General features: G+C 36.0%; 1 pseudogene; it reads right to left on the minus strand.

Moving 5' to 3' along the window:
- Positions 1-115,652: 115,652 nt before the first annotated feature.
- LOC149170653 (ATP synthase delta chain, chloroplastic-like) lies at positions 115,653-116,135 on the minus strand (annotated as a pseudogene).
- Positions 116,136-144,179: the final 28,044 nt, after the last annotated feature.

Below are 144,179 nucleotides of genomic sequence, written 5' to 3' on the forward strand. Positions count from 1 at the left end.
GAAAACATTGAGAGGGCATGTAGCTTACTTGTAAATAATCCCACTAGTTGGGGTACAGTGTTGGGTTTGATCCTCATCATGTCCAATGGATTGACATGGTATTAATGCCACAGTTGTGGCTAGGAATTTCATTTCTCTAGGTATAAATGTCTAATTTTTCTTGAGAAGTGTGATGGAGTATCAACCCAACTGAACATGTCATTTCCCATCATTGGAAGGGCATTTAACTAGGTGGTAGAGTAGCCCAAAAGCTAGGGGTGGGTCCTGGGTTCAATTCCTAGTTTGTGTAATGCTTTTATGTGCTAAGATCAGGGTATTTATTAATTATACATAAAGGTAAAAATATCGCTTGAGGATTTTGGTCCAATATTGATATTGAAGCTTGAAAATGTAAGAGCTTTGAATATTGGAATGAGAACATGGATTTTCATATTACAACATCTTTATAGATATTTTGTGGGTTTCAATTATTTCCACTATTTGATAGATTCCATGCTAACATTTAAGCTAAATCCATAGTTGATTAATATTCCATGGCCAAAAGCATGATTCGTATTTACTAAGCATTCAATAGATGAAGGGAAAGATATTTTATGTTTTATTAACACCATACAAAACCCTTCATTGGAGATCACATTTGGGATTGAAATAGGTGGGCATGCTAAGAGAATATGAGTTGTGGGGGCACAAATTATAGCTAAAATAAGGACTAAGAAAAATGGGAAACCTACAAACTTGTAGAAAAGAAGACAAGGATGATCACAATGGAGGAGATGAGCATAATGACACCACCAGTAGATTCAAGTTGTAGAAATACCCATTGATATTTGGAAATGCGTCCAACTACCAGAAGTTGTGGATTACTTGTATTTTTAGCACCTAAATTTCTTCCATTTATATTATAAAGTTTACGAAAAGATTATGTGCCATGTATTCAACTAGGGAACCTCAAATGGTTAAATTGGAATGATAATTTAGAAGAAACAAAGAATAATATTTCTTGACATCTTTGCAACTCCCTTGCCTCCCAAAAAAACACCTACTCCAACCATTGTGAATAACTTGGCTTAAAAGCCTTGTAAACATGAATCTCACATAAACAAAAATAAAGCTTTCTCGACAGAAGAAACTATGCCTTGAAATGTATCCTCTCCTTCAAACCCCTCATGTGCATAGGAAAAAGTAAGTTTTCTTTCTTGGAAATGCTAATTGACAACCCCTCTCGGATCATACCTATTGGTCCATCCTTCGCAAAATTTTCATTCCACGACATAGGTTTCTAGGTTTCCTCGTGTGCATAGGAAAAAGTAAGTTTTTTTCTTGGCAATTTTAAGTGACAACCCCTCTCGGATCATACCTATTTATCCATCCTTCACAAAATTGTCATTCCATGACATAGGTTTATGGCTTTAATCTTTGCATGTTTTCATCTTTAAAAATATGGAAGCTTCTAATATTTAAGGGGACTCTTTGACCAAACTAGAAATTTTCAATGTTGTAAGATGTTTATTCATAAATAACATAACAAGTATATATTTTTAATTCTTGTTTATGGATAAATTCTATTTTTATTTCTATTTGTATGATATATTTTTAATTCTGTTTATACTCATATATGTCCTCCACATATCATTGAATTTGGGTAATTAAGGTAATTAAAGATTATTAGGATTTCAATTTGTTCTTATATTTGGTATTTTGATCTTGTGATAAAGTGTTTTAGTATTATTTATGGTTATTTCTTCATTTAAGGTGATATTTGTTGATTATTTGTTCCTAAATGTGAGCGGAATCTCTATGTATGGTTATAGTGGTTATAATTCTTTAGAATGTTCTCATTACTAAAGTAAATGTTTCCTCTACTAATTAACCAATACGTATCCTTGCAGGTATTCTTCATAAAATTGTATTTGACCTAGATGTAAGCATATTGCAATTTTGGATAAAATTTCAGCCTTTAAATTTAATTCTCTGTGAATGTGGTCAAAGGATATAACCCTGAAGATTCTAATGAACTCCATAACTCTAATAAAACATTGATCCAATAAAAAAGCAAATTAATTATAACCTTTACACTAATATATAAGAACCTTTGAATCCCATATCACTTGTAAATTTAGATTATTGAAGCGACACATTTAAAATGACCACAATAAACTACTAATTTGTATTATTGTAGTACTTGTTAGGCAATCATATTTTTATTTCTAAACTAAATTAGTCACTCACGTTATTCATTTTTAGTCATCTTGCCTATTAGATAGTAATATATTTTAACCCAAGACTAAAATAGTCATTTATGTTAATTATTTTTCGTTGGGTCACTTAAGATTGCTCATTTTTGGTAGTATTTCACTTGGAAAAGTTGCAGTGACTAACATTTTTAGTCACTTAATCACTAATTTCTCATTTTATACTAATGATAGAAAAATGAATCGATAGATCTTGGATAAATTGTGATACATGTTAGTTAATTCATGGGGCTTTAAATGGATCTTGGAGGTTTAATCCACCAGAAGCATACTGACTACATGAAGATCATCTATTGGAACATCATAGGCCTCAAATATAAAGGAAATGAAAGGCTCCTTAAATAAAAATAGTTCTTTGAGAATGATACCTTTTTGAAGATTTACAAAAGAAAATATTCAAGTGGTAATTAATAAAATAACTAGTGGATGGGCTATAGATTATACGGTAGTAACTCTTGATTCCGAGAGAACATTTTACATCCTTTCCATAACTTGGAATGCCTAGGAAGTTTTTTTACTAAAAATGTTTGCTTCATTTCATATCCTCACTATCCATTTCCAACTCATTGGCTTTGTCAAAACTTGTTAGCTTACAAATTTCTACAAACCACCCCTACCCAAGGATAAATCCCTTTTCCTCCAATAAATTTATAGCACTATTAATTTTTCTCTCCCCCTCTCCATGGATCTTAGCCGAATATTTAAACCTAATAAAATCCATGGAATAAAATCAAGGTGGTAGAAGAATATTTGACATTGATTTCACTTAATTTCTAGAAACAATGGAAACTCTTGACATGGTTGATATGGATACTATAAATTACACCTTAGGAAAACTAGAGAGGAGGTTCCCAACAAGTGGCCTCCATGCTAGATTAGTTTCTAGTCTCAAGATTCATCATGACATAGGACATCTTTGTATAGGCATCCATTCTACCTAGTCATGACCCTAATCATTTTCATATATGTCTAAACATTGACATCAAAAAATATCTTAGGAATAGATCCTTCCATCTAGAAATGTGTTGGTTTTATCATCCATACCTCAAAGCCAACATATAGACTTGGTGGGATGAACATGCAAACACAAAAGGAACATCTATGTACAAACGTCAATGGAAACCAAAGTACATCTAACAAAATATCAAAGGTTGGAACAAAACAAAATTTGGCAACATCATGGAGGAGAATCAAAGACCGAAAAGGATGAGAGAAATTATAAAATTGGAAGAAATCCTCCATGGTATGTTGGAAACAATAATTAAATAAGAGGTATCCACTATTACCCAACTCAAGGAGCACCAAAAGAAAGACGAACTAATATGATGACAAAAATTAAGGGCACAATGGCTTAGAAAGGTTCAAATAAACATGGAATTCTTCCACAAATCTATGCTACAACATCTCAATCATAATAAAATTTCTTCACTTAAAACTCATTTAGGAGTTAAATTGTAGTAATTTTAAGATCGATATAGGTAGTTAATTCGACACTATCAAGACCTTCTAATAAAACCCATTCTTTATAGAGAACAAGTAATCTAGAAAATCATCAAGCATATCTCTTCCATGGGAATGTGAGAATAGAATGAGGATTTTCTGATAAATATATCCTTTAAAGAAGTAGAAGAAAATATCAAAGAAGTTCCTATAACAAAGGTCTCAACCTAGATGGTTTCATAGTCAATTTTTTTTTAAAATTTTTAGTACATAGTGGGTAAATACATTTGGCAGGAAGTGGAAGAATCTAGACAAATGAAATACATTATAAAAGACTTATATGTCACCATCCTTACCATGCTATCAAATAAAGACATGGTGGATGATACGAGTGGATATTGACCCATTTCCTTATGCAATTTTATATCTAAAGTCATCACAAAAATCATAGCCAATAGTCTTAAGTCTCTTCTTCCATGGCTCATCTAGCTAGACAAAACAAGTTATGTTAATTGTTGTCAAACCCTAGATGACATCATAGTTTCCCATGAAAATATCCACTCCTTGAAACTATAAAAAAGACTAGTGTGTTTCTCATTTAGATCTCTCAAAAGTGTTCAACGAGCTCAACTAGCACTACCTCTTCAACATTCTTAGAGATTTAAGATTTAATCAGCCCCATGGATTAAATGAATTGATAGCCTAATATCATCGAGCTTATTCTTTATCCTTGTAAATAACACTATTATAATTCCATTCAAATCCTCAAGATGTCTCTAGTAGGGAGACCATTAGGGAAATTTTTAAGTTTAAAATCAACCTCCTAAGGAAAATATTGAAGTAATAGTTAAAATAATAAAATAAGAGCTATGAATGTTTAAATAAAAATAAAGGAAATTTATTTTTTTTAATTTAATTTTGGACTTATATCCTTGAATGTTTACTAAATTGTCTAGTTCGTACATGTGTTGTATGAAGAATTAATTCCACATCCAATGAGTGCCCACTTTGCATACTTTTGAAAATTCCCACACCAAAAAAAAAAAAATCAAAATACTTCATAAAAGCATGCTCCCATAGTGATGACCTCAACATCTTAAATCCTATTAGTTCTGTTGAAGTTAATTTTTTCTGTACGGTTTATCTTTGGCCCATTTTTTACCTCAAAATCCCCTAATGTCATTTTCACCTTCCCCTTTCATATTAGTTTTAGAATGGGTAGGAAGAGCTCTTAGAGAAGTGATAAATGAGAAATAAAAAAAAAATGACTTTATTTATTTTTATTGGACCCTCTACTAACTCATCAATAGTTTGTTGATGATATAATGGGCATGGTTCCTTTTACCATCTGTGAGGCAAGAAGTTTTGAGCAAAATCTTTATGAACTTCCAAAAGCTCTAGGTATGAAAATCAACAATACCAAATCTCAAGTATTCTTTTTTAATACCCTTTTTAATATTTAGATACATGTAGCAAGAATCCTTGAGTTCCAAATAAGAAAAATCCCATTTAGATACTCTGGTGCTCCATTAGATGATAGCTCCCTTAGGTGGATATAATGGGAGGGACTTTTAATAAACAAGATAGTAGGCTACATTGCGGTCCCTCTATATAGTTGGATTATTAGTAATTATAAAAATGGATCTTTAATACCTCCCAATTTTCCTCTACTCTACACTCATGGAAACAACCTTAATTTGATAGGATATCTATTGGTTATGGCACTATTTTCCTTAGTGAGGGTCCATCGTGGAAACAAAAAGTCCCCAGTTGCATGGAACAAACTCTCTTTGCCAAAACTAAAATGAGGATTGGGCTTGCATGACCCTACCACCATGGAAAAATATCCACAAGACAGAAACATGGTTAGTATGGATACAAGGAGGCTCAAATCCATGGAAATGATAATGGTATCATAAATATGCCCCTAACACCCCCTTAACATCTCATTTGAATGCCCTTCCCCTATTAGGATCTTCCATTTGGACTTTGGTAAAAAAAGGAGTGCAGCTAATTCAAAAACATTGTTTTTGAGAAGCAAACGATGGGCAAACTATTATATTCTAGAAATATTCATAGAAACATATACCTAAGCTCTGAGATCAATAATATTTGGATAATCTATGCCTACAAATGATTGCTTGAGTAGTAATAAATATAATTATCTATTAGATAAGTGTTGAGACAAGAAAACAATGGATGCAATGAATACCAGAGGAACAATGGCATCCCAAGATGAAGGAGGAATTGTGGAATCAATTTTGGAATAACCTCCAACAATTATTCATCCCATATTCGTCACAACTAGGTAAAACAGAATGAGGTTATAGTTCAAAAGGAACCTTCACCATTCCAGAAGCATATCATCTTGAAGTAGTACACCAGGAAATACCAAGATAAAATGTCTATATTAACATTTGAAAACAAAATAAAAGGCCAAATATATCCTTCTTTCTATGGATCCCAATTCATGATAGAACCTTGATGTGGGACAATATCTAAAATCATAATAGTTGGGACCCTCCAAATACCCCCTCCCTCTTCTTATCCCATGACCCACATTGAAGGATTGGATATAGCTCAAACACGAGGTTTCTCTACTATCTTCATGGAACAATAATCCCAACTCATAGTTAATAAGATCCAAAAACTTCAAAATTGTACTCTTGTGTAGAGAGTCTCTGAAATCTAGTCATTCAGAGAACTGCAACACTAGGTATCTTCAAAAAATGCATATATCATTGTCATCATACCTATCACATCCCTAGAGCAATGAACAAGGCTATTGATAAAATTTCTAACCATGGATGTATCGACTCTTCACAGAGAATTTCCTCCACCTAGCATCTTTTGGTGGACTCTCCTCCCAAGAATTTTTGATGGTAACTTATTTAGAAGGATTTGCAGTCCCTATGTGGGGCATTTTTCATTAGACAAGATGGGGGGTGAGTTTTCATCATCCCACCTAGCTAAACAACCAGGGGATGTTGTGGCACATGCATTTCGCTAGTTACCATCCTAGATTCGTCTTAACTCTAAAGCTACCAAGTACCGAGATGGATAAAATATATTTATGTGCATACCTCTTTTAGAGTGAAAAGAGATGTGATCCCTCTCATCACTTGGTAGATACAAACTTAGGATTGATCTTGGATGCTTTTAAAATTTATTGGGTTATATCAATATTTGCATATTCAAATAAAGTTGATGGAGTCTATATTTGATAAGTGGTAAGTCCATCTTCAAGAATTTTTAAAGTTTATTGGCTTATTCCAATATGTGCATATTGTCTATGTTTCAAATGAAGTTAATGGAGTTTACATTGGATAGGTACTAAATCCATCTTCAATATTTTTCAAATGTTATTGGCTTATTTCAATATATGCATATTATCTAAGTTTTAGATGAAGTTGAAGAAGTTTACAATAGATTAGATTAAATTTTGAAATCATTTTAAAGTTTATTGACTTATTTCAATGATGAAAGAAATTCAATTCAATTTATTGTTAGACTATTTTTTAATATTTCCATCACAAATAGGGACAATCCCTTTAGCTTTCTTATAAAATTTATTAAAAAATATTTATAACAATTTAAAGTTTGTTTTGATTTTTACACCCCCCACACACACAGATATATATATATATATATATATATATATATATAATTAATTTTTATTTACTTCTCATTTTCCTTAGTCCTTAGTCTAGTCATAAGTTTATTTGTAATCATCAGCCTTATTTCTGTTTTTATATGAATTTTTATATGTTTAATTATTTAAATTATTAGTTAGTTTATAATTTAGGATGTAAATTTATTTCTTATACATATTCAATTATTTATATTATATTTGTATTTATATTTTTATATGTTTAAATTATAAATTAGTTTATAATATAGGGTCCATATTTATTTTTTATACTTATTCTAATTAAAAGATTAAATTTTCAGTTTATTCAAAATTATTTCATTTTTTATGTATAAACAAATAATAAAAATATTTACTGATACTCCTTTGACTTGATTATTTAATGGTTTGAAAAAAAAATTATATTTTTTACTAAATCTATATAGTAGTGGTTTTTTTATAGTCATTGGAAGGGTCTATCTATTTATTTAACCTCCTGCCTTGAACCACACTAGTTGGTTAGGAACCAGACGGCATAATTTTTCTTGATGTAATTATTTTCGAATCATTTTCTTATAATACAATATAAATCACAAAAACCTAACCTCTGTAATTTAGACAATGTTCCCCTCTTTGCAGAAAGAGTGTCATATAGAATGAAACTGTAGTAGTGAATGGATCATTAAAAACATGAATATACATATGAAATCAAATAAAATATGCTAGTTTTCACAATATCACACTCCTTGTGAAGAAGGACGATTATGACAACTAATGTACAATTCAAAGTATTTACCTGAAATACTTGAAGCTATTAAGTAAGCCGATATACTTAGAGAATGATTGAATTTTAGGATTCAATGGTATCTTCTCATTATTAATGCCTATTTATATTGAACAAATAATTTTTTTGCTTCCTGATTACTGAGATTTAAGTAAATTATACCCTCCTTGTTTTGTTGATATAACATTGAATAAAATAAACTAAACTGTCTCTGAAAATTATTATAACAATGATGAAGATTCTTTTGAAATGGAAAAAGGTTCTTTTGATCCATTGAATTCAGAAAGTTACTTAGTTTAGAGCAGGCCTCTCTCGGAGTAATAAAATTAGGTGCAATGGGAAATTCTACTGCATGAGGATGGCTTTTTAGCTAGTGAAATCTCACGAAACTAGGAAGCATATGGGCAATTAGACAACATTAACCTGCAATTCGATACACTCCAATTCACGTTTATAACCTTGCCTTGCACAACGTGTTTGTGTATGAACGAAGCTATATATAATAACAAGAAATTATACGTTGTGAAAGTTATAATGGGGATTACATAGAGAAATATATCATCTAAAATTTTACTAGATTCACTATTATCGTTTTATATTATATTTTCTTTTTATATTATAATTTGACAACATTAGTTTTATATTTGTATATGGACAGAATGGATTTAATTTTATAAGTTAAGGAGGTGTATATTTATTATGGCCAACACATATTTTTTCATAATATTAAAGATTGAATGGAATATTTTTTAATTTTGCCATGAAATATATTATTATTATAGCAAAAATGATATTGTGTTTAATTAAGATGGAATGGAATATATATTTACTTTTAAAAATTGGAAACTGTAATTTTAATTGTATTAACAGAATGTATTTCTATTTAGATTTAGGAATATATCATAAAATATATAGAAGAATAGAAAACTCAAAAATAGAAATATGGATTGTTCACAATTTTGATATTTGTAGCATAAATTACTTTGTGTTAGAGAAGAATACCATTGCTAAGATTATTGGTTGTCAAAACCTTCAGCCTAAAAATAGTTAATGTTAAATTGACTATTTTATATCAATTTTATTTTAATTATTTTAAATTTCCACTTATTTTATCTTTCTAAACTAAAATTTCTCAAGGTTTTGATATTTGTGGTGGAAATTAGGCTTTAATTTTATCTAACAAAATATAGTGCAGTAGTCCTTTCCCCATAATCATGATCTTTAGATTTTAAGATATTGTTGCAATGAATTTTTCCCATTATAGAAAAATATCATCAATAAAACCGTAAGTTTGAAAATACCATCGATAAAACCATGAGTTTCAAAATCTTGAGTCCAAATAAATTGACTATTTTACTTCAATGTTATTTAAATTATTAATATTAATGTATACATAACATAACATAGTTGTTAAACACAATGATGGTGAAGACAGGAGTTTTCAAGTGGTCGACTCCCTTTGATTGTTAAGCTTCCACAACAGCCCTTAGAGGATTAGGTGTCCAACATCCCCCCTTAATACGAAGGGTTATGTATGAGTCCAATAAGAGGGTTGTAATACAAGATTTGCAAAAATACATGGGAGCACTAGGCTGAATGTGCTATATGAAATGTTGGCATAAGGTGGTGGTCTAAGGATGACCACCAACTCTGGAATGCTTTGTCCAGTTACTGAACTCTTCCAAATTTGGCAAGAAGCTGAGGTGTTTAGTTGAAGGAAGTGCTCTTCATTCTTTGAAGAGGGATATCTTCAACCTCAAAAAGGGATGTCCACAACCTACGGTATTTTAAGGATGACCACCAATTCTGGAATGCTTAATGCAATTCCTCGAACTCTTCCATAACTACAAGAAGTTCAAGTCGTCTGCTAAAGGAAGTGTCCCCAATTCCTTGAAGAGGTAGAAGCTCAACCAGAAAAGGCAGGTCTCAACCGAGCATATATGATTTAAGGTTGACCCAACCAAAGGCATGATTAAGGGCATCTCTATCTCTCGCTATGACTGTGAATTTGGTATGGAAAGTTGTGGCTCAAACTTGTTTGATGTGGCTTTGAAGCTTGTATATGACCATCACTCCCTCCCCTATGAGATACAAGGTTAGATGATGGAGAAAACACAATTGTAAGATTGTTCAATACTCTAGAAAAACTTCTAACATATGAATAAAAGATCTTCTTGGCTATTGAAACTCGTTACCAAGAAGCAATCCATCCAAGATGAATAATTTTTCTTGCACTAGCTTATTTTTTAAGCATATCTCTGACAAATGAGTGGTTTTATGAAAATTCTCACATGGATGAAGATGGAAAAATTGATCTTTAAGATGACCAACTCTATCACAATGTTGGCATTTAACATTTTGTTATTGTTGTTGTGGAAGAGGAGTAGAATGTAGAACATATGAAGGTGAACTATCATGAAGGAATACAACATTTTGAAAATGGATGGGCTTTGAGTAATATGGAATACGAAATGACACATTCTTCTCATATCCGAGATGAGTTATGTGCTTGTTATGGATAAGCTCTTCCCAAGGTCTGATGATGGACAAATTTTCTCCTTTATTGGGTACTAGATTGATTTGTTGCTTATGGGAGTTTGTCTCAATGTTCTAAACAGGTTTAGAATGATGAATTGAATATTGTAATTCTTCCTTAGATGAGATTCAAGTTGCAAAAACTCTATCTTTTCTTGCAAACCTTGAGGAAAAATTTGAATATAAGAAATAATGTCCTTACTGATTTCAACAGTGCTTTAAATAATAAACACAATTAAAATTTTCAATAACTCTAATAAATTGTCAATTTAATCCATTTGAAATTTAAAATTTTCTTGCAATTCTACCCTTTAAGAATTAGCAAATAGTAGTGAGGAAAATAAATATGGACTTGAGGTATTAACCATAGTTACCAAATTCGAATTCGAGTTCGAATTCGAATTCGATTCGATACGGAAAAAATTCGACCATCAAAAATTCAATACGGAATCAAAAATTCAATACGGAAAAAATTCGAGAGTATGCATTATAGAGACACTTATTTTTTAAAAAAATTAAAAATTAAAAGGAACCATAATTATATTCAAATTTTTAAATAAAAGTTATTAAAATCTTTTCTCACAAGAATAGTCATGTTTACTTATCTCTAACAATGACCTCTCTTGTCTAAAATGCTACAACCCCTCCTATTTAAGATCATAAAAAACAAATGAGGGATAAACTAAAACATGTAAAGTAAAATTTAGGAATGAAAAATCAAAACTAAATTTTATATAAAAAATGGAACACTAAATATTAAAAATAGGCTTAAGTGATCTCCACATACTAATAAATTTATGTCTCTATCCTTCAACAAATCCATATAAACTTTGAAAATTTAAAAGACAACCTCATTTCTGAAAGAGAATGCCTGCATTAGTTCAAAATTTCAAATGGCCCTTAGTTTAATAGATGAAAGCTAAATTATCACCTAATAAATCAAGTTCTAAATACAATGAAATATCATAATATTAAATTCAAAGTTTAGATAATTATATAAAAATCTGATAGTAAAGTTATCCCATTTTTTAAACAAATTTAAAACTTCAACTTCATTTAACTAATTTCTATGGAAACTAAATTTATTCAACAATAATGAAAAATAATATTAACAAAATAATTTTTTATTATAAATTGTAGAAAAAAACTTTTATTTGAATTCCATTACAGTAATTGTTTAGCAAAATTTTACCTTATTTCAAATTTGGTAAGGTAAAAATTTCTATCTTTTCTATATATTTTGGATATTTTTAAATATAAAATTTACATTCGTTATTATATTGTAATATAGAAATTTCTATTTTTCCAATGTATTTAGATATTTTTAAATATAAAACTTACTTGGATTACTGTAATATAGAAATTTCTGTTTTTTACCAGATAGATGGCTTTCTTTTTGGGTTGCACGTCCACTAGGAGCAATTCTGTTCATGGGGAAAGATACCTCCTGGTTGGTAGTCGGTTTGGAAGTCGGTTTGGAAGAATTGCAAAAAGCAGTAAATTCAATCTTTCAAGGTTCTCTTGATCCAATCCTTAATTGGTGGACCAAGAGGAATATTTGGCCACTTAACATTCTTTCCAAGATTGACAAAACTGGGTTCAGAGCGATAGCAAGAGAAAGTTAAACCCGTACCTTATTGAATTTCACGAATTAGCAGACGAATCGAACCGAACCCACGAATATTCGGATTTTTTGGGCCAATTCGCCCGAATTTGGTAATTATGGTATTAACTCATGATATTGATTTTGCTAAGAAGAAACAAATTTTCATCTATGCTTTGAATAAGGTATAGATGAATCCCTAAATCACTGGTTAATCCACACTCAGCTTACAACTCAATATTTCACAAATACCTCAAGAGGATTTGAATTTGATCATCCCAAGTCCAAGTCCTTTATGAAGGTCTCTTCAAGATCTAAGATCTAAGTCACATTTCTCTACTTACTTCACACATAATACATGAGTATTGCAACATCCCATCCCTACGTAATCTATTTGTGAGCTCTTAGAATCCGCTGGGGTGGATTATAGGTTGCACCCCCCCCCGCCAACAAAATCTGGTTAATCCACACTCAGCTTACAACTCAATATTTCACAAATACCTCAAGAGGATTTGAATTTGATCATCCCAAGTCCAAGTCCTTTATGAAGGTCTCTTCAAGATCTAAGATCTAAGTCACATTTCTCTACTTACTTCACACATAATACATGAGTATTGCAACATCCCATCCCTACGTAATCTATTTGTGAGCTCTTAGAATCCGCTGGGGTGGATTATAGGTTGCACCCCCCCCCCGCCAACAAAATTTTCAAGAACGTTTAAAGCTGAAGAATAATAATGAGTGAGTGATGCCCATATGTCATGCGTTTGCTTGCAATATTGTTCTGATACAAAGTTGTTCATAGAATAATAATGAGTGAGTGCTGCCCATATGTCATGCGTTTGCTTGCAATATTGTTCTGATACAAAGTTGTTCATAGAATAATAATGAGTGAGTGCTGCCCATATGTCATGCGTTTGCTTGCAATATTGTTCTGATACAAAGTTGTTCATAGAGCAAGAAATATTATTGAATACCTCTGTATATTCCCATTTTCATTGCTGGACTTGTTATCCGGCTCTGTTATCCACACGGCCACAAACAGTAATGGTTGCAAACTTCAAGAAAGTCGTGGAAAAGTCTGACAGGATTCTTCAACCTATGCATGACAACAATTTCGAACTGCGGATAATTCCTCATAGTAAGTTGATACTAATGGCGAAGTTTTTTGAATCCTAATTTTCCTCTCCATCCGAAAAGACGTCATGAGTACTCCATTTAAATTCTGTAGTGGTTAGATTTAAACCATGATAAAGTCTGACAGGATTCTTCAACCTATGCATGACAACAATTTCGAACTGCGCATAATTACTCATAATAAGTTGATACTAATCGCAAAGCTTTTTGAATCCTAATTTTTCTTCTCCATCCGAAAAGACGTCATGAGTACTCCATTTAAATTCTGTAGTTGTTAGATTTAAATCATGATAGAGTTATACCGATGAAGGTGTTGTCTACGAGAATGCTTAAACATAATCTATTCAATGTAATACACACCACATAATACACATTCAACATAATACCATCAATGTATTACCATCTACCCTAACGCCAGGAGATATTACAGGGCAAGAAGTGGTATAGCCATATATGGGAAGGTGTTACGAGTGGAGTCAACGTATGCGGTATAGTGGCATGGCGGTATAATGGTCTCACTCTAGAGGAGCTCCAGGTACACACGATCAATAAAACCACTTACACAAATGAGTTGGATGAAACTGCAGCCCAGGTCCCAAAATTAATTCATAACTCATGTGGCGCTCCATTGCCAACCAACAACAGTACATTCCAAGAATGCAAGGTTCAATACGCAAGCTTCAATTCTTCAGTTCACTAGCGAAAAAAGTCCTTCAATACGCCGACTTCAATTCTTCAGTTTAATGGCCCAGAAAGTATTTGCTTCCAGTGCAGCCCATGATGGAACTCGACAACCTTCCAATTTCTTCAGCCCCTTCTTCAAACACCATGCCCATTCCAAAAGAAAATTGCACTTCTATATACAATGCAAAGTCTACACTTCCGGATTTTCGACTATAAATATTATTGCAGTCTAGCAGCATGGAAAGAGAGACACTGTGTTTTGCATGGATGTATTTATTAGATTAAACTTATTTGTATCCTTAAGCGGATTGAATGTCCCATTTCCTTGTCCAATAACTCAAAAAATCATAGTTGTGAAAATACCATCGATGAATCTCTCTCATACTATTTTGGATGCTCCAATCCTAGAACATGGCTTCTCTCGTTTCTTTCTATTTGCACAGAAAGGCAGAAAGTGAATGAGCATAGGAATTTCAATATATCTTGTTACAATAAAATTCACATTGTGATGAAGGTCGATGGCACAACACATATGTGAAAACCTTGAGAACGTTATGCAAATTGGATAGTGAGACAGAGCAATGTCAAGTGACAGGGCTACGAAAATGCTAGGCTGTTTGAGTAAATGTCACGGTTCTCAAACCTCAGAGCGACAGATTTTTTCGTGCACATTGAACATGCCAACCCTTACAATGAGTAGATTAAAGGTGCTACAATGTAGGAAAGGGTGAGTTTTATGTTAGAGTTGGTAGGCGAACATTGCATACCTGACATACACTTCTGCAGCACAAGAAAATTTCTTAGCAAAAATAGTGTAAGGTAATGTATGAAATACAGAGATGACATGGTATAGAATAACATAGAGAGCTCTGAAAAGGAGTGTTTAAGTGTCACGTGCACAACAACGAAATAGGAAAACACAATAGAACTAGTAGGAAAAGAAAGACCACAAGCTAAGTGGATGAAATTGGAGTAGAGCCAGAATTCGTATGCTGTGATACCATGTTAAACACAACAATTGCGAAGACCATAGATATGAAATATCAACCTTGAATACATATATTATTCTTAATCATACATATTTATACAAGCCTAGAGACCCTTGGTTTCATATTCCAAGTGATCTCTTCGACTCACTTTAACTCTTCAACTTCCACACCAACCCTTAGAGGATTAGGTGTCCAACAATAACATAACAAATTTCTTCTATATTGTGTTGGAGAGCACCTCAGCTAAGAGCACTACCATCCCAACACCATGTATGTTATACCCCAACCTCACCATCTACAATCGCGTGAAATCAGCTTCACCTAGGTTCCTATCTCTTGTCCTCGTCATTTAAGCTTCTATCATGTGACCGAGCATCTTATGCAACCACCAAAAATGGCATTTAAATCATTAGATGTTGTAAATTAGATCATTAACTCTTCCCACCAACTTTAATAGCATGTTATTACGAGCATTAACACAATTACAAAGGATAATATGGTGGTATTGATAATTAAATCCCCTCTCAACTATGATACTTCATATCTCGATGAACAGCGTAAACTAGTTCATCTCTATATGCCACGCTTGTAGACATGCATGGCGTCTACCTATCAGTCAAAATTTGAAAATGGGAAAGCTTACTTGTAAGAAAGATTTGATCAACAAAGTTGGCATTTTACCTTCTTAATCATGACTAGAACTTAGTCAAACTTCATAGAAGTCTACCTTCATGAGGATGTGCATGTCCAACCCCTGAATCTAAGTAAAGAACTATACAGTTGTGAAGCAAATATTCATCTTTCGAGTGGCTTTCCCCTCGAGCATGCTTACCATTCTCTCTTCCTTGTTCTATCCGAAGTCCTCTTTTTTTGGTATTCATGTCTCATTTTTTTACTTGTCACAACAAGCTACTTTAATTTCCGTTTATGTTTACCTTTAAATATCATTATGTTCTCCCTCTTGTGCTTCCTATTCCCTAATGGAGTTCCATTTTACTAACACTTATCTTCGCCCCTTTAGATTGTATTTGACTTTATTCCTTTGTTGAGGCTATTCTTGTGGTTCTATTATGATTTCTATATCCTTTTACCTATCCCTCTTGGTCTTCTTACTGACATACCCAAAAATATTCCTTTGTCTTTTTTCAATCCATGTGTAGCCACGATGCGATGCTAGTGAGCCCAAGAGAGAAGGGGTGTAGCGCAATATCAAGAATGGTCTATTCATGGTAGAATATGAACCCATCAAAAATTGGATGAAGAAATAAATCATTTTTTGGAGGTGACCTTGACACCCATTTATGAACAGATAACTCATCTTAAGAGGAAGGAACCACAAAGAGGCATCATCTCTCAAAAATTGAGGTACTAATCATGTTAGTTAATTTGGTTCTCAATAGAGGGCACCCACATGGGCACTTCAAACAATATATCTACATGGTGGACCCATACTGGCACATGAAATTCCTTGTTGCTATTGTTCTACTAGATAAACATGTGAAACTCCTCATCTTCTTCAACCGTCTACACTCACACATGAAAGAACTAGAACAAAGACATAAGAGCATAGAGAAAAACCTTGAAATGCCCACCAGTATTGTATACTCATAAGGGAGCAAGAAAAAAAATGATCTTGGTTGTAGTTACATTTTCGAACCCCTCTTCGTACTCTCTTTACTTCTTCTATGTCTATGGTTTCTCGATTTCCTATTTATTTTGTTCTCTTTTGTGGCCTCAAAGGCTAGCATATTTTGAACTCCTAGGAAAATTTTGTCTTCTTCCTCTTTTTGTAGGTTGCACTTATGGATATGTTCTAGCTTCCCATCGATTAACCAATCTAAAACCTTAAGTTTTCTCAAGTAATTTCTTATTTCCAAGGAAATACGGATTTTACTCCAAATAAAATAGAAAGTTACAACACAGTTGACTTAAAAAAAAAAAAAAAATTGGAAAAGTGAGATGTTTTGGTTTTTATGATAAATTGATCCCTGACAAGCTATTTAATTTAGAAGGCTATGCTATTTAATTTATAGGGCTATGCGGATGGAAAGACTCTGTGAGGGTTTACGGTAAACCTTAGGGTTTTTACTCGAGACATCTCGGGTTGTGTACCTGTAACCGACTGTTTGCTCACTGTTTTTGTTTCTTTCCCATCGCTCTCGGCTATCAATTTATGGCTGGGAACATGGGGGACACTATGGATGTTGAAGAGCTCGATTATTCCGAGGAGCCCTATTCGGACCGTGTCATATTTGGGAATCCTAGTTTCTCCTCGCCGACATCTGGCCCTTATTCCTTGCTTGAACCTGCTCCGCCTATATCATCACCAGTGGTCTCTTTTTTTGGACACTTTTCTATGCCTCCTCTCTCTGGGTCACTCTCGATTGATTCATCGGTCTTGGATTTTCCTCCTCTTTCACTGGGTACCCTGCACATTCTGACTGCAAATACTCCCCCATCACCCTCTTTCGATCTTCACCCATCCATTTCGGCATTTTTCACTGCGCCTCCTGCAGAGATCCCTACCTCAGAAGCTCCAAACCCTCCCTCCTCTACACACCTACTGTCGAGCTGTTTCGATACCCCTACGGTCAAGGTAAAGTCTACTAAATTTTTTTCTCTAGGAGTCCCTAATCCATTGGTGGACCACACATCCACACCTTGCACAGGTAATAGGAAGACCAAGTGCGTGAAGGCAACCTCTAAGGACATCACCATCAGATTCAGCGAGACCTCTGCTATTGGGGAGGCTTCTTACATGGCTAATACGGTGCTTGTTGGGCATGTTTATGGCAAAGCATACTTGGCCAATAGACTCACTCTATGGGTCAAGGAGATATGGGGTGGACTGTTGAATGAATTGCGTGAGGTACAGATCCTTCCCAAGGGGTGGTTTTCTGTCCACTTTGCAAAGGAAAACTATACGAATTTGATTCTTGCCAGCTACTGGCACATCAAGATGGCCCTGTCCTTCTTAAGCGATGGAGCCCTTTTTTCGACCTTGAGAGAGAGAAAATTGGGGTTGGACCACTCTGGGTTCACTTGTTAGGGCTTCCATTATAGTACTGGTGTGAGGAAGTCTTTATCAAAATTGGAAATGCTCTTGGTACGTATTTGGACCATGATCGTACATTTATTGAAGAATCGAACCCTCCCCCGTATTCTGGTCCCCTTAGACACTCGCGAAGGCCTGAAGGAGAAGATAACATTACAATGGGGGAAGTTCATCAGGATCGAGATGTTGGACTATGAAGGGATTCCGTTTCACTGTCGGTGATGCCATAAGGTGGGACATATCTTCAAAGATTTCCCTCTTATTAGAAAAACAGAGGATTCCCAAAAGGAAGCACCTACTCCATCCAGGATTGACTCGGCGGCCATTTTGCACTCTCCTGCTCTGAGTCCTACCCCTTCGGTGAGCTCTCCTCTTCATAAGGTGGTGGATGCAATGCACAGATCGATCTCAACGTCGCTCACCAAGGCTCGAGCAGCTGCTGAAGCCACAAAAGCTTCGGGTACTCCTCTCATCTCCTCTACCTCATCTATTGTTTATTGTTCATCTGTTGTTGCATCTTCAGTTTACACATCTATGGCACACTACAAAATGTCGACTCTGCCCCTAATTGCCATTATTGCCCCCTCTCTACACCTACTCTCTCCTTCCTCCACGTCTCTAATATCCTCCAAGGTGTCACCATCTCATCACTATTATCTTTGTTCCCAAACCCTGGCTAACAGTACATGAGTTCAATAGGCTGGACTCGGTCTTACCCTTCCCGGTTCAGTTCCTTTGACATCTCTCCAAAGCCATCAAGCGTGCTGGGGGTGAGGTAGCCTCTAGTCATCAATCCACTCTCGACAAGGTTCTTAGAGCTTTGAACACCCCGAGTGGAGTTCCCCCATGAAGTGTTTATCTTTTAACTGCAGAGGCATGGCTAGTGCCTCTAAGAAACTAGCCCTGCAGAGACTATTTGAGGTTGAGCCTATTGATATCATATTGCTTCAAGAAACCCTTGGTTCGGCTGATCACATTACCTGCTCCCTGCAATCTCTTGCCCCGGGTTGGACCTTTTTGGCAATGGATGCAGTGGGGAGATCTGGAGGACTTGCCATTGGTTACAACCCTCGCACCATCAGGGTTGCTGCATCATGGGGAGGACAAGGATTCATGGGCATTGATTTATTCTCGGCTGAGCTTGGAAATAACCTTCGGGTTGTCAATATTTATGGACCCTGTCAACAGAGGGAGCATTTCTGGCAACATCTGCTAAACCTCTCGATCCTTTCTCCTGACCACATTATCATAGGAGGAGACCTAAATTTTTCCTTGGGTTTCTGTGAATCTTGGGGGTCTATGGCACAAGTGGATTCTATCTCGGGGTATATGACAAACCTTTTGGAGCAGTCCAATTTTGTGGATGTCCCCATGAATAAACCCCTTCCCACTTGGAGAAATAGAAGGGTGGGTGAAGCTGCACTGGCGCGAAGACTAGACAGATTTCTAATGAAAGGCCCCCTCCTACAACATCTGCACCATTACAAACAATGGGTTGGCACAGGGGGCATTTCGGATCATTCCCCAATCTATCTGGAGATTTTGGGCCCTCATCCAAAACCAAAAGCCCCCTTTAAATTCAACCATGTTTGGTTACAGGATCCTGCCTACATCAGTTTGGTTATGGATTTCTGGGCTGCCAACCCGATTAATAGAGCTAATTCTTTGGCAAAAGGTTTCTGCAATAGTTTTTCCAAGCTCAAGCACCTTACTATTAATTGGGCTATAGAGAAATATCCAAGGGAGAACTCGCTACTGGTTCACATCGAATCTGAGCTGATCTCTTTGCTTCATGAGAGAAGCCTGCGGTTTATTTTTGTTGAAGACAAGTCACACTTGATTGAGTTGGAGAACCAGAAGGCTCAAATTTTGAAGGAGAGAGAGGAATCCCTGAGATTAAGGAGTAGAGCCATATGGTTGAAAGCTGGGGATGACAACACTAGATTCTTTCAAAATTATGCTAAGGGAAGAAAGGTATCAAATACCATTTGGAATCTTCCACTACCTGAGGGAGGAATTGCTGACTCTTTCAATAAACTCTCCCACCTTGGCTCTACACATTTCAGGAATCTATATAAAATCCTCCTGGTTCAAATCTTGCTGACATCATCAATGTGGTTGGACATTTTCCAAGATTTGTTAATGAGGAAGAGGCAGAGGAGCTATTCGCACCGGTAACTACTGGTGAACTTGAAAGCACATTAAAATGGTTCAAGAAGGACAAGAGCCCGGGCCCGGATGGTTGGACCATAGAATTCTATCTTGCTTTCTATGAGCTTTTGGGATAGGATTTGTTGAAAGTTGTGGAAGAGTGCAGATTAATCAGATCTTTGTACAATGCCATCAATTCGACTTTCATTGCCCTCATTCCAAAGTTTGTCACTCCATCCTCTTTCGATGATTATACGCCTATATCTTTGTGCAACTGTTTGTACAAAATTATATCTAAGATCATTTCCAATAGACTCAACCCTATTCTCTCCTGCCATATTGCCCCACAGAAATTTTCCTTTCTTGAACACACATAGATTCATGAAGCCATTGGATTGGATCAAGAAGCTATTCATTATATCTGGACCAGAAATCATAAGGGCATTATTCTCAAGGTAGATTTGGCAAGAGCATTTGGTTGTGTCAGCTGGCTTTACATTAACATTCTCCTTATCCATTTGGGCTTCCCTCAACACTTCATCACTTGGATTATGGCCTGCATTACTTCCCCCACCTTTAGTGTCCTCATTAATGGCTCTACTTCTCATTTCTTCCATTCTAAAAGGGGGCTTAGACAAGGTTTCCCACTCTCTCCCCTCCTTTTCTTGATTGTCATGGATGGACTTAGTCGCTTGATTGCATCGGCTAAGCGGGATGGAGATCTCTGTGGTCTTAAGATATCAGATGATTGTTTTCTCACACACCTCTTATTTGTGGATGATGTTCTCATCTTCCTTGATGGTAGTATTCGGGACTCCCGTACTTTCTCCAAAATCCTCCTTCTTTTCTCGACTGCTACCGGGATGTTAGCCAACCAATCAAAATCTACCATCACCTTTGCTCGAACCTCCATTCAAGAGTCCCACCTTGCTCATCAGCTTTTTCCTTACTGTATCCATCCACTGGATAGGGGTCTCAAATACTTGGGATTTTGGATAAAGCCTATTAGTCAGAAGATTGCAGATTGGGTTTGGCTTGTTACAAAATTGGAAAAAAGGTTGTCCATCTGGAGTCACAGATATTTATCTAGGGCTGGCAGGCTCATCCTTATCAAATCTATCCTGGAGGCTATGCCAGTCTTCTGGATGGCACTTGCATGGATACCTAGGAATATCTTAGCTCGTATACAACAACTTTGCAATAAATATCTTTGGAATGGGAATCAGGACAAAAGAATTTTTGCATGGGTAAGTTGGAAGAAGATTGCACTGCCTAAGAAATGGGGCAGTTGGGGTCTAAAATATCTCCCTCTTTTTGCACAAGCCCTTGCTACAAAAATGGGTTGGACTCTGTTGACAGGACAAAACCTTTGGACTACTATTTCTTATCATAAGTATATCTGGCCTCAACACATCATGGACTGGGTCTGATTGCCAAGTTGGCCAAAATCAGGCATCTCATCAGTATGGAAGGCACTTCTACACTCTCTTCCTCATATCAAGGATAATCTTGTTTGGCGAATCAATGATGGTTCAAAGGCCCGCATAGGTTTGGATCCATGGATTGGAGGAGGAGGAAGACATCAGCTGTCTAGAGATCTCATACAACATCTACACTCTCATGAGATCAAGGTGATTGCAAATATTGCAGATCATCAAAAAACTTGTATATTTACCCAAGCATGGAAATCCTCTAGGCAAATTGAATCACCTCCACGTTGACACCAGGAATGGCAGGAATACATCTCTGCTCTATCTGAATCGCATATCAGGATAAAGGAGGGCCCTGATGAACTTATCTGGTGTCATGCAGAGAATGGTATCTACTCTCCAAAGTCAGGGTATCTATCCTTGATCCTCCACAAAAAACCAGATCAGATTACATCTTGGTGGAAGTATATTTGGAAACTTACAGCACCTCCCCCAATGAGATTTTTTTTTGGTGTATTTTTAGAGATAAAGTGCCTACGGGATAACACCTCACTCAGATCTTTTCATGGGCTTAACTGGTGCATCTTATGCAAATGCGCATTCGAATAGACTTCACATCTCTTTTTGAATTGCTCTGCCCTGATCACTCTCTCGTAAAACTTATCTTCTTCCATACATTTTTCTTGGCAATGGGGTGGCAACGACCTTGGAAGTGCTTGGGATGACTGGTTTAATCGTCACAAGGGATCCAAACTTCAGAGCCTCCCCTTGATTACCAATTGGCATGTCTATCTCGCCCAAAATCACTCCATTTTTGAAAATAGGCCGATGTGTTGGTCACACATTATGGCAGGTATTGTATCAGCATATAATGAGATGCCTGATCCACAAAAATCTAGAGTCCACATACCTCATGCATCTCCTCTCATTGATAAAAACACACCTTGGGCGTACTTTGATGGCGCTGCTAATCAACAGGGATGTGGTGGTGATTTTATCCTATTTATCAGTGATCAACATTTCTATAATAGTGAAGATGGGTTTAAGAGCTGGAACTAATAATTTTGCTAAACTCATTACCCTTCGAGACGTCCTGCATTTCTCCTTGGGACATCACTGCATTAACTTAAACATTTTTGGAGATTCAAAGATCATCATAAACTGGTTCAATAATATTACTGTTTGTCACATTCACAAACTCAGTAATATATTAGATGAAGTTAATATTTCCAAGGCTAAATTTAACAACATCACTTGCAATCATATCTACAGGGAGCATAACAGCAGTGCTGACGGGCTATCGAAGGAGGCCACGGCACTTCCCAGAGGAGAGTGAATGATTTAGGAGCAATGGGGGACAAATGAATACCGCTACTTCCATCATCTATATATAAATAAGCACTACCATAGGGCAGAGAGCACTTGATCACTGGTTATTTATGTCTACTATTGAGAATTGCAAATTTTGACATTGTACATAGTATATATATTCTAGACATATATGTGGTTTCTTAAAATGCCCTGCGTGGCATATGTATAGGCCTATAACAGATTGCTTTCACAGATATTTTGGTAGATCACCCTACATAGTGAATCTCAACAGTATATAGTTTTTTGTGTTATTTATTGAATCAAGTCCTCGGAGAATAGAATGATATAACATATGAAATCGCATCTACAATATGCAATTTTTCTATGATTAATGAAAAATTACAGATTTTTCGAGTGGAAAAAAAACAATTTATAGGGTTATGCTAATTAATTTTTTTAGAAAGCTCTAGATATGTCAAATCATTCTATCCAACTTGAGATGCAACATTATAGGTCTCTATAAATATTATCATTCCTCTTTTTAGTATTGAATAATACAATATTAATTGTTTTCTAAGTATCTTCCATATTGAATGAAAATACCTTCATTACTGTGTTAGAATAATTAAAAAGTGTCCCCTAAAGTTAGTATGATTTTTTCTATAATTTTGATAAATATTATTGAAAGAGATTGAAATGAGGATCAATAGGAACTAGTGTACATCTATCTTAATTTTGGATCCATCAATTCCCAAGAGAGATTAAATCTCCCAATGTGCAAATAGCCTTTTGGATTGCAAAAATTAAGGAAAGGTTTGCACCTCAATATATTCCATTCCTCTAAGAGGTTGATAGGATGAGAGTTAAATTGAATGCTTAATTATTAATAATTAATAATTATATCTATTTTTTTTTTAAGTTGTTGGTGTTTCCTTCAATTAATCAAAATATTTTACATAATCGACATGATCGTGAACCACATTCCATATGATCTCAACGTTTCCAATTAGAAACACACTCTATTGACCATCTAGGTGTTGAGTAACTAGTCAAAATTTTATAATATTGCAAGAGTTTTAAATATACCAAAATAAATTCATAATCTTCAAACCATTTATCACTACCCACCCTATTAGTTGATTCTTTCAAAATAAAATGGAACTGGCTACTCATCATATGATTCAATAGGAAGTGGGTCCTTTTCACTTGACCTTGGTGGGATTGAAGGTCAAATACATGGAATGTTCCTTTAAATTTTGACCATCCTACTATCCAACTAAAGCATACGAAATAGTAGATGTCATTGATCGCTTATGATTCCTATCACATAGTCAAGAATAATTAGTTGAGCTTGCTTCCCCAGGTATAGGTATCACCAAAAAGGCTTTTATTTTCCAATTTAAAAAATGACCTAGAAATACATAGTAGATCTTCCTCTTGTGTGGCCATGATCTAGGATTGAATAACTAAATTCATTAATGATATTTGCATGAGATACAATAACCCCCTCATGACCAACAAATTCTTCCCAACCATGGATCATATTGTGAGTTGCAACAAAAGTTGTATCTTTGTATATCATTGCTACCTCTCTAACTTGTCTTTGACTATGACCATGACCATCACATCCAGACCCATAACTATTATTGGAACCATGACCATAGCCCCAGGCAAGGATGGTATTGCCATAATTTCCAACTATTAATTCATATATTTAACAAATGAGTGAGCATCTCTACCTAATGTGACTAAAAAAATTAAGGTCCAACCTATTGACCTAGTGCAATAGTCTATGTCTCTTGGGGAGTGTAAAACTCTATTGCTATGTCACCTAAGAATTGTTACCATTGGATAACAATAACCATGGATTTTAATTTTAAGCTTAATACTTTTCAAATTCACCTAAAATAGGGGGTTATCTCATACCACAAGTGACCATCCACCATATCATGTAATAAGATAAGGAGTTATAAATTTGAGGTTGTCTATTATTACGATGCAAGATCCCACTACCAACAATAACAATAGTCTCACTTCCTTATGGTATATGGAAAACTATGAGATGAATATCAATTAAAATGAAAATAACCAATGAAATTCCTCTGTTCCCTGAGGTTGGTACACTCTTGGGCTAAGAAACAAACACAGTAACATGTATGGGACTACTGGTCAAATATACAACTAGGAAGGCCAAGGTTTTGGTGAGCTAAGACATTATCACTTAGTTAAATGTTGAATCTATGCAAATGATTCTACGCTTCAAATTCTCACAATGTAGGCCACCAAAATAAGTTTCTGAGACAAGAAGAGTATGAACATAATGACAGACCCCTCCCACCTATGCCCAACTTATAAAACAAAGGAATCCTTTCATACAAAGGTTGGATCCCATACTATTTCAAGAAATATCCCAAATAAATAAGTTTTTCAACAAGTATAGAATCATACCAAGAGTAAGATCTCATTTCCAAAAGGCTTCAAATAGGGATTAGCTAGCAGGGTTTACAAACAAATTGTAGGGAACATACCAACAAAAGAGTAGGTGAGCTCTATTGCCTCCTCCAATATAGAAATCATAAAAATTTGTAAAACTCTAAAAACTGGAAAAACTTGAAGAGATATAGCGCTCTCCACTTTTCTCGACCATAAACAAATAAAAAAAAACAATATATAAATGTGGTATATTGGTTTAAGATAATTGTTTTTTTCTTATTATGGGATGGTGTTGTTTAATTTATTTTATTTGGACCTAACCAAAATGTTAAACAATACATCTTTTCCATACTTGACTAGATATTACCTTTGATACATCTCTACCATACTTGACTAGATAGTACTTTTGACACAAAAAAATCATAAAAAACAACTAAATTATTTCTTCTTTATTCTTATTATTACTATAATTATTAAAAAATTAATATATAAGCTAAAAATATATACACTTGAAGAAAACATTTACCAATATTCTTAATTATAGAAATCCACTCCACTTCATCATGGATATTTTTAATTTGTAAATAAATTTTGTTAGAATACCATGGCATATCAATAGTACATGCCCAAAAAACATAATTCATTTCACATTATATTTTTAATTAATTGATTAAATTAAAAGGAAAAAGAGATATAACTACTTTAGAGCTTATACGACATGGAAATTATATATTAAAATGCCTTATCAACCAATATTACACTAAAATTATATATTGAATTGCCTTATCAACATAGCAATAAGCTTTCTATGATTCAAAACATTTTACTTATAAACTCCACAAAGATAAATTAGCACAACCACATTTACTAATGTGGTTGATATAAGCCTATAGGAATTTATCAACCACATTAATAATTATTAGATATATATTGTAAAAATTGCTATTAAACATTAACCATTTGTAATTATTAACAACTATATAAATAATAACACACACACACACACACACAGATATATATATATATATAATTAATTTTATTATAAAATAATATATTAATATGATATTTTTTATATTTCTAACTATAACATAATATATTAATATTAAGATTGCTTGAGCATCTTAATATTAATATTAATACTTAAACAAATATATTAATATAAATTACTAAGTCACTAAGCCAATCATTGGCCAATGACTCGTTGTTAAGCTTTGTCATTAAGAGACATGCCCATACATGATTTGTTTTCCAGCGGTTCCATAGCCCCGACTGCGGCAGGCTCCACCGTTGCTCCAGAAGTTAGCTGTTGTGATGTACTTAATGCAACTGATGCATGTAGTTAACGATGACGATGATGATGGTTAACATCCACTAAGACCAAAAATTGGTCTATCGGACCTAAAGAAACAAATTTTTTATTTTGATTTAAGATTTTATTCCTATGCTCAAAGAGCTTGGAGAGAAGCCTCCCGAACGCACTATAATTTTGACATTGTAAAAGGCTAGCAAGGTCAGTATTGTAGCAAAGATTGATAAGATGTGCAGCTATAAACATTCAATGAAACCTTCGCCGTCAAGATTTCAAATTCGACAATCCTGCGCAAAAATTTTAAATGTTGCAGGGAGGGAGTATAATGCTATCACTAATGCTTCTCAAACACCATTTCGATAAAACAAGTAGAAACTATTCGACGATTTGTGTGGCTTCACAACGTTTTAATGGAAGACAATGATTTGAAAACCCTGAAATTCCTATAGCAAACGCATGAGATGACAAATCAGCTGCTGGAATGTTTGTTTGAGGTAGTGGAAAATATACTAGATGTCACAAGAGAGTGGAACGACTTGGAAGAAAATGAAAGGAGCCTTCACCTACCACTGATGGACAAAATATATGAAAAGTTGCAAAGTAAAATGAAGGATTCTCAACTGCCATAGAGTCTGAGCTAACTATCTTGACTATCAGATTGGGAAAGGTGCAGGTAGATTACAATATGTGGGCAAAAGGCAACCAAGATGAAGACCATCCGAAGTAGGAAGCATGGTTGTGGGGTTAGACCAACATTGTGCAAGAGTCAGTGGAAGCAAGACTAGTGATGGAACTATTTGCCCATCATCGCAAACCTAATCTCTCCCAGAATTTGAATGAATGGAGGAGCTTGTTGTTGCAAAGAAGGTGGCTCCTTGGCTAGTTCTTGCTGTATATGATCCTAAATAGTCGTAAAAATTTTGGAGGAACTATTTACATTGATTCATAGTAAGCCCTCTCCAACATTGCACCAGAGAATAAACCCCATAATCACTTAGTGTACTGAAACTCACATTACTTGACCCAGTATTCAGCTTAACAATGGTCAATAATTAGGCAATATTCCAATCTTTGCAACCCCTAATGTTTCCATCTGTGCCCTTTATTGAAGTTTTATCGCAAAATGTAAAGGTGTTCGCTGATGCATTCTAAAAATTGTTGGATAAAATTTATCAGTGGCATATCTCAAAAACCATCTGCTGAGATGAGTGCTTTTGGAAATACATTAGGTAAACAAATTAGTGCAAAGCTTCACAAAGTTTGAAATGCATGCTCGGCAAGCAGAGGCATTAAGGTCTCCCCTGCACTGAGCAAGACTGTACATCACATCTCCATTCTCTCCATGAGATGAAATACTGTAGCCCGTCTTATTAACATTCTCCACCAACGAATTCAGAACCACCATCAAATTTCATTCCAAAGAACTTGAACTTCCACCCATGTTATTACCATCATCAGAAAGGGTTACTTGAAATCATACTGTAATCGTAAATATCAAATCATTATTGAAATTATCATAATGAGGTAATTAATGCCAATGAGAGTAGAAATAGAAATAAGGTGAGAGATAATTTGGATTTTGGAGTGAATGGAGTGATATTCCTTGCGCAATTACAGACCTTGCTGTAAGTGACCATTTTGTAATTGAAATCAATCTATAGAAAACATGAAAAAATGTCAATATTACCTTTCTTTTATCGAGAACAGCGCGGTTGAAAGGTAAGACAAGGTTGCAGTGCCATTTTGAAGAAGTGTTAGTTAATAGGTATACTTTATAATCTTGACAGATGGTCAAATGTTTTATTCAAACACACTTTTTCTAATATTAATTATCTAGTAATTACTATTGCATCAATAATATTAAACTAATGTTTTATCTGGAACAAGGTTCAATAATATATACATATTTTATGAATTTAAAGTTTGTTAAATGTTTTGAAGGTTCTAGGCCAGTGGCGGTATACTCATTGTTGTTATGTCATATTTGTCTAATTAATATACAATATTCATTCTTCTATGTCATATTTATCTAATTGATATACAATATTTAGTTAGTGGGTAACTTGCAACAAGCTATTGGTTAGTCTATTTTTATAATTATTAGGTAAGCCTATATTTTGTTTGTTTATTGAATATTATTTTATTTTCATTGAATAGACAAGATAAAAAGTATTGAACTAATTATTGGTAGTGTATGGTGTTTAATAATCTAATTAATAAACTGTTATGAAACCAGCTCACAAAAAGATAGAAAAGATATATCAACGCCTTAGAATTCAGCCTCTTCGAGGGGGCAACCTCCTTTACATTACACAAATGACAAAACCTCCTTTCTATATAGGAGTCTAAGGGGTCACAATATAACCAAGGTGACCTAACAATAATAATATAAAGGAACAAAAATAACAATAGAGGGATTCTATGGGGCACAGTAATAACAATATGGGGACAATAGGGGCACAAAAATATTAATAAGGGATACAACTACAATAGTAATGGGGGAATCACTAGTATTATAGGGACCTAACATGCCCTTCTCCTTCAAAAACCTATTGTCCTCGATGCTTGAGTAGTTCTAAATGCTTCTGTATAAAATTCTCATCCTCCCATGTGGAGTCTTCAGTGGATAATTTCTTCCACTTGATGAGATACTCCGAAATTGATTGATTTCGTAGCTATCCAGTTCTTGTTTCTGTGACTTCTTCCGGTTCCAATATAATTTTTCCTTCCTTGTCAAGTTCTGGAAATATTGTTTGAACTAGGAGCTTATCACCTATAACCTTCTTTAAACATGAAACATGGAAAATTGGGTGCACTTGAGAAGCTGCAGGAAGCTCCAATTTGTATGCCATAGTACCAATCTTTTGCAACACCTTGTACGGACCATAATACTTTGGTGATAATTTATTATCCTTCTTAGCTTGCTTGAGGGACATTTTTTTTTATGGTTGTAGCCGTAGGAATACCCAGTCACCTACATCAAAACTTCTTTCGTTGCGATGTTGATCTACCTGTTGTTTCATTCTATTTTGCTCCAACACGAGGTTATCCTTTAAGAGTTGGAGAACTTGTTGTTGATGCTCGATGTGATGTTCCATTGCTTGAACCTTAGAATTTTCTCTTAAATATGATGTGATGGATGGTGGCTGATATCCATAAAGTTCCATAAAAGGGGTAATTTTTGTTGCAGTATGGAAGGAAGTGTTATACCACCATTCATCCAGAGGCAACCATTTGACCCATTGTGTCTATTTATCAGATACAGAGCAACGAAGATATCCTTCCAAACATTTGTTTACTATCTCAGTTTTCCCGTCAAATTGAGGATGATAAGATGAGCTATGAGCTAACTGAGTATCAAGACAAGAAGATAATTTTGTCCAAAAATTTCCAGTGAAAATGGGATCTCTGTCACTTACAATAATCTTCGGGTTTCCATGTAGGTTTTGAATTGTTTCCATAAATGTAGTAGAAACTGTATTGGCTTTAAATGGATGTGATAATTCACAAAAATGTGTATACTTGGTAAGTCTGTCAACTACCACCATGATGACACTCTTTCCCTCAGACTTGGGTAAACCTGGGATAAAATCCATTGAAATATCCTCCCAATGTTGGCTTGGAATGGATAAAGGTTGTAATAGACATGGGATCTTAATTGTTTCAACTTTATTTTGATGGCAAACCAAACATTCGGCCACAAAATTTTGAATATCTAATTTAAGGCCATCCCAAAAAATTCCTTCTTAACCCTGTGGTAAGTTTTTTAAAATCTAGAGTGCCCTCCTAAGGGAGAAGTGTGCAATTCCATAAGAATCTTTTGTTTGAGTTGGGAATTCTTACAAAGGTATAGGTAATGTGCGTTACAAATAACGAATCATTTTTCCAGCTAAATGTATCAGATGTATTGGAATCTTGTTGTAACTTTCAAATAAGTACCCACACATCTTCGTCATTCTTTCATTCCTCCCTTGCTTCATTTATCCAATCTAGTTGGATAATAGAAATGGGACACATCAATGCTTCCACATCCTCATCCTTTCTTGAGAGTGCCTCTACCACAACGTTTTGCTTCCCTTTTTTGTAGATGATTTCAAAGTCATAACCCAACATCTTTGTGACCCATTTTTGTTGCTCTTCAAAGGATAATATTTGTTATAAAAGGTATTTAAGGCTATCATGACCCGATTTTACCTTGAAGTGTCTTCCCATTATGTAGGGTCACCATTTCTTAAGTGCATGTAGTATTGCCAACATTTCCTTCTCATAAATAGCTTTGTGTAAATACTTTCCCTTGATTGGATGACTTTCAAAAGTAATGGGTCTTTTTTCTTGCATTAAAACCACACCAATTCCATTTCCTGAAGCATCACATTCCACAATAAAGGTTTTTGTGAAGTCCGGTGTAGCTAAGACTGGTGTTTGGCACATTGCCTCTTTAAGATGTTTGAAGGCCTTTGTTGCTTATAGAGTCCATGAGAATGCATCTTTCTTCAATAGTGTTGTTAGAGGTGCTGCTATTCTCCCATAATTGTTAACAAACTTGCGATATTACCCTGTCAATCAGAGAAATCCTCGCAAATGCTTTATGGACGTGGGGATTTTCCATTCCTTAATGGCTTTAATTTTTCTAGGGTCTACCTTAACTCCTTCATGAGATACAATATGACCCAGATATTCCACCTCTTGTACTCCAAAGAAACATTTGGATCTTTTTTCATATAATTGTTTCTCCTCCAACAGTTGTAGCACCCTGTCACCATGTTCAACATGATCCTTCGAAGACTTGGTGTAGATTAGTATATCATCAAAAAATACTAACACAAATTTTCTAAGGAAGGGTTTAAAAATGGAATTCATCAAACCTTGAAATGTATAAGGTGCATTGGTAAGACCAAAAGGTATGACAAAAAATTCATAATGACCCTCATGAGTTCTAATGTTGTTTTCGGAATGTCTTCAGTCTTCATTCTGATTTGATGATATCCTGAATGAAGATCCAACTTGGTGAAGTAAATTAATCCATGCAATTCATCCAATAATTCATCAATGACATGAATGGGAAACTTATCTTTAATAGTGAGCTTGTTGAGCTCCCTATAATCCAGACAGATGCACCATGATCCATCCTTTTTGTGCACCAATACTACTAGAGAAGAGAAGGAACTTTAACTAGGTTGAATTATACCAGCCTCTAGCATTTCTGCAACCATACGTTAAATTTCACTCTTTTTGGCATAACGATATCTGTACATCCTGATGTTTGGAGGAACACTTCCTGGAATCAAATGAATAGCATGATCATGATCACGAATAGGTGGGAGACCATTGGGAGTCTCAAATACCTTGGAATGAGTGTCCAAGAATTTTTAGAGATCTGGAGAAATAGATGATTTCGATGTGGAAACATCTAGCGAACATAATTGTGCAATTACACCTCATTGTTCCTTTTTTAGAAGCTTTTTCATACCGTTAGAGCTGATTATCTTTCCCGATTTCCTTGCAATACCCCTGAATTCAAATTCCTTTCCTTCCACATAAAATTTCATGAAATGTTCTTGAAAATTAAAAGCTATTATACCCAAGGATTGTATCCATTGGACTCTTAGTACAACATCAGCACCTCCCATAGGAATTGAAAGCATTGGGTTATTCAATACATATTCTTCCATGGATAGTTTGATATTATGGAACTTTCGAGAGCAATTTATGGTTCCTCCACTTGCAACCATCACTTGACACTCTGGTGCTGGATATAGGTGGCAATTCAATTCTTTTTCTATCTTACAATGAATAAAATTGTGGGTACCTCCTGAATCAAAAAACACTATTACCTTTCTCTTCTTGATATGTCCTTCTATCTTGATAGTTTGGGGAGTGGTAATTCTAGCCAATGCATTACAAGATATGGTCGGATTCATTACTTCTTTATCCAGGGTTTGTTCCTGGAGTATATCCTCTTCTTTTGACATTTCTTGTTCATTTTCTTCCTCCTCTTCACAATCTATGTAGAATAATTTCTTCTCAGCACACTTATGACCTATAGTGTATTCGCTATCACAACTATAACAAAGCCCTTTTGCTCTTTTTTCTTCCAATTGTTGTGGTGTCAACCCTATAGGTTGTGGAAGGCTAGAGGAAACAACACTTCCATCTTTATAGTTGTGAGTGGCAGGCTTCTTGGTTGCCATAATTTTGCTTTCTTTTTTTCTTGCTAACCTAAATGCCTTCTCCAATGAATCAAGTTCCCAAAGGCGATCCTCATGTTAGATATTATCCTTTAAAGTCCCTATGAACAGATCAATCCTATGCTCCTCTAGAATATCTTTTACCCTTATGTTCAATTTTTGGAAGTCCTCAATGTGATCCATCATTGAACCCTTTTGTTTTAGACTTATCAATTGGCTAAGAAATGTCTTTCTTTTTGTATCCTCATAATGTGCTGTCATTTCTTCCGTAAAAATTGCCCAAGTGACAATTTGTTTATGAGAGCAAATCCATCGATACTATACAAACTGATTTGGTTCCAAATATAAAGTTGCAATACATACCTTTTGTGTGTTTTGCACATTATGGAGATTGAAAAATTGCTCCATCTGTGGTATCCATGTTGTGGGATCCTTGCCATCAGACTTCCTCATATTGATTTTTGGAATATGGTGGTTCTCTGATCAAATGTTAGAGTCTATGAAATCATTGTTAACATTTATTTTGTTCTCATCATTAGTTTCCTTTAATACCCTTTCACCATTAGTAAGCATTCCTTGTAGAAACTTTGTGAAATCTGTCTTCAAATCTATCTTCAAGTCGCCATATTACCTTCCACATCATTCATCTTAGCTTCTATATATTTCTTTAAACCATCCATCTTAGATTCTGTTACCTTTTGTGCGAGTGACATTTGTTGCACTTGGTCTCATAATTTTGATATATAATGTTGCATTTCTTCCTCTTCTTCATGAGTCATGCTAGAGCTTTCAGGTTGCTTACTAGATGTTTGAATTTTCTTTCCTCGGGGCATCGATTACAGATAATAATGCTTTACTATTCCCTTTGAATTCCGTTAAAGTAATTTTTCAAACAAATCTTATGCAAAATTTTTAAAAAACTACACACATTTTTTCACTTTGTAGGAGCTTGATATTGAGTCTGATGTATCTCTGTAATTTCGAATCATCCAATTCTGAAATTGTGACCTGCAATAGCCCTCTGTGTCCTCTTTCCAATGCCACCATTCTGATCCAATTTAGATTTTCCAAGAAAGAGTTATGCACAATCTCCCAAGATGACCTGATTATATACCTTTTCAAAAGAGCGAATTTGTATGAAGTGCCACGTGTCACTGTTTTGACCTTCGGATCTAAAAAATACAAACCGAAAACTACAGTCTATCCTCTTTCTGTAACTTCTTTCAAAATTTTAATCTAATTCTCAAAACAAACGTTATGAGGATTTTTCCCAGGTCACCTGTTTGAAATGTAATTCGGGAGTCTACAAAAAGGCAAGGTTCCTCAGATCATATCTCCACAGATATAGTGTGAAAAGCTCTGAAATTTGGACCCGAGGTTCGAAATGATTTCAGCCCAAATGGTTTTTTTTTTTAGCATCTGAAACATCACAGAAAAAATTTACAGCGCAAATTCCACGATCACCTATTTGGAGCAGCAAAACGCTAGAATCTAAATCTCTCATACCAAATGTTATGAAACCAGCTCACAAAAAGATAGAAAAGATAGATCAAAGCCTTAGAATTCAGACTCTTTGAGGGGGAAACCTCGTTTACATTACATAAATGAAGAATTCTTGGATGATACAAATGACAAAACATCCTTTCCATATATAGGATTCTAAAGGGTCGCGATATAACTAGGTTGACATAACAATAATAATATAAAGGCACAAAAATAACAATAGAGGGATTCTATGGGGCAAAATAATAACAATATGAGGACAATAGGGGTACGAAAATATTAATAAGGGATACAACTACAATAGTAATGGGGGAATCACTAGTATTATAGGGACCTAACATAAAAAATATGAGTTAGTAGGAAAATATTGAATACAGTGCAGTGAGCACTAAGCCAATTATTGAGTTAGTGTTTCTTTTTTGGTCCATTGAATATCACTTTATTCTCATTCAATGAGCCAAATGAAAAAAAAATATCATTAAGTTAGTGCATGGTGTTTAGTGGAGGGGCGCTAGTTGTTGCGCGCCCTTCTTCCCACTTCATCAAACTACATGCATAAGTCCACGTGAAACATATAACATGTGTCCTACATGGAAGGTGAGTTGTTAGTTACATTTTGGCATTGTTCGTGGTCATTTTCGAGGTTGTTTAGGGTTTTTTCTCGCTCAAACGTCGGAGGTGGTATCATGCCCTCACTTATGTTGCTCGGGCCCGATGTGTGGTCATTATGCTACCCCCAGTCTGATGATATCAACCTTCATTTCCTATGTTACTCGCCTTGAATGGTTGTCATTTTCTTTTTGTGCAGTTGTTTTGGTGAGATTGTGGGCGATTTACCATTTATAGGGTTGTTACATGCCATTTATTCCTTAGTGGATTGTTCCAGGTTGTTCGTGGTGCACAAGATTGTGGTGAATTTGTTCATTTCAGACTTATTGCAGATTTCATTGGGTCAAATGGTCAATATGGAGGTTTTACGCTCCAATCCTGTTTCATGAAGGTAAGCCTTCAAATTCTACATTTTTTTGCATGGATTTCTCTTGGGTTTTCTCAAATTGTAGCGCCACCATTTTTTAATGGTTGCAAGAGTCTGTAGAATTTAAGTTTTGTTCGAGTGTTTGGGTCTTCATCACTGTTGCAGTGATGTGTGGGCATGGCGTTATCAATGTCACAAAAGGCTCTTTGAGGCTCTCCTATATGATATTATACCCAACCAATTCACAATTTATGTGTTTTTCAACAAATTCTATCATGTTGAGAATTGTAGTCTTCTTTTTATGGCTCTACTTTTTTGGATTTTTGGATGTATATTATTGTTATGGATTTGATTTTTCAGGGTTTAACCAATAATTTGTTGAATATTTTTAAATTTGGCTTGATAGTAATGCGTTTGAGTTGACAAAAATCTAACCTTACCTACATTTTGAAATTCAGCTCGATTATATGAATTTCAACTTCATGGGGTAGGGTTTTCTATGAGGTTTGGGTTTGTTAAGCATCAATTGTGATGATTTGTGTCTGATTCTTATTTTATCCTACCAACTCACAATTTCTGTGATTTATAACACATTCTATCACGTTAGGAATTATAGTCTGAGTGTTACGGTTATGTTTTTATTGGTTTTATGGAGGTAAATTCTTATTATGGCTCTGATTTTTAGGGTTTAACAAATAATTTGTTGAATATTTCTTAATTCGGCCCACTAATAATGCATTTAAGCCAACAAATAGCTAACCTTATGTTGTGGCCACCAACAAACCCCCTCTTTGTTTGGTATTAGCAATAACACCAAGCAAATGGGGACCCTTAATAAAAAATCCAAAAAAACATTTTTTGAAAATTTGTGTATTCAACTACTTAAAACTGTATCGCATCGCGAGAAGAGAATAAAACATTTTCTTATGAGCATAATTAACTGCGAAGAAGCGACGCAAAATTCATCGCATCGCATACATTATGAAGTGCTCTTAAGTGAAAAATCTTAAGAAATCTTCGACGGCCAATATGCGACATCGCATATCGCAACATCGCGTAAGCAGCACACAATGATTGAATGACTAAGTGCGATCTGCGATGCCGCAATGCTGCGATATGCGATAAACGCGATATGCGATAAATGGGATCATGAATTTCTGCGATGACACATCTTGACGACGCGATCTGCGATGCGAGTCGCAGAAATCACCCATCGCAAATTTTCCTCGGTGCAGTATTCCAGGAAAGCTGTCCGTAAACCAAAATTGGGCGCGCGCCTTAAAAGAAATTAATGAATGTACGCCAAAGTATTCCAGAAGGACAGTTTTGTTTTTTTCGAAGAGTCAGTTCGTTATGGGTGTCATGATTTCATACATTCATAAGAGCTTAAAGCTTTCATGTCAATCTTTATTATCATTAATCTTTTCCTTTGCGTAAATTGTAAGACAGGAAATAACATGAAGCAATGTGCAGGAAACATCTAAGGAAAAGGTGAAAGCGTCAATGCTCGGAGAACAGAGAAGAGATGCCTTCATAAACAGATGCTGATGTCAATAGGCCATCCAACGCTCAGAGTCAAAAGCGCACAAAAGCAGCATGTTTACAAAAGATCCTGAAGGTTATGCCCGGTAAAGGAAAAAAAAGGCGCTAAAGAAGTAAAATGCACCAAAAAAGCCCAGAACAAAGAACGGAGGCAGCATCGCTAAGAAAATTGTTCAGAGAGCAAAGTCCCTAACTTGTTCAGTCATTCCCAAGGCCGGAAACCGAAATAGCAAAAACAGAATCAGTTTGAGAGAAATTTGGGTTATTACCAAGTATACACGCAGTGAATACACCCAGCTAGAGGAAGATTCTCGAAAATATCTTCTAGTTTACTAGAAAGTGGTGCCAGCACTTGTTATTTCTATTTTCGTAGCTCAAACGAAAGCAGAAGGAAACCAACTGAGTCTTCCCAGGCGAATGTTGCATGCTTGCAGCACTAAGGAGCAAATACAGAAATGGTTAGGAATTAGATTCAATTTTTAGAAATAGTTTTGCTTTAGCAGAAGGGCGGTCATTTAAAACTGTATCCTAAATTTATGTAATTAAGTTAATTAGTTAGCAGTATTTAAACCCTTCTCAGGCATTTGGAGAGGGGTCCAGAAATTTGTCAAAAAACTTGTCCTCAGAACATGCACTTTTGCACCCTCGAAGGGGGTTTTGATGAATGGATGGATCAAGGTTTATTAATGTTTGCATTTGATATCTGCTACTGATGTTGCACTTTTGTACTCTTAGTAGATGTTAGAGCAAGGAGAGATAAATCATTGTTGCTTGAAACTTATGAGTGGAACCAGTCATAAATGGTACTTTTATCTCTTGACCGTTTCTGTTTATATTCTTAAAGTGATATACAGTTTTTAGTTGTTTATATGTTAGTGCATTAATGTGTGAGTTACCATTTGGCACCTTTGTACGGTGGAGTCATTTATCTATGTTTGATATATGAATAACTTATTATGCGATATGCTGTTCACAACTGTTTTGCCTAACTTTTTATGCAAAGTGGTTTATCTTAATTGATTTCTATTCTCATGATAGCTGAATGATCTTTATTACCAGTTATTGTTTGAAATCTCTTTAGATCGCATAATAGAAGAAATACACCCCGGGTTAGCGTAGATTAGATGTGTTGTTTCTCAGTAGATTACAACAGCATAGAGTTAGCTTAAAAGTTTGAATTAAATTAGCTTTAAGTACTCTTAGATCAGCATCATCTAACTCTGCACACAACCACACCCTTAAATTGGGAAACTGGTCCCATTATCCCCTGTCGGACCCGCTATACCAAATGGATAAGGAGCTACCAACCAAGGTCCGGACTGGGTGGGTATCCCCCTTGTTGTCGACCCGATTTTTAGGGCTTCAACATATTTGGTGCTAGAAGGAGGGCCTGAACTATGAATGGCACCTAAGTCAAAATCTAAATACCATTTTGAGAGTAAATTTCCCTCATCAACTCCCCCAACTTCCCCAGTACGTTTAATTCCAGAGTCAGAAGTCGCTCGAGTATTAACCGCTGCTACATACCCTAATATTTCAGACCAATCTACCATTGAACCCCCTGAAGTTCAAACTCTGATTCACAAACTCCAGGGATTTTCTATTTCTACACAGAGGTCTGATAAATCTCAAAGCAGCATGACTTCGCAGTACAATCCTGCTCATCCCCTGACCAGATTAAAGAGTGAAAAATTTGGCATCCAGCCAACTAAATTCCCTCTGCCCACCAGGAAAAGAGCAAGAAAAACACCACAAGAGTCTTACAGTGAGACTCTTTCATCTACATCGTCCATTTCAACTCCCTCACTGCGAAGTCAGCCACCCACATCTTCATTCCAAACCACCCATCCATCTTCCACAAGCCCTCTTCTTCAATCATCCAAGATCATAATATCTTCATCTTCCCAGCCTCAGGGATCATCCTCTGCACTTTCATTTACTAGCAGCTCAACGATGGCCCAGTCTCCATGGAACAATCCTGGGGCAGTTTTAATGCCTCCACCCCTGAGAAAAATAGTGGCCCATCCTATGAAATGGCTACCCAAATTCAATCCAGAAGCAGGCATGCTAGCTGAAGAGCACATTAACAATTTCATGCTTTCTGTCAATCTCAACGGTGTTACCAATGAGGATGCTGTTGTCCAGCTTTTTCCCTATACAATGCAAGGAACAGCCGGGTCATGGTACTTTTCATTACCCTCCAGGTCTATCACAAGTTGGGACATTTTTCAAAGTCAATTCCTTACCAAGTTTGGTGATGACAGATCAACTGCAACGTTAATCAATGAACTATCCAATATTAAAGCCGAGGCTAGAGAACCCATCAAAGTTTTCAATTTACGGTTCAATAAAATCCTCAAAAAAATTCCCATTGCTTCCCAACCCAGCGAAGAAGTACGATGTGAATGGTATATTACAGCCTTACCATCAAACTTAGCAATCTTCATGGATAGGGCAAATAAAACAACCTTAGTTGAAAACCTGACAGAGGCAATAGTAGTAGAGAAACGCGTAGTAGCCTCTAAAAGAGATCTGCGATAGAGGAACGCAAATCTAAAAAAGTCACCTTCAAGGAAGACTCCAAGAAGAAACAAACGAAAGACCCTTTCGATTTGGAAGGATTGCAAAAATTATTAAAGACCATGTCCAATGAGATGATTGACATAAAAAAACAAGTAGCAGAAACTTCTTTAGAAAAACCCTACAGAGCTTTTAAAAGAGGCCCTTCAATCGATGTGAAACCACCCAATGCTATCTCAAATGTCGAATCCAAAGAAGAGGAAGAAGAAGAGAGTACCACTGAAGGGCAGACCGGTGACGAAGAAGTTGTGGAACTATAAGGAATGTGGGATCTCATCCTCCCACAAGAAGAAGATCAAGAAGCATTTCCGGTTAGCACACAAAGCAAAAATCAACTTGATCCTCCCCAAACTACCCCTAAGCAGAAGGGCGCAAGCCCTGCAGCAAAAGATAAAGTCGCAACAAAGAAAACGACCGCTAAAGCGACTCAATCTAGCTCAGTCCAACTAGGTCAAACAACTCCATCAAGAACTCTGATAGTGTCGGATGAAATGGAATACAATATTATTGATGAAATGAAAAAGACTAGGGCTAATATCACTCTTTATGAATTGAGCAAATTGAAACATCAACATAAGATAATGATGAAAGAATTACATGCCGTGCCTACTACATCTTTGCCTACAGCTGTAGCTTCCCACAACATGGGAAGACCTCCAGCCAACACGATCAATAATATTGATCCAAATGACATCGCCTTGATTGGAGGAAGATCAAGGTCTCACACTCCCCCTTTTCTTCTCACTTATGAAATTTTCAATAAAAATGTGCACAATTGTTTGGTAGATTCTGGTGCTTCAACGAATATTTTACCCAGATCAATATGTGCTAAGTTGAATGTTCAACCACAAAAATCCGCAGTGCGCATAGTTCAGCTTGATCGATCTCAAGTCGAAGTGATTGGTGAACTTAATCAAGTAACCATAAGATTGTCGTCCAACCCGAAGGTATGTCAGGTTATTGACATTCTAATAGCTGATATCCCAGAATTCTATGGCTTGATCCTTAGTAGGGATTGGTCCGAAAAACTCCATGGATACTTCTCAACTGACTGGTCGCACATGTGGTTACCCTACAATGGTAAACCAAATCGAATAAAGGTTGAACAAGAGATACACCAGAGGTACATAGTAACGGAATTGGAGGGAGAAAATGAAGCAATAGCATATAACAGCAGTATCATAGGCAATTACTCGGTAGATTCTTTCCTCGGCAATTTCAATGCTCATACATCACCTTACTTAGAAAATTCAGTTTTGTCCCAAGTCGAAAATTTTTCCCAAACTGATAATTCAAAGTGTATTAATTTTGTAGATAAACCTGTAAATACATCTTTGTTTTGGAAATTATATTTTGATGGCTCTACATCTAACGAAGGAGCAGGAGCAGGATGTGTTCTGATTAGTCCAGAAGGAAATAAGACCATGCTTACGTGCACACTTGAATTCAATTGCACAAACAATACAGCGGAATATGAGGCCTTGGTGCAAGGCCTATACAAGGCAATCGGGTTGAACGTCAAGTATCTTCAAGTCTTCGGAGACTCTGTGATTGTCGTCAAACAGGTACGTAACACCATACATTGCCTATCAGGTCATTTGAAACACTATCAATCTTTAGTACAAGATCTGACTGAGCATTTCATAGCATTCAATATTTCGTCAATCCCAAGACTCCAAAACGTGAGCGCAGACCTTTTAGCTAACATAGCCTCTAGACTTATTCCCTCCGAATATTTTAGTCTAGATAGATTGTCAATAGAATTAATCTTTAGACCGTCCATCCCTAACAACATTACAAATTGGAGAGTATTCAATGATGATCCTGATATTGTAAATTTCTTCACTTCTGAAGGATCCTACTCCAATCAAATAATTGACGAATACCATCACGATCGACAAATACAACAAGATAGCACTGATAATGCTATACCTAAATCGGTGGTTAAGTTGGAAGACTTATACGATTTGAAAAGTCGGTTTAAAAGGTCTACCAATTCTAAGCTCTATAGTTCAACTCGGAACTACGAATTAGTAAACCTAGGAACCGATGATAAACCACAAAACATTAATCTAGGCCACGGCCTAGCCCCTGAAGAAAAACTAGCGTATATTCATCTTTTGAGACAATAAAAAAATATTTTTTCCTGGAATTACGATGAGCTAAAGACATACGACACTTCTATCATTCAACATACTATCCCTATGATTGACAACGAAAAACCTGTCCAACAGAAACTCAGAAAAATCCACCCCAATTTAGAAAATCAAATAAAAACTGAGCTAAATAAGTTATTAAAGGCCAGAATAATTTTCCCCGTCAGACATTCCAAATGGGTCTCTAATATGGTACCCGTTAGAAAGAAAAACGGAGATATTAGAATCTGCATCGATTTTCGGAATCTCAACAAAGCCTGTCAAAAAGACAATTTTCCCCTCCCACCTATGGAGCAGATATTACAAGCAGTAGCAGGCTCAGAACTAATGTTTTTTTTGGATGGATTTTCAGGATACGATCAAGTGCTGGTACATCCCGATGATCAGTTAAAAACCACATTCCGAACTAAATGGGGCACATACGCATATCAGAAGATTCCATTTGGTTTGATCAATGCCGGCGCTACACTTCAGAGAGCCATGGACATCGAATTCAAGGGTTTAGTCAATAAATCTGTAGTAATTTATTTGGATGATATAATAGTGTACTCCAAGAAGCGAAGTGACCATCTCAAAGACTTGAAACAAATATTTCAACAATGCTTAAGGTATGGGATTTCACTTAACCCAAAGAAAAAAAATTTCGCATTAAGTGAAGGAAAACTTCTAGGATTCATAGTGTCAAAATCTGGTATTCACATTGAGCCTAACAGAATCAAATAAATTTCTGAAATATCCCTACCTCATAATAAAAAAGCCATGCAATCTTTCCTTGGTCAAATCAATTTTGCGAAGAGATTTGTCCCAGATTTTTCAAGAATTGTTTCTGCTTTGTAAACCATGATTAAAAAGAATTCAAATTTTAAATGGGGTCAAGATGAGCATGAAGCATTCAACCTGATCAAATAAGCTATAATTAACGCTCTATCTTTAGCAACCCCGAGTTTTTCAGAATCTTTTATCTTATACACATTTTCCTCAGAGAAATCATATGCTGCGATTCTAACTCAAGCAAATCAAGAGAAAGTGGAAGCTCCAATCGCATTTTTAAGCTCGAATTTACAAGGTGCTGAACTCAACTATTCAGACATGGAGAAATAGGCATATGTTGTTTTCAAAGCGGTCAAATATTTTAGACCTTTCTTACTTAAAACCCATACTAAGGTCATAGTACCGTTTCCAGCGGTAAGAAATCTTCTAGTACTGAAGGATGTGGGTGAAAAAAGAGCAAATTGGATCACTTCTTTACAAGAATACGACCTTGAGATCAAACTAGCAAGCATTGTAAGAGGTCAAGGCTTCTGCAAAATGTTGGCTGGAGCATCACAAATTCCTGAAAATTCATCTGAAGAGGTACAAATGTATGAGGTAAGCCTAAACGATGCAGAATCATTATATGCTGACACCATTTATTATCTTAAGAATGGGTATGCTCCATCACACCTGGATCACACTAAGAAAAGAGCTCTCAGATTGAAAGCTAAACAATATCAGCTCATAAATGATGTTCTGTTTAAAAAGAATTATGATTGTGTTCTTCTTAGGTGTCTTGAGAAAACTGAAGCCAAAAAGGTTTTGCAGGAACTCCACGATGGACCAGCAGGCGGACACTATGCTGGAGATGCTACTGCACATAAAATCTTACGTGCAAGATATTATTGGCCCACGCTGTTCAAAGACTCACACAGTTACGTGAGGAAATGTCAGGTCTGCCAAACTACTGCAGGGAGACAAAAGAAACCATCCATGCCACTACAGCCGGTAAAAATCGAGCAACCATTGTCACTGGGGCTTGGACATAATAGGTGAGATTGTTCCTCACTCTTCTAAGCAGCATAGATACATCGTCACGGCAACAGATTATTTTACTAAATGGGTAGAAGCAGTTCCTCTCAAGACAACCAATTCTGAAAACATCATTGAATTCATAGATCAATTTATAATCACTAGGTTTGGATTGCCAACGACTTTAATGTTTGATAATGCCTCATACTTTTCTGGGAATGCAATGACTAAGTTTGCACTTAAAAGAGGGTTCAAACTGAAATATTCGGCCAACTACTATCCGTAAGGTAATGGATTGGCTGAGTCAACAAATAAAAACCTAATCAGGATTATTAAATTAACAATTGACCAGAACCAAAAGAATTGGCACAAAACTTTGGTAAATGCTTTATGGGCAGATAGAATAACGAAGGAAGCTTCAATCGGCACTTCTCCCTTTAATTTAGTTTATGGGAAGGAAGTGGTTCTCCCAACTCACTTAGTGATCCCCTCCTTGTCTTTAGTACAATACATCGATGAAGTATCTACTTCCTCCTTACAATTAAGACAAATGGAAATAATTAAATTAGAAGAACGACGAGAACAAGCTAAGAAAACCCATGCTCATCACCAAGCGCTAATAAAATCCTCTTTTGATTCAAGCATAATGACCAGAATTTTTTTTCAGTTGGGAGATCTAGTTTTGAAATGGAATAAGGCTCATGAAGAAAAGGGCAAACATACAAAATTTCAGAAGATGTGGCTTGGTCCTTTTCATATTGTAGAAGTCATAGGCCCATCAACGTTTGTGTTGCAGGATTTAGCAGGTAGAAGGGATTCTTTGCCTGTTAATGGACAGATCCTTAAAATATATTTTCCATAGAAGATTATTCTTCTATTTTGTAGGATAGTTTTAGTTTTTCTTTTCTTCCTTATAAATAAAACCAGTTGTAGATGGTTACTATAGGGGTTCACGAAAAAGACACCAATTCTCTATGAGATTTTGTTTTTTTTTTGCTTGTACAAATAGTAAAATTTTTCGAAAAATATGATCTTTATTATTGACAGATAGAGTTAAAAAAAAAAAAAAAAAACTTTAGCCTAGATATGATACTAATTTCAACTTCAAAAAATTTGATGAAAGCAACCTTTGGCAAAAAATTGTTTTATATCAGCACAATGAAAGGTATCAATAATAAAATAAATATTCTCTGTAAAACTGTTGTTTTCAAACTCTATTATTGTCGTCCAGAGCTTTCTTAAGGAAAAACAATGATTTCCTCCCTGCTAAAGAAAATCGCAGCATTCAGAGGAACAATCCGAGAAAACACTATATCTCAAAGAATAAGAGGTCTCATCACAAGCCGACTTATCATGATCACAGATATTATAACTTGCTGACTTTGCCAATACTGTCCACCAAAACAGGGCAACGACTCAAGATTGTTGCAATCAAAAGGCAAGGGGTCTCATCACGAGCCATCCTGTTCAGCAAAAGTGTAAATCAAGTCAATGACTATGTCATAATTTGGCCACCAAACCAAGACATTGTTCTTTAGAGAACAAAAAAGGAAAAAAGTGTCAAAATGGGTTTTTCTCTAAAAGTTGTAAATAGCCTTAAGTAGGATAAAGGATCATTGCTGGGTAACAGGTAACCCTGTCGAGGCTATCGACGCCTGCTGGCAGCAGAGGCTCTACCTACGACAAATGAGCATATTTTAAAAGCCAGCACACAGAGAAGACCTTATTTTATCTTTAAAAGACCAAGTAATGGCTCATGTAAATACAAGGACAAAGCCTGAGAAAGCAAACAATTGGAATTGAAAAAGGTTGAAACAAAATATCATTGATAGGATAAGGCATAATGTACTCTATCTGTCCATAACAAAATTTAGACTTATGAAAATTTTTCTGCTTTGGGAGTTAAAATTCAATAGAAAAGCAGAGATAACTGGTTCTTCCCAGTGAATCGCAATTGTTGTGGCCACCAACAACCCCCCTCTTTGTTTGGTATTAGCAATAACACCAAGCAAATGGGGACCCTTAATAAAAAATCCAAAAAAACATTTTTTGAAAATTTTTGTATTCAACTCCTTAAAACTGTATCGCATCGCGAGAAGAGAATAAAACATTTTCTTATCAGCATAATAAACTGCGAAGAAGCGACGCGAAATTCACATACATTATGAAGCGCTCTTAAATGAAAAATCTTAAGAAATCTCTGACGGCCGATATGCGACATCGCATATCGCAACATCGCGTAAGCAGCACAAAATGATTGAATGACTAAGCGTGATCTGCGATGCCGCAATGCTGCGATCTGCGATGAATGCGATATGCGATAAATGCAATCATGAATTTCTGCGATGACACATCTTGACGATGCGATCCACGATGCTGCGATGCGAGTCGCAGAAATCACCCATCACAAATTTTCCTCGGCGCAGTATTCAAGGAAAGTTGTCCGTAAACCAAAATTAGGCATGCGCCTTAAAAGAAATTAATGAATGTACGACAAAGTATTCAATAAGGATAGTTTTGTGTTTTTCGATGAGTCAGTTCGCTATGGGTGTCATGATTTCATACATTCATAAGAGCTTAAAGCTTTCATGTCAATCTTTATTATCATTACTCTTTTCCTTTGCGTAAACTGTAAGACAAGAAATAACATGAAGCAATGTGCAGGAAACATCTAAGGAAAAGGTTAAAGCGTCAATACTCGGAGAACAGAGAAGAGATGCCTTCATAAACAGATGCTGATGTCAATAGGCCATCGAATGCTCAGAGTCAAAAGTGCACAAAAGCAGCATGTTTACAAAAGATCCTGAAGCTTATGCCCGGTAAAGGAAAAAAAAGGCGCTAAAGAAGGAAAACGCACCAGAAAAGCCCAAGACAAAGAACGGAGGGAGAATCGCTAAGAAAATTGTTCAGAGAGCAAAGTCCCTAACTTGTTCAGTTATTCGCAAGGCCAGAAACCGAAATAGCAAAAGCAGAATCAGTTTGAGAGAAATTTGGGTTATTACCAAGTATACACGCAGTGAATACACCCAGCCAGAGGAAGATTCTCGAAAATATCTTCTAGTTTACCAGAAAGTGGTGCCAACACTTGTTATTTCTATTTTCGTAGCTCAAATGAAAGCAGAAGGCGACCAGCTGACTCTTCCCAAGCGAACGTTGCATGCTTGCAGCACTAAGGAGCAAATACATAAATGGTTAGGAATTAGATTCAATTTTTAGAAATAGTTTTGCTTTAGCAGAAGGGCGGTCATTTAAAACCGTATCCTAAATTTATGTAATTAAGTTAATTAGTTAGCAGTATTTAAACCCTTCTCAGGCATTTGGAGAGGGGTCCAGAAATTTGTCAAAAAACTTGTCCTCAGAACATGCACTTTTGCACCCTCGGAGGGGGTTTTAATGAATGGATGGATCAAGGTTTATTAATGTTTGCATTTGATATCTTCTACTGATTTTGCACTTCTGTACTCTTAGTAGATGTTAGAGCAAGGAGAGATAAATCATTGTTGCTTGAAGCTTATGAGTGGAACCAGTCATAAATGGTACTTTTATCTCTTGACCATTTCTGTTTATATTCTTAAAGTGATATACAGTTTTAGTTGTTTATATGTTACTGCATGAATATGTGACTTACCATTTGGCACTTTTGTACGGTGGAGTCATTTAATTATGTTTGATATATGAATAACTTATTATGCGATATGTTTTTCACAACTGTTTTGCCTAACTTTTTATGCAAAGCGGTTTATCTTAATTGATTTCTATTCTCATGATAGCTGAATGATCTTTATTACCAGTTATTGTTTGAAATCTCTTTAGATTGCATAATAGAAGAAATACACCCCGGGTTAGCGTAGATTAGATGTGTTGTTTCTCATTAGGTTACAATAGCATAGAGTTAGTTTAAAAGTTTGAATTAAATTAGCTTTAAGTACTCTTAGATCAGCATCATCTAACTCTGCACACACACACACCCTTAAATTGGGAAACTGGTCCCATTATCCCCAGTCGGACCCGCTATACCAAATGGATAAGGAGCTGCGAACCAAGGTCCGGACCGGGTGGGTATCCCCCTTGTTGTCGACCCGATTTTCAGGGCTTCAACACCTTACTTAACTTTCATGCTAACCTTGCCTAATTTTTGAAATTCAGCTCGATTATGTGAATTTCAACTCTTTAGGGTTAGGGTTTTTATGTGGTTGGGGTTTGGGTTGGTGAAGCATTAATAGGGAAGGTATGTTCCTGATTCTTATTTTATCCTACCAACTCACAACTTCTATGTTTTTTAACACATTCTATCCTACTCGGAATTGCATTCTGGGTGTTATGACTCTGTACTTTTTGGTTTTGTGGATGTAAATTGCAGTTATGGCTATGATTTTATGTATCATGTAAATTGATGTATTTATTGAATGACAATATTAGTTGAAATATTTATAGTCTGTTTGATTCTAAAAGTTTTGTTTACTCCTAAATTATGAAATATTTCCTATGAATTGAATGTCATCCATCCAACCCAATTATGCTACCAGATGCATAGTGGATAGCAGTGAGGTTCACATCCATGAGTTCATATAATGATTGACATGTATCACCCTCCTCCCATATCTACCCAAGTAATCGGCCAACTAGGGTAAACATGTGACGAGAGGAAACTATGATATGATTCAACCTCCTAGGTGTCCTTAATGAAGTGGAATCAATGAAAACACATCAAACACACCTTCCACATTAGCAACAACACTCTCAAGAGGCATCCCAACCACATAGGTATCATGCCCCTGGGTCCCATTGAGTTTTTAGACTACTTGGCCTTTGGATTCTCCCATGCTATGGGCATGCCAGCATCCAGAGGGCTCTGGACACTCCTAGAAGCCTACATGTCTATGTCTAGGGACTATTTCCAGCACACTCGTGCCACAGTCTGCGTGATTTAAGGCCCTTTTCAAGCCCAGAATTCCATCCACTGCTCAGAACTTGTTGTAACTTATGGAATCCATTAAACACATGATGACAAGACTAATAAACCAAAAACTAACTCCAGGACTAGGCCTGACCATCCCCAACTAGGACTGACATTCTGTCAAACACTTGGCATCAATGAAATCTACAGGAAATGAATACAAGACAGAGCATCAATGACTGATATATCATACAAGACTTGACAAGAAGGATTACCACCCTCTTCCCTTAACTATTTTGACATCAATTAGGTCTTGCATCCATTATCCTTCCAGTTACAAGTAGATACATGAAATAACGATAACAATAACTAGTTGTATAACCATGCTTATAAACAACTTTAAATGATGAAAATAATCATGATTTAATAGCCATTAAATCCACATATTAATAAGTACAAAAGTAACAGAACTTACCTTTTATTAAACATAGATAAATCTAACCAAGTTCGTGACTTCCACTTACAACTTGCCTATAGACATGGTTGAACCAAATATTTCTTTCAGCTAGTCATCCCCATGCCATATTCCAAGAATGAATTTGGTATCCCATCAAAAAACAAATCAAAAATCAACCAAGGGAATCAAGAGGTTAAACCACCTCCACCCTCACCATATCGTGATCACACCAAAATCAGTGCTTCAATCACAAAAATGAACCAAACTTTGAATGTCTTCTAGGATCCATCACTATCGTCGAGGAATTTTTTGTCTCCTTCTCTCTCAGGCTTTATCGAAATCTAATCCCGGATGACTAGGCCCTAAACCAAGACACCTCCCTCAGGATTTATTATGTATCCCACCAAAAACAGTCAAGGGATTCCTAGGCCTTTGGGAATGAACCTTGAGACCACCTCCGCCTTGGATTCCGAAATCCATACGGCAATTGCAAAGATCAAAACTGAGATCAACATCCCAACACACCATGGAATTTTGAAAAAAGAAAGGTTTGGTTGAAAACCATTGTCATAACCTAGAAAAACCATGCCATCAGCAACAAGAGAACCATACACCAACATGCAAATCCATGGATGTCAAAACCATCGAGGAAGTCACACATGCCATATGTTACCTACAAGTATTCCTACTGAAGCTTATTGATCCTGATCTTCCTTGTTTGATCCTTGCCTTCCTTCCTTTCCATTTGCTTTCTTTTATTTCCTTGCCCCAAATCTAGATTGATCTAAGAAAACTCTAATTTTATAAGAGTGAGCAAGAGAGAATAATGTGATAGCTCCAAAAAGGAACTCACCAATCGTAACACTGACCAAAGCCTATGAGGTCTTGGAATAATGGTGTATTATCTACAATTTGGTCCAATGTGTTTGACATCATCCTGGTTTCATTGACTGTGGTTGGACCATTTTCAACTCTATTTGTCATCCATTTTTTTTTTGAAGCAATTTTGTTATCTTTATTCATTCATTTTTCTACCTTGCCAATTGTTCTTGATGGTCCTTCTCTTTCCTTACTTTTTCTCTTTCAATCCTTTCCTATGCTCTACATTGTGCTGCAACGATCCTTATTGCCTTCATTTTCTTAGCTAAATCCTTGTTTTTTTGTTTTGCTTCCTGAATTTCAAGCTTCTTTTGTTCAAAATCAACTAATAGTTTTGTGTAGTCTTCTGAAGTGAGTAATTGTGAAGTTTGACTCAAACTAAGACTTTCTATTATTAATTACCTTTTTTTCATTGAGACGCTCTCTACTAGTACCTTTAGGAACAAACCAAGTAAATGTTCATGCCCTGATACCTATTTCTCGTTTATTGAAAGTTACATTTCAATATATGGGACAACTGACTGAACTATATTGTTCTCATAATCTAGTCTGTCACTATGTACAATATCTTCTTCCAATGATCTATTGTTCATAAAAAAATGAACAATTTCATTGTTCAATTCTACTTGTTGTGAAGGAATATTCATGATTTCTTCATTGGTTCTTGAGACATTATGTGGGTTCATATTCATCATGGCTTCATCCAACCATGATGGTGGGGTTACTTCGCTTGGATATATTAATTGGTCAATGTTTCTTCCTAGAGAAATATAAAAAATGTCATTTTGAACCACATTTTCATCTGCATTCTCATGCTTAGTTGCATGATCAACAAAGTTGTTATGCATATCACACACAGAAGTTTCATGTGCTTCTGTTGGTAGAAAAACCTCGATGTTTAGGTCATTTGATTCATGATTGTGCTATGTTTCACTTACATGTTCATCATCATCACCATAGAGGTGTCCTTGAGAGAGGAAAATCATATTATTTGGTGCAAGTGCATCTTCTTATAGTGCATCAACACCTACTTTCACATTCCCTTCTTCCTGACCATCCATGTGAAATTCCTTTCTACAACTAGTATCATGCATAAGAGCATCATAATAGCCAGATTCTTGTCCTCCTAACGTCAACCTTGACATTTGATGGTGTGAGAGCCCTTTTAAAGGCTTTCTAAGAACATCATAATAGTTAGATTCCTGTCCTCCTAATGGAAAAACTGAAAGATCTACAACCAGTTCAACTAGCTAGACCTAACGTATCATGTACACACTACGTGGTGGAAGGACACATTGCAATAGAATACCCGAGGTTGAGAGGCATCAACAATTCAGGGGGGGTTTCAGGACAATCAACATCCCCACCAACAACAAGAGTTACAGTAGTAGGAGCGCAAGGAGATTTCCTAGGATGGAATACACAAGAATACTGTGAAATCTTTAGGACTTATAGACATTTACCATGGGTATGTCCAATACTACAAAAGTACTCCAATGTTCCAAATAACATCATTTGCTCATATTACAATGAGGGATTATATATAACCCAGGGTGACTCTTTGACTACCCTCATGACTGTTTGACTTCCTATGACTTTTCAATTTACATGAATCTTTACAATATATTTTGAATATAATATACATGATCCACACTATTTATGTGGCATATGACCATTCATGATATTACATGACATGACAGTAGTGACATGGACTACTTGATGATGTTGCAATGTTAAGCCAATTTTGCTGCTGAGAGTTGAGTGCCTTCATGAAGAAGATTTCTTTTTCACCTTCACATGCCTTGGTGATAAGGAGTCTTCAATGATCTTAAGTCTTGGATAGTGGTCGCAAACTAGTGTCCTTTTTCTTTCTCCTGATTGATTAGCTTGCAAGTTTAGCTTCAAGAGTGTCTTTGAGCATGCTTCCCTCCTTCTCCTTCTCCATCATCTTTCCATGACATGATAGGGTACCTGTTCCTGCAATTCAATCATGATGAGACAACATCAATTCAAAAATTCCTAGCCTAAGATGATGCATTTTGATCCATAAACTATGCTTGGAACAAGTGATAGGCTGGGAAGAGGGGCTAAGTTACTGCGTAGTTGTGCAGTTCAGACAGGCAAGGGGAAGCCTTGATTCTTGAGACTACACAGTGCACAGTTTAGGTAGGGTTGAGGAACAATATTGTGCAGTTTCCAGAGCCAGTGGGACATGTTGAAGGGATGGACCTTGGGAAAGCATATACAAAAGCTACACATATACGAAAGATATGCACATACATGAAATATATGCATATATCGAATTTCCACATATACAGAAGATATGCACATATACAGAAGTTGTGCATATACAGAAGATATGCACATATATAGAAGTTGCACATATACAGAAGATACACATATACAGCAGAGGTGTGCATGTACGGAAGATATGTACATATATGGAAGTTGTGCATGTATGAGTATATGTGTATCTTTTGTACATGTGCATATATTCCATATATGCGCAGCTTTTCTATATGCGTATCTTTTGTATATGCGCAAATTCCGTATATGCGTATCTTCCATGTATGCGTATATCTTGCTTATATGTACAATTTATATATATGTGCAACTTTTGTATATGTGCATCTACCATATATGTGCAACTTCTTGATATGCACATATATGGAAGAAGCACATAAATAGAAGTTGTACATATATGAAATATTTGCATATACGGAAGTCATGTAGCTTCTTTATATGCACATCTTATGTATCGCATATCTTCCGTATATGCATATGGTACCACCTACTGCTAGAATCTAGAATATTCTATATATAAATATGTTGAAGGTATGCATATACGGAAGATATATGCATATATAGAAACTACGTGATGTAGTTCTAACCATAGGTCATGCAGTTATAAATAAACACATGCCATTAAAAAATGGATTGAAACCCAATATCAAAATGCACATAAACTCTCAAATATAATTTATTAAAGACATAAAATATTTACAGGAGAACTTCTCATACTTCACTCTCACACCTACTTACACACCTCTACATAATTACATGCCTCATGGGCTCACCTAGATTTATACAAATGGATTAGAACCCAAGTAGGTTCTAGATCCTAAATTATATCCCAAAATATCTCTCATGATCCATAAAATCTCTCATCTAATACCTTATCCCTAGATAAGTTCCAAATAATCCAAAATACTATCAAACCTTCCAAAATACTCTCGAATCTTCTCCTATTTACAAGAGTTATCATTTTCTCCCAAAACTATAGAAAAGATACATTAATTAATTAAATCATCACTTTATAAACCAACTCCCTTAGTAAAAATTTGACCTAGGTTAGATGCATCTACATCACTACGCATATACAAAAGTTGCACATATACGGAAGATATGCACATATACAAAAGATACGCATATACAAAATATGTGCGCATGTACGTAAGATATGCACATATATGGAAGTTGTGCATATATGTGTATATGTGTATCTTCCGTATATGTACAACTTCGGTATATGTGTATCTTCCATATATGCACAAATTTTGTATATGTGTATCTTCTATATATGTGCAACTTCTGTATATGCACATATCTTCTGTATATGTGCATCTGCTGTATATGCACAACTTATGCATCTGTGCATCTACTGTATATGTGAAACTTATGTATATCTTGCTCTCCATCATTATTTTTTTGTAGACAAGCTGAGAACTGAAACTACATTTTGTTTTGGTTATGATGACCTATTGCTATCGAGTAAGGGGTAGAGAAGCTACAAATAAGCACTATCAAGTCCCCAGTGTACAACCAATCTTGTTGAAACAAAGATTCTAGTGTATTATATTTCAAGGGTAAATGCTATGAAAGAATCAACATATTGTCATTGTCTTTAAACTATCTTAAAGTAAGACATTAATATGCCCTAAAATATTGCATGATGCACCTAAGGCATACTTCCCTTATAATTATGTTTGGTATTAGAATCTTTATAAATATGGAAAAACTAAATTTGGAATTATGTTTAATGTTTTAAACCTTTGAGGAAAATGTCTTATTACTTTTTCAATAGGAACTAAATTTTTTGGAGAATAGGTAGCATCAATTATATATGTTGACTGCATTCTAGATTTTTTTATTTAGGAATCCAAGTCTACAAGTAGTTGGCATTTGAGTTGGAGAATTTCCATGATTCTATATAACAAAAAGTTATGAGCGAGTGTATTATTCCAATAATTTCTTGAATTTTTTTTGAGAGTATGAGGTCAACATATGTCGTACTAAATATCAAATTTTTTAAATATCCAAGTATTCATCATGATGGTGGATTGTCTTTACCATCTTTCTAGTTACCTCTCGCAAGTCATATACATTTTTTTCATATATATGTTCATTCTCTTTGCATAAACATTAGGGGAATTTTGAGGTCTAAAATGGGCCTCCTAAGAAAGATGTACAACCAAAATAAAATTTATAAAAACCAATAGGATTCAAGTTGATTATATCAACAATGGGAGACGATTCTCCATTTTTGGAGTAAAAAAGTAAAAATAATAAAATAATAAAACTACTTTTCCAACTCATATTTTGAACTTATCTCCTAAAGATTTTACTCAAATTTCAAGCAGGAGTACTCGTTGGATGCAAAATTTAATTCATCACCCAATAAGTACTCATCTTGCATACTTTCGATCGACCCTTCTACATGAAAAATGAGAAATAGTGAAAAATATGATTGCAATCACGTTTTTAATGTATTTCTCATTTTTCTTGTAGTAGGATCCATCGAAAGTATGAAACATGGGTACTCCTTGGATGAGGAATCAAATTCTACATCCAATGAGTGTTGCCGCTCGAAATTTGAGTAAACCCATAGGGAGATAATTTGAAAATATGATTTAAAAGAAATAGTTTAATGATGATGATGTAATGTAATCTTATTTTATTATTTCCACTATTATTTTATAATTTCCTTAGGAGGCCCATTTTAGAACTCAAAATTCCCCTAATGAGGGAGTCTATTTCAACAATAGAAGGTATTCTTTCAGTTATCCATCATGAGGATTCATTCTGCAACTCTGAATATATTATGAAAAAAAGGGGGGAGAGCACATATGAAGAACAAAACTGAGCAGTTTTCATAATTAGAGAGTTTTCTTCACCCTTCAAAACCCTTTCCATTGATGTCAAAGGGGGAGGTAAACAAAGGATCATTTTGTTTCCATCAATGCCAAAGGGGGAGATTGTTGGCATTATTGTCATTGATGGAAAAGGAGCAACAGAAGCAACAAGGTATGCAGGAGCAACAACAAGGCAAAGATTATTTATTTTTGTATTCTAATATTCAAGATATGAAGAGTTTGGAAATGAATGAGTGGAAGGCAAAGAGTCAAGCCTATTCACTTCATATTCCTATGTGGGATACAAACAACCAGCAAACTATCTTTATAAAATATGTGATTTTGGAAGGCATTGGAGATGTTAGAGAATGGGAGAATATGAGAGAGCTTATTGAGCTAGTATGCATTAGTTACATGGCACATTTGAAGCATATGTGATGCAGATTTGAAGGGAAGAACAAGAATAAATGAAGAGGGAGACATGTAGAATTTATGACCAAGTAAACCAACACATTGTTGTTTCTTGTTTGCATCAAGGGATGGTAGTCTCCTTTCAAGTTGTTGCTTGATAAATATCTAGTTGGAGCTGGTTAAGGTTGGAGTCTTGATTAGGTTGTAGCCTACAGAAAACATATGGTAGTTGGAGCTTCCTTACATGTTGCAGCATGCAGAAAATTGAGGTAGTAGCCTCTTGTACGTTGGAACCTACAGAAAATTAGATGCAATAAGGAGTAGGAGCTTTCTTTTGCATCAAAACAATAATAAAATCATGGTTTTCTCCATTTATGGGTTTCCACATATATTAGGTGTCAATATGTGTTATTATTATGTGTTGATATGATGTTCTAGTTTTCTTATTAATTGTTGTTCACATATGCAATATGTTGGTCATCATTTGTTAATCTTCTCATGTAATGTTTTAGTTAATGAGATTAATAAAAATAATTTTAACGTCAATGAATATACTAAACTGATTCATTCCCCCCGCCACCCCTCCCACCCCAATAATCCATTGGGTTTATCAATCCCTTTGGTTTATAATAGTAACCCCTAATATGTATAATAATATATTAGAGTTTACAACCATAGGGTTTACAATAATAATCTTTGGTTTGATATATTAATCATAGGGTTTAAAATACTAATCCTAGGGTTTAATATTAATTCTAGGGTTTATAATCCTCTTGGCTTATAATATTAATCCTCGGGTTGAATGTTAACCCCTTAGGTTTATAATCTATTGGGTTTATAATATTAATCATAGCGTTCATATTTCTATGTTTTAATATTAATGGTAGGTTTTCTAATATTGATCCTAGTGTTTAATATTAATCCATTGAGTTTATAACCACTTGGGTTTATAATATTTATCCATTGGATTTATAATATTAATCCCTTTGCTTTATTAATCCCTAGAGTTTATAAGATTAATGTTTAAGCGAAATCATTGCCCTAGTTTTGGTGGATCTCTTGCGAGTCTAGTTAATCTTCCTCTTCCTTCAGTGGAAATTATTTTCCACCACAATTAGATTATTTTTCATGGTCTATTTTTGAGAATCTACTGAAGATTTTTATAAAAAAGCTTCAACAGTGTGATCTAGTGTCTTTTTATGACACATTTAAAATTCTTTCCATCAAATTATTTTCCTAAAATTAATATATTAATTAATAGTCATATTTTAATATTACCTAATTTCAAATCTAATAGTGACATAGTAACCACACTCCTATTACAACTAGCAATATGAAGAGCATGAAAAGTACGGGATTATTCTACTTTACCTCATTGAAGTCATTTTAAAAATGGTGAAGGGACACCTTTTTGTAATTTTATAGTATAAACATGGTAAAAACGCTTTGAATTACTTAATTAGGAATATATATTAAAATAATTATAAATTTAATACTCAAAAGTAAGTCTATTTTTTATTATTATTGCTTATATCAATTTTTATTAAATCTAATATTTTGTTTTGGAAACCTTTGATGAGGTGTTAATACCAATTTAATGGGACCCATGGAGGCTAGGTCCATTATTCATGTAGTGTCCCTAATTTTTGTATGTGCAAAAACTACTAAAGAGTTTGCCTATTTTGATAATATCAGTTAAGGGATGGAAAATATTAGTTTATTAGGAAAAGGAAAAAAAATTATTTTATTGGTTAAAGGTTGCATAATATTATTTTATTAAATGGCCGTAAAGTTCACTTAATTTAAAAAGCCCCTCACTAATAAAATAATATTAAAGGGGAGTCAAAAACATGAGGAGAAATTATAAAAAGAGTATGGACTCATTTGTTGAGAATTCTACTCTATATACACATTTCTAATTGATATTGAAGAGAACTCAAGCAAATTTCACATCAAGGGTTCCAAGAAAAATCCTCACCCTAGCTTCTAAGGATCTCTTGCCACCCTATGTAGTATTCCTCCTCCTTTTATGGACATTATTTTCGACCCTAATTGGATTGTTTTTCATTGTCTGCTTCTAAAGATCTAAAGAAGATTGTAGCACAGAAGCCTCAACATTGAGATTCAGTTTATTTACGGGGTTATACTAGTCTTCTAGGGCCGAGTTTATTTTCTTCAAGAGAGTTGAGTTTTGATTAATTGGAAGTTGATTTCTAAATATAATTTCCAAGAATGAGTTGCATAAATCAGCGGACTAATTCTTTCCCAAAAATCGAAAGGCCGAGCACACTCGTTTAAAGCACAAATTGTCGTGATTAGAGGCAGATTTGTTCATATTAAGGAAGGATATCGAGTTGCAAGTTGTGCCAAGAGATAAAATTTATAATTACTTAAAGTAAGTAAATCTGATGTATTCTCACGCAGAATTCGAAATTGATTTCTAACTGAATCTTCCATTGGTTTATATTGCCACATGTGAAGAATGGTCGAGTTATTCCATAAATTTCTCCAAGGATGAATTGATCATTTAATAATTTCCAAGTGTCAAAGAGGACGTCGACTTTTATCAATGAGGAGGGCAAAGTCGATTTATTTAAACAGCTCTATGTTGTATGGTACTAGAAATTAGACGCTAAGTAATTTATGTGGTCACTTTGCATTTAGGACATGAATTCAAATTTGATGGGGTTTACGTTAAGGATATGGCTGAATTTCCTCTTTCTCTGAACCGAAGACAATAGCCACTTAATATGCATTTTCATTTGGCTCGAAAGTTGAAGTTTACCCTGGGAAAGTTCATAATCCTGTAGCAGCTTCACAATTAAGGAGGCCGAAGTATTCATGTGCAACTACTTCAATTTTATTATCAATTTGGAGCTCTTTTTAGGTGTGATCCTCTAGTGACATTGTAAATTTGAATATCGCTATCATATTTTGCCTCACCAAGTTGAGTGAAGTTGCTTTTCTAGTTTGTTTCCAAACGGTTTATCAAAATTTCTGTGTAGTTTATTGAGAAGTAATTTCGAAACTTTGCAAGGTGTCAAAGAATTTTAAAATATTTTTGGAAACATTTACTTAAATATATCTGGAAAGGACCTAGTTAATTGCTTGAAGTCTAATTAGGAACATTACAACACCATAATTCCATCCTCCATTAATGGGGGTTTCTCATGGCCTTCCTTTGCATGCATGTGCATGCAGGTTAAAGATGGTGGAGTGTGTCTAATAAATGGCTTGGATAGGAGGGAATTAGTTGATGGTGAATGGAAAGGAACCGAGGAATGGGACTTGGTCTCTTGGTTCTACTTCTCGAGAAAGAGAGAATGTGTAATCTCCATCGTGTTGGGGTGGTTCTATGATTTTGAAAACTAGCGAGAAGGTTGTGCATGTCGACGCAAGCTAAGTCTAAAGGTGTTAGACTTCTCTGATAATTGACCTAGTGCCTGATTTCTAGATGATCGCTTTGCAGGAGGCCCTTTAATGGTGTTCAAATGTTTCTGTCAAGAAAAATCTTAGGTTATTTATCAGTTTATCTTGGTCTATTTATTTTGGTGGTGAGTTGTGTATTTTCTGGGATTCTCAAGTTATGAGGCTTTATGTTTCACCAACTGTTGGGAAGTAGTATTAGATCAATGTTTTGGGTTAAATTGCTTTGGCGTTTTTGTCAGTGGTGCTCATTCAAGTCTTAAGTGTGGTATTTTTCTTCCCATTCAAAGAAAATATTTGGTGCCTCGTGAGGTTAGATATGGTTTTTTAGGTAATAAGTTTTGGTTTATTAAAATTGGTGGGTGTTTGTGCTCCTTTAGGTTTTGTATTTGTTTGTTTGTTTCTTCATCATTCTTTGGTTAAATGGTTAATGGGGAAAACCTTGTGGAGGATGTAGTTGATGAGTCCCATCAATAGCTACATTTTGAGGGTTAATATGCCATCCTCCAACCTTAAAACTATCCTTCTCTTTCAATAATCAACATTTTTCATTATATTATGCTTAGTGAGAGGAATAAAAGGTTTTTTCAGAGTATGAGGACTAATGTGGTTTAATTGCAGGAAAATGAAGCATTTGTTAGGCTATTACTATGCAGCGGCTTAATGGAGACAAATAGTAGAGAACTAGGGTGTTTGTGCACCTCCTTAAATCACTAAACTCGGCTTTGAGTTCATTGGTAGCCGAGTGACTCCTAGTCCATGTGAAGATCAAGAAGGACAAAATCCACCATTTTTTAGATCAAGGACAAAACAATTCATATTATCAAGGGAGTTTCCTGAGTTGCCCTTTTATAAAAATAAACTAGAGAGGGATCTCATTAGGATTCAGTTTTTTTTCTAGCTAGGTGTAGCTATTAAGCTATAAGAATTGACATTGTTATTTTAAACTTTTATGTGTTGTAATATACCTGCACTTTTTGATAATGAGAAGTTGGATTTTAAGTTCCATATGAGTTAGTTTCAAAGGAATGATACCATTGGGTTTGGGACCAACCCAAAGGCTTTATTTTATCTTCTTGTACTGATGTTTCTTCTTGATTCAAGGTAGTTCATAGTTTCTTTCATTTCAATAGAATTTAGCCTTGAAAATCCTATGGTTGTAGCCTCTACATCACCTCTTTTATGGGAGAATGAGTGGAAAGATTCACACCCACAACCTCAAAATATTGTGTTTATGATTTCTTGGAAGTAGATTAGTGTTATTTGTCTTGTTCTACATTTAATTTATGTAGTTTAAAATTTATTTCAGTCATTAGATGAGTGGTTTTCATGAATTATATGTCATTTAAATTCAAATCATTTTTTCCTTATAATTTATTTCATTTTGTAAATGATAAATGGATGCATGCATGTGATTGATTGTAGGGCTGGTTGATCTTCATGGAAGGACACCTTCACCACTTCCATCCTGAGCTCTTTCACCTCTTCCTTCCACCTCGAAGCTTTGTCCCCAAAAAATGTTTTTTTTTTTATAAGCTATTATGTCTAGGTCACAAAGAGCACTCATCTTGGTGTAAGACAAGCCTTAGAGAGGTCCTGATCCTGGCTAGGGGCTCAAACCAACCTCCTCTCATCTTCTTCAACAACTATTCACCTCTCCATACCCTAAAGTCAATGTTCTCACCTTCGAAAACCACTTGGATTCCCTCATGTAGCATTACAGGTCTACATATACCATTACACGCCTCCTGTAGCAATTTCCTACAAAAAACCTCTAGCGGAATTTTCCTTCATCAATTTTGACCCACACTGCAACTTTGACTTATAGATGCATAATGACCTCCAATTGTGATAATATGATCAGGACAATCTCCTTGACCACTACAAACCTTCCTTGTCTTCACATTAAAAACATTGTAGAGTTAGTTTCTTTATCATGCAAGTAGTTTACTAGTTTATGAGAAAGTATGAAATAGGTAGATGGTACCTATGATTTTGATTTATAGTTTAATGAATTATGAAATATAGATTAAATTCTTTTCTACAAGTATATGAGGTAATTTGATGAATTCTGCGTGATAACATAGCTTCATTTCTGTAAGTAGTTTAGCCTTTATATTTTCATGAATTGAGTAGTTAGGGTTTTACAAGTTGAGTCAATGCAATTTCTATTTTCATACTTAGAAGCAATTTCCCATTTGTCCTTTTATAAGGATTTCATTCTAATTGAGTAGAAGGAAGGATCTTTGAGAAATTTTTTATCTAATGTCATAATTAAGGGAGGCATGAGTGGAATCTTACCTATTGTGCATGTAGCACTATCACCTAGAAGTTTGTATGAACCCCGAGTTGATAATTTTAGTCGAAGATCCCTTGGGAGTTGCAATATTCTTGGTGCAATACCAGGGTTCACGACTTTTCGGCGCTGTTTTTTGGGGGAATCTAGGTAGATGTTGTTTCTTCTTAAGCATTATTTTCTATTTTTCATATAGTTTTTGAAGAAGTATCATAAGATAAAAAGAGAAAAAAATATTTCATTCCTCATAGGAGTAGAGATATTGAAGGAAAATTCCTACCAAAAACACCCACAACCTCAACCAATCAACCTTCACTCTTCTTCAGTGACTGTCATCTTCCATCTCTTACTACACGGGAGTTAGAAGACCCTTTAAGTGATAAAGTTGAATGTTTTGAAGAACATATTGAGGAATAAGAAGAACCCACTTCACCTACCCAAACTATGGCTAAAAATAGGCACAATGAGGCTTTCCCTATCAGAGAGACCAATGGAGAGGCTAGAATAAATAATATAAGCCCTACTATACTTCCACACTTTCATGACTTAACCTCTTATGGTATTGATACCTTCATGTTTGCATTTGTTGTTGTCACTAGGACCAATAACTATGCCTCTGATGAGAAGAAGTTGAAGCTTTTCCCCTCTACCCTTAGGGATGCACCCTTGCACTGGTTTATGGGTCTGGCTTGGGGTAACATCACTACTTCGGCCCAAATGAAACAAGCCTTAAATAAAAAATATAGGGGCTATTGTAGGTCCAAAGAAACCAAGGAAGAAATATTTAGGATGAATCTTGGACTTTATGAATCCCTACAAGACTATGAGGAGAGATTTCAAATCAATTATAAGAGGGTCAGTTGCACCTTCGATATTGCTTCACTCAAACTAGCTCTTCTTTTAGAGATAAGGGAAGACAAGTTGGAGATCTTCAACATGTTGTTTGGTGGTTATATCTATCAGTTATCCTATGATGATATTAAAACTATGTTCAAGAATCACTCTAGGGCTTCTAGAAATAAGGGTAGATATAATAAAGGCTTTGTTAGTTCCCCTCTCCAAAAGATTCATTAAAAATGAGATAAGAAACATGTTGGAGGATTTCAGCAATGGAATGATGCATACATTTGCACTAAAAATGGATACCATGTAAATCAAGAGAAAGAAGGAGGAAGTAGAAAGGGCAATAGCTATTTTTTGCCCAAGATGCACCAAAAAACATCTTAGGAATAAGTGCCCCTTAAACGTCATAGAGGTTTTCCTAGTTTGTGATGAAAATCATGCAACAACCAAGTGCCCTTATTTGATGGGACTAAATGTTGTATGTCGAGGAGCATAAGGGGGGTCAGAACAAATTTGTTTCAGCAATCAAAGAATACCTCAAGGACATATGACATATCAAGAAGTCATGCAAGTTGCACACATCTCTTTTTATAATCCAAATCAGAATACGCCCTTGCAACCTCGATACTCTTACACTCACCCACCCTAGTCCACACCCCCTTCTTGGCCCTATGCTCCTCCATATACTCCTCAACCTATCAACCATATTTTTCCTCCATATCCACCCCAATATTATCAATGGGGAAACCCATCACAAGGCTAGAGTCCTCAATTTAACCAACTTCCTGCTTTACTACCTCCAACCCAGCCTCGACCACAAATCACTCATCCTACTCAACTAGAGTAACCTCAAACTAATTCTGAAGAAAATTTGAACCCGAACAACAAGAAATCCCAACAGGTGTAATATGGAGAGACATCTTACCGTGCTTATGCTGCAGAAATCTAGGAGGTCAACCTTCGGCCTTGGAAAGTGCTTCCAGATAACCACACACCTTCTCCACTTTAATAGATTGAAGGAGAGAAGGAAGAGATTGTTTTTTTTATCGTTAAAGGACTAATTCTATTAAGAAAACGTATGATACAATGCGAGGTTACAAACAGGAGAAACAAGAACAAAGGCAGCCGGTAAGGATTGGTTGTCCACCTCGGCTCCTAAGAGAGAAAGAGTAGAGAGCAAGGCTGAACAAGAAGAAACAGAAGGAACAGAGGAGCATGAACAAAACTGAGGAATCTACCCAACATGTGTGGAATCCACTATTCTGCATTTTTTCCCTTTCTTTTTGCCAACTTTGACCCACTCAGGGGGGTTTTGCTGAGCTGGCGTGATTTGCAAACTGAGATGAGCCGACGGAGAGGTCTCCTTGTCCGAGTCCGAGGAGGAGGTTTCATGGTTCCTTTTCTGAGAGGCTGGTGTGACGGACGAAACCGCATGACCTGCCGAGGATGGATCCGATTCCGACGCTGCTGCCTCACCTTCCTTGTTCTCTTCCTCTTCATCGGAGCTGAAGTCAAAATCGTCCATGGGAGGAGGATCATGAGGCTTCCAGCTTTTGGATTTCTGCTTAGTGTTGGCTTTCTTCTTTTGGGCTGGCATCGTGGGACAGGAACTCTGAAGGTGGCCTGTAAGATGGCAGTTGTGGCAGCGGAAGGCTGTGTTCTTGTAATCCAAAGTCTGAGTCCAGTGGAAATCTCCTATTTTGAGATTGATCTGGTCCGGGAGACCTTTGCTTATGTCTATTTCTGCACAAATCGTGGCAAAAGTGTATAAGCCCTTTTCCCCTCTGGAGACGTCTGTGTCTAAAAGGCGGCCTAGAGAGTTTCCAATCCCTTGGAATACCGCAAAATGCCAAAGATTCGCTGGGAGGTTTGGAAGTCTGACCCAGATGGGAAGTTTGGTGATAACTGCTGTAGAGGGATCGAACTCTGGGAACCAAGGAGTGAGGAATAAGCCAGCAACACCCCAGAACCATGGGCCACCAGTTAAGGCTTTTTGATAGTCCTTATCGAAGGCAAACACTACGATAAAAAATCCCTTTGAGCATAGCAGAACCTTGCAGTTGTTGGTCCAGTTAGATTGGATCCATTGGTAGAGGTCTGCTGTGCGGGGCCATAGCCCATTAAACCTGCAGATAATGCCATGTTCCACAAAATGCTGGGTTTGCTCATCCAGCGATGGATGCTCTATTTCTATGGAGGGGGTTTCCTCCAGTTTATCCACCAGGAAAGGCTTGGGAGCTTGAGCAGGTGGATCTGTTCTCTTTGGCATCTTAGCATGGACAACATCCTTGTAAGAAAAAGTCTTAGCCGAGGATGACTGTCCTCCAGCGCCCCCTCTTAGACGAAGGGTGAGATCTATGGGGGAATTTCTCTGGATGCTGTAAAAAGACAGGGGGTAGAGATCCTCGAGTTGTTTACCTTCGTGGAGAAGTCGATGTGCTGCAGAGGGAATCCCCAACTTGATTTCCAGAGCCTGCTTGAGGTCTTGCACTAGATCCGACGCTCTCACCCATTGTAGCAGGGTTTTGCCAGATATGGTCTTGATCTGGATCTGAAATGAGGCAATACCTAGGCTTCCTGAGCTTCCATGGCTATTTCCCTTCCGGGGGAGCAGACCTTCAGGATCTTGGCTTTTCGTAACAGGTTGCTTGGGTACCAGCATGTGAAAAGCTCTGTTCAAGCTTTCATCGAATATCTTCAGCTTCTTTTTCGGCGTGGCCTCCCGATTGGAGCCTTTGACCTCGCCGCCGCTTTCAAGCTGCTTGGAGTATCCTCTGGCAAGGAGCTCATGCCTCTTCCTTGTCTTCTTATCCTTGCTAAGATTCAAATACGCCTGGATCTCCCGGATCTGGCTTATCAATGCTCCGTCCGATCCAGTCCCAATACTCTTTCGACCTCTGAGCTTATAGGCAAAGTTACCGAACTCTGAGCTTATACGCCTGCGCGCTCCATCCGATCCAAACCCAGTACCCTTCCGAACTTTGAGCTTATACGCCTGGATCGCCCGGATCTGGCTTATCAAATCCCCATCAGATACGCTGGCAAACTTGTTAACAGCAGCAGATTGAGAGTGGTTGTCCTGAAATGGGAGCGGAGAGTCGGGACGGAGCCAATCTCCAGTAGGGGAAACCATCGAAGGAGGGTTCAGGCCCTGCATGAGCCAGGAGCTAGCGCCGCCATTGCAGAACAACGCTTCACTGTCTGGAGGGACAGTTTTGCAGCTTGGGAAAACTCCAGTTCCATCACAGGTTAGATCCACATAAACCTCCATTCGCTTAGAACCATGACTGCTCCTCCAGTGCTGCGTGAACCAGCAAGCGGCGGATGCTATCTTGGCTTGAAACCCTAGGGCTGGAGAGAAATCGCCTGCGCGCTCCATCATATCTAATCAGTTCCAGAGAAGGAAGAGATTGTTACTTAGGTCAATCAATTTCTATTTCCTGAGAGGTTGATCCACCCCAGCCAACACACTGCATAAGAGGTTGAAATTTTGGGATAATTGAAGAATTTGTGTGTTAAAATACCCCTTCTCTGGGCTATTAAAGATGTCCCCATCTATAATAATATCATGAAGGAGAAATGTTTAAAAAATCCTTGGACAATAAAAATATACGAGATCTGAATTTTCAAGCATGCAGATGTCGAAGTAGAGTAGATGAAGAAGTATCCATTTGAAATTCGTAGTTACAATTCGTATGATCTGCACTGTCTTATGAAAGATCATCGCATGGGAGTACAATTCAACTGGATCCATGGGGCCTATCATTGGGCGGAGGACGACTCATGGAGATATTGTTACAACTCCTCTAGACTCAATGAACTAGTTGGCTTCGCTATGGAGTGGTTAGCAAAGCAACATGAAGCAGTATCCTAGAGAGCACTAGAATCAGCAACAACAATAGAGGTGAACATACTAGTGCGCGACAAGGGCAAGAGTAAGATTGTCGATCACATGGAGGAAGAGAAAAGCTGCAAGTTCTGAGCATATCCACTTGTGGAGAAAGAAGCTATGGCCATAGAGGCCAAAAGTCAACAACGCAATAAGTGAAACATGCAAAGGCAGAGAGAGAAACATAGAATGGAAGAAATAGAGAAGGAGTTGCATGAGTTGAAGGAGCAACTCCAAAAGCAACAGGAGCTGCACAAATGAGAGAGGGAAGCGCAATAGCAATAGGTACAACAAGGGGTGCAACATGTGAAAATAGATGAAACAATGCCCGTCCATGTAGTAGACACATCAAAGCAGCTGGCATCAAGCAAGCAGGGTGAACCATTGCAGGAGCAGGACTTTGCTCAGGAGATAGAATGAGCGCTTGGACAAATGGATACGGACATGTAGCAATAGGAGTTAGATTAGGACATCAACCTCATGCCTCACAACCAAGAGGTCGACCCACCAGCTTCACCACATCCAAAATATGAGCAAGTCTCAAGTGACCAAGAAGACACTGAGATCCTTGGAGATTAGCCAGAAGGAGAGATGCACAACATCTCATTTGACAAGTCTCAACATACAGTTGTGCAATCCCGCAAAGTGTGAACTCTGGAATATCATACATGTCCTGCGTAGTATGAGGAATGAGTGATCGTGTTTGACATGCACAAACATCCAACAATCTTGGCTGATGCCACTAGAGCATATGTCGAAGCTACTAGCTCAAGTGTTCACTTTCTGATAGTTGAGAATGAGCGAATGGCTAAGGAGCTACACACGGCCAAGCAAGGAGGAGAGTTGGTGACAACATTTGCCCGAGTAGAATTGAAGAAGGAAATTGATCCGGACTTAAACAGGAACGCAACAAATTACAGAGATAACCATAAACACAGATATGCAGCGGAAATAATACTTCATTTCATTAATGTAAAATACTGAAATATGATTACAAACAGTAATGGAAATAAACCAGCTAGGGCGTGGTAGCTTATTTTTGAGAAGAGATGTGGTGGCTAAATGCCTCTGAACTGTCTTACAATGAGGCTCGAAGGCCTATTTATTGTTGAGAAACAATGGAAAACCCTTAACATTCCAAAACCAACCCTAGAAGATGAAACACAAAACTATGGGCCTTGTTTGGGTCAATTGGTACATCAACTTCCGGGGGTCGTAACTTTGGCATACGATCTCTGTTTGACACGTACAATAGCTCATTAGAAAGATATATTCGAGCACTACCACTTTGGGAGGCAAAATTTGGTTGCCACAGATTTCCAAAAAAACATCGTTTATGGCCTCAAAATGGCTTCAGAATTTCAGGACCCGAAAAACTGCTAAAAATAGTAAGTTGTGCTACAATTAAGGAAATTGAAAATGCAGAGAGAAACAATGGTGGGGGTCCATGTGGACTTGGCAGGTTGCCACCAAGATCCACCCAGATCATTTCTCCCCCCTTAGAAAGCAATATTCCCCATTGCGTTGAGTTCCTCCATGAGATGAGGAAACTTTTGCTGAACTTGGTCCCTGGTGAGCCACTTGCCCTGTTGAAGGAGTTGGCCTGCTTTGACAACTCAATACAGTTGGATATTCTGCTAGCGAGTGTTCTTGATCTATGTGTCCATGATCCGATCAGTTGTAGCTTGTTCCATGCAATCCAGATTTAATTTTATGGGTGTGAGTTGTTCTGCAATGTCAGATGTGTCTAGCAATGGTGGAAAGTATGGCCGAAGGCGATCCACATTGAACACTGGGTGCAGGCCGAGGAATGGGGGAATGTTGAACTCGAATGCATTGTCTCCCACCGCCTTAGTAATGGTGTAGGGACCATATTGGAGTGCTCTCAGTTTCTTATAGGCTCCAGTAAGGCGTTCCTTCTACAAATGCAACCAAACTTTGTCGCCCACTTGAAACTTGTGTGGCACCCGATGTTGATCATGTCGCTGCTTGTACTTGGAATTTGATTTCTCCAGAATTTCATGGACCTGCTAGCGAATATGTTGGATGTGCACAATGAAGCTGGTTGCCTTATCTGTTTCGCAACATGACCCGAATCTATGTGAGTAGCTGCAAGTGGCATGGCCACATCAATGGGGCATAGTGGCTGGAATCCTAAGCCCACCTGAAAAGGGCTATGGCTGGTTGAGCTGTGAAGAGCACAGTTGTAGCTGTGTTGAACATAGGGGAGGCTCTCGTCCCAAGTGCGTTGATGCTTTGAGTTATACATGTGCAGAATGTGCATAATCATCCTACTCACAACCTCTGTCTGGCCATCAGTTTGAGGATGGAAGGATGTGGACTTTGTGAGTTTGGTGTCCAGCATTGACTAAAGACTGGACCAAAATGTACTGAGGAACCGACTGTCCCGATCTGAGATGATAGACTGTGGGATACCAGAGTGCACCCACACTCGTTCAAAGAAGAGTTTAGCAGTGGCTTCTGCTGTGATATTCTTCTTATAGGCCGCCATAATAGCCATCTTCGAGAACCTGTAGACGACCACAAAAACACAGTCATTTCCATGCTTAGTGGAAGGAAGGCCTGACATGTAATCCATGGAGATGGATTCCTAAGGTCGACTAGGGGTAGGCAGTGGGTCATAGAGGCCTCGCTTCTTCATGGTCGGTTTGACAATGGCACAGGCAGTACATGATCTGATATACTTCCCAACATCCTGTCAAAGATTCGGCCAATAGAAATACATTTGCAGTACTGCCACCGTTTTCTCGACCCCGAAATGCCCAGTAGCCCGACTGTAGTGTGCTTCACAAATCATCTTGGAACGTTTGCTTGAAGGAACACAAAGGTGACCTAGGTGGCATAACAGGGCATCTTAGAGGTGAAAATATGGTGCATGCCGACCCTCCAAGAGTGTCTGGTATGTGTGGCCGAATTCTGGGTCACTTTTGTAGACAAGTGGCCAATCAGAAGTCTCGTTCCCACAAGAGTTGAGCATGGTGGTTAACGCCATGATTGGTGGTCAACTGAGGTGATCTGCAACATTATTGGTGCTGCCCTTCTTATACTTGATATTCAAATGGAACTGTTGTAGGTATGTATACCACTTCTGATGGCGATCATTCTGCAATTTCCCTTTGGTCTGTATGAACTGCAGGGGTTGGTGGTCTGTGTGGATGACCGTTTCCTTCCCCAAAATGTAATGCTTCCATTTTCGGTAGGACTGCACAATGGAATACATCTCTTTCTCATAAGTGGGATACTTCCATACTGTGTCTGAAAGTGTTTCACAGTGATATGCCACTAGATGCCCGTGTTGACTAAGGACTTCCCCAATAGCATAGTCAGAGGCATCTGTCTCGACCTCAAATGGTTGTTGTAAATCTAGTAATGCGAGCACTGGTGCCGTGCAGAGGCAATCTTTCAAATCTATGAATGCCTTCTGTTGAGATTCATACCAAAAGAATTTTGCTTTCGCTCCTCCCTTCGTGACTTCACTCAAGGGCCAAGTGATATGAGAAAACCCCAACATGAACCTGCGGTAGAAGTTGGCAAGACCTAGAAAGCTGCGAAACTCTGTCAGAGTGGTTGGAGATGGCCAATCTCGAATGAGTTGGATCTTAGCTGGATCCACATGCACCCTCTATTCATCAATAATGTATCCCAGATACTAAACTTGGGTCATGCCAAAAGTGCATTTCTCAAAATTGGCACATAGTTCGTGTTGCTGCAGTGTTTGGAGAACCTATCAGATATGGTGGAGGTGCTCTTCCCAACTGTGGTTGAAGATCAAAATGTCATCCAAGTATACCACAACAAATGAGTTGGTGAATGGCCACAAGATGTCATCCATTAGGCTCATGAAGGTTGCAGGAGCATTCGTCAATCCGAAAGGCATAACCAACCATTCGAAAAGGCCCTCCTTGGCTTTGAAGGTAGTCATCCTCACATCAGAGGGTTCGATTGGTACCTGGTGATATCCTGACTTCAGATTGATCTTGCTGAATATTTCACCCCCTTTAGTTGGCCCAGGAGTTCATCAATCCGCGGGATCGGGTACCTATTACGAACAGTGATCTTGTTCAGTTCCTGATAGTTAATACAGAGTCTCCAAGTCCCATCCTTCTTCTGTACCAACACGATCGGGCTCCCAAAAGGCGATGAACTCTGACGGATGTGACCTTTCTGCAGGAGCTCCTGAATCTGCCTCTTGATTTCATCATTCTCCAGAATAGAGCAATGATAAATTGGTCCATTGGGTAGCGGCACACCTGGGGTCATATCGATGGAGTGATTGACCTGACAGTGCAAAGGAACCCCTACGGGGGAGGTGAAGATGTCCTCGTACTCCTCCACGACCTTGTTCATCTGTAGTTGTCATGCGAAGGGGCCCTGTCTGGAGGCCACGACCACCATCTTCTTCTTTCCTTGAGGGCGTATCATCAAGAAAACAAATTTCCCGGTTTTGGAAATGAGCTTACTACATTGTTTTGCAGTAATCAAAGAGATTGCGGTAGGTGGTGCTACCTCTGGTATCGTGTACAACTTATTTCCCAATGTAATAATAATAGCACGGGACCTTGATTCATACACACCATGTCGCTTCCACAAGTATGGCTGTCCTAATAATACATCACAAACTTCAAGGGGAGCAATGTCACACAATACCTCGTCCGTGAAGGGCTTGATTTTGTATGTAAGGTGACACTACTGGCTCACGCGAAGATCTCGTCCTTGGTGAAGCCACCCAATGGTATACGGTTGTGGATGTGCTGTTGTCGATAAGCCCAACCGCTTCACGACCTCTAGTGAAATGAGGTTATTTTGGCTCTCGCTATCGACAATGAATTGTAGTGGGGAGCCCATTACCCACATCTGGGAGTGGAAGAGACGCTCCTCCTCCTCTGGATCTTTAGGTTCACTTTTCTAGATCTTGGCGGTAGCAACAGTGGCATTGGGATCCGCATCAATGATCTGCTTCCCTTTGTCATTCCCCTTGTCGGGTTCTGACTTACAGTCGAAAAATGCATCTGATTCTAAAACCTTTAGCTCAGCCATCAGTGACTGCATGGCCCAACACTCACTTGTGTTGTGAGTGGAGCTCTTATGGAACTCACACCATTTTCCCGTGTCCTTTTTCGGCTTCGGGGCACTGTTCTTTGCTTGTAGCTTCGGTGGGTTGTCTTGGGCTGCCCCGCCTTGGCTTTGTCATTTGTTTTGTGGTTTAGGGGCACCTTTCCCTTGCTTTGGATTCGTAGATCCAAAGTCTCGCTTCTTTTGTTTAAACTTCTACCCAACCTTGACAGCATATCGGTATGCTGTGCCGAGCAAGGAGATGTTCAGGAATTGTATTTCTTCCTGGATGTACTTGTGCAGGCAGCCGAGGTATTTGAGTATAAAATGCTACTCCGAATCCTTGATACCCAACTTTGTGCGAAGGGTATGGAAAAGATTGGTGAACTCCAGCACGTCTTAGTCCCTTCCCTGTCGTAGTGTGGTCCACATTATGTATCCATCCTCATAGCTTCCGACAGGGTAGTACTGCTCCTTGATGGCATCCCGGAATGAATTCCATGTGGGTGCAGCTGAAAATAGTGAGCCAGTACTTTCATCCTTCTGCTCGCGGTAGGTTTCCCACCAATCCTTGATATGGGGGGATGCTTTGAGAAGAGCGAAAACAATCTTTTCCCGATTCGAAAATTAATGAACAGAAAAATAACCCTCTAGTAGATTTAACCATTTATCTATGGCATCTACGTATATCTGACCCTCGAATATGGGGATTTCAAAATTAACTTGTACCTTAAAGGCTGTGGCATTTCCACAGTAGCTGCTGGAAGCCGATGCATTGCTTCTGGGTAGTCACTAAAGGATCTGGGCAAAGTTGTCCATCATCGCGTTCCATTTTCGCTTGAGGGCTTCTTCAAGCAATATTTTGATAGGATCTTCTCATCCTCCATGGGAGGCCGTCGGGATTTGCGACGCTAGTCTTGCAAAGGTTCGACCAGTTCAAGCCCTAAGTCCTTATATCTCGACCTCATTGGGGACATGCAAAGAAAAACAGAGGAAAAGTAGACCGCTCTGATACCACTGATCCGGACTTAAACAGGAACGCAAAAAATTACAGAGATAACCATAAACATAGAGATGCAGTGGAAATAATACTTCATTTCATTAATGTAAAATACTGAAATATGCTTACAAACAGTAATGGAAATAAACCAGCTAGGGTGTGGTAGCTTATCTCTGAGAAGAGATGTGGTGGCTACATGCCTCTGAACTGTCTTACAATGAGGCTCGAAGGCCTGTTTATTGTTGAGAAACAATGGAAAACCCTTAACATTCCAAAACCTAACCCTAGAAGATGAAACGCCAAACTGTTGGCCCCGTTTGGGTAAATTGGTACATCAACTTCCCGGGGTCGTAACTTTGGCATACAATCTCCGTTTGACGCATACAATAGCTCGTTAGAAAGATCTATCCGAGAACTACCACTTTGGGAGGCAATATTTGTACAATGTTGCCCGAAATTTCCCAAAAAATCTCGTTTAGGACCTCAAAACGACTCCAGAATTTCAGGACCTGAAAAACTGCTAAAAATAGTAAGTTGTGCTATAATTAAGGAAACTGAAAATGTTGAGAGAAACAATGGTGAGGGTCCAGGTGGGCTTGGCAGGTGGCCACCAAGTTCCACCCGGATCAGAAATACTAAATGAAGTATTGTCCCTTGACACAGTGACGCAGGCATGTTATTCCATGTTTGGTACCATGCATAAGGCAGTCGTCCATCTCAACGGATGGAAGCAACGATGTGATAGAATATCATGTATCTTGTCGAACGTGCATGGTAGTGTTGATTACATGAAAACATGGACAATGAGATAAAAGGGAGCCCTGCTTCACTTGCCTAATATGATGAAGCCCAAAGCGGTCGAGCTAAAGGCATGCATCTGGAGTTAGATCTGGAACTATGAAGAGATCTCATAGCTCATCGCTAGTCTACAGGATTCCCATACATGTGTATTCAAAAGTATGGATGTTGTGGTGCGCAGACATGTGATCCCATCTATTGGGAATCTCACCCAAGGAAAGACAAAGGCACAGGTATGACTAGAGCTTGACTCATACTTCAACGAGTTGATGTGCATAGCCACCAGCCCAAACTTGCTGATCAATGGAGACATCATGCACAAGTATGTTGTTGCTTCGGCAACATTGAAGACAATGATGTGCATGCTTTCAAACGAGTTGGATAGAGGAGCCTGAGTAGTGTACCTAGATGCTATGGAGGCAAGAGTCAAGATCCAGAAAGATGTCACCTTGGAGTACACATACACTATCACAAACTATCGATCTTGGCATCAGTACACTACTTTTGATCATCGTGAGGATGTTTAAGAGTTCGACTTCCCACGGTTGTCCTAGTCATAGTGATGTCTTGCATGGCTTCTTCAAGCCATTTTTGTCTCACATGGGTACATGTGCATTGTAATGTAACATCTTTTCAAGTGTAAGTTCAAGTGTCGATAGTTGGATGTAACAAGGATAGAGTAGATGGAGAGTCATGAGGGTATATGAACTGTCACAAAGGGGAATGTCAAGGTTCATCCAACCCTTTGCTATAAATAGTAGCTCATAACTCATTGTAAAGGCTTTTGGTAAGCCAAGCTTCCGATAGGACTATCTTAGAGAGATCTTGGATAGTATTGTAACAAGCCTTGGCTTCTCCACTGCATAGAGCTAGTATATCTCTTTGGAGGAGCAGGCGGTTGTGGCTGTAAAGTTCTGTTGTCAGAACTAGTGGTTGGACATGGATGTATTGTATGACTAGAACTTACACTTATTAATATAAGAAGAGCCAACAAATTTTATGCATATGTTGTATTGTATTTCAGCTATTTGTTTAATATAAATGGTATATGTATTTGTTTTCTTATGCATGCATTTATAGCTATTTATGTGTATGTATGTATGAATCTTTCTTAAATGTGTTGTTGGTTTAACAATCACTTTGGATTTCTAGCTAAATTGCCTCCCATGTTATGATGCATCCTTGCTTGTGTGTTCCCTTCTTAACTCCGTGTTGTCACAGGTTTCCAACGGGCACACTCATCTCAACCCTTGTGTGTTATAACCTGTCATTCACCTTCCTTGGCTCACTGCATAGGTCACACGCTTTCTACCAATACAGTTATCTTACTCGCCTGTATTCTAAATCATGGTCGAGGAATTATCGTACGACCCACTGATAGGAGTCCTACACCAAATGGTCTAAGGTCTCATTGAGGCTTCTTACCAGGGAGATCCCGTGACATGTTGGCGTGTCCAACACCGTAAACATTTCTGGCGATAGAAGGAGGGCCAGATGAAAAGATGTTTCCTCTCATTCGGTTTTAACCCTTTGCATATCTATCATGGATTCTTACACTCTCCTCCCTCCATGATGTTTTTCACATGCCAAATCTGTTATCATCAGGAGGAAGTGGCCTAGCCTGAGTTCTTGCATGACTTTCTTTCAATGCTTTATGAGGAAGATGGATGTTTTGACGAACAAGCCTATTTGCTACTTGCATACATACTTCACGAATCTCCACATCAATGGCTATGCAGCCTGCTAGCTGACAACATGCACTCACTTGGGCACTTTTGTGATCTCATTGAAGACACTTTCTATCATTTTTATCCAAACCGTCTTGACCAAAAATTGTTACAACAATGGAAGGCTCAACATGAATCGCCTATGGATTTTTTGCAGCGCTTTCGTGATTTGTAGTTTCAAACTCTAAAGAGCCAGATGGATTTTTTCTATCTTTAGGACCGATTTGAGTATTGCGTTAAGAAATATTCTCATCCCAAGAATAAGTTTGAAATCAAGCCTCGCTCAGTATTCTTCAGTGATGGAGCTATGCAGTCATAGACAGATACAGTCACTATCACAAGTGACTGTCTATCATCCCCTCATCAAACATCTCCACCACCGTAGAGTGATGCGAGAGATCATGCTTGCACATCTGTTCAACTGTCATATTCTCCCAACATCACTTCACTTAATTTTCATGCAGATTTGGTTGTGAGTCCATCAAGTTGTCATATGCATTTTTTCCACAACATATTTCTTTGTACTCGGCTAATCCTCTAGATGATACTTTCTTGTGTTCTTCCATTCTAGACTCTACACTTGTTGTGAATGAGGAACAAGCCACTGATAGAGTCGGTGTTTCACTCCCAACATGCACTATCATTCATGAAATGTATGACTGGGAGCTTGAGCATCAACACTTGGTGAAGGATTGCTCCCTTCTATCGAGCATCCTCTGTTCTTTCCTGACATCTTTGGTGAACCTTTCATCCATGATTTAATATGTGTATCTTCATCTACAAATGCACCCATTGTTGATGACTCACGGGACACAACGAATGTCAGTCCATTATACGACAATTGAGAGGATAAGTTATTCATTGAAAATAAACTTGATTTTTTATCTACCTTTTCCAGAAACACTGAGGATGAATTTGTTCACTTCTCATCTACCCCTCTATTTGATTCATCAGATCATGAGGATGATGGTGAAAACATTGATTTTTTGGATCGGGGTTGTCATGATCCATTTAATCCCATATTCAATCACGATCATGATTCTATCGCAATAGATTTTTCGAAGCCACTGGTTTATGATGATCTATCTGATGATGAAGTCGAAACACCCAAGAAGGCCGAGGCACTTCAGCACAAGTTGATGGTTATGTTAGGCCCTCACTCTCTTGGGGTTGGTTTCACTTCCGATCAGGAAATTGTTCAATCACCCAAGGCTCCTCATCAGTGATCCATATTCATTGAATATCAATCTCACACACAAATCATACTTCCTCCACTTGAACTACATGACCGCATCCCTCATGCATTGTAGGAATCTTACATTGCAAGCACACGTGCACGATGCAAGTTGTATTTATTTCTTTCATTTGCTTGCATTTCATAGTCAAGAGTATGCATATGCTTCAAAGTTGCACACAGTATCACACAACACTGTGACAAGTCCACAGACCACATTTCATGTACTTGCACTCACTTATGTCCCTTGGACACTTTTAAACATGAAGTGTGTTTGTATTCATTGTTATATCTTTCTTGTTTGTTAGTTTGCACAACTGAGTTTCTTGTAGATGAAGCCTTCACCAACGTGGGTCAACCAATGCACCAATGGCTGCATTGGAAATATCACTTCACGTGATAAGGCCCATGCACCATTAGCTTAGGAGTAGGACTAGTTTTTCTTTCAGTTTGTTTGCTTACCTGCTTCGCTTTTCTATTTTCTTACTTGCTTGATTACTTTTCTTTCGCATTTGATTATGATTTTGGTTTTATTTGTTGTTTGCTTTCTTTTTTTGTTCATAGGTTATTTTCTCCTTAAGCCATGTATGACTCTTGAAACAAGCTGGGTAAATTATAGGAGCTCTTGTACTGCTATCACTACTTGGTTATCTGGCATCATGCATTTGTATGAAGAAATTGTTACTTTTAGTCCATGATATGTTGAAGGAAAATATGTATTGTTCGAAGTGAATCTTGGTGAAAACACAACGCCTATGCGGTAAGTAGTGTCACCTACTCTAGTCAGTTGATTTTGATTTAACCCTTATCAGCTCAGTTAAGTAGAGTAAGGTGAGGGGGGGAACCTTAACAAGAATGTGAGAGGTATATAATAAACTACTTCTCTGAAGGAACAACCTCTTCTGCTCTCAATAAGTTGGAATCCCTCTCCACCTCAAAAATGAATAAGTGCTATGCACAGTTATGTGAAAATAAGAAAAAATAAAAATAAAAAAGTGAAAAAATTTCAAAAGTAAAAAATGAATAAGGTGAAAGAAGAGAAAGGCTTCCTTTACAGAGAGGTGATGCAAGTAAATCTATTGGGGTACTGACCAGGCTCGCTAGGAATAGAGTGATGCCTGTGTTCCTACGTGACTCTGTTGAGGTACTTTCCAGGCATGCTGGAAGTAGAGCAACACCATAGATGAAACTGACTCTAACGATTATACTTCTTGTGCACCAATATACCCCTAAACCCCAATCAAAATAAGTTTGTTTCATTGGCTTGGAATGTGTGTCAATCGACCAAGAGCTTTGCAGATGCTACATCTTATAATCAAGCTACTGTGAAACCAAGATGAACTAAGAACTAAACAATACTTCCGGAGGTGTTAGACTTATTTTTCACGAAAAATGTCCATTGAGTGAGCTGGAATTCTTCCAATGTGTCACCAAGTGTTATAGTAGCTACACCCACCCTCCAAAATTTTACCTTAGCTTCTTTTATGAGCCTCCCTACCAACCTTTCATAGTAACATGTCTTGCTTCATCAAGTACACAAGCTTCAGTGGTTTTCTTGAAAAAAGACAACCTGTCTATCAAAGCTTGTTGCATCCCCCTCAGGGGTTGTGTCTCCAAACTTGGTCCAGCAGGAGGCTGAGAAGCTCCCTCAAGAAATTACACAATTTTGGAGGGCAACCAACCTTCCCTCCAGAAATTGCACAATTCTGTCTAGTAGCTTGCTAGGCTCCAGAATTTCCCAATTCTACCAGTCAAGCTTTATCCAGAAAATTGCGCAATTCCTCCCAGCAGTGCTGCTCAGCCCAGGAATTGCACAATCTTGGGGAGGGGAATAGTTAGCTTCATTACCTAGAAATTGCACAAATCGCCTGGGCAGGTAGCCCAACTCCCTTCCAGAAATGCACATTTTTTCCCAGCAGTTGAGCAGGCTCTTGCATGTTCAGTTGGTTTGACTAGTTCCACCTGAGACCAAGGAAACCTGACTTTCATGCATGGGTTGATTTTTCCCAGAATATAAAAGGAAACATGCAAAAAGCATCGCTTGATTCAAGGAGCTATTTTTAGCAGCTAGAGATTACATGCAAAGATCTTTTTCGAATCTTTCCTCCAAAAATTGCTCTTTCCTAGATTTGTGGCATGCACGTCATGAGCTTCAGAATTATTTATTAGACACTTTAGAGCTCATTTCTTGACATTGATCTTGGAGCTTTGACAACCCAAAGCACATCCAGGACTCTCTGACACATCCAACTTAGCTATCCACGAGTAAGAGGTCTCAACTTGTCTTTTGTAGCATTTTTGTTGCTTTTTGTGTTTTCACTTGTGTGAGTGTTGTTTGCTTGATTTCTTTGAATGCTTGTTGTCATTACATGAATACTAGATTTTACTATCACCATTTCAGTTTTCATTACTATCTCATTATTGTTGCATGCATGAAACTATTTTGCACGAATGGTGGCTGATTCAGCGACTCGCTTCACCCACATGAATGTTGTTTGGTTTTCTGAATCTTTCAATCATTGTTTATATGCATGACCATTTTCTTCTGTTTACTCTCAGTATCACCATGCATGACCATTTTCTTCTACTTAAACTCAATATTGCCATGCATTCACTTTCACATTTGCTTTCAGTTTCCCGTCGGCGAGTCTGGGCAGCCTTGGCCCAGACTCTGCCTCACCAAGACAACATTGCATAATCTTGAGAGCGAAGGCTCTGTCTTCACCTCAGGAAATGCACATTTTTTCCCACTAACTGTTATCCAGGCCTGATTTGTGCTCTTCTTAGGGACAGTGACTACTAGCCTAGAAAATTTGTGCAATTCAGTGACTGAGCCTGCAACCATTTCCAACTAAAATTGTGCATTGCACAATTCTAGTAGTCAGTAGTCAGCCTGGATTGCGCATTGTTCAATTCCACCAGCCAATCATGCCTCCTAGATAGCCCAGACTGCTTTTGCGCAAGTTTGGCAGCTAGTGTCCCAACCTCTGAGAAGAAATTGTGCAATCCTTGCCAGTCATTCCCCAGGTATATGTTATGTCATTCCTCTAATTTTCTTTGGTTTTTTCTGAAATATTTCTTGCCATGCATGTCACCTTGTTTCCAAAGCTAGCAGGTGTTCATCCGCCTCTTAATAGTTCAAGATCAAATGCCTCTAAGAGAGAAGGAACAAAGGACACTAATGGAAGTGCAACTGGAGTAGAAGTTGAGTGATTGTCAACAATTCTATCAATTAATGAAGATACCAAGTTGATTCTAGACAAGGACATGAAGATGAAATGGAAAGAAGTCAATGGTGCATTTGCAGGCACATTTGGGGAAGACCTCAGAGACTGCCAGGGATATGTGAACATCCACAAGTCCGGCTTATACCGAATTTCATGCAGATACCATGTGTTCCCATGCACAGACATGATACACTAGATCGTCTCACACACTGATCTCAAGACGATGACCTTGAGCAGTGTCAGTGGGACGAATATTGAAACCTTCAGGGCACAGGATTATGATGACATGTATCAGATGTTAGAGCGTGTGACTATCATGGAGACTCCCTTTTTATTACCTAGAAGCAATGCCAACTCTAGAGACATTCTAAATAACTTGGTAAAGGAGTCAGCTAGATTTAGGATGACACCCATCCATATCTACAAGATGAAGATACTACAAAAGGTGTATCAATACGCGGTCATTTTTGGAAGTCGATGTTGGAAATAATACTGAGAGGGGGGGTGAATCAGTATTATCAGATCAATCAAACTTTTCAATGCTCAGAAACATATACGCTACTTCAGTTAAGTGAACCAGCGTGTACACGCTACTGTGACTAAGTAAAACAGCGTATAAGAAGAAAACTCACAATTTAGTTAGCTTATTCTTCAGTTAAGTGCATCAGGACATTATTCACCACATTAACAGTAAACATGTGCAGTATAACAGAACAGATCAAAAGCCACACACATGAACACCAAGATATAAGGTGGAAACCCAATGTGGGTGAAAACCACCTGCTGCAAGTTGTCTCTATCTTTCTTTAATATGAAACTTCAGTTTACAATCTTTTGTACTGGTGCAGCCTTATACCAGTACACAGGCTACAACCTGCAGAAGGCTACAACCTTCTCTCGTTCTCCAAACTTCCTTGGAAGGGAGCTCCAACCCCCTTTACTCTTGTACTAGCCAAGATACTAGTACGTAGGTGCTGACCTACAATCTTCTTTCTTTCAGGTATCACTTTTCATACATTTTCAGACTTGGATATTCCTGAAGCACAACATTACAATCTGAAGACCACAATTCATTCAATTTCCACAACAGATCATTGAAGCATAAAACAACCAAACTTTGAATCACTGAACCACTGAACCTGTCAATCACCAGTTACCAGAACACAGAGCAGACTACAGAACTCTGCAGTAACAGTCAGACCCTACTGTAAACCCAAAATCAAGCTTCAAAAGATATACGCTACTTCAATGAGCAAAACCCGCGTATACACGCGCTTTTACCGAAGCCAAACTGCGTACAGATCTAAAAATAAACTTTCTCAATTTGCAGTTGTGCCAGACATTAGTTAGACCCAGAACATAATATTGCGACAATATGCAGATCTAGAAATACGCATAATCAACCATATCATGATAGTGCATTTCAAACCATTAGATCCCGATCTATCCTTAGATCTAGTCTTCCATCAACCGATGTGATCTCTCCTTGGCTTAGATCAAGCAACCCAGAACCTGCATATCAGATCTCTTTCTCTCTTAGATATTCAAGCCTTGTCGAAAGATGATTTTGCCTAATGATCTTCTTCTCCTTATATAGTCTTAGGCCTAGCTCAATACCAAGAGCCAAAACCATAGTAACACAATACCATCAACTTCAAAACTAGGGATCGACACGCCCGTCGAGACACAATGGTCCGAAATCATAGGCACAACTTCCAAGGACTAACCACCATGGACCAAAGATACTTTTCCACATACACGCGCTTTTTATGAATCCAACTAGCGTGTACACGCGACTTGGGCTTAACGAACTTGCGTATATGAACTTCCTTGGCATGCTGTACTAAGATCTGTCTTCTGATTAAGTTTCCATCACCTGTACCAACCTCTGAGCACCTGTACCATCCTCTGAGTGAGTTGCCATCAAGGACAACACTTGAATCATAATGCCAACAATCTCCCCCTTTGGACTTGATGGCAACCACCACACCAAGTCACTCTCCCCCTTTGACATCAAGGGCAAAGGGCTGTGCTCCCCCTGAGGACATGCTGATACCTCTGCTTGGCTGTGCTGACTCGTGCTCCCCCTGACAGTAGGCCAGATCTGCAAAAGATGTTCTTCAACAAGAACCAAGACTTATACACCATAAGGGACCTTCCTATCACCAAAAGACTCAATACATACATCCATACTCCCTACCAAGAGGGGACATATCAGAAACAACCAATTATATTACAGCATTCATCCCAGGCATAGTGGGGAAACCAACATAGGCCGTTACATGACCTTGACATCATAAAAGAGATATGACAAGAGAGATACATGACATAGAGACAACAGATTTAGACCAAGACTTAGGAAAGGCACCAGCAGCATCTGATAAACATATTGTTAGATGAACAACCAGGATTTCTTTCTGAGCTCCTTCTCCTGAAACCAACAACCAAAACATCTGAATGCCAACAATGCTTTATGAGACTTTTAAGCTGCTCCCCCTGAACCTGTGCCTGTTGCACTCCCTGAAACTGTGCCTGAAGAATTCTGACATTCCTATTGCTGTTCAGAACTTCAGAGTTTTCCATTGCTGTTCAGAACTTCATATACGCGATTTCTCCTGTATAAAACAGCGTATGTACGCGGATATTCTTTCTGCAACAAGCGTCCAACATACACGCGACTTACCCAGCAGGAATCCGCGTATATACGCGCATATCCCTTCCGTAACCTGCGTATACCAACTTTTCTGTACAACAAACAAACTTCAACAACAGGATGAAGCATCAACTACTCCCAGCTTTTGTCTGAGATATTCAAAAGTTTCCCTGGGCAGTGGTTTTGTGAGAATATCAGCAACTTGCTCCTTAGAAGGAACATACTCCAACTTGACCTTCTGCTCAAGCACTTGTTCCCGAAGAAAATGGTACTTGATTGGTATGTGCTTGGTCTTTGAGTGCATGACTGGATTCTTTGAAATGCTGATTGCACTTGTATTATCACATAAGATAGAGACAGGTGGAGTGCAAGTGATTTGAAAGTCCTGCAAGGTCTGCATCATCCAAAGAAGTTGTGTGCAACAAGATGCTGCAGCCACATATTCTGCTTCAGCTGTAGATAAGGCAATCGAACTTTGTTTCTTGCTGAACCAAGATACTAATCTGGAACCCATGAAGAAAGCACCTCCACTTGTGCTTTTCCTATCATCCACACTTCCAGCCCAATCTGCATCTGTGTAAGCATGAAGAGTGAGATCTGTATTTCTAGGATACCATAAGCCATAGTTTTGGGTCCCTTGAAGATATTTGAAGATTCTTTTGACTGCCTGAAGATGAGTTTCCTTTGGGTTGGCTTGAAATCTTCCAACCATTCCTACTGCATGTGTAATATCTGGTCGAGTACCTGTCAAATAAAGCAAACTCCCAATCATGGATCTATAAGTGGGTTGGTGAACTGCTGCTGATTCATCATTTGCACTGAGGCTGCATCCTGTAACCATGGGTGTACATACTGGCTTTGACTCTTCCATGCCATACTTCTTCAAGATCTGCTTGAGGTATTTGGTTTGAGACAAGAAGATACCTCCTTCATTTTGTTGGATTTGCAATCCAAGAAAATATGTCAATTCTCCAAGAAGTGACATTTCGAATTCTTTCTGCATAACCAAGGCAAAGTTTTGACTCATAGTCTCTTCATTGCTGCCAAAAATAATATCATCTACATAAACAACAAGAATTAGCAATTTGTTATTTTCAACTTTTATATAGAGATTGCTATCTGCTGATCCTTTTGAAAAGCCTTGTTGGTGAAGATATTTGTCCAACCGATAGTACCAAGCCCTTGGAGCTTGTTTGAGCCCATAGAGTGCCTTTTTCAATCTGCATACAAGGTTTGGATCATTCCCAAGAATGAAACCATCTGGCTGCTCAATATATACTTCTTCTTCTAAGTCTCCATTCAGGAAGGCTGATTTCACGTCCATTTGAAATACCTTGAAGTTTTGAAAGCTTGAGAGAGCAAGGAACATTCGGATGGCCTCTAGTCTTGCCACAGGAGCAAAGGTCTCTTCAAAATCTATTCCTTCTTGCTGTGCATACCCTTTACAAACAAGTCTGGCCTTGTTTCTAATTACTTCTCCATTTTCATTTAATTTATTCTTGAAGACCCATTTTGTTCCTATTACATTCTTATCTTTTGGTCTAGGAACTAATTCCCAAGTGTTGTTCTTTTCGATTTGCTCAAGTTCTTCATCCATTGCTTTGACCCAACATTCATCTTTGCATGCTTCTTTCACATTTTGTGGTTCAATGGAGGAGAGTAGAGCCAAGTAGCTTGAAGCTTCTGCAAGTGTCCTTCTTGTTTGTACTCCTGCTTCTTTCTGCCCCACAATCTGAGTTTCTGGATGATTCTTTTGGACATATCTGGATGGAGTCTTCTCTTCTATTCTTGTCTGCTCCTCTGGTTCTTCTTGAGATTCTTCTTCTTCTTGAGGTTCTTCTTCTTCATCATTTCGCCTTTGAGAGTAACCTTCATCTTCTTCAATGTCTTCATGATGAACTTGCCTAGGAATATATCCCTTCTCATCAACCACTATATCAATACTGTCAACAATTCTGCCAAGTCTTTTATTGTAGCACTTGTATGCTTTGCTATGTGGAGAATAACCAAGAAGAATGCCCTCATCTGCTCTAGGTTCAAGTTTGCCAAGTTGCTCATCAGTATTCTTAATATAACATTTGCTCCCAAAGATTTTGAAATGCTTCACGGAAGGAGTTTTACCACTCCAAAGCTCATGAGGTGTTTGAGTGCTGTTTACTCGGACATTTGTTTTGTTAAGAATGATAACAGCAGCATGTGCAGCTTCACCCCAGAAGGTTGCAGGAGTACCTGATTCATCGAGCATAGCACGAGCCATTTGTTGGATAGTTCTGTTCATTCTTTCCACAACCCCATTTTGCTGAGGAGTTCTAGCTGTAGAGAATTCTCTTCTTATCCCATGTTCATCGCAGAAATCGAAAAATTCATTTGATGTGAACTCCCCACCTCTGTCAGATCTGAGGCACTTAATTTTGTGTCCTGATTCATTTTCAGCCAATGCTTTGAAGGATTTGAATTTTTCGAATGCTTCATCTTTGTGCTTCATAAGCCCTAACCAAACAAACCTTGAGAAATCATCAATGAATAATATCAGATATTCTTCTCCTCGAGGTGTCCTTTTCCTAAATGGACCACATACATCTGTATGGACTAGCTCAAGAGGCAAGCTAGCTGATCCTTCCTTCTCTGGAAAGTTAGTTCTGGTTTGCTTTCCAAACTGACAAGATTTGCATATGGTGTTGTCTGGAATTTTGATATCTGGAAGATCGCGAACTGCCTGATATTTGCATGCTTTCCTTATTTGTGAGAAGCTTAGATGTCCCAACCTTCGATGCCATAACCAGTGCTCTTCATCCTTGCTAAGATAGCATTGTTGTTGTCCTTCTTCAAATATGTACAGATTATTTGGAGTTCTTTTGCCTTTGAGAACTGTTTTACCTGTATCAAGATCACGAACAAGACATCCATTCGATCTGAAAATAACCTCGGTTTTTTGATCACACATCTGGCTGACACTTAGTAGATTATGCTTCAATCCATCAACATACAAAACATTTCCAGCCTTGACCTTTTCTTTCAAAGGAGCAATACCTTTTCCTTTTATAGTTGCAGGAGTATCATTTCCAAAAGAAACTTTCTTTCCCTTTTCTAAAGTAGAATAAGATTCAAGTTTTTCTTTATCACCTGTCATATGTTTCGAACATCCACTGTCAATGTACCATAGATTTTCCTGTCCTTCTGCATAAAAAGCTATCCCACATCTTTCTGTCTGAGGTTCCTTTATTCTCCATTTTTTGGTGCTCGTGGCTTGTTCCTTTTTCTCCTGAAACCTGCTCCTGCATTCAGATTCTTTATGACCAAAATTATTGCAAATAGAACATTCAACTTCATTTTCAAGAACCGAAAAGTTGTTATAGGTCCTCTTTGTAATCCCTGTCATACTTCTTTGTTTTTGAGCTTCCCTAGTCATGATTGTTTTATATGCAACACATTGAGCTGCTTTGTGACCAAAGTTATGGCAAGAAAAGCATTGTCCATTGAAGAAGCTTCTGCGGTTATTGAATCTACCAGCCAACTGATTGTAATTTCTATTTTCATCTATTCTTGTGCCAAACTGAGAAGATTTTACCTGTGGTTGGTTGTAGCTTTTGTTCACCTTTAAGAAGGATTGTCCCTGATAGTTTCTGTTTGTAATTCGTCCCTGCTTTACCTGATTATCTTCATTGTTCTTCTGCTCATTTCTTCTTGCTGCATCAAGATAACTTTTTGAGGTGGATGCTTGAGAGGTTTCTCCATTATAGCCCAAACCTGTCTTGTTTAGAGGAGACCGCTGCACATTGATAATCTCATCCAAAGTTTCAGATCCTTTGACAAACTTAAGATTAATAGCTTTTGTTTTCTCAATTTCTTTTCTGAGACCAACAATTTCACCTTCTAGTTTTTCAAGATGTTTTTCCTTTTCATCAATTTGAAATTGCAAAGTATCAATGATCACACTCTTTTCTTCTATGCATCTCTTGAGTCTAGTAATTTCATTATAGAGATTATCCACATCTACAGCATCCTCATAATCATCATCTTCAAATGCCATTAATAGCTTATATTTATTACCTTGTTCATCTTCATCACTGTTTGATAAGCCATCACTATCTTCATGGGTGTAGTAGCTTTTCTTATTTGCACTTTGTTTCTTATTCCATCTAGCAGGTTCTTTTCCTTTATCCTTATTAGGACATTTTGCAGCATAATGACCTACTCTTCCACAAGCAAAGCATTTGAAAGGTAGCTTACCTCTGAACCTTCCAGCACCCCTTTGAAGATTTCTGACAAAATTTGATTCTTCTTCCTCTTCTTCTGGAACATGGCTTGCTTCATAGTAATCTTCTTTTCCTGATGCCTTAAAAGCAGCTTCCCTTCTGTCTGATGGACCTCCCTTTCTCATTTCATAAGCAGTTAGAATTCCATGTAGCTGAGACATAGTGAGAACTTTGAGATTTTCCTTTTCTTCTATTGCAGATACTTTAGATTCAAACTTGGGGGATAATGATCTTAGAATCTTTTGAACTACTATAGTCTCTTTTATTTCTTCACCCAAATTTTTCATACAATTAACAATCTCATCTACCCGAAGAAAATAATTAGCCACACTTTCATCATTATACATCTTGAGAGTCTCATATTGAATCCTGAGAGTTTGAAGTTTAGCTTGCTTTACCTGTTCATCTCCTTCATAGCTAGTGATCATTTTGTCCCATATCTCTTTTGCTGATTTGAAGTGCATGACCTTCATGAATTCTGTTTGGGATATACTTCCTAATAGAGTACTGACTGCTTTTGCATTTGTTTCATATGTCTTTTTCTCAGCTGGATCTGTAGGAGTAGCTGAAGGAAAAGCATAGCCTGTTTCTACAATGTTCCAAACTTCTGTACCAAGAGATTGAAGATATGCAGTAACTCTTACCTTCCAATAATTGAAATTTGTTCCATCAAAAACCGGTGGCCTGATTGATGCTTCTTTCTCGTAGTTGCTCATGATGAATGATCTACCTTCAAGCGATCAAGCTTCTCTGAAGGACCTGCTCTGATACCAATTGTTGGAAATAATACTGAGAGGGGGGGTGAATCAGTATTATCAGATCAATCAAACTTTTCAATGCTCAGAAACATATACGCTACTTCAGTTAAGTGAACCAGCGTGTACACGCTACTGTGACTAAGTAAAACAACGTATAAGAAGAAAACTCACAATTTAGTTAGCTTATTCTTCAGTTAAGTGCATCAGGACATTATTCACCACATTAACAGTAAACATGTGCAGTATAACAGAACAGATCAAAAGCCACACACATGAACACCAAGATATAAGGTGGAAACCCAATGTGGGTGAAAACCACCTGCTGCAAGTTGTCTCTATCTTTCTTTAATATGAAACTTCAGTTTACAATCTTTTGTACTGGTGCAGCCTTATACCAGTACGCAGGCTACAACCTGCAGAAGGCTACAACCTTCTCTCATTCTCCAAACTTCCTTGGAAGGGAGCTCCAACCCCCTTTACTCTTGTACTAGCCAAGATACTAGTACGTAGGTGCTGACCTACAATCTTCTTTCTTTCAGGTATCACTTTTCATACATTTTCAGACTTGGATATTCCTGAAGCACAACATTACAATCTGAAGACCACAATTCATTCAATTTCCACAACAGATCATTGAAGCATAAAACAACCAAACTTTGAATCACTGAACCACTGAACCTGTCAATCACCAGTTACCAGAACACAGAGCAGACTACAGAACTCTGCAGTAACAGTCAGACCCTACTGTAAACCCAAAATCAAGCTTCAAAAGATATACGCTACTTCAATGAGCAAAACCCGCGTATACACGCGCTTTTACCGAAGCCAAACTGCGTACAGATCTAAAAATAAACTTTCTCAATTTGCAGCTGTGCCAGACATTAGTTAGACCCAGAACATAATATTGTGACAATATGCAGATCTAGAAATACGCATAATCAACCATATCATGATAGTGCATTTCAAACCATTAGATCCCGATCTATCCTTAGATCTAGTTTTCCATCAACCGATGTGATCTCTCCTTGGCTTAGATCAAGCAACCCAGAACCTGCATATCAGATCTCTTTCTCTCTTAGATATTCAAGCCTTGTCGAAAGATGATTTTGCCTAATGATCTTCTTCTCCTTATATAGTCTTAGGCCTAGCTCAATACCAAGAGCCAAAACCATAGTAACACAATACCATCAACTTCAAAACTAGGGATCGACACGCCCGTCGAGACACAATGGTCCGAAATCATAGGCACAACTTCCAAGGACTAACCACCATGGACCAAAGATACTTTTCCACATACACGCGCTTTTTATGAATCCAACTAGCGTGTACACGCGACTTGGGCTTAACGAACTTGCGTATATGAACTTCCTTGGCATGCTGTACTAAGATCTGTCTTCTGATTAAGTTGCCATCACCTGTACCAACCTCTGAGCACCTGTACCATCCTCTGAGTGAGTTGCCATCAAGGACAACACTTGAATCATAATGCCAACAGTCGACTGTATGGCCAAGAAAGCATAGAAAACTTCCCATAGAGTTGGGTGATCACGCTAGACCAACTGGCCAAAGAGGGAAAACCATCAAACTAGTTCAGCATGTTGGCTCATCAGCTGAAGGAACAGGTAAAGAGGACTCGACAACCACCCAAAGGTATGCAATTAAAAATATACATGTCTACTTACATCTTAGATGCAGTCTATTCCCGACAGGAGTTTTAGGGCTTGAAGTGGGCATGGTCAGAGGTAGACACTTATGTGAACACTGATTGTAAGATGTTGTTCGAATGCAGCTTCAGAGGAGTTATCACATGGATGTCCAATCATTTTGTCACCTCAGTTTACAAGATGATATTCGAAAAATATCCACCCTACATGTCGATGGTAGTAATGGAGGCACTGATAAACATAGCTTATTGGTATGCCTCACCGTCGGGCACCTTCATAAGGATGTATAGTGCGGAGAAGCCTGCACATGTTCTACTGAAGTTATCCTTGGACATATTTGTCATGGAGGAAGTAGCATATCACATCTCGTCAGGATTGATAGCTAGGCTGCACCGGAAGAAGAAGGCACCTTGGCCTACTCTTCCACTATACATCGGGTTATACGAGATCTCGAGTTTCAAGCATGTAGATGTTGAAGCAGAGAAAATGAATAAGTATCCATTTGACCTCCGAAGTTACAATCCATATGACCCGCACTATCTTGTGAAATATCACTACATGGGAGTATAGTTCAATTGGATCCACAAGGCATGTCATTAGGCGAACGAGGACCCATAGAGATATAGTTACAACTCCTCGAGACTCAATGAACTGGTTGGCTTCGTTGTGGAGTGGTTAGTGAAGCAACATGACGCAGCATCCCAGAGAGCCCTAGAAGCAACATCAACAATAGAGGTGAACATACGAGTGCGCGACAAGGGAAAGAGGAATATTGTCAATCACATGGAGGAAGAGAAAAGTTGCAAGCTCTGAGAAGATCCACTTGTGGAGAAAGAAGCTATGGCCATAGAGGCAAAGAGGAAAAACTCAAAAATCACTTGTGGAGATTGAAGTTCCCGTTTCCTTGTCCAATAACTCAAAAATCATAGTCGTTAAAATCACATCGATGAATCTCGTTCATACTATTTTGGATGCTCCAATTATAGAACATGGCTTCTCTCATTTCTTTCTATTTGCACAGAAGAGGCAAAAAGTGAAAGTGCATATGAACTTCAATACATGTTGTTACAATAAAATTCACGTTGTGGTGAAGGTCAATGGTAGAACACAAAGGAGAAAATAGAATTTTATGCAAATGGATAGAGAGACAGAGTAACGTCAAGTGATAAGGCTATGAAAATGCTAGGCTGTTTTAGGAAATGTCAGGGTTGTTTGACCACCGATACATAGAGAAACAATCATAATTTCTCAAATCTCTGAGTGGAAGATTTTTTAGTGCACATTGAACATGCCAACCCTTACAAAGAGTGGATTAAAGGTGTTGGAGGAAAGGTTGAGTTTTACGATAGAGTTAGTAGGCGAACGTTGCATCCCTGACATGCACATCGCAGCACAAGAAATGTGCTTAGAAGAAATAGTGTAAGACAATGTATGAAATACGAAGATGAAAACCTATAGGAGAGTATAGATAGCTCTGAAAGGGAGTGTGAGGTGTGAGGTGTGAAACAATGAAATAGGAAAACACAATAAAACTAGTAGGAAAATAAAGACCACAACACGTAGATGAAATTGGAGTAGAGCCAGAATTTGCGTGCTTTGATACCATGTTAAACACAACAATGAAAAAGACTAGAGATATGAAAGATCAACCTTGAATACATATATTATTCATAACGATACATATTTATACAAACCTAGTGACCCTTGGTTTCATATTCCTAGTGGTCTCTTGGACTCCCTTAACTATTCAACTTCCACACCAACCCTTAGAGGATTAGGTGTCCAACAATAACATAACAACATTTCCTCTATATTAGGTTGGAGAGCACCTCTCATGGAAATTAATATGTCAGCTAAGAGCACTACCACCCCAACACCATGTATGTTATACGCCAACCTTGCCATCTACAATCCCATGAAATCAACTTCACCTAAGTTCCTATCTCTTGTCCTCATCAATTAAGCTTCTCTCATGTGACCAAGCATCTTATGCAACCACCACAAATGGCATTTAAATCATTATATGTTGTAAATTAAAGAATTAACACTTCCCACCAACTGTTATAGCAAGTTACTAGGAACATTAACATGATTAAAAAGGATAATATTCTGGTATCAATAATTTAATCCCCTCTCAACTATGATACTTCATATGTTGATGAGAAGCATAAATTGATTCATCTGTATATGTCATGCTTGTAGACATAAATGGCTGTTATAGACATTTTTGGGCACTGCAACCCCAACCATAAAATGTCCATAAACCAAGGGCTCCTAAAGGAACAAGGTCAACTGATTACAACTTCTCCCAGAAGTTCTCCATGAAAAACTACTCAGAACTCGTCAAAACAGAATCATTTCACCTGCTCCATAGGCAAATTGCGTTTCATCTCACCTAAGTACACTCTCTGGGTGCGTTGCATTTCAAAAAGCCCTTCTATGGGGTGCGATGGGTGAGAAGTGACAAATGGCAGTGTCAATCCTCGAGGTGGAGAGGCATGAAATCTTCCAGAAACTTCTCCTCTAACACTTGCCTCTCTAAATTCGACCAAGGATGAGTAAGAGATCATCAATCTCCAAGTGGAAGCAAGAAATATCATAGGGAAGACACTAATCAAATCACAAGCTAACTCATCTCCCTTACAGATATCTATATATGGATCCCTCATCCCAGAGATCCAGGGGCTAGAATTTTGCATCTTGTAAGGAATTGCTGTTGGTTTCTTGAGGCACCATCATAGTGTTGGTTGATCTAAACTTTGCATGAGGTGAAGAAGGGTTTACCTGCTGGGAGGATGATGTTGGGTCAGAACAACTGGTTGTAACTCTCTTGGCTCTTTCTTGATTATCAATAAAAGCTATTCAAGTTTTCCCCCATACTCTTGTGTCGTTTATGTTTTATGCATTTGTATGGTCAATTTACATCTGATCCTAGATTGTTTATGATAATATATCCATGTTCTTGTATAGTGTTATGCTACTTTGATCCTACAGGTACTCTGTGAAGCTAGGTGTACAAGGAAGCAAGTAGCAAAGGACTATCAGAAGAGAGGGGAATCGAACTAGGAGCCAAGCGCAAGACAGAGGTTGGTGTCCTTTATTCTTCTCTCATCTATCTTTGATAAAGGAAAACGAAAGTAGTTTTGCTTTGTTTGTTTCTAAGGTAGCTACCACACCTTAGTGGGATAAGAAGTTCTACATAGACACTTTTCCCTGTAACAATGGCCTCTAGCTATCCAGTAAAAATTGAAAAATGGGAGAGCTTACTTGTGAGAAATATTTGGTCAACAAAGTTGCCATTTTACCTTCTTAATCATGACTATAACTTAGTCACACTTCATATAAATCTACCTTCATCACGAAGTGCATGTCCAACCCCTAAATCTAACTAAAGAACTATATAGTTGTGAAGAAAATATTAATCTCTCGAGTGGCTTTCCTGTCGAGCATGCTTACCATTCTCTCTTCCTTGTTCTATCCCAAGTACTCTTTTTATGGTCTTCATGTCTCATTTTTTAGTTATCACAACCACCTATTCCCTAATTGAGCTCCCTTTTACTAACACTTATCTTTACCCCTTTAGATTGTAGTTGACGTTATTCCTTTGTTGAAGCTATAATTGTGGTTCTATTATGATTTTTATACCCTTTTACCTATCCCTCTTTGTCTTCTTACTGACACACCCAAACCTATTCCTTTGTCTTTTTCTAAACCATGTATAGCCACAATGTGATGCTAGTGAGCTTGAGAGAGAAGGGGAGCAATTTAATATCAAGAATGGGCTAGTAATGGTAGAATATGAACCCATCACAAATTGGATGAAGAAATAAATCATTTTTGGGAGGTGACCTCGACACCCATTTATGAAGAACTCACTCATCTTAAGGGAAAGGAACCACACAGAGGCATCATCTCTCAAAAATTGAGGTACTAATCATGTTAACTAATTTGGTTCTCGATAGAGGGAACACACATGAGCACTTCAAACAATATGTCTACAGGGTGGACCCATAGTGGCACATGAAATTCCTTCTTGATAATGTTCTACTAGATCAACATGTGAAACTCCTCATCTTCTTCAACCATCTACACCGACAGATGAAAGACCGTGACCAGAGACACAAGAGCATAGAGAAGAACCTCGAAATTCCCACAAGTATTGTATACTGACGAGGGAGCAAGACCAAAAAGATCTAGGTTGTCGTTACATTTTCAGACCCCTCTTCCTACTCTCTTTACTTCTACTATGTATTTGGTTTCTCAATTTTGTATTTATTTGGTTTTCTTTTGTGGCCTCAAAGGCTAGCATATTTTGAACTCCTAGGCAAATTTTTATCTTCTTCCTCGTTTTGTACAGTGCATTTTTTAATTTGTTTTAACTTCCCACTAATTAACCAATCTAAAACCTTTAGTTTTTTAAAGTAATTTCTAATTTCCAAGGAAATACAAATTTTAATCGAAATATATAAAAAGTTATAACACAGTTTATTTTTATAAAAAAATTAATTTTGGAAAAGTGAGACATTTAGATTTTTATCATAAATTGATCCCTAACAAGCTATTTAATTTATGAGGCTATGTTGTTTAATTTATAGGGTTATGCTATTTTTTTTTATAACCTCTATATATGTTAAATCATTCCATCCAACTTGAGATGCAACATTATAGGTCTCCATAAATATTATCATTCCTCTTTTTAGTATTGAATAATAAAATATTAATTGTTTTCTAAATATCGTCCATATTGAATGAAAATACCATCATTATGGCCTTGTTGTTATGTTGCTCGCAATAATTATAATTTTCATAAATGAGATACCCAAGAGACAAAAAGCATCCAAGAGAGTTAGAAAAATTCCAGATCAGAACCATCAAGCTTAACAATGCTTTGCTAAGGGATTCAAAGATATTTAAAATTTCTTTTTAATGAAATTAAAAAGTATACCCTAAAGTTAGTATAATTTTTTCTATAACTTTGATAAATATTGTTGAAAGAAATTGAAATGAGGATCATTATTAGCTATTATAGATCTATCTTAACTTTGGATCCATCAATTCCCAAGAGGGATTAAATCGTTCAATGTGAAAATCATTTTTTGGATTGCAAAACTTGAGGAAATGTTTGCACCTCAAAATATTTCATTCCTTTAAGAGCTTGATAGGACGAGAGTTAAATTGAATGCTTAATAATTAATAATTAATAATTAAAGTTATTATTATTTTTTGTAAGTTGTTGGTGTTTCCTTCAATTAATCAAAATATTTTACATAATTGACATGATCGGGACACACATTCGAGATGATCTCAACATTTACAATTAGAAACCAAGTCTATTGACCATCTAGGTGTTGAGTAACTTGTGAAAATTTTATAATTTTTCAAGAGTTTCAATTATACCAAAATAAATTCATAATGTTCAAACCATTTGTCACTACCTACCTTATTAGTTCAGTCTTTCAACATAAAATAGAATTGATTACTCATCATAGGATTCAATAGGAATTGGGTCCTTTTCAGTTGACCTTCGTGGGATTGAAGGTCAGATACATGGAATGTTCCTTTCAATTGTTACCATCCTACTATCCAACTAGATCATATGAAATAGTAGATATCGTTGATCACTTATGCTTCCTATCACATAGTTAAGAATACTTGGTTGAACTTGCTTCCCCCAGGGAGAGCTATCACCAAAAAATATTTGATTTTCCAATTTAGAAAAAGGGTGTAGACATATATAGTAGGTCTTCCTCTTGTGTGTCCATAATCTAGGATTGGATCACTAAATTCGCTAATGATCATTGCATGAGATACGATTCCCCCCCCCCCCCCCCATGACCCACTGATTGTTCCCAACCATGGATCACATTATGAGTTGTGACAGAAGTTGTATCTCTATATATCATTTCTAACTCTTTAACTTGTCTTTGACCATGACCATGGCCATCACATCCAGACCCATAACTATTATTGGAACCATGACCATATCCCCCATGCAAGGATGGTCATGCCATAATTTCCAACTAAGCATCTCTACCTAATGTGACTGAAAAAAATAGGGTCCAAACCATTGACCTAGTGCAATAGTCTATGTCTCTTGGGGAGTGTAAAACTCTACTTCATCCAAGAAATTGTTAACATTGGATAACAATAACCATGTATTTTAATTTTAAGCCTAGTATTCTTCAAATTTACTTGAAATAGGGGGTATCTCATACCACAAGTGACCATACACCATATCATGTTATAAGATAAGGAGTTATAAAGTTGAAGTTGTCTTCTATCACGATGCAGGATCCCACTACCAACAATAGCAATAGTCAACCTTCCCTATGGTATATGGAGAACTATGAGATGAATATCAATTAAAATGAAAATAACCAATGAAATTCCTCCCTTCCCTCAGGTTGGTACACTCTTGGGCTAGGAAACAAACACAGTAACAGGTATGGGACTACCAGTCAAATATACAACTAAGAAGGCCAAGGTTTTGGCGAGCCAAGACATTATCACTTAGGTAAATGTCGAGTCTATGCCAACGATTCCTCTTGCTAGAGTGAGGATAATTCACCAACCTATAATCATACTAAACATAACTAACACCATTGACTATGGTATGCCTCAAATTATCATAATGTAGGCTACCAAAATAAGTTTCTTAGTCAAGAAGAGTATGAACATAATGACAAAACCCTACCACCTATGCCCAGCTTATAAAGCAAATGAATCCTTGCATACAAAGGTTAGATCCCATACTATTCCAAGAAATATGCCAAATAAGTAAGTTTCTCAACAAATATAGAATCATACCAATAGTAAGATCCAATTTTGAAAAGGATAAAAATAGGGATTAGCTAGTAGGGTTTATAGAAAAATTGTAAGGAACATACCAATAAAAGAGTAAGTGAGCTCTATTGCCTCCTCCACATTGGTAAACTGCAGCATGGGGATTCTATTTTTCCTCACCATCCTGTGAGACTATTGGGTCAACCTCATAATTGCCCTCTAGTGCAAATTGGAAATTACTAGTAGCTTCTCCTTACTATAATATAGAACTGCAATAATCCCATGCTTTTCAACTTGACAAGCCATTGATTTTTAACATCATGACTTTGCATGGACTTGAATGTTACTTAATTCTCCTCCTCATGACTCTTATGGTGACATGGATCCCACTAAACCTATCATGCCTCTTGTCACCCCATCAAGGAAATATGTTCTTATTTTATTTTAATTTATCTTCTTAATTTAATTCTAGATTTTACATAATTACGATGAATCAAATATTTTGATCATGATATAGTTAATAAATTTATTTTTATTTTTAATTTTATTTCTAGATAATTTAACCAAGTCAAATGCTTAGTTAACATAGCATAAAAGGACATTATAATATCTCCTCGATGTCATATCAATGAGTCATAGTATTGTAACAAAGTCTATTTACAAGTTAATAAAATCCATGGTAAAATGGGAGTGAAAATTCATGGCTAAAAACCTTGTTATATTATAAAGTTATTATATATTTATGAACAAAATTTAAATATAGTTCTAAATTTATTAAATTTAATTTATATAATAAATTATATCTTAATTTATATCTACTATTTATATATTATATATTTTAACATAATAAAAGGTTTAGATATATCTCAAAAATAATTATAAACTTTTTTATTTTAGATTTAATTTTAAAATGTTATAATATTAAATTCAAATAAAATATTTATAAAATATGAAATGATTTTTGGGCACGTGGTTAAAATTATTGTTATATTGTAAGTATTAAAATGTTTATGGATATATTAGTTAAATTTAAACATGATTACAAATTATTATTTCAAATTTTTATGGTAAAATGTATGTTGACTTATAGCTACTATTAATATGTTATATATTTTAATGTGATATATATATTATTATTTTCTTATGTAAAAAATTATTTGTAATTTTATTAATAAAAACAAAATTACAATTTTATTTATTTTAATTTTTTATAAACATTGAAACAATTCCCTTAATAAATTTTATATATTACTTTAATTTTTTATACCTTATAATTAAATATATGAATATAAAATCACCATAAATTAAATATATTAATATAAATTTACTTCCTTATCCTACTTTTACACATATTTACACATCCCTCAGGGATACCAGGAATATTGTTTATATATATATATATATATATATAATTACTCGAATGCCGTTTATTGTTGCAGGGTAATAATTCAATAACTACGCATACTTAATAGCATCCCTAATAATTAATATCAATACTTTTTTACTAAATTATATAATATGGAGTTGTTCTCTCACCATTCCTTGCATGTGTATACTTCTAAACGACATAAATATATTTTAAACTGCACATTTAATAAATAATCTCAATACTCTATTACTAAATTATACAATAGGGAGTTGATCTCTCACAATTCCTTGCATGTATATTCTTCTAAACCTTCGCATAGAAATATTTTATGAGGTTAGCATGGATATATTATATCGAGTGGAGAATATGTAGTTCACATGTGGAGGTATGATTATTCAATACTACTCTATTTTCTATCATCTACGGTTTCATATACTACTCTAGGATACATTGTTACTCATGTTATGTACAATTAATGTTACTTCCTTATCTCGTAATATTTAGAATGATTTCATTTATTTTTTCATTAAGATGGAGTTAAAAGCTTAAAAAATATTTGCACGCTTACATATATTTTAGGCATTTTATTTAAATTTTTTTTTTTTATAAAATATATTTTTATGAGACTATGAACTTCAAATGTTAATGTCATTCTTATGAACATAAATATCTATTTAGAGTTGTTTTGAGAATGTATTTTTTTTGTGATTTATAATAAAATGTCATTCTTATGAACATAAATATCTATTTAGAATTGTTTTGAGAATGTAATTTTTTTGTCATTTATAATAATTTTTTAAGAGGTTTTTTTCGAAACACTAAGTGTTATCATCAAAACTTAGATCAATGATATGATCAAAACATGTTAATATATAATGTAGAGATACAAAATAATTAATTTAAAAAAAAATAAAATAAAAAATAATTAAATATTTAAGTTAAATGTTAAAAAAATACGAATTAAAATCTTATATTTAATAAAATATTTTTATTTTTAATTTTACTTTTATTAATAATAATAATAATATTATTATTATTATTATTATTATTAACTAAAATAATATAAAAGAATAATAATTAATTTAATATTATTACATCTTAATCTAAAAATGATTTAAAAAAAAACATAATAACAAGTATATTATATTATTATTATTTTTTAATTGTTATTGAAGTTTCTACTCTAACAATATAAATTATTATACCATTCATAAAAATCAATAAAAACATTCTATACCCAAAAAAAAAAAAATATATTAAAAAATTATAAATGAATAATAATTAATTTAACATTATTAGGTCTTAATGTAAAAATAATAATAACAAGTATATTAAAAAAATATTTTTAATTATTATTGAATTTTCGATTATAACAACATAAATTGTTATAAATTATTATACCGTTTGATAAAAAAAAACATGCTAATAGAATGAAAAATAAAATTAGCAAAAGACAAATCTAACAAATATTAATTAATTAATTAATTAATTAATTAAATATATAAATAAAATTATACATAATGGATTTTCCTATTTATGAATGAAGAGACTAAAAGAAAATCTAGTGGTGTAAGAGGTGTGGATTATTTAATGATCTTATGGAATAGCATGAACCTGAGATACTATTTACAAAGTAACAATATATATGTTCAAGACAACTCAATCAACTACTTACCTCACTAGATCTTATGCTTTATATTGGATTTTATGGCTAAATAAAAATAAAGGATGTCATCTTCTATGATATTCCAATATTTGAGGTTAAGTAGTTAAATCTAATAAAAAATCTATTTATCATTTTTCTAAAATAAAAATAAAAAATATATTAATTAATTAAATCAATAAGTAACATAAATGTTATAATAAACCTTCTGACTCTCTATTTATACACATTGGTTGATCATATTTTGATGGGAATATTCTTTTTGACCTTTCATTAAATCAATTATATTATTAATATACTAGCAATTGCCCTAGACACCGTAAGGCATAAATTTAAGAAGAATAGTGAGATATAGAAGATCATTGAATATAAAAATTAGTAAACAAAATATAAAAAATAGTAAACAAAATATCATTAAAAACTAGAAGACAAAGAGAAAGCACTTACATTATGCCAAAATAGACAGATTCTATAATCTTTCCAACATATATTTCCTCTTGATCTTGAATGATGCTCTTCCAAGTTCCAATAACAAATCCTTGATAAGAAAAAGTGCTCCTTTCAATATTGAACTGTGTGACTTGATAAAAATCTTATAGCCTTTACCACTTGCTCTTAAGGTGATTGGATTTTCCTTTGCTTGTCCTTGTTTTGGGCATTTGGATTGGTTTGTGACACATGAATTTTATGTTGAATTTTATTTTTACGAAGAAGAGAAATTCAAAGTTTACCATTGACCATTGATGAAATAATTCTTTTAACTGATATAACAACTTTAATTCACTCTTCAGAGATACCATGATGAACACTTATGGTAGCATATAGGCTTTACCACTTGCTCTTAAGGTGATTGGATTTGTCTTTTCTTGTCCTTCTTTTGGGAATTTGGATTGGTTTGTGACACATGAATTTTATATTGAAAGTTTTTTTTTCGAAAATGAGAAATTCAAAATTTACCATGGACCACGGATGAAATAATTCTTTTAACTGATATAGCAACTTTAATTCACTATTCAGAGATACCATGATGAACTCTTATGGTAACATATAGGCTTTACCACTTGCTCGTAAGGTGATTGAATTTGCCTTTGCTTGTCCTTCTTTTGGGCATTTGTATTACTTTGTGCCACATGAATTTTATATTGAAAGTTTTTTTTTTTGAAAATGAGAAATTCAAAATTTACCATTGACCATTGATGAAATCATCAATAATTCTTTTAACTGATATAACAACTTTAATTCACTATTCAAAGATACCATGATGAACTCTTATGTTAGCATCCACGAGATTTCCTTTATTGATGAACTCTTATGGTGCATATAGGTTTTACCACTTGCTCTTAAGGTGATTGGATTTGCCTTTGCTTTTCCTTCTTTTGGACATTTGGATTGGTTTGTGACACATGAATTTTATATGGAAAGTTTTTTTTTCGAAAATGAGAAACTAAAAATTTACCATTAACCATTGACGAAATAATTCTTTTAGCTGATATAAAAACTTTACTCTTATGGTAGCTTCCACGAGATTTCCTTTATTCAATATGATATCCTGCAAGACATGACTATGTATTTGACTAGGAAGTGGCCTACAAATAAATTCTTTTTATGCCTTAGAAATTCCGAAAAAGTGGAAAAAGTTTGTGAAGTGTGCATTTGATGTTGATATCTTTTCCTTCCAGACAATTTTGGTACATATTTCTTTCTCCTCTCATTGACCAATTTTCAATATTGAACTGTCTGACTTGATCAAAACCTTGAAGTCTTCTACATTCTACCTACACATAAGTTTTGCTTTTGATGTTGAGATGTTTCCCTTCCACACAAGTTTGGTGCATGTTTCTTTCTCCTCTCATTGACCAATTTTCAATATTGAAGTGTCTGAAGTCCTCTACATTCTAGCAACACATAATTTGAGCCTTCTACATTCTACCTACACATAATTTGATCATGTACGTGCACATAAATTCAACATTCACCCAAGTCTTCTATGATATCTATTTTCCCTAACTATTCCAAATTAACATGAGAATTCTCGTAACTATGCCAAATTAACATGAGAAATGATAGGATTCTTAAGATTGACTAGGGTTAGCACAAAGTTTCTAACCCTTTTCTAAACCATTGTGAATAAATGAGATAGTAATTTCAAAGAATATTGATGCCATTAAGAATACTAATAAAAAATACAAAGATAAAGGAAAAATTTTCTCCAATATTTATTAACATAAAAACAAATTACTAAAACAAAAGAATTAAATTGTTATCATTTTCCATAAGGTTAGATAAACCAAAGTTAATATTTATAGATGGTGGAAATCATGTTATCATCATCAATAACCACCTTTTCTATTCTTAGAAGTGGAGGATCAATTATTTAGAAAACAATGGTAACATCTCTTCCCTTCACAAGGAAATGATTGACAAGGAAAAATATTTTGGTCAAATTGTTAAACCTACAAACTCTAACAGATGTTAAAATTCTTTCTGGACAAAAGATAATACACTAACCAAACACGAATGAAAAATTTACCTCGCAAGAACTTCAAGTTGGAAAGGTTGATGAACAAATAGATGAAGAGAAACAAAAAGGAATAAACCTTTCATTTTCAATTCATTTAGCATTGTAATAGATTACTTTATTTAAAAATACTTCGAGACTCCACCAACAATGATTTTCCTTTTTATTAAAATTAATTATTGTAAGGATGAAAACCATCACCGTCCACAAAAAAAACAGTGATAATAAGGATGAGTCAATGGTGATGGTGAAGAAAATAATGAAAGAGAGAGTTGGTGCGACGAAGAATAATCTTCCGTGTACAATAAGCATAAAGCAAACCTGCAACGACATGAACTAGACTCAGCTATATTAAAAATTCATAGGTATAACCATCTTCTAGTTATAATAATTCTTGAATAATGAAAATTAAAAAAAATATATTAAATATATTTTTGTCAAATAATCTCTTATTTTATCTTATTATGAACCCAAGGGAGTAAAATTAAACCCAAGGGACTAATATTATAAACTCAAGGTATATACACCCTAACGAAAATAATATAAACATTAAAATAAACATGATTGACCATCGTTGATTTTCATATTGAGACAATCCTTATCACAATTCCATGTTGGACATCATAATAAACCATGGTTGATCAGGGAATAATAAACCCAAGCAATTGATATTATAAACCCAAGGAAAAATAAACCCAAGGGATTAATATTGAAACCCCAAGGGATTATGAACCGAAGGGAATAATATTAACCCCAAGGGACTAAGATTATAAACGCAAGCTATATAAACCCTAAGTGGAGATCATTTTTTTCATAATGTGAGAACTAACCATGATTGACCAGTTGACCATCGTTGGTTATGGATGACCATGGTTGACCATCATTGATATTATAAACCCAAGTTAAAAATAAACCCAAGGGATTGTTATTATTAACCCAAGGGAAACATAAACCCAATGGATTAATACTAAAACCCCAAGGGATTATGAACCTAAGGGAATAATTTTAAACCCAAGGGACTAATATTATAAACCCAACATTGGTAAACTGAAATAAAATATTATAGACACTAAAGTAAATATGGTTTATTTTCATTGTGAGACAACCCTTGTCACAATGCGACATTCAACGATGGTTGACCATGGTTGGCTATGATTAAAAATGGTTGGCCATGATTGATATTATAAGCCTAAGGGAGTAATAAACACAAGGGAGTAATACTAAAACCCGAAGGGATAATGAACCCAAGGGAATAATATCAAACCCAAGGGACTAATATTATAAACCCAACATATAAAAACCCTAAGATAAATAATATAAACATTATAATAAACATGATTGACCATCGTTGATTTTCATATTGAGCTAATCCTTATCACAACTCCATGTTGGACCATGGTTTCCATCATAATATACCATGGTTGACTGGGGAATAATAAACCCAAGTGATTGATACTATAAACCCAAAGGTACAATAAAACCAAGGCAATAATACTAAAAGCCTAAGGGATTATGAACCTAAGGGAATTATATTAAACCCAAGGGACTAATATTATAAACCCAAGATAAACCCTAAGTGGAGACAATTTGTTTCATAATGCGAGATCGGACGATGATTGACCAAAGTTGACCATGGTTTGTTATGGTTGACCATTGTTGACCATGATTGATATTGTAAGCCTAAGGAATTGGTATTATAAACCCAAGGGAAACATAAACCCAATGGATTAATACTAAAACCCTAAGGGATTATAAACCCAAGGGAATAATATTATAAACCCAACATTGGTAAACCCAACTATAATCCTAAGGGATTAATACTAAAACCCCATGACTCACCATAGTTGACAATGGTTGACCATATTGTAAACCTAAGGGAATAATAAACCCAACAGATTGATATTATAAACCTGAAGGAATAATAAACCCAAGGGATTAATACTAAAACCCCAAGGGATTATGAACCTAAGGGAATAATATTAAACCCAAGGGACTAATATTATAAACCCAAGGTATAAAACCTAAGATAAATATTAAAAATACTAAAATAAACACGGTTAAGCATCATTATTTTTCATATTGAGACAATCTTTGTCACAATGTGAGATTGGACCATGGTTGACCATGGTTGATTATAAACCCAAGGGAATGATAAACCTAAGGGATAACAATTGTAAACCCAAGGTATATAAACCCTAACATAAATATTATAAACCCTAAAATAAACATGGTTGACCATGGTTGACCATGTTGATTTCCATATAGAGACAATCCTTGTCACAAATATGCAACATTGGCCCATGGTCAACCATGATTGATTTTCAAATCGAGATAATCATTGTCAAACACAACGTTAGACCATGGTTGACGATGCTTGATTTCCATATCCAACCTTGTTTGACCATGGTTGAACATGGTTGGTTATGATTGACCATGGTTGATAATGATTAATATTATAAACTGAATGGATTGATATTATAAACCTAAGGGATTAATACTAAAATCCCAAGTGATTATGAACCCAAGGGAATAATATTAAATTCATGGGACTAATATTATAAACCCAACGTATATAAACCCTAAGATAAATATTATAAAAACTAAAATAAACATGATTGGCCATCTCATATTTTCATATTGAGACAATCCTTATCACAATTCCATGTTGGGCCATGGTCGAACATGGTTGACATCATAATCAACAATGGTTTATAGCGAATAATAATGCCAAGTGATTGATATTATAAGTGAGAAGGAACAATAAACCAAATGGATTAATACTAAAACACCAAGGGATTATGAACCTAAGGGAATAATATTAATCCCAAGGGTCTAATATTATAAACCCAAGGTATAAAAACCCTAAGATAAATATTAAAAATAATAAAATAATAAAATCCTTGTCACAATGCAATATTAAAAAATTATGAAACCACATTAATTAAATTTTCTTCAAACTGTAATGCAACCAGTTAACCATGAAATGGGTGGGGGAATTACTAACGCATAGGCAACCACTCAGTTTAGCTAATGGACTGGAAAAAAACACTTGGTAGATGGTTGAAGAGGCATACGTTTAAGAATTTTAATAGTCATACATTTTAGAATCATTGCGGGTTTGAATATATGTTTTATAATTTGTTTTAAAGATATTCCTCATTGTGGAAAAAAGACTTGGCAAATGGTTGAAGAGGCATAAGTTTAAGAATGTAAACATACATAAGTTTTTTAAAAACATTTACTCACTAATGAACATACATTTTTATCAACAAGAGGTACAGTAAATTTTTAATCATTCTTTGTAAAAAAATAATTGAAGTATGCTTTAAACATGTGATTTAGACATGCAAGTAAATTAGTGATGTGAATTCTATCCATTGATATAGTGACAACCACGAAGAATACACTTACATCTTTCAATTTAGGCCATCTAATAAAAAAGATTAATTAAAAAAATGATTAATATACCCAACTCCAATATTAAAATATTATATATATGAAAAAAAAAAAAATTGGAAAATAAATTATTAAACATGTTTAATAGTCAAAACAAATTTACTCTACAGGCTAAGTCGGTATGTAGTAATTAAGCCGATAGACCTTCTTGTGCATCAACAATTGTCAACACTTTTTACCTTGAATTGTTCGATCAAGTGAGACACTTTCAAACATTGATTTGAAGTGTTATCTGGCAATCATGCACTGCACTTTGACTGCTTTTTCCAAATATATGAGTTTCTTTCTTTTCACCTCCTAGTTTTGCTGTGCATTGAACCTGGCCCTTTGAGTTGCCTTACTACCTTTTCCCATTCTTTTAAGTCACTCTTTAAGATATTTTTACTGCTTTTTCCCTACTATTTGTTGTTGCTGTTCTTCTTCCCTAGCTTTTAGCAAGCATTGTTCTTCTTCCCTAGCTTTGGGCAAGCACTAAGCTTCATCTACCATCACATCACAAATTGTCATGGGCTACGCGTGTTTCTGGATAACAAAGAACTTCACATGGGAGATACTATGTCTGCTACAATCCTCAGAGCCATTCAAAGTGTGTCAATTCATATTGCCCTTTTTACTGAGTGTTATGCTAAATCCCCTTGGTGTTTTGAAGAGCTACGTTGGATTTTGAGATCATATCGCAAGCATAACTTGAAGATAATTCATGTGTTTTGTGACATTGAGCCTAAAGACCTTTGTTACGTTGAGAGTGGGCATTACGCTAAAGCCTTTGAAGAACACCAACGCAAAGGCAGAGTAGCGATGGAATGCATCCAAACGTGGAAGGCAGCCTTTATCCAAGCCTCCCACATTTCTGGTCTGCTATTTGAATTGAATTAAAGGTAAAACCATTTTATTTTCTTACAAGTCCATTGATTCTATAATCTACGAACAAATGTAATGTGAAACAAATAATCCTTTTTAACCAATGGATTTGCTTGGAGAGGCAAAATACTATGGAAAATTTGCTACAATTTTGGTGATATGAACGAGTTTTGCTATATGAACGGGTCTTGCTATGCATAAATTATAAGAAAATTTGCTTTGCTTTAGTTTATAAATTATTTGTTATATATTTTTTGAGGAACCACATATTTTTCTGTAAAATTTCTTCAGAATGAGATAGGTAATTGTTAGAATCATAGATTTGAGTTATAAATTCTCCCCAAAGTTATTTGAATCATATTCAATTCATGCTTCAAATTTTTGACAAATTTTTATTAACTCTATAATTAAAAAATTGTTTATTACCCAATGAACTCAACTCCATTAACCTGCCCAAAACATAATTTCACAATACTGCCATCCTTTCTAAATTTTTTATCTTCCTTCTTATCATGAAAGCCTGGAATTCGTTGGATCGAAATGGAGAATTTCAAGTTTTCGCTGAAGTGCGATCATATGTAACAAAAGTTAAATCGAAATTTTGTTATTTCAAAAATATTATGTTATTTCGAAACCTTGGTCTTCATTGCGATGCAGTATAATCATATGGTTAGCATTAATCATCTTTTCTAAGATGATGGCTCTACAAGGTTTTTTGAGAGCATCTTTATGAAAAAATAGGATGAAATTTTTATTTATTAATAAAAAATACAATTTTTTCTTAAAAAAATAGTTTATATATAAATTAAAAAAAAATCAATCTTACTGTGAGTATTTGTGAAAGATATAACTAAATAAACCAAAATATTTTATCCAAATAGTGTGTGGTAAGCAAAAATATAACTTTAGATGACTTATTGTTGGAGCCTAGGGGAGCCTATTGAATTAAGCGAACAATGACCCTAGAATCACTGATACAGGGCTATGCTTTAGGCCCTTGAAAAAACTTAATTTCTAGATTTTCCAGCATGGAAATGGTCATACGTTTGAATGACTTACTTAACGCAGTTGAATCCCAAAAATGATATCTAATATAATGCACTGCGTAAATCCCCCATACTTAAATTCAAAAAAGAGTCAAGGGATCTCTACTTGAATGGTTCATGAGGCACAATACTTGCTAAGGTTTTGCAAATGGGGTAGCAAGCTAAGTGGGCTTGATTGTGGGGAAAAACTCCACAGTTAAGCGCGCTTGAGCCAGAGGAGTTCTGGGATGGGTGACCTCCTGGGAAGTCCTGGTTACCGGGTGCAAGCCCCGGAAGTGATGATTGATGCTATGTGATTCGTTCTCCACATTTCACTAGTTTCAATCCCACTTCTTCACCCCTGTGAGCATCACCCGATGCAATGAGTGCTAAGTGAACTATTCAAAAATCATGAGAAATTAGTCAGTTACGACTACCTCTCATGGAAATGGTCATACGTTTGAATGACTTACTTAACGCAGTTGAATCCCAAAAATGATATCTAATATAATGCACTGCGTAAATCCCCCATACTTAAATTCAAAAAAGAGTCAAGGGATCTCTACTTGAATGGTTCATGAGGCACAATACTTGCTAAGGTTTTGCAAATGGGGTAGCAAGCTAAGTGGGCTTGATTGTGGGGAAAAACTCCACAGTTAAGCGCGCTTGAGCCAGAGGAGTTCTGGGATGGGTGACCTCCTGGGAAGTCCTGGTTACCGGGTGCAAGCCCCGGAAGTGATGATTGATGCTATGTGATTCGTTCTCCACATTTCACTAGTTTCAATCCCACTTCTTCACCCCTGTGAGCATCACCCGATGCAATGAGTGCTAAGTGAACTATTCAAAAATCATGAGAAATTAGTCAGTTACGACTACCTCTCATGGAAATGGTCATACGTTTGAATGACTTACTTAACGCAGTTGAATCCCAAAAATGATATCTAATAGAAAATGAGATTTTTAAATTTTTCTGGCAAGTTTATGAGGAAAGGATATGCGAGTTTTTAATTTTGTTTGGTAAGTTTATGAGTAATTATGTGAGTAGAGGTATTTTTTTTAAGATTTGATGAAGTTGAGAAAGAACAATCTCATTTTTTATCTTTTATTAAGTTTTGGAATGTTCAGAAAAAGCTTGAATGAACATTTGACGAATGTAATTTCATAACATTTTTCAAACACAAAGCTACAAACTTTTGGACCACTTCAAATGGCATGGGCTTTAATGATACACAAGTTACAAGGAATGACATTAGACAAAGCAACAATAGACATCGGCACCAAAGAACGACAAGGGATGACGTTCATTGCAATTTCAAGAGTGCAATTAAATGCAGACATTCAAATCAATCCAGCATTCCCATTCTCACGCATTGCACAAATGCATGAAAATCCATATCTTAAGCGTAGACATCAATAGAAATCATTGCTCGCATCAAAAATCTTTGCAGGAGAATACACTCTAGCAAATCATACAACCTATTCTCCAGAATTACCCACATGGTAAACAACACTTACTGCATAACCAAATTTCACATACATTTGCTTGCTATTACATTTAACTTCATATGATTTTATATTAGCTTGAAATCATTTATTTTATTTCAAATATTCAAACAAAATATTTCATGCTAAGAACTGCAAGGTCTAGCAAATTATTTATTTTACTTCAGCTCTTTAAAAGCATGCTTTCATCAAATACATCCATTGTCACTTACAATGTTTTCTTTTGGATGGCAAGAGGTATGGATACAGGGTACCTACGATTGTTGTATGAGTACTGCCAAGAAATTCAGCAACAAGAACTTACATTACAAGATATGCAAACAAGGATCTTGCCCAACCAATCATTGCCTCTTTACCGTTTGCGTCCAACCATTGAATTGTTAAAGAAGATAAAAAAAATACTCAAGATAACAATTCACATCCATGAAAGGGACACACAAGGAAAATGCTGTGTCAATTGTAGGAACTTTGGCACTACAATAAACATTAATTGGTGTTGACAATGCCATGCCCCATCATGCATATATAATAAAATGCTCTTATTGTACATATGTTTAGAAGCCAAAGAATACTTTAGTTGTATATATGTTTAGTTATTACCTACCAAAAATGTCTCTATGTGTAGACCATATGTAAAATTTCAAGAAATACATTGCAAAGCATGTAACTTTCTTCTTTATAATTGCTTGTAACTCACTTTAAGTTTGTTTTTGTTCTAAAAAATGTTATATAGGAATATGTATAAGTTACATGGGCTTTTGCAATGATATTTATAGAGTGGTTAATTGTTTGTTTTTAAATTAAAATACATTTACCTGAAATTCTCAAATTCTCTTCTTTTTTGTTTCAACCATGTCAGTGTTTTTAAATACATGTGAATGAATTTGGACCCCAATAAACACATGTTGAATCAGAAAGTCTTGTGGTTTTCTTTATGTTCTTCTATGTTTACATGCTGCTCTGTTCTCTTTTTAGCTTCCAGTATAAAGAATTTACATTCCCACTCTGTTCTGTCTCCTATATCTTTTATTCTATTTCAGATTAATAAGCTGTACAATATCAATAGCAGCCCAAAAGATGGACCTGCTTTTTTTAAAAATTCAACAATTCCAACTTCATAAGTCTATCTGCCTTTCTTTATACCTTTTGGGACAATTGTTAATTTACTCTAAAGACTATGTAGTTTACTCTCCTAACCTAACACAAAGAAAGGAGCCTCTTTCTCACTCCGACACCTCTCACGCCTAACCTGAACATACACACTGTGAAAGGTCGAACAGCAAGTAGGTAGTAAATTTCACAGGGCGTGGAATTAAAAAATAGCAGAAAAACATCCACATTACAACGAAACCTGACGAGACAACTAAAGCTATGCTTGAATTCAGACTTAAACCCACCGTCAGCATCCCATAATATGTGGCGTTAAGGAGCTGAAGAACATCATAAAAAAAATACCAAAAGGATTTGGCGGCTGTCCTCCGAAAGTTGATAAATGAGTAAACGATCAGACCATACACTACCACTGCATAGATATATATGGTACTTCAATCAAAACCTGACCAACACAAACATTCGCATCCATCTGTTCTTTCCTGTTTTAAGACATTAATTAATGAATTAACAAAAACTAAAACCAAACGAGAGAGACTTATAATCAAAATAAAAAGACAGGATCTAAAATGATCCAGATTATAATAAGACGCCGTAAATTCCAAAACGATGCAGATTAGGTAAGACCTTCAGAACTTATTCTACTTTATTCTGCGTGACAATTCTCTTCAGAAGTCGTTATGCTTGATAATTTATAAGAATTTACCGTACATAAGTTTGTCTGCCTCTTTAATATTCCTATTAGATGTTTCTAGCCCGAATGGCCACAATCCACGCCTATATCTGATGAAGTGATAAAGGTGCGAATTTAATGGAAAATACTTCAAAGAAATGTCATTGGTAGTAGGTGAATGAATTCCAACAAATTTACTTAAAATATAATTTCTATCAAACAGAGTTCTGCGTGCAAAATGATGACAGTGACTTACAAAAGCAGGGATATTCTCCAGTATAATGTACGGTTACCGAAACTGATATCTGCATAGTGGGCATGAGAGATTACGACAAAACCACCTTGTGGTGCAGGCATAATGAAAAAGATGATTACATGGCAATCGTTTGGCATATTGTCCAATCAAAATCATTTCACGACAAATTGCACATAACATTCCATCACTATCACCGTCTCTCAATCCATCACCGTCACTATCACCACCGCTCGTAGCTACCGGCTCGTCAGAAACAATAACAGATACACAAGAATCCGCAACTGAGTAGGCACCAGCTACTCGATTAGTCTCATAGCGAGCGATATGTTGTTCTCTAAGTTGAGGGTGAAGAGTAAATTTTTGACTTAAAATTTGTATCGAATTAGTACCATTCACATCATCCAAGAGTTGCAGCACCTGTTCACAATGTGAGAAGCTCCCACTCCAGAATAATTGGAGGCTCAAAACATTTCCGTCCTGCCGACTCCAATCCTTTAGTACTCGGTACAAAACACTAATGTTTTCCTCCATTGGATTATAACTCATTGGATCTTGCGATTCATAGTTTTGAGCCACTGTAATGTCATTTATATAGACATTGTCCCATATATTCTCCACCTGCCACTGAGATCTGTCGGCCTGGCCAATACATCTAAGCCCTACGCCCGAGATGAAGTGATGTTCTCGATGTTCCTCGTTCGCTTCTGGAACATTTTCAGATCCAGTTGACTGATTGGTTACCGTGGCCGCTACTAATTTATGCATAGAGTATACCATGTCCCTACTTTTGTGTGAAGCTAATCGTCTCCATACCATTCCCCTGTTGAGCTGCTCTGTTAAATGCCTTTCAAACCGATCAACTATTTCTCTAACGCGATAGTGGTTATCAATTTCATTTCTTTCTACCTCCATCTGATCGTTTTTATGCGAACAAAACAACAATATATCATGGAAAATTATTGGTGGAGTTTACACATATATACACACGTCGCACAAGCTTTGTATCATCCTAGGCCGACACAGACATGTTTGGTTGGACATTGTACGTTTAACCAGTTTAATGATCCCACCAAAATACAATATTCCTGAAAATAATAATAATGAATTTTTTTATATAATATATATCTTTTAAGAAATTTGACAATATAATATATAAAAATTATGCAATATAGTATATATCTTCAATTTCATTTATTCCCTTTTTAACATTTTTACTTTTATTTTATTTTTAAAATCCTATTTCCTAGTCTTTAAAAGCAAGGATGGAAGATAAAAACAAAGTTTTTTAATTTCATATACATGTTTTTATATTTCAACATTTTTGTTACTCTTCAAAATGTCAATATTTTGTTTTGCAGTCTTTTGGAAGTATGGATGGAAGAGAAAATCAAATTTTGTTTATGAAAAAGGGGTTGTCAACCTATAAAGCTATTTTTTATTAATATTTTATATTTAAAAATAATGTAACTCTAATTAAATAATAAGGTTTAATTAATATATTTAATTAGTTATATATATATATATATATATATATATATATATATATATATATATATATATATATATATTTAATTTTATAGTGGTTTAAAAAAAACAATTATTTGTGAATATTTAAATAAATATTTATTTTGGAAATACATTCATAAAATTAATAATATAAAAAAACATTATTTATATATATTTATGTATATAAAAAAATATTTTATATATATATATATATATATAAATTTTATTATTCAATGTAATTTTTTTTATTTGTATGGCTAGAGAGGGTGTGTTGTGGGGCGTGTCTCTAATGTCAACTTAATACATATTGATACTTTTCAAACAACAATTTTAGATGAAACCTTTAATTTGAATCATGCCATGGAATTGGTACAATGCCATAGTGGGTGTTAAAAAGAAAAAACCATTTTCATGCAAGGTAAGTGGGAGTAATGGATTCAAAGATTCAAATGGAAGGGCACCAGACCTCCACAAAAATATGGGATAGGACGAGGATAGCCAGATGATGAGATCAGGAGGGACCTCCATAGGAGGAAACCCTATTTCACCTATCATGAGCCATGGGCCCCAGGGCATGAGCCATGGGCCCCAGGGCATGAGCCATGGCCCTGGGGCACAATACAATGATAGAAAGACCCACTTTATAGATGTGTTTTCTGATAGCAAACCTGAGAAAGAGGTTAAGCACGAGGGAAATAACACCATTGGTTGTGAGGAGAACTTAGACCTGCCCGATGTGACTCAAGATTCATCACTATTGGAGAGATCATTGATAACTTGGGGTTAGGCATTGGAAGTGAGAGTAGAGAATGCACCTTTAGGGCTATCCATTGATTAGATGTGCGTAAGCATAGACGTACCCACAACCATGATGAAGTTTCCAAATAGTAGACACCTACAAGAGAGTGGTGAGATAGAGGGTAGGTGAGTGATGAGCTAGAGGCCAGGTGAGTGATGAGTTAGAGGTCAGGTGAGTTGTGTTTTCTATGTCAGCCACCACACTTGGTCATGTTGGGGGACATCTTAAACCCGTAATGATGCACCGAGTAGGAAACAATTAGGATGAGGAGATACCACTGATGATTCAACACGGAGGGCACTTAGTGGGATGTGAGCTAGATGAGGATGTTATGTATGATGAGAAATTTGTGGAGGGGAAGTTAGTGCCTTGTGTGAAGATCATGGTGGAGGAGGATGAATGATCATCTTCTGGGCTTGTCATCAATGAAGAGAAAACATATGCACAAGAAACCAATAGAGTTGCAGTACTTTCAAACCATAACTCTCTTTAGGCATATATACATGGGGTTTGCAACACTATTAGAGATCCTCTACACATTGCAGAGAGAAAATTGGAGTCGCCTAGGCAGACCTTATGTGTTGTCCAAGCTAGTGAGACGAGGTGACATGAGTTGTGTAGGGCACCACATTTGCATGGTGACGCTTTTATGTGTAAAGGTGTTCTTGCATTGTATTCCTCTAACAGGGTTGAGTGGTGAGAGGTATTGAGCTGGTACTTAGTGGAGCAATGTAGCTATCTAGATATATCCATAGCCATAGGTTAGCAGGGGTTGTGGTTACTAGAGGAGCTCGAGGGCCAAGTTATTAATGGGACATAGGTGGGATTCCCCACCACATCATGGATTTGGTCAGTGATGATAGTAGTTATGTGATAGATCTATTGATTGAGCAGAAACACACCTTCAGATATCTATCTGAGTTCAAGAAAGAAAAATTGACAAGTTTCGTTGACATGGGAGTTGGCAAACTTCATGAGTTATCCTCACGTGTTGAATGTGCATGTGATCATTCGATTATTTACATACTTAGATTGCAAGATCTTGTAAGATGAGGTGGCATCGACAGGGCACAAAACAATGCCTTCTATGGAGGGGAGGATTTCCCATGGATATATGGGCGAGAGGGGTCATCAAGGTGTAGCACCATAGTGACACTACCATGGGCACATAAGGGGAACTTTTCATCATATCTCTGAGGGAGGATCATGAGGGGAGATCTACTCATATGAGGTTATGGAGATGTGGTAGTGGAGATTGTGGTACTCAGAGGATGCGGACGTATGGCATCTACGAGTGTATAGGGGTATGTATCGATTAGAAGCGATATGCAGAGGAGCATGAAGGTGTAAATAGATATGAAGTGGTGTGTGGGGTTGCACCATGGAGTAGGAGGAGTGATTCACATTGCTCTTAGATTCCTCATGGAGTTATGAATACATTCACATAAGAAGTGTACCAGGTGATTTACGGTGATGTGGGAGCATGTAGTGCTTTCCAGTAGTGCACAAAGGTTTGCAATTGGGTGTAGTGGTATGCCAAGGGGCACAAAGGTACATGGTTATTTACAATAGTGTATGAGGCTACACAATGAACTGGTGGAGTGATACTAATAGGGAGATTTCTTGAAAAGGATGTTAGGCATGCCACTGAGGTGGACATACCTAGGTTCTAAGAGTAGGGTTGATCACAGGGCTCTCTGGCAGCATCCAAACGTGTTATTGATCATACCCATAAGAGCCCAAAAAGTCATCACTCTTTGACATTAAAAATAGTTATAAACAATTTAGATATTACCTCTTGATTTTCCCATCATGAGAAATAGGACAAGGGAGGTTTATCGAAGACAGATAGTCAGAGAATTGCATTAGGAGGTAAATTTCCCAACTAAGGGATATGGTAGAGGTGAGATTTGATTGTAGAGATAACATTTGTTCATTCACTCAGTTCACACCTATGGAGGTGTATGACACACTTTTGGCCAAGCATTCTAGAGGATTATGTGAGTAGAAGTTACAATGTAGGAGGCTCGAGGTAGTATTAGACAATGGGAACAAGTGACAAAATAATAGATCTCACTATGGGCTATGAAATGTGCAAGATATTTTAGCTTGCACTAGATTGATTTATGATGTATGGAATATATATATTGATTCCATGGAAAGATCAAAGACGAGGGATGTGTGGATTCCAGAAGTTGTCATAACTATGCTACATTAGATTTCGATTTGGGATCCAAGTATTCAGTTGGTTGATATATCACTCTATTCCGTGATGAGAAAATTCTTGGTAGAGGTTGATCTAATCAATTCTTGGGTTAACACATGGGAAGCCAATCAGACCTTCACCATGTGGTGAGGTAGGTTATCCCTCTTGTTAATGAGGATCAAGGCTAATTAGGGAGTGGTAGGCTCTCGCATTGTTGAGTATGCCTTATAGGTTGAGCAATGCACTACTCATTACCGGTATAATAGTTGAGAGCTACAGGAGAGAGGTATCATTTCCAGGCATGATGGGAATTTAGTTTTGGATAGAGTGGCACATCTTTAGCATGGTGGTATCCATTTCATATTAACATGGGACCTCGACATTACAAGGCTTTGTAGTTTGACTACCATTTGGGATGAGCTGGTCCTTGTAGGGGGAGGTCTTGTTGGTCTTCCATTTGGTTTTAGTTCTATACAAAGTGTTTCCCCCTGGTGATTTGATAATGACTCATGGCATTACACTAGTATGGTAGGATTATCAACTGAAGGAAACCATGGAGAGCTTGTACAAGTGAGTGCTTTTATCCTCCTATGTTAGATTACATATGTAAGTGTCCACTCTTGTAGGACACAAGTTTAGTTTCTCAGTAGAGAAACTTCTTGAAGAGTTAATCAAGATTCTACATTATCAGGGTACTCTACTTATGAGTAATAGAGAGAGTGTTCATAATAGCAATGACTTGCTAGAAAATGAGTGGAGCGAGTGATGCTTCACATTGATCAAGAAGGATTGGGACCTCAATATTAGGGTATTTATTCATTTTGAGGTGGCACAACAATGTGGGTTGATTCAATGGAACAATTGGGAAGCTAGCATTATTTGCGATGACATTTTGAGTCAAAAGATAGAAAGAGCACTTGCTTGAACATTGTTTGAGGACAAGCAATTTTGGGCAGAGAGGACTGTAATCTCCCTATTTTTTGTGAGTGCAAAAATGACTAAGGATCTTTCCTAATTATGATAATATTAATTAGAAAGGGGAAAATATTATTTTATTATGGAAAGGTGGAAAATATTATTTTATTATGGAATGGAGACATAATATTATTTTATTAAAAATAATGGCAAAAGTAACTTAGTGGAAAATGGTCCCCCCAATAAAATAATATTAAAAGAGAGTCTAGAAACATAGGGAGAAATTATAAAAGGGGGATGAAATCATTTGTTGATCATTTTTCTATGTCTTTTCATTTCTAATTGATTTTTAAGAGAAACTAAAGCAAGTTTTAAATCGAGGGTTTCAAGTGATATCCTCACCCTAGTTTTGGTAGATCTTTTGCCACCCTAGCTAATCTTCCTCTTCCTTCAGTGGAAATTATTTTCCACCATAATTGGATTATTTTTCATTCTCTAGTTTTTAAAATCTTGTTGACACCTAATCCTCAACGGATGGGTGAACTGGAACGTGAACAGTCATCAAGAAGATGAACTGTTCCATCTCCTTTTTGTATATAATCAATAGTTCTCTAATGAAATTACATATCAGTTTTTTCTTCTGCTTATTCTGGAGTTACCCTAGCTTGACATGGTATCAGAGCGCAGGTCCCAGATTCCTTGTAACTCCTTTAATAATGCCTCTGTCCTAAGCGCTGCTCTCTCCTGAGCGCTGCTCTGCCCTGAGTGTCATTGATTCTCTGCGCATCATTGATTGTCTGCGCCTCTATCCTGCATCTCAATGATGATTCTCTATGCTCCCTGACTAACATGAACGCCAGAGACTGCACATTGTTTTTATGAACGTATCTTACCGTTTTAGTGCCCATAAGCACTGAGCTATTCAAACGTTACACCTTCAGACGGAAGATACCAGTCTACCAATCCGCTCTGCGCCTCGGTACTGGTCTTCACACTCGTAGGTTTTGAATAAGCATAGAGTCTCCGCGTCCATGTCAGTTCATTTTATAATGATTCAAATTCTTTCAAGATATTCTTTACTATGCCAATCTTTTGCTTACTGATAAGAAGATTCAGGAAATTCAGAGTATAGTTTTGAAACTTAGCATCATCTGCAATAGACTTGAGAATGCTCTTCTTCTTCCCATTTTCAGTAATAGGATTGATGAGAAAATTGTAGAGTTCCTGGTTCTTCAACAAATGAGAAAGTCTTTCCATATCCCCATTAATCACCTCTAACATGTTATTTGCCTGTGCAAATTGCAAAAGAGCTGCCGCATAAGGTTCCCGAGCGTGAAGCGCTTGTGCAGATGATCTTGAATGTACATTCAAGGAAGCGAGGGATTGCGTTAATGTATCCATCTGGACAATCTCAGCAGAAAGTTAACCTGGCCAGAGGATTCTCTTCATTTACATGCTCGGTATTAATTTCACATTAGAGTCAAGAAACCCCGTTGTTAAAGCTTTTAACTCCGCATATAGCATTTTTTTCATTTAAATGCGCACTGTCCATGGTTATGCGCTGTTGAATGTGCGTTTTTTTTTATATTGAATACGCACTGTCCTGGATATAACATTACTCTGTGTGCCCGTTTGCTGGCCTGAGGAAGAGCCGTCAAGAAGGGGCCGAACCCACGACAGCAAGGATATGCTGCTCCATTGGACAGGATTGATCGTGAACAAGTCCAGAAAGGATTGGCTGAGTATACACTGAAGTTAAGTTCAACATCAACTGACCTTGAGAAGGCAGAAGCCCAAATTGGGGTTGAATTTCACAGTTCACTAAATGCAGCCCTTTCAGGATGAATCATGGATTCATGATTTAAATTCTGGTTGTTTTATTTGATAGTCGGATTTCACTGTTATATGATGAACCACAGTAATGCTTAGAAGTTAGAAGCTTTGGGTTGCTTTGTGTGAGCACCATTGGCATGCTCTAAATGGATACACTCCGAAATCGAGATTTGGAAAGCTTCTCAAAATGGTAATGTTGTAGTATTGCGCCGTCTCTATAAACAACTTTTCAAAGCATTGTGTTGTTTTTTCAAAGTGTTCATATATATCATTCAAGACAGTTTTCAAAGCATTCAAGTTATATCAGTCAGGATGTTTTATATATCAAAACATTTGTAGTGTTGCATAATATATGGATTATTAAAGTGATATATTGATGAAGTGAAGTGATCCCTTCCGCATTTGCATAATATATTGATATATTGAAGTGATATATTATAGAATGAAGTGATATATTGAAGTGATCCATTGCGCATTTTTCAAAACATAGTAGTATTGCAGTGATATGTACAATGAAATGCTCATGCTTTTAGCAAATATCAGAAGGATTTGAAGGTTGTAACCTAAGGAATTTTTTTTATCAGCAGAAGTATTTTTTTTTACAGAATGCATTCAATCATCTCTATGGTCGGAATAGTTCTCACTGGCAAGGAGAACTATTCTGAATGGTCTCGGATGGTAAAACAAACCCTCATCTACAATGAGTTGTGGAAAGGAGTGTGTGTCGGAGAAGAAGACAAAGACCCTATGCAGCCTACATCAGATAAATAACTTTTCATTTGGGAAAACGAGAACAGCAAAGCCTATGCATTGATTGCAGCATCTGTAAATGAAGAAGTAAGTCGTCATATTTCATCCTATTCCACTGCCTTTGAAGCTTTACAAAAGCTGAAAGAACTCTATGATTCACATTCTGCACTTGAAGTTGTTCATCTCATGATTAAACTCTTCACTCTTGAACTGAAAAATAATGATCCCCTTGCTCTTGCATCTGAAATAAAGTCTATAATGCATGATATTAAATCCACTAAGGTTGAGCTGGATATCTCTCTAATTTCCTTTCTCAAAGCACTCTATCCTACCTACTCTAATTATCTTGAGTCTTTACAAGCAAATGGAAATATGAAAGACATAACCTTTGAGTCTCTTGTGAAAAAGTTTGCTGAAAGAGAGAAAGCCTTTGGAAAGAAAACAGTCCCTGAATCTTCTGAAGAGACTGTTTGCCTTGCTCATAAAGAAAAGCATCCTTCTCAAGATTCTACAAGAGGAAGAGGTGGACGAAGAGGAAGAGGAAGATACTTCAGAGGCAGGGGGGAAGACATTCTCAAGCAGAAAAGGCAGATCTGCATTGCATTCGCTGCAAATGAAATGGATCACATGATGCTTCTACATGCAAGCTACCATGGGACAAAATTGAGCAAAGAAGAAATCAACAGAAAGGTAAAACTGATGACACAGACAAAGGTAAAGCACCTGAATCCGCTCACTATATTGAGGCACAATGCAACATTGGAGTAAATGAAGATTTGTTTAATGCTTCACTTGCTTCTTCGAAAAATGATTGGTTGCTTGATTCAGGAGCAACCTGTCATATGAATCATAGGAAAGATTTTTTTGAAGATTTCACTGACAATGTTGATGGAGCAGTATACTTTGCAGATCAGTCAAAAATGAAGCCATCAGGGCTTGGCACAATCAGGCTTAAACTGCCTGGTCTTCCAGACTTTCTTCTGGATCATGTTCTATATCTCCCATAGCTCAAGAGAAACTTGTTGTCCCTGGTCCACATCCGCCAGCAAGGTCACTCCATTCATATGTTTGATGGAAAGCTTGAGGTAAGAAAGGCATCTGACCACTCACTTGTCATGAGGGGTATAGAAGAAGAAAGACTTCTTAAACTGCAAGGAACCTCTGCTCATGCACAACATTTCTCATATATTTCTCATCATGAAGAAGGTACACTTCCGTCAAGTTTATTATGGCATGCTAGATTTGGACATTTAAACTATGATAGTCTCCGCTTGTTGAAGAAAAATGGTGTTGCTGGTTTGCCTACCATTCCTAGAAAACATAAGCAATGTGATGCTTGCATTCTAGGAAAGCATAGCAAACAGTCTTTTCATGATTCACATTCAAGAGCACATAGGAAGCTTGAACTCATTCATTCGGATTTATGTGGTCCAATGCCTGCTCCTTCTACAAATGGAAATAAATATATCATGACATTTATTGATGATTACACCAGAATGTGTTGGGTTTATTTATTGAAGAACAAATATGATGCTTTTCAAACATTCAAGAATTTTCATAAGTGGATTGAAAATGATGCACAATCTCATATTGGGTCTATTCACACTGATAATGGAAAAGAATATACATCAAATGAATTTGAAAACTATCTTTGCCAACATGGGATCAAACATCAAACAATTGTACCTTATAATCCCCAACAGAATGGTGTAGCAGAAAGAATGAATAGAACAATCTTGAATATGGTACGATCCATGCTTTTCTTCAAAAATGTAAAGATAATGTTTTGGGCTCATATTGTTCTATGTGCTGCATATATAAAGAATAGATGTCCATCTAGTGCTATAAGAAACAAGACTCCTTATGAATTGTGGTATGGACATGTTCCTTCGGTAAAACATCTCAGGATTTTTGGTTCCACCTGTTATGCTTTAATACCAAAGGTACATAGAAACAAACTTGGTGCTAGAAGTCGTAAGTGTATCTTCCTGGGGTATTCAAACACCTCTGAAGCATACCGTCTCTATGATGAAGTAAATAAAAAGTTTGTTGTATCTAGAGATGTCATTTTTCTTGAATCATCCAACTCTGACAATGTTGTTGAGTGGCAACTTGATCGCTTGGATAGATTGAAAAAAACGAAATCATTTCAAGAGTTTGATAATCAGATTCCACATCTTGAAGGGGGGATTCCTATACTAGATCAACATGTGGAATCTTCTTCTGAAGAACAATCTCCCTTGCATGAAACTCCAACACCGTATGATCCTTTAAGTGATGTAATTGATAGAATTGGGAGACTCAATCTTGATTCAGTCCCAACTCAATCAACAGAGAAGCCTGGACCATCTCAGAAAGGTCCCCCAAAGTGGGTGACAAAGACAGTTGAAAGTGTTCATCCTTATGAAATTGGAAAAACAGGAACCAGAAATACAAACCGACAAGATGGAGGTGATGTAGATAACTCTAATTCACCTGTTGATATGAATGTTACTTATGATTGTGAATTGAACTTGTCTACAGATTTTGAACCAACTTCCTTCAAAGAAGCTGCTTCTCATGATGAATGGAAAGAAGTGATGTAGAAGGAGTATGATGCCCTCATAAAGAATGGCACTTGGAAGCTGGTTGATCCTCCATTCGGAACCAAACCAATTGGCTGCAAGTGGGTCTACAAGAACAAGTACAAAGCTGATGGCTCACTTGACAAGCACAAAGCTAGGCTTGTGGCAAAAGGTTTTGCACAGAAGGAAGGGGTCGATTATGAGGAAACTTTTGCCCCCACAGCAAAATGGGCCACCATCCGGACACTATTTGCACTAGCTTCTCAGAACGGTTGGAAAGTCCATCAAATGGATGTAAAAACTGCATTCTTGAATGGAGATCTAAAAGATAATGTTTTTATGTCCCAACCTGAAGGATTTGTTGTGGAAGGACATGAACACAAAGTATGCAAACTTGTGAAGTCCTTGTATGGCCTCAAACAAGCACCATAGCCTGGTATGAAAAAATAACTGAGCATCTTCTGAAACTCAACTTCAAACATTTTGATCTTGATGATGCAACTTTATTTGTCAAGAAAGTTGGCAAAACAGTTATATATCTTGTGGTATATGTAGATGATCTTTTAATGACAGGGAACAATGAAAGCTATATTGCATCCATAAAGAAAGAATTAGGAAAAAGTTTTGAAATGACTGATTTGGGCTATGTTCATTACTATCTTGGCATTGAAGTAACCCAACATCCAAAATCCATATTTCTTTCTCAAAAGAAATACATTGGAGATTTGTTGAACATATTTGGCATGACAGAGTGCAATCCTCTTTCTACTCCAATGGAACAAAACTTGAAGCTCAAATCTATTGAAGGAAAGGAATTTGAGGATGCAACAAAGTATAGACAGCTTGTAGGAAGTCTCATCTACCTCACTACTGCCACACGAGACATTTCATTTGTTGTTGGAATCCTCTCCAGGTTTATGCAAAAGCCTTGTGAGGGACATTGGTCTGCTGCAAAAAGAGTTCTAAGGTACTCGAAGGGAACACAAGACCTTGGAATCAAGTATACACAGGTGGACGACTTCAACTTGATTGGATACTCTGATTCAGACTTCGATGGAGACAAAGGAACTGGGGTATCTACTTCAGGATATGCTATGAGTCTTGGATCAGGAGCTGTCTCCCAGAGATCACGCAAACAATCAGTACCAGCAGATTCCACAACAGAAGCAGAATACGTGGCAGCAGCTGAAGCAACGAAAGAAATTGTGTGGCTCAGGAAAATTCTTGAAGATTTGCAGGTAAAACAAATACAATCAACTCCACTCATGATTGATAACATCTCTGCAATAAAGTTGGCCAAGAACCCAAACTTCCATGATCGTACTAAGCACATCAATACTAAATATCATCTGATCCGACATCATGTTGAGGCCAAAACAATCCATCTCCGTCATTGTTCCATAAATGAGCAAATTGCAGACATCTTCACCAAAGCGCTTGGAAGAGAAAAGCTTGAAAGATTCAGAACGATGCTTGGACTCACCAACATCCCTTCAGATTAAGGGGGTGAATGTTGAAACCTAATCCTCAACGGATGGGTGAACTGGAACGTGAACAGTCATCAAGAAGATGAACTGTTCCGTCTCCTTTTTGTATATAATCAATAGTTCTCTAATGAAATTACAGATCAGTTTTTTCTTCTGCTTATTCTGGAGTTACCCTGGCCTCACAAATCTAACTAATATTTTTGTAGAGAAGCTTCAACATTTTTATCTAGTGTCTTTCTATGACACATTTAAAATACTTTTCATTATGTCATTTTCTTAAATTAATATATTAATTAATTTTCATATTTTAGTATTACCTAATTTCAAATCTGATAGTGGCCTAGTAGCCACACTCGCTATTACAACTATCAATATGAAGAGCATGAAAAGTATCGGATTATTCTACCTTACCTCATTTAAGTTATTTTAAACATGGTCAAGGGATACCTTGACGTAATTATATAGTATAAACATGGTAAAAACGCTTTGAATGAGTTAATTGGAAATATATATTAAAATAATTATAGATTTAATATTGAAAGTAAGGATATTTTTTATTATTTTTGTTTTATAAATTTTTATTACATGTGATATTATGTTTTTGGCTACCTTAGATGGGGTGTTAACATTGATTAAATCAATCATCACAGGTTGCCGTCACAGGTGTATTAAATCAATCATTACAGATACACTGATTACACTACTCTTTAGATCAACTCTTAGTCATTAAGACACAACTAGGAGAAGGGTTAATTTATAGCGTACAATTATTAGAACTCTTTGATATCCCTATATCATCATATTTGGAATAAATGTTTGAGTTTTGTTGTAGCTAAATAGGCTAGGAACAATGATTAAAAATCCCAATACCAGTATGAGACATGACATCGTCAGTTCTTTAAGCAGCATGCAAGAATCATCGACAATTCTATGGGAGACATTTTTGCATAATTGTTCCACATGCATAAACCTTTCCATATTACAGAGAATACTATCCCTCCTTATCAAATATAAATATGATCATAATATCTTTGACATGCATATGTGTTCACATGTGAGTCACATGCATTACTCTAACCGTCATTTCCATAAGGGAGGAAATTAAGCAAGCCATAATGATTTAACATCCTATCAAGTAATGATTTAAACATGATCATATACCATGCAGGTAAATCTCATTTGAATAGAGGGAACATCATTAAATCTATTAATATCCAAGAACACGTAATTCCTTCAAATAATCTTAGAACTAGGAAAAACTACTCATAAGGAAATTGGAACGGTAACAGAGAGAGAGACAGTAAGATTCAATATACAACCATTCCATGTAATGACACCAACTAAATCACACTTAGAGGGAGGAGCACTGCCACCTAGCCATGAATCACCTCTCATTCCCCTCAAGCCGAAGATCTTGCTAAGGATCAACTGTCCTCAATTGATTGATAAATTGGGTATTTAATACCCTCTTTCATGATTCAGTTACCATTAGCGGTGTCTTTCTTTATGGATTTTTCCATTTGCCTAGGTCTTATCCGGAAAAGCTCGTCTTTATCTCCCATGACAATTTTCCACATAAAAGCTTGCCTTTATCTCCCGAAAAGATTTTATGTCCGATGGATCTTTATCTCCCATCCATCTAATGGATATCCAATCCATCCAAGCTTATCTAGAATCACATACAGAAGCTTATCATGAAAGAATCATCTTTATCTCATTCTTCATGGGATTTTTCAAGCATCTCCTCTCTCTTGGTGCTCCACCCTCAAAGTGATTTATTTTATTAGTTTATTTTAATAATACATTTGTTTTTCATATTACATATCACCTAGCTTTCCTTAGCTTAGGTGTAGAATAGTTTAACCAACAAAGGAGGGTATCAAACATAGCTTTAACTTAGCTTAGGTTTACAATAATGTAGTACACAAAGGAGGGGTGTTACATACTCCCCCCCTTAAATTTTACACCGTCCTCGCTGTATCATTGCATCATATCCTCGTTCATAGGTAGCTCATTTCAAATCAACAATCCTCATGGCTCTGACATCTAATGCAATATTTCCGATGTACATCTACCTCATGGAGTGCTCCCAACATCTCTCCTTCCATGGCTACATCGGTCTCAAGGAGTGCTCCTAGCATCTCTCCTTCCATAGCTACGTGTCACACTTTTTTCTTTCAAACCATTTATGAGAATTTATCGATGCAAAGTTTAACTATGATAAATAAAATAATATGTTACTATTAAAGCAACTATTTCTTATCATTTATTTTATCTAAAGAATGCATGTCCTATGCTTGCATTCTTTCAAGCCTTTGTTTTTTTTCGAACAGCTACTTCTTGTAGTCTCTCTGCATACAATACATTAGTTAGCATATTATCCACATTAATATGTATATTCTCCACATTAAAGTGCCCAAGTGAGGGGATTTAATTATCAATACCACCATATTATCCTTTGTAATCGTGTTAATGCTCCTAATAGCATACTATCAAAGTTGGTGGGAAGAGTTAATGCTCTAATTTATGCTCGTTATGGTTGCATAAGATGCTCGTTCACATGATAGAAGCTTAAATGACGAGGACAAGAGATAGGAACCTAGGTGAAGCTGATTTCACGCGATTGTAGATGGTGAGGTTGGCGTATAACATACATGGCGTTGGGATGGTGTGCTCTTAGCTGACATATTTATTTCCCGGAGAGGTGCTCTCCAACCCAATATAGAAGAAATTTGTTACGTTATTGTTGGACACCTAATCCTCTAAGAGTTGGTGTGGAAGTTGAAGAGTTAAAGTGAGTCCAAGAGATCACTAGGAATATGAAACCAAGGGTCTCTAGGCTTGTATAAATATGTATGATTATGAATAATATATGTATTCAAGGTTGGTATTTCATATCTATGGTCTTTGCCATTGTTGTGTTTAACATGGTATCACAGCACGCGAATTCTGGCTCTGCTCCAATTTCATCCACTTAGGTTGTGGTCTTTCTTTTCCTACTAGTTCTATTGTGTTTTCCTATTTCGTTGTTGTGAGCGTGACACTTAGAGCTCTCTATATTATTCTCTACCATGTCATCTCTCTATTTCATACATTACCTTACATTATTTTTGCTAAGAAATTTTCTTGTGTTGCATAAGTGTATGTCAGGTATGCAATGTTCGCCTACCAACTCTAACATAAAACTCAACCTTTCCTACATTGTAACACCTTTAATCTACTCATTGTAAGGGTTGGCATGTTCAATGTGCACGAAAAAATCTGTCGCTCTGAGGTTTGAGAACCGTGACATTTACTCAAAGAGCCTAGCATTTTCGTAGCCCTGTCACTTGACATTGCTCTGTCTCACTATCCATTTGCATAACGTTCTCAAGGTTTTCACATATGTGTTGTGCCATCGACCTTCATCGCAATGTGAATTTTATTGTAACAACATATATTGAAATTCCTATGCTCATTCACTTTCTGCCTCTTCTGTGCAAATAGAAAGAAACGAGAGAAGCCATGTTCTAGAATTGGAACATCCAAAATAGTATGAGAGAGATTCATCGATGGTATTTTCACGACTACGATTTTTTGGGTTATTGGACAAGGAAATGGGACATTCAATCCACCTAAGGATACAAATAAGTTTAATCTAGTAAATACATCCATGTAAAACACAGTGTCTCTCTTTCCATGCGGCTAGACTGCAATAATATTTATAGTCGAAAATCCGGTAGTGTAGACTTTGCATTGTATATAGAAGTGCAATTTTTTTTTGGAATGGGCATGGTGTTTTAAGAAGGGGCTGAAGAAATTGGAAGGTTGTCGAGTTCCATCATGGGCTGCACTGGAAGCAAATACTTTCTGGGCCATTAAACTGAAGAATTGAAGTCGGCATATTGAAGGACTTTTTTCGCTAGTGAGCTGAAGAATTGAAGCTTGCGTATTGAACCTTGCATTCTTGGAATGTACTGTTGTTGGTTGGCAATGGAGCGCCACATGAGTTATGAATTAATTTTGGGACCTGGGCTGCAATTTCATCCAATTCATTTGTGTAAGTGGTTTTATTGATCGTGTGTACCTGGAGCTCCACTAGAGTGAGACCATTATACCGCCATACCACTTTACCGCATACGTTCACTCCACTCGTAACACCTTCCCATATATGGCTATACCACTTCTTGCCCTGTAATATCTCCTGGCATTAGGGTAGATGGTAATACATTGATGGTATTACGTTGAATGTGTATTATGTGGTGTGTATTACATTGAATAGATTATCTTTAAGCATTCTCGTAGACAACACCTTCATCGGTATAACTGTATCATGATTTAAATCTAACCACTACAGAATTTAAATGGAGTACTCATGACGTCTTTTCGGATGGAGAAGAAAAATTAGGATTCAAAAAGCTTTGCGATTAGTATCAACTTATTATGAGTAATTATGCGCAGTTCGAAATTGTTGTCATGCATAGGTTGAAGAATCCTGTCAGACTTTATCATGATTTAAATCTAACCACTACAGAATTTAAATGGAGTACTTATGACGTCTTTTCGGATGGAGAGAAAAAATAGGATTCAAAAAGCTTCGCCATTAGTATCAACTTACTATGAGGAATTATCCGCAGTTCGAAATTGTTGTCATGCATAGGTTGAAGAATCCTGTCAGACTTTTCCACGACTTTCTTGAAGTTTGCAACCATTACTGTTTGTGGCTCTGTGGATAACAGAGCCGGATAACAAGTCCAGGAATGAAAATGGGAATATGTAGAGGTATTCAATAATATTTCTTCCTCTATGAACAACTTTGTATCAGAACAATATTGCAAGCAAGCGCATGACATATGGGCATCACTCACTCGGGCATCGCTCAGTCTTTATTATTCTTCAGCTTTAAACATTCTTGAATATTTTGTTGGGGTGTGCAACCTATAATCCACCCCAGCGGATTCTAAGAGCTCACAAATAGATTACGTAGGGATGGGATGTTGCAATACTCATGTATTATGTGTGAAGTAAGTAGAGAAATGTGACTTAGATCTTGAAGAAACCTTCATAAAGGACTTGGACTTGGGGGATCAAATTCAAATCCTCTTGAGGTATTTGTGGAATATTGAGTTGTAAGCTGAGAGTGGATTAACTAGTGATTTAGGGATTATTCTATACCTTATTCAAAGCATAGATGAAAATTTGTTTCTTCTTAGCAAAATCAATATCCTGGTATTTCTTTTCCTCACTACTATTTGCTAATTCTTAAAGGGTAGAATTGCAAGATTTTTTTAAGTTTCAAATGGATTAAATGGACAATTTATTAGAGTTATTGAAAATTTTAATTGTGTCTATTATTTAAAGAACTCTTGAAATAAGTAAGGACATTATTTTTTATATTCAAATTTGTCCTCAAGGTTTGCAAGAAAAAATAGAGTTTTTGCAACTTGAATGTCATCTTCAGAAGGAAGAATTACAATATTGGATTCATCATTCTAAACCTGTTTAGAACATTGAAACAAACTCCCATAAGCAACAAATCAATCTAGTACCCAATAAAGGAGAAAATTTGTAGAAATATGACCTCCACTTGTCAAGCCCATCATGAGACCTTTGGAAGAGCTTATCCATAACAAGCACATAACTCATCTCAGATATGAGAAGAATGTGTGGTTTCATATTCCATATTACTCAAAGCCCATCCATTTTCAAAATGTTGTATTCCTTCATGATAGTTTACCTTCATATGTTCTACATTCTACTCCTCTTCCACAACAACAATAACCAAATGTTAAATGCCAACATTGTGATAGAGTTGGTCATCTGAAACATCAATTTTTTCATCTTCATCCATGTGAGAATTTTCATAAAACTACTCATTCATCAAAGATATGCTTCAAAAATAAGCTCCTGAAAGAAAAATTATTCATGTTGGATGGATTGCTTCTTGGTAATGAGTTTCAATAGCCAAGAAGATCTTTTATTCATATGTTAAAACTTTTTCTAGAATATTGAACAATCTTACAATTGTGTTTTCTCCATCATCTGACCTTGTATCTCGCACGTGAGGGAGTGATGGTCTTATACCACCTTCAAAGCCACATCAAACAAGCTTGAGCCACAACCTTCCATACCATATTCAGAGTCATAGCGAGAGATAGACATGCACTTTATCATGCCTTTGGTTGGTGGTCAGCCTTAAACCATCTATGCCGGGTTGAGACCTCCCTTTTCTGGTTGAGCTTCTACCTCTTCAAAGAATTGGAGACACTTGCTCTAGTAGTAGACTTCAACCTCTTGCGAGTTATGGACGAGTTCGAGGAATTGCGTTAAGCATTCCATAATTGGCGGTCATCCTCAAAACACCTCAGGTTGTGGACATCCCTTTTTGAGGTTGAAGGTATCCCTCTTCAAAGAATGAAGAGCACTTCCTTCAACTGAACACCTCAGCTTCTTGCCAAATTTGGAAGAGTTCAGTAAATGGACAAAGCATTCTAGAGTTGGTGGTCATCCTTAGACCACCACCTTATGCCAACATTTCATATAGCACATTCAGCCTAGTGGTCCCATGTATTTGTGCAAATCTTGTATTACAACCCTCTTCTTGGAATCATACATAACCCTTCATATTAAGGGGGGATGTTGGAAACCTAATCCTCTAAGGGCTATTGTGGAAGCTTAATAGTCAGAGGGAGTCGACCACTTGAAATATGAAACCAAGGATCACTAGGCTTTTGTAGATATGTATCATTATGAATAATATATGTATTCATTGCAACAATATCTTAAAATCTAAAGATCATAATTATGCAGAAAGGACCACTGCACTATATTTTGTTGGATCAAAGTAAACCCTAATTTCCACCACAAATATCAAAATCTTGAGAAATTTTCCTTTAGAAAGATAAAATAAGTATAAATTTAAAATAATTAAAATAAAATTGATATAAAATAGTCAATTTAACATTGATGATTTTTCGGCTCAAGGTTTTTGACAACCAATAATCTTAGCAATGGTACTCTTCTCTAACACAAAATAGTTTATGCCACAAATATCAAAATGGTGAACAATCCATATTTCTATTTTTGAGTTTTCTATTCTTCTATATATTTTATGATATATTCCTAAATCTAGATAGAAATACATTCTGTTAATATAATTAAAATTACAATTTCCAATTTTTAAAAGTAAATATATATTCCATTCAATCTTAATTAAACCCAATATCATTTTAGCTATAATAATAATATATTTCAGGGCAAACTTAAAAAACATTCCATTCAATCTTTAATATTATGAAAAACTATGTGTTGGCCATAATAAATATACACCTCCTTAACTTATAAAATTAAATCCATTCTGTCCATATACAAACATAAAACTAATGCTGTCAAATTATAATATAAAAAGAATATAATATAAAACGGTAATAGCGAATTTTATATATACAAACATAAAACTAATGCTGTCAAATTATAATATAAAAAGAATATAATATAAAACGGTAATAGCGAATCTAGTAAAATTTTAGATGACATATTTCGCTATGTAATCCCCCATTATAACTTTCACAACGTATAATTTCTTCTTATTATATATAGCTTCGTTCATACACAAACACGTTGTGCAAGGCAAGGTTATAAACGTGAAGTGGCAAGTGTATCGAATTGCAGGTTAATGTTGTCTAATTGCCCATATCCTTCCTAGTTTCGTGAGATTTCACTAGCTAAAAAGCCATCCTCATGCAATAGAATTTCCCATTGTCCTCATGCAGTAGAATTTCCCATTGTGCCTACTTTTATTACTCCGAGAGAGGCCTGCTCTAAACCAAGTAACCTTCTGAATTCAATGGATCAAAAGAACCTTTTTCCATCTCAAAAGAATCTTCATCATTGCTATAATAATTTTCAGAGACAGTTTAGTTTAGTTTATTCAATGTTATATCAACAAAACAAGGACGGTATAGTTTACTTAAATCTCAGTACTCAGGAGGCAAAAAAATTATTTGTTCAATATAAATAGGAATTAATAAGGAGAAGATACCATCTACTCCTAAAATTCAATGATTCTCTAAGTATATCGGCTTCCTTAATAGCTTCAAGTATTTCAGGTAAATACTCAGAATTGTACATTAGTTGTCATAATTGTTCTTCTTCACAGGGAGTGTGATATTGTGAAAATTAGCATATTTTATTTGATTTCATATGTATATTCTTGTTCTTAATGATCCATTTACTACTACACCTCCATTCTAACACTCTTTCTGCAAAGAGGGGAACATTGTCTAAATTACAGAGGTTAGGCTTTTGTGATCTATATTGCATTATAAGAAAAAGATTAGAAAATAATTACATCAAAAAAAATTATGCCGACCTGTTTCTAACCAGCCAGTGTGGTTCAAGACAGCAGGTTAAATAAATGAATAGACCCTTCCAATGACTATAAAAAAACCACTACTATATAGATTTAGTAAAAAAATATGAATTTTTTTTTTCAAACCATTAAATAATCAAGTCAAAAGAGTATCAATAAATATTAATATTATTTATTTATACATTAAAATTAAAATAATTTTGAATAAACTGAAGATTTAATCTTTTAATTAGAATAAGTATAAAAAATAAATATGGACCCTATATTATAAACTAATTTGTAATTTAAAGATATAAAAATATAATATAAATAATTGAATATGTATAAGAAATAAATTTAGATCCTAAATTATAAACTAACTAATAATTTATATGAGTAAACATATAAAAATTCATATAAAAACACAAATAAGGCTGATGATTACAAATAAACTGATGACTAGACTAAGGAAAATTAGAAGTAAATAAAAATTAATTAATAAAATATATATATATATATATATATATATATATATATATATATATATATATATATATATATATATATATATATATCAAAACAAATTCTAAATTGTTATAATTTTTTTTTAATAAATTTTTAAGAAAGTTAAAGGGATTGTCCCTATTTGTGATGGAAATATTAAAAAATAGTCTAACAATAAATTGAATTGAATTTCTTTCCTCATTGAAATAAGTCAATAAACTTTAAAATGATTTCAAAAATTTAATCTAATCTATTGTAAATTCCTTCAAATTCATTTAAAACTTAGATAATATGCATATATTGAAATAAGCCAATAACATTTGAAAAATATTGAGATGGATTTATTACCTATCCAATGTAAACTCCATTAACTTCATTCATAGACAATATGCACATATTGGAATAAGCCAATAAACTTTAAAAATTCTTGAAGATGGACTTACCACTTATCAAATATATACTCCCTCAACTTTATTTGAATCTCAGACAATATGCAAATATTGATATAACCCAATAAATTTTAAAAGCATCCAAGATCAATCCTAAGTTTGTATTTACCAAGTGTCGAGAGGGATCAAATCTCTTTTCACTCTAAAAGAGGTATGCACCTAAATATATTTTATCCATCTCGTTACTTGGTAGCTTTAAAGTTAAGATGAATCTAGGATGGTAACTAGCGAAATGCATGTGCTGCAACATCCCCCGGTTGTTTAGCTAGGTGGGATGATGACAACTCACCCCCCATCTTGTCTAATGAAAAATGCCCCACATAGGGACCGCAAATCCTTCTAAATAAGTTACCATAAAAAATTCTTGGGAGGAGAGTCCAACAAAAGATGCTAGGTGGAGGAAATTCTCGGTGAAGAGTCGATACATCCATGGTTAGAAATTTTATCAACAACCTTGTTCATTGATCTAGGGATGTGGATAGGTATGATGACAATGATACCTAGTGTTGTAGTTTTCTTAGTGACTAGATTTCAGAGACTCTCTACACAAGAGTACAATTTTGAAGTTTGTGGATCTTATTAACTATGAGTTGGGATTATTATTCCATGAAGATATTAGAGAAACCTCGTGTTTGATCTATATCCAATCCTTCAATGTGGGTCATGGGATAAGAAGAGGGATGGGGTATTTGGAGGGTCCCAACTATTGTGATTTTAGATATTGTCCCACATCAAGGTTCTATCATGAATTGGGATACATAGAAAGAAGGATATATTTGTCCTTTTATTTTGTTTTCAAACGTTAATATAGACATTTTATCTTGGTATTTCTTGGTGTACTAGTTCAAGATGATATACTTTTGGAATGGTGAAGGATCCTTTTGAACTATAGCCATTGTATTTTACCTAGTTGTGACGAATATGGGATGAATAGTTGTTGGAGGTTATGCCAAAATTGATTCCAAAATTCCTCCTTCATCTTGGGATGCCATTGTTCCTCTGGTATTCATTACATCCATTGTTTTCTCGTCTCAACACTTATCTAATAGATAATTATATTTATTACTACTCAAGCAATGATTTGTAGGCATAGATTATCCAAATATTATTGATCTCAGAGCTTAGCGATATGTTGCTATGAATATTTCTAAAATATAATAGTTTGCCCATCGTTTGCTACTCAAAAACAATGTTTTTGAATTAGCTGCACTCCTTTTTTTTACCAAAGCCCATATGGAAGATCCTAATAGGGGAAAGGGCATTCAAATGAGATGTTAAGGGGGTGTCGAGGGCATATTTATGATACCATTATCATTTCCATGGATTTGAGCCTCCTTGTATCCATACTAACCATGTTTCTATCTTGTGGATATTTGTCCATGGTGGTAGGGTCATGCAAACCCAATCCTCATTTTAGTTTTGGCAAAGAGAGTTTGTTCCATGCAACTGGGGACTTTTTTTTTTCCACGATGGACCCTCACTAAAGAAAATAGTGCCATAACCAATAGATATCCTATAAAATTAAGGTTGTTTCCATGAGTGTAGAGTAGAGGAAGTTTGGGAGGTATTAAAGATCCATTTTTATAATTACTAATAATCCAACTATATAGAGGGACCACAATGTAGCCGACTTTCTTGTTTATTAAAACTTCCTCCCATTATGTCCACCTAAGGGAGCTATCATATAATGGAGCACCAGAGTATCTAAATGGGATTTTTCTTATTTGGAACTAAAGGATTCTTGCTACATGTATCTAAATATTAAAAAGGGTATTAAAAAAGAATACTTGAGATTTGGTTTTGTTGATTTTCATACCTAGAGCTTTTGGAAGTTCATATAGATTTTGCTTAAAACTCCTTGCCTCACAGATGGTAAGAGGAACCATGCCCATTATATCATCAACAAACTATTGATGAGTTAGTTGAAGGTCCAATAAAAATAAATAAAGTCATTTTTTTATTTGTCATTTATCACTTCTCTATGAGCTCTTCCTACCCATTCTAAAACTAATATGAAAGGGGAAGGCGAAAATGACATTAGGGGATTTTGAGGTAAAAAATGGGCCAAATAAAAACCGTACAGAAAAAATTAACTTCAACAGAACTAATAGGATTCAAGATGTTGAGGTCATCACTATGGGAGCATGCTTTTATGAAGTATTTTGATTTTTTTTTTGATGTGGGAATTTTCAAAAGTATGCAAAGTGGGAACTCATTGGATGTGGAATTAATTCTTCATGCAACACATGTATGAACTAGACAATTGAGTAAACATACAAGGATATAAGTCCAAAATGAAATTAAAAAAAATAAATTTCCTTTATTTTTATTTAAACTTTCATAGCTCTTATTTTATTATTTTAACTATTACTTCAATATTTTCCTTAGGAGGTTGATTTTAAACTTAAAAATTCCCCTAATGGTCTCCCTATTAGAGACATCTTGAGGATTTGAATGGAATTATAACAATGTTATTTACAAGGATAAAGAATAAGCTCGATGATATTAGGCTATCAATTCATTTAATCCATGGGGCTGATTAAATCTTAAATATCTAAGAATGTTGAAGAGGTACTGCTAGTTGAGCTCGTTGAACACTTTTGAGAGATCTAATTTGAGAAGCACACTAGTTTTTTTTTCATAGTTTCAAAGAGTGGATATTTTCATGCGAAACTATGATGCCATCTAGGGTTTGACAACAATTAACATAGCTTGTTTTCTCTAGCTAGATGAGGCATGTAAGAAGAGACTTAAGACTATTGGATATGATTTTTTTGATGACTTTAGATATAAAATTGCATAAGGAAATGGGTCAATATCCACTGGTATCATCCACCATGTCTTTATTTGATATCATGGTAAGGAAGGTGACATCTAAGTCTTTTATAATGTATTTCATTTGTCTAGATTCTTCCAATTCCCACCAAATGTATTTACCCACTATGTACTAACAATTTTGAAAAAAAAATTGACTATGAAACCATCTAGGCTGAGACCTTTGTTATAGGAACTTCTTTGATTTTTTCTTCTACTTCTTTAAAGGATATATTTATCAGAAAATCCTAATTCTATTCTGACATTCCCATGGAAGAGATATGCTTGATGATTTTCTAGATTACTTGTTCTCTATAAAGAATGGGTTTTGTTAGAAGGTCTTGATAGTGTCGAATTAACTCCCTATCTCTATCTTAAAATTACTGCAATTTAACTCCTGAATGAGTTTTAAGTGAAGAAATTTTATTATGATTGAGATGTTGTAGCATAGATTTGTGGAAGAATTCCATGTTTATTTGAACATTTCTAAGCCATTGTGCCCTTAATTTTTGTCATCATATTAGTTCGTCTTTCTTTTGGTGCTCCTTGAGTTGGGTATTAGTGGATGCATCTTATTTAATTATTGTTTCCAACATACCATAGAGGATTTCTTCCAGTTTTATAATTTCTCTCATCCTCTTCGGTCTTTGATTCTCCTCCATGATGTTGCCAAATTTTGTTTGTTCCAACCTTTGATATTTTGTTATATGTACTTAAGTTTCCATCGAAGTTTGTACATAGATGTTCCTTTCGTGTTTGCATGTTCATCCCACAAAGTCTATATGTTGGCTTTGAGGTATGGATGATACAACCAACACATTTCTAGATGGAAGGATCTATTCCTACGACATTTTTTGATGTCAATGTTTAGACATATACGAAAATGATTAGGGTCATGACTAGGTAGAATGGATGCCTATACAAAGATGTCCTATGTCATGATGAATCTTGAGACTAGAAACTAATCTAGCATGGAGGCCACTTGTTGGGAACCTCCTCTCTAGTTTTCCTAAGGTGTAATTTATAGTATCCATATCAACCATGTCAAGAGTTTCCATTGTTTCCAGAAATTGAGTGAAATCAATGTCAAATATTCTTCTACCACCTTGATTTTATTCCATGGATTTTATTAGGTTTAAATATCCGCCTAAGATCCATGGAGAGGGGGAGAGAAAAATTAATATTGCTAAAAATTGATTGGAGGAAAAGGGATTTATCCTTGGGTAGGGGTGGTTTGTAGAAATTTGTAAGCTAACAAGTTTTGACAAAGCCAATGAGTTGGAAATGGATAGTGAGGATATGAAATGAAGCAAACATTTTTAGTAAAAGAACTTCCTAGGCATTCCAAGTCATGGAAAGGATATAAAATGTTCTATCGGCATCAAGAGTTACTACCCTATAATCTATAGCCCATCTACTAATTATTTTATTAATTACCACTTGAATATTTTCTTTTGCAAATCTTCAAAAAGATAGCATTTTAAAAGAACTAATTTTTATTTAAGAAGCCTTTGATTTCCTTTATATTTGAGGCCTATGATGTTCCAATAGATGATCTTCATGTAGTGAGTATGCTTCTGGTGGATTAAACATCCAAGATCCATTTAAAGCCCCATGAATTAACTAACATGTATCACCATTTATCCAAGATCTATTGATTCATTTTCCTATCACTAGTATAAAATGAGAAATTAGTGATTATGTGACTAAAAATGTTAGTCACTGCAACTTTTCCAAGTGAAATACTACCAAAAATGAGCAATATTAAGTAACCCAATGAAAAATAATTAACATAAATGACTATTTTAGTCCTGGGTTAAAATATATTACTATCTAATAGGAAAGTTGACTAAAAATGAATAACGTGAATGACTAATTTAGTTTAGAAATAAAAATATGATTGCCTAACAAGTACTACAATAATACAAGTTAGTAGTTTATTGTAGTCATTTTAAATGTGTCGCTTCAATAATCTAAATTTACAAGTGATAGGGGATTCAAAGGTTCTTATATATTAGTGGAAAGGTTATAATTAATTTGTTTTTTTATTGGATCGATGGTTTATTAGAGTTATGGAGTTCATTAGAATCTTCAGGGTTATATCCTTTGACCACATTCACAAAGAATTAAATTTAAAGGCTCACATTTTATCCAAAATTGCAATATGCTTACATCTAGGTCAAATACAATTTGATGAAGAATACCTGCAAGGATGCGTATTGGTTAATTAGTAGAAGAAACATTTACTTTAGTAATGAGAACATTATAAAGAATTATAACCACTATAACCATACATAGAGGTTCCACTCACATTTAGGAACAAATAATCAAAAAATATCACCTTAAATGAAGAAGTAACCATAAATAATACTAGAAAAATTTATCACAAGATCAAAATACCAAATAGAAGAACAAATTGAAATCCTAATAATCTTTAATTACCTTAATTACCCAAATTCAATGATATGTGGAGGACATATATGAGTATAAATAGAAATAAAAATATATAATACAAATAAAAATAAAAATAGAATTCATCCATAAACAAGAATTAAAAATATATACTTGTTATTTTGTTCATGAATAAACACCTTGCAACATTGAAAATTTCTAGTTTGGTCCAAGAGTCCCCTTAAATATTAGAAGCTTGCCTTTTTTTAAAGATGACCACATGCAAAGATTAAAGCGAGAAACCTATGTCGTGGAATGACAATTTTGTGAAGGATGGATAAATAGGTATGATTCGAGAGGGGTTGTCAATTAAAATTGGCAAGAAAAAAACTTAATTTTTCCTATGCACATGAGGAAACCTAGAAACCTATGTCGTGGAATGAAAATTTTGCGAAGGATGGACCAATAGGTATGATCCGAGAGGGGTTGTCAATTAGCATTTCTAAGAAAAAAACTTACTTTTTCCTATACACATGAGGGGTTTGAAGGAGAGCACGCATTTCAAGGCATAGTTTCTTCTGTCGAGAAAGCTTTATTTTTTTTTATGTGAGATTCGTGTTTACAAGGCTTTTAAGCCAAGTTATTCACAGTCGTTGGAGTAGGTGTTTTTTTGGGAGACAAGGGAGTTGCAAAGATGTCAGATAAATATTATTCTTTGTTCCTTCTAAATTATCATTCCAATTTAACCATTTGAGGTTCCCTAGTTGAATACATGGCACATAATATTTTGGGAAAGTTTATAATATAAATGGAAGGAATTTAGGTGCGAAAAATACAAGTAATCCACAACTTCTGGTAGTTGGATGCATTTCCAAATATCAATGGGCATTTCTACAACTTGACTCTAACTGGTGGTGTCATTACACTCATCTCCTCCATTGTGATCATCCTTGTCTTTTTCTACAAGTTTGTACGTTTTCCGTTGTTCTTCTTCCTTATTTTAGCTATAATTTGTGCCCTCACAACTCATATTCTCTTAGCATGCCCACCTATTTCAATCCCAAATGTCATCTCCAATGAAAGGTTTTGTATGGTGTTAATAAAACATAAAATATCTTTCCCTTCATCTATTGAATGCTTAGTAAATACAAATCATGCTTTTGGCCATGGAATGTTAATCAACTATGGATTTAGCTTAAATGTTAGCATGGAATCTATCAAATAGTGGAAATAATTGAAACCCACAAAAGATCTATAAAGATATTGTAATATAAAAATGCATGTTCTCATTCCAATATTCAAAGCTCTTACATTTTCAAGCTTCAATATTAATATTGGACAAAAATACTCAATAGGCAATTTTTTTCTTTGTGTATAATTAATAAATACCTTGATCTTAGCACATAAAAGCATTACATAAACTAGGAATTGAACATAGGATCCACCCTTAGCTTTTAGGCTACTCTACCACCTAGTTAAATTCCCTCCCAATGATGGGAAATGACATGTTCAGTTGGGTTGATACTCCATCACACTTCTCAAGAAAAATTAGACATTTATACCTAGAGAAATGAAATTCCTAGCCACAACTATGGCACTAATACCATGCCAATCCATTGGACATGATGAGGATCAAACCCAACACTGGGCCCCCACTAGTGGGATTATTTACTAGTAAGCTACATGCCTTCTTAATGTTTTCCTGTAGTATGTTCAATTTTGGGTTTACACTCCCAACATAACACAACTTTTCCTTTCCATCATCCTCTCGAGTCAAATACTAAGGGTTAATTTCCCATTTTTTAACATTAAACTAATTCAATTTTGCATTTATCGAAATAAGTTGTTGTCTATTTTACTTTCCCATCAATTGAAAATTTTGTTTAAGCACAAAAAGAAAAAACACTACCATTGGAAAATATTTTTTTTGTGTTCGGGCTATTAGGATTGAGGCCTTATTCTGGCCCTTTTTACAGGATCAATATTCATAGCAATTTTCCTACCCCCCTGCTATCCAAAGTATTTCACAATGTTATTCATGAAATCAAGACTGGGGACTTACTTGTTTGTTTTGTATATTCTTATCTTTTAGTTCAGCCAGATGAATTGCTATACTATCAACTTTGAAAAATTCCTCTAACATATTTCACCGTTATGACAGGTAGCTATTCTATAATGTCTAGAGGATTTCACAACCACTACTTTAGGGGAGTTTTGGAGAATTGATAGGATTGGCTATTACAAAATTTTCTATGTTATTCAACATGATGAGAATAGGTTGTTGGTTGTTCAAGATTGCACACAATTTCTTAAAATTTATTTCATTGTTTAATTCCTTAAGGAATGATCCCATATCTAAGTTACAATGCTACATTTTCTCAAACTTATCTACAATCCTACAATTCAAAACTTTTGTTCAAGCACACAAAAGAAAAAAAACACTAGTAAAAAGAAATTGATTGTGCTGGGGCTATCAGGGATATGACCATATGCTAGCCTTGTTATGAAGATGAGTATGCAATGTATTTTGTCATCCACACCACTCCTCACAACCTTATTTATACCCAAAGTGTATTGATAGGATTTCCTATTACAAACTCATCTATATTATTTAGTGAAATGAAACTAGGTTATTGGCTCATGAAAATTGCACATAATTTCTTAGAATTTATTTAATTCATCACTTTCTTTAGGGATGATCCCACATCAGTTACAACATTTCCATTCCTCAATCCATATAGAAAAGTGCTAAAATAGAAGAAGGCACTCCAATACAAAATGTGAATCATAATGATATATAAATATGGGCTTATAATGCCCCATTTTAGGTATTTGAAAAGGACTTGTATTTCATATCCACATAAATTGATTGAGAAACTTTATAAAACTATTTCCTTAGTTACCAATGACCATTTAGTCATTTACTACATAGATGTCTCTTTCATTTCATCTGTTTGGATTCTTTTTTTATTATATAACAAGAACTGTTGAATTTGTGTTTTATTTGTTGGGGTATGCCAAACAATCTCTAATTGTATTAACACATTCTTTTTTATAAAGAAAATTTCAAGTAGTATTTTTACTTCTTTTGGGGCATCATAAAATAATTTGTACCAACAATATCTATCTGCCACATTTGATCCTTTCAAATGGCATGTTGGTCTAGTTCCCCTCTTTTGTATCATAAAATTTAAATTCTTTACATTCATTTAGTCATTCTAAAGGATGTTTATATGGATTGCACAAAGTTTTGGGGTTTCCACTCATAAGACATTGTCAAATGAAGGTGTATTATTGGTATTTCCTATGGTATTTATTTCTTTGCTAAACAAGTTTCCATTAATTGAGAGTAGATATTTTTTTGTAGCATGTTCTTGTTATTAAATTATAGATAATTATTGGAAATATAAATCTATTGACACATTGTATGAACTATTTTAAAGAAGGAATGGAGACAATAGAACACAAATTGAGTTTTTTGAGACATGTATTTCATATTCAGGTCACTAGGTCATGTTTTTTGGAGCTTCTATTCTAGGTCACAGGTCATACACCACAAAACAAGTAGATAGACCAACTTGAGGCACCTCCAAAGTTAATCCCCAACCCTTTCCCACCTTAGTATACAACTCATCAAGTTAAACAATGCAGGTATGATTCCATTATGATATTCTTCCCTTTGGGCTTGGATGTTTGGAGAGTGGCACTTGCTCGTTCTTGTGCATTGCTTGTGATCATATAGCCAGGTCCTATTAGTTTAGACCACTCCATGGAGGGAATATTCTGCCATTGCATAGATCCTTTTATAGTGATTGAGGAATGCAATAATGGGCCCACCTCTTGGCCTGCTCACTCATCCTTGGAAACCAACACCAACAAGAAATGACATCCTTCCTCTCTTTGCTTGGTATCAATATTTCAGAGCCTTTCAATTTCTAACAGTTCACCCTATCTTAAATTCTCTCTATGAGTTGTTGTTAGCTTTCGTTGGCTAGATATTTAGTGTCTAGTCTCTAGCCTACACTTTGGATCTTGTTATCTGTTTATTTTTAGCATCATTTTATGAAATTCCCTAGCACTCCCATTTTCTATTGACATTGGATGTACTATCTTATTCCTATTGGTTTACTTTTGTGGTTTTTTTTGGACATTAATAAAATTATCCTAGATATAGCGAGTCAGTCTCAAAAACCTAGGTCGTGATGGGGAAAAATCAAGTTTATATATTTTTCAAGCTGGAAATGGAAGCCAAAAGAACCCCTACCATAGAAATAATATAGTGGCATACCTTTTATTTTTGGTTCCCATTTTTATGTATCCAAGAATCAATGGTTTTGTGATTTGGCGATGCCCCTTTGAATTTTTCTCCTACCATTTATATAGGGTTTAACTTGCTTAACAAAAGAAAATACCAAGTGCTTGAAAGAATATTTACTGTGAGGGGAAGGTGAACTTGTAGAATACATTTATCTGTTGGTGGTTGCTAACAATGGATGTAAGTCTTGTTGACATACTTTAGTTGTATTTTTTTGGAAATTAATAAATTTTATCTTACTTAGATATAACCTATTTCTCTCTAAAAACCAATACCTAATAATAAAAAAATTAAATATATATTTTCCTTAATATGGAAATGAAAGGAAAAACAACCATTACTGGTGAGCCCTGGTATTACACCAAGGGTGATGCAACTCCCAGAGGCTCCTCAATTGTGTTTATCAACCCGAGCTTTGTACAAACTTTGAGGTGATAGTGCTATATACATTCTATATGGAATTATAATCATCCCACCCTCAACTAGGTCATTTGATCATTAGGGATCAAATACCATTCCTCTACTGAATTATGGGAGATTAAATACTTAAAGCACAATTAAAAAACTAGTCCCAGTGAAGAAAAAGTAAATTATTTTCAAAGCTAACATGTAAATGCTATCAACTTGTAAATGTTGTTGAATCAATTCATGAAAGAACACAAGAGTTATGCTACATGTAGAAAGGAAACTACACTTTTCCATTAACCACCTAGCTATCAAATTCACTTGAAAAGAGAAAATTGTTCTACAAACTCACAACTCAAGATTTCATGCATTATCTATCTAACACTTTCATATAAATTAATGTCCTATTTTCCAAATCTATGATGAAGAAACTAATGATATGTTCTCTTGTAGCTGATGAAAGGGAATGTATGTAATGGAATAGGTGGTACCCATGATCATGGAGTCCAACCTCGGTGGTAAACGTACTCCTATACTAATCCATAATGGCATTATAGGTCAAAACAAGGGAAAAATAGGTTAGTACAAGCATGCTACAGGAAGTTGCTGCATGATCCTTGTGTTACTACAAGAAGTCCTGAAATGCTACAAGAACTGCGCAAAGATGGTTTGGAAGATAAGAATGATGGAAACAAGGGATTTAAATATAGATGAAGGTTACGGTGGATGAGTGGAAGGTGACCAACACCCCTAGGCAAGCTCAACACTTCAAGAAGGCCAGTTTTGGAATAAGCGGGCTACTCACAGTGACCTAAAAAGAAGAGATCAAGAATAACGGTTGGCATTCATCGAAAGATAGTGGAGATTTAATCGATAAAGATGGTGAAAATATACCTTCCCTACAGGTCCAACAGTCCTACAACATAAAATGCATCCATTATCCTTGTCATTTACAAATATTACAACCAATGGTGGAAAGGATGAGTTGAATTGGTAAACTGTATAACTAATGCTAAGCACTATGATCTATGCAATGAATCAAATTCTAACGTACGACAATAATATGTAAATAAAGAAAACATATGTAGACTTTTCCAAGAAATCACATAATCTTTTTGGGATATGATGGTGGAGTCCTCTAATCGTGCTCCCATGAGAGAGATGAGATAGAGATCATAGTGATACACTTTTTGAGGAAAAAGATTCTACGAAGAATCACTGACTACTAAAACATTCGAAGAGAAAATAAATATCAGTATGTAAGAGTGACCTCAGTTACTGGGGTTGGGCCCAAACCCAAGAGCCTCAACGCTCTATACTAACTCAATGATGTATAAAAAATGAGCTTCTCATTACCATTGCGGAAATGTCAAATACATAACATAATAAGTAAAAAATAATAGTCACAAGTGCTTTAGCTCAATAGCCTCTTAAATTCAATCAAAATTTGAATCTTAATGAGCTCATTTGCATGTTTATTTTTAAAAAAGGGTAGATACCAAAAACTCCTTAGATATTTCTTGAACTACACTAGCTTGGTTGCCACTATCCTCATCCTACTTGGCTTCCAATTACCTCGAGTTGATGTGAGATAAAGTGGTGATATTTGACTGATTAAAGAAGTTAAGGAGGTGGAAAATATCCTATAATCTCTCCTTGCTACCTACTCTAAGATCTTGCATTGAAATTATCTCAAAATTGCTCCAATTGTTTCATTTAAAATAGATTAGCCCACATGACATAGAAACACATCTTTCACCCTTCACACTAAGTATAATATAACAAAAATTGTAAAAAATTGTGAGAAAGAGATAATTTTAAAGTTGGAGGATGGTATTGTGACCCTTATGATAAACCTATTGTTGAGCCTCATCATCACCCCCTAATGAAGTTGTTGCTCATCCTCTAAGAAACTTAGTGATCTATATCCATGTCCTTCATGGGCCTGGACACCTCTCTAACATCCCAAGATTATGTAGATGGTGTGCCTTCATGAGGATAGAATCCCACATCATTCTCTATGTCTGTCCATTGCTTCCTTTCCTCTTCTTCATTCCTTCCTTCCTGGATAACCAACATTAAAGGTGTTCTAAGCTTGAGCCTATTTGATTTGAATTTTAATCTTTGCATGAGCCTTTTGTATAGGGGTATCGATTCCAATGCATTCCTTAACCTTTCAGGAGAGTGATACTCCCTAATCTGGAGGCTGTGGTGTAAGGGATTCCATCTTCTCTAGCATGCTTGCTGACTCTCTGTCCCTAACAGCATGAGTGTGGCTTCAAAATGTGAGATGGCCTACTCTTAGGTGGAAAAGTGTCTAGGTGCTAGATTAGCATCATTGAATATGATGATGTGATTACTAATTACAACCATTGGGCTTATCTTCTCTTCCCTGATATAGAGTGGTTCTTTTTCTTCCTCTTCCATTAATTTCTTTACCTCCTCAGCTCTAGCCTCCTCATGAGTCATCCAAGATGATAGTGCCATCAGTTGCATGTCCCCCAAGTTTTCATTGGGATCCCAGACATTCATGTCAATCAAGGTGAGGTTATGCATGTAGAAATAAACCATTTTGGCTCTATCTTCTATGCTACTTTGGTCACACATTTCAATGAATTGTTTTTAGTCTTGAAATTGAATGCATCCGTGTTGTGCTAAGGTCTTTATTTGGAACTGCGTCCACTTCTCTTTGAGAAATAGCACATAAGACTTGGATGGTTGTATGCACTATAATGCCTCCATGGAGAGGCTTGCCATTGTGGCTAGTTGGGTTTCTTTCTCTTGCAATTTCTTCCTCAACCATCTATTTTATGCCTACGACTGTTCCCTCATTGTGTATTCTTTCTATAATAACTCGTTTTTCTCCTTGCCCATTTCAAGGACCTTCTCTTCCATGAGGCTCACATCTTCCACCTTTTTGGATCTAGTAATCTGGATCCATTTGTGGTTTCTTCCTCTTTCTGCTTCAAGTTCAAAGAAAAGTTGGATTGCAATTTTTTGGAGAATACCTTTCCCTCCTTCAATAAATTTATAATAGGAGCTCAAACTAGGCTACGGACTAGGCTCTTGTAGCTCTAGGAAGTCCTTCTAAAATGTTTTTGGGGAATTTTCCCCCTCCTATAATTGTTGTGTTGCTTTTTCCCCTCTTGTTTCTCATTTTTCACTTTTTGTAGCACCTTCTATTTTTCCTTTAGCACACTCTGGTCTTCCTATATCATGCTCTTTTTTCCCTTTAACATTATTTGTCTTTCCTGTAGCTTCCCCTTTCCTTTTTCTTTGAGTGTGATAGATGTCTTGGGTTGTTTAAAGGAGGTTGTTCTAGTGGCGGGCCTACTCACATATGCTATACGATTCTTTGATATGCTTTCTAGAGAGGTAAACTCCTCAAATTTCCTTTCAGTGGGCCCTACCTCCTCTTTCTTACTTGGGGACTCTTCAATTGTGATAGGGGCCTATGTGGGAGTTTGAGGTCCCCCTTGCTTGATCTTGCTGATTTTCTTAGTTTTAAAGTAGAGGGGAGTTTTCCTTTGCCTTTTATTTTTGTGTTTGATTGGTCTCCTCAAGGTAGCTATGGTGGTAGCCACCCCTCTTCCACTGGGTCTTA

This window comes from Pinus tabuliformis, chromosome 4_2 (genome assembly GCF_031772625.1).
Source record: "Pinus tabuliformis cultivar Carrire ecotype Pingquan chromosome 4_2, CPIR1, whole genome shotgun sequence".
Taxonomy (NCBI): domain Eukaryota; kingdom Viridiplantae; phylum Streptophyta; class Pinopsida; order Pinales; family Pinaceae; genus Pinus; species Pinus tabuliformis.